General features: G+C 38.4%; 1 protein-coding gene across 9 annotated transcripts; it reads left to right on the forward strand.

Moving 5' to 3' along the window:
* Nucleotides 1-32,517: 32,517 nt before the first annotated feature.
* On the forward strand, nt 32,518-89,512 carry LOC126248744 (uncharacterized). Of its 9 annotated transcripts, none has more exons than XM_049950071.1 (6): nt 32,518-32,579; nt 39,706-39,865; nt 49,950-50,046; nt 52,924-53,088; nt 64,299-64,424; nt 89,109-89,512. In XM_049950071.1, the coding sequence occupies exons 2-6, from the start codon at nt 39,710-39,712 to the stop codon at nt 89,348-89,350; spliced, it is 786 nt and encodes a 261-aa protein (XP_049806028.1). In that variant the 5' UTR covers nt 32,518-32,579; nt 39,706-39,709; the 3' UTR covers nt 89,351-89,512. The 9 variants fall into 9 exon arrangements, with proteins under 9 accessions (XP_049806028.1, XP_049806027.1, XP_049806025.1 ...); XM_049950070.1 differs by lacking the exon at nt 32,518-32,579 and adding an exon at nt 33,805-33,921; XM_049950068.1 differs by lacking the exon at nt 32,518-32,579 and adding an exon at nt 33,834-33,972.
* The last annotated feature ends 54,667 nt before the right edge of the window (nt 89,513-144,179 follow it).

A 144,179-nucleotide genomic window follows, 5' to 3' on the forward strand; every position in this document is an offset into this window, starting at 1 on the left:
GCTGTCCAAGACGAAGAAAAATTTAAGAGAAATCAAAATAGGTGAGAATCCAGACCCACCATGTCCACAACAACTTGTCTACTGTATATAAATGAAGGTACACGTGGAACTTGTATCGTGATAAATGAGTTATATTATTGTATTTGTTACTTAATCTTTGTTTTCTATTGATAATAAAGAAACATTAAAAAATAAAACTAATTTAAATAATACAATTAGTAACATAATCTAATATGATGTTACCATAAAATTATCTTTATTTTAATATTAATTTAAAAAATATGTGTTAATAGATATAATTGACATCATTAGATAATTATATTCTTGTAATGAAAATAACTAATTATATTTAATTTTTATTAATATTAAGTAAATAATTATATTTAATATATCAATAAATATAACTTAAAATATTTAATTATCATTGATAGAAATACTTGTTATATAATATTTTATGTTATTTTAAAAAGTGGCCACAACTTTTGATAAATATACAAATCAAAATAATCGATTAATATGAATAAAATAAACCATGTAATAATGTAATAAATCAAATATAAAACATTATCCATATTGAAACAAAACAAAAAGGAAAAATGGTATATTTACAAACATAAAATAAACTTAAATTGAATCATACATGTAAAAAAATTTCTATTTATATTTTAAATAACACATACTGGAATGCCATCTTGAAAGGTTACCTTGATAGGATGTACCAGGTAAATATGCAATACATGAATTAATACTACATAAGTTTGAATTAAATTACTTCCTTTACTATCAAGACTAACATTCATTATTCACATTAATGTGATACAAAAATTTAAGCTAACTAACCTAAAAGTATTATACCCCAACCATAGAAGCATCAATCTTCTCCTTTTTAATTATCAACAACTATACAGAAGTTGTTTCTACCAATATCTATGATAGGAATGAGCTTGTTTTGGAGTGTGAATAATACTAGAGAACAACTTACTCTCATATATCCTCTTATTAACAAGAGAAAAATATAAATATTTTATATTTCAAGCAATAGCATCAACAATGTTATTATTTTCAGTTTTATTCATTCAAATAAGATATCAAATAGGATCGTGCAGAGAATTCTTTCCATCAATAATAATCAGATCTAGGTTACTGTTAAGGATAAGGGCTATCCCATCCCAGTTTTGATTTCCAGAAGTCATGGATGCATCATGTTGAAATAATTGTCTAGTATTAATAACAAGACAAAAAATTGCTCCAATAATATTCATTTCATATAGAAAATTTATTTAAATCATCATGATCCTAAAAATATTATCGGAGCAGTAGGAAGTTTAAAGCAAACATCATTACAACAAATTCTAGCATAATCATCAATTACACACCTAAGAAGAATTATTAGGTCATTAACTGTTAGAGAAACTATCAGAATATTATTTTTATTATCTACTCATTACTGAGTTTAATTATAGTTCTATTGTTAAAGCAAATAAATTTCTTCTGCATAAATCAAATCTACTCTGCAAGATATATAAAAGCAGAAATTAAATTTATAATATTCTTATTACTCTCATCCCTTGGTGTATTATTACCTTTCCTAGAATTATTACCAAAATGAATTGTTATTCAATCATGTATAGAAACCTACCTAACAACCCTAATATCAATTATTAACTATTGTCACTTATATCCAGCATGAAAAGTTCATGATAAATAAGAATTAAGTCTAAAAAATCAAGATTTATCCTTCCTACACAAATCACAATTTCAGCAATAGGAATAAGTTTCACACCAACTATAATTTCGTTATACTACGGAATTAAGTTAAATAAAGCAATAATCTTGAAAGTTGTAGTTAAAAGAATAATGTTTTAGGCCATAGTAAATTTTTAAATGTCGAGAAGTCTAGTCTTCAATCATAATTGAATATAAAACCTGATTATCTTAAGAGAGAAAATGGTCAAAATTGGATTTGTAGTCTACCAACTATAACTTAAGCCATCTTACTGCAGAAAAGATTATTTTAAACAGACAATAGTAACAGTTGCATTTTGTACTTTCTGTTTGGAGCATGGGCACAAATAGTAGGAACATCAATAAGAGCAGGGCCAAATTATAGCAACCTAGATCCTTAATTGGAGAGGAAATGTTATTATTTCAGCTCACACTCTCATAATAAAACTCCTTATAGTAATCATTATCGTAATTGATGGATTTGCATATTGACGTGTAGTATTAATAATAGGAGCACCATATATAGCATTTTCTCGCAAAGATAGGTTTCTGATTATTGCTGAGATCATTACGCATTCTTTTTTATCTTCTGTAGTAGATGATGGTGTTGGTAAATATTTAACAGTTAACCCCCAACTAGCGGAAGCTATTGCTCCTGGTGGACCATGAGCAGAAGTAGCAATTTTCTCTTTGCATTTAGCAGGTGATTCATCTATTCTAGGAGCAGTAAATTGTATTACAACAGCAATTAATATACAATCAGGAAGAATAATTTCAGATGAGACATCATTATTTGCACAATCAGTTGCTATTACAACCTTGATTCCCCTTCTTTTACTTCCAGTCCCAGCAAGTGCTATTACTGTGGTATACACCACTTCTAACAAACACCGAACAACGCGCTCCAGTACGCGGCTGCCATATACATCGCTGGCCGCACTTATCTGGGCGGCCCGCTGCTTCCATCACTGGCCGTCTTCACACGCACGCTCCCTGACGTGGCCGAGAAATGCATCGCTGGCCGCACTTCTCCGGGCGTCTCGCGGCTGCCATCGCTGGCCGCCTTCGCGCGCGCGTTTGTCAGCACACAGCAATTGGCTATGCCAGGAAACATTGCAATTGGTTTTCCCTGGAAAACAGAGACCCCAGCCGACGGCTCCATTAACTACCAAGCCTTATATAAACCCGGCCGCCGCCGCAAACGACAGTTCTCATCGGGAAGTGCAGTACGCCGTGTTCCAGCTGCTTGTGGATGACCCGCCGCACCACTCGAGGTTACCTGGCTGCTCGGCGGAAAATCTTGCGACTTCACTTGGAGAGACTGAACGTGGGAATAATTACGGGATGTGCACCCCGATATGCACATTCGGACATTGGTATAACCAAACTTTAATTCTGCACTACTTCTGAGTGTGAGCCTGGGTAGACGCTTGGCTAACATAATTGTTAAAAAGTGATTTGTGATTTAATAAACCAGACTGAAGAGGTTATTGCGTTATTCCTGGTAATAACAATTACTAGATTTTTGACTGATCAAAATTGAAAAACATCGCTATTTGAGCCTTGAGGTGGGAGTGAACCTAGTCTGTATCAACACTTATTCTGATTCTCGGAAGTCCACAATTTAAGTTTTCCAGGATTTGGTATTTTTATCACATATTGTACGTCAAGAGTGTGTAAATATTGAATCATTGAATGAATATGATGTATTGCATGAGTACACCATGTATTTGCAATAGGAATGGATGTTAGTACAAGAGCATATTTCACATCAGCAACAATGAGTATAGCTGTACCAATTGGAAGTAAGGTATTACGATGATTAAGGAAGAGAGTTCAAGTTTAACATACACTATTTATTAGCTCTAGCACTAATTCCCTTATTCACAATTTGGTACTTAACAGGATTAGTATTAGCAAACTAATCGAATGATATTATACTACATGTCTCTTATTGTGTTGTAGTAGACTTTCATTAGGCATTATGTACAGGAGCAGTATTCGGAACTATAGCAGGTGTTATGACATCCCTTATGCACATAACTAACCACAAATGCTACATGATTATTAATTATATTTGTTGGAGTCTCACTTTCTTACGGCAATACTTTTTAGGGTGAGCAGGAATACCATGACAGTATTCTGATTAGGCAGATACATATACCTAACGTCAAGGAAAGGTAATTTACCCTCCATGGGCAGCCCACTCTCACCGGTGGTAACGAATTTGTACGTGGAGAACTTCGAGGAGGAAGCCCTGTCGTCATCTGAATGGAAACCTACTTGCTTTTTCCGTTACGTGGACGACATGTTCGTCTTTCTGGCTATATGGTGTGGATAAACTCCTTGACTTCCTTACCCATCTAAACTCCATACACCCCAACATCAAATTCACTATGGAGACTGAAACGGAGGGTAAATTACCTTTCCTTGACATCTTGGTCAAGAGAAGGGCTGATGGCACCCTAGGTCATTGGGTGTATCGGAAGACAACGCACACTGATCTGTATTTGCACGCAGACAGCTTTCACCACCCTTCACCGAGCGAGGTGGCGCAGTGGTTAGACACTGGACTCGCATTCGGGAGGACGACGATTCAATCCCGCGTCCGGCCTTCCTGATTTAGGTTTCCCGTGATATCCCTAAATCACTCCAGGCAAATGCCGGGATGGTTCCTCTGAAAGGGCACAGCTGACTTCCTTCCCCATCCTTCCCTAATTCGATGAGACCAATGACCACGCTGTCTGGTCTCCTTCCCCAAGCAACCAACCAACCACCACCCTTCACACAGGAATGGGGTACTTAAAACTCTAGTACATAGGGTGCGCACTATCTCTGACGCAGAGAGTCTACCCCAGGAATTGGAATATCTGAGAACTGGATTTCGAAAAAAATGGGTACTCGGCAGATTCAACGTGCTCTCCGCCCAACCACTACAGCACAACCTATGGAGATGGATGAAATCACGAGGGAGGAGGTAGGCACTGCGTTTATTCCATATACAGGCGCACTCTCGGGGAAATTCGCCCGCATTTTGAAGAAACACCGAGTCGGAACTGTGTTTTGTCCTCTGAATAAAACTCGTACACTGGTGGGGAGCGCCAAAGATGACCTCGGTTTGAGAAAGGCTGGCGTGTACCAAATTCCGTGTCAATGTGGCAAGTCGTATATTGGTCAGACGATGCGTACCGTGGAGGATCGATGCCGTGAACACCAGAGGCACACTCAACTGATGTATTCGAGCAAGTCGGTGGTCGCTGAACATTGTTTGTCGGAAAATCACGCTATGGAGTATGACCGCACGAGGATTCTGGTACAGACGTCGAGATACTGGGACAGCGTTGTTAGAGAGGCCATTGAAATTCGCACCAATGACGACCTCATAAACCGTTACTGTGGCTATAATCTTAGCAAGGCTTGGGAACGAGCGATTGGGTTAATCAAGAGTTAATCGAGCAATCGTATAGTGGTGACGACCACGGCGGACTAAGCCATCACTCCGACGTCATCTCAGACGCCGTCGCAATATGTTCCACCGCGCGATCGTGGGGCGGGGCGGGGACAGCGGAGGGAGCGCGCCGTGGGCGGAGGGTATTTAAATCGGCCGCCGCCGCGACCGAACCCAGTTCCCTCTGAGCAGCCGTAGCGGAGCTCAGTGCGTCAGTTCACATGATGATGGCAACATGTAAGATCGCCGAAATATTGTGCCCGTTGGACACTGTAGACCGGCAGTACACCCGTGGATATTTTGATAAGTTAAGGTGTTACTTAAAATATAACGTTAGAATGTTAATCTGAGATAACGACATGCCTAGTACACCTTGAAACATCAGCGGACTGACAGTAAGTAATGATATCTTAAACCAAAGAATAGTAAATTAACAACTCAAAGGCCACCACTCACATGATTCTCCCTACTTATCATATTGTCAGCGACTCAAATTTCATTTGGTCCTATAAACCTTTCCTCACTTAAACAACTTTATTAAAAGAGCCGAAAAAGGAACGACTGAAATAAAGAACTTAATGTGAAAATGATAAGAAACCTATCTGCAGTATTTGATCAAAAACTAACGTCTTTAATTTATTGTTAAATCTTACTAGAACATTCCTGGTATTATTGTTAGTCCATTCACTGTTTTGACTTACACTATCACAAGTAAATATTATTTGAAACACTAGATGGAGATAGCCAACATGATCTAAAATTTTTGGGGAATCAGCAGCTTTCATCCACTACTGTCAAAAATCATTTTCCTAAAAATGGATCAATGCAACTATATTATTAGTTAAAATGTAACAGAATAAAATGAAATTAAAAATCAGATAAGTTACAAAATTTTAACTGGATGTGAAAATGATTTGAAATTTTAAAAAATCTCAGACAAAAGAATTAAAATTTTGCATAATCAATTTTAAAACACTAATACATGTTTTATTTCACATTAACCTTGTTACTTACTATCTAATAAATTTTTTAATTTTTTATTTCTTAAAAATGGAATTTCTTCATTTCCAAAAAATGTAATACATTTTTAAAAATTTTCATTTAAAAAAATTACATTCAATATATTTACGTTTTCCATTAAAAAGTAGATATATTTTATGTTCTTTTATTCCAAGGCTATATTCCCAACTGTCATAGCCTCCTTCAAAACATAAAAATTTTTATCCCAATGTTTATGTGATAGTTAACATTTTTATAGGTTTCTAAAATAAAACTTTCGATGTTTCCTTTAAAATAAATTTTATGTTACTTTTTCCAACTCTTCCAAAACTTAAAAAAGTACCCATTTATATAGAATTAAATATTTTATTTTTGAAATAATCTAGAATATATTTGAATAGTGTTCCCTAGTTGTTGGATGTCTTATATAAAACAATTTAAATCTTTAGTTTCTTGACAAATTATTCATTTTTCGAAACTTACATATTCTTCATCTTGTATATATTTTCATTATTTTTAAACGATAATAATGAATTCAAATGTTCATCACTCAGAATTCGCTTTAAATGAAGGGCTTAATCAATAGTGGTACAAGTTCATTTTTGTTCATTTTGAGATACAGAGTACCAAAGTTAAATGAGGGCTGAAAAATCTGCGGTATATATACTTGAATATTTCTGGTATCTCAACTGAACATTTTTCAGTGCTCATTTAACTTTGGGACTCTGAATCTCAGAATGAACAAAAATTGATTTGTACCACTATTGAAACAACTCCTTCAAATGTTCTTGGTAATAACATTTAGAAACAATTTTCCCATGTACACAAGGAATTTATTTTTGTTGTATATTTTTATCATATTCATTTAAACATGATATACAAACTTTTGTGAAACCATATTTTGTAAATTTTTGCCCACTAAAATTATGAACCGATCCTTCAACCTTGCAATTCTTACAAATCTTGCATTGGATGCAGTCTGAAGACTGCTTTATCGGTTGCCTTAGAGACTTCTATTTAAACAGAAATAAATTTACTAGTAAAAACAAAATTAAAAAACTTTCTAATAAATATTGATAAAAATTATTATTTATTTTTCTTTATAACAATATTATTTTGTGCATAACTATTATGAGAATTATCAAAACCAAGCTGTTTGAAAAAAACTTTATAATTTTCCTTTCCCATAGCTTTTCCAACATGATACACATCTGGAAATCTTGTTTCCTTGTAAATCATGATCCTAAAAATTTCCATTCATTTCTTCACGATCTAAATCTTTTAATTTGTAGGTTATTGTATTAGAATGAACAATCTTCCAAACTTCAAAAACTTCTGTTGAACAATTGACTGTGTAACCTTCTTCAAAAATTCCGTTTAATTTACTTCCAGTTACTTTATTACCTATTTTATATTTGGGCTTAGTACCTACTATTTCATAAATATTTTGCAATACATTATTTTCATTTTTTTATTTCTCACTTTTGGTTTCATTTTTATTGTTAAATGTTCTGGAACAATATATTCATCTATTAATTTATAAACCAAAACAGTCGTTTTATAATCACCTTGCAAATCGAATTTTTTCCACATTTTTCCTTTTAATGCTGTATTAGATCATTCAACAACATTAGCTTTTATTTCTGTATAAGCTATGTAATGTCTAATTTCATATTTTTCCAAAGTTCTCTAAAAATCTTACTTATAAAATTTTTACCATTAGGTGTTTGTAAATTTGTTAGATATTTTAGCTTTAAATTATTCGAAAAAGTTTCTTAAATATTTTTAGTAGTTTTGCCTGTAATATGAATTCAGTTTTAGCAAATTCTGCAAAAATTTAATAATTTTTCAAATTTATGTTAAATTTCCAGAATCTATTTCTACAAGATTGACTTGCTATAAATCACCATACCAAAAGAAATGACATTACTTCATGTAAAATTTTTTCTCATCAGATTATGTAATTTATTAATCATTTCATCTCATGCATTATTATTAGGCCATGTTATAGCACCAACAAATTTTTTAACAAATTAATTATTTTTGGTTTTGCCCTTCATTGTTAAATAAACAATCTTTATAATCCTGTAGACTTATATTTAATAACAGATTTCTTTACTCATTTTGGTTTATCCACTCCTTACAACAATTTTATAAGCATACATTTTCGCTCTTAAACAACAAATTTCTTCCATAACTTTTCCGTTACATTCATCTTTCATTTTTCCTAATACTTCTTATTTACTTGAGACATGTTTTAAATATTCTGAATAACCACTAGTGTCAAATCTGATATTGTTTTCATATCTCCATAAACAGCTACAGTTTATGTATTATAGATATAACAAATAATATCTTGATAACAGTGTTTTCAATTTTCTCCATATTTTGGTTTCATAAGATTGTAGTAATAATCATACATTTATTCTTTAGATAAATCGAATATAGCCATATCAACATGAACAGATTATTAAAGAAAATTTTAGTTTTATTCATAAGGATAACAACTAATTTTTCACTGAGTATTTTCCATTTTTAAAATTCGGTTTAACTATTAATATATCACGTTTATCTCGATTGGAGACTAATTTTTTTTGCTTTCCTCCTCACTTCTGTATTTAAATGTATATATTTTGTTACGCAATGAGATTTTTAAATTTTAAAACTATTTTGGCTTTTCTTATTTTCATTCCTAAAGATAAATATAATTCAAGACTTCTCTAATGAACAACATATTTATATTATCAAAAGTAGTTAATAATTTTTTTCAGTAGTCATCATCATCTTCATTTCCCCTCTATCCAGCATCTGGTCAGGTTGGTGCATCAATGGTACTTCGCCACTTTACTCGGTCTTTCCACCATTCTTCTTCCACAATTTGGTTCCATAGCAGGTTTCACCTCCTTAATCTCATCCATGCTGTATCAATCCATCTTGTTCTCGGTCTTCCTCTTGGTCTCTTACCCTCAATCTTGATCTCCAGCATTTTTCTTGGTATTCTTCCCTCTCCCATCCTCTTCACATGTCAGACCTTTTTAATGTATTCTTTTCAATTTTTTCAGTCAACTTCTCCACTCCAATTTCCTTCCTAACATCTTTAGTTTTCACTCTCTCTCTCTCCTCGTCTGCCCTAGCATACTCCTGAAAAATTTCATTTTATTGTATTGTATCTACTCTCCTCTCTTCTAATCATAGTCCAAGTCTCTGAGCCATAAATTAGTGTTGGTGTGAAATATGTCTTGTATAGCACCAGCTTGCACCTCATTGGCACTTCCTTTCCCCACACCAAGCACCTCGCACATTAGTAAAATGTACAACTTTGTTGTAGTCTTTTGCTAATTTCTGTCTCCAAACGAGCGTTCCCCATTAATACACTTCCCAAATATTTAAAGTTGTACCTATTTCAATATCTCATCCCTTAATATGAATTAGCCCCTTGCCCTCTCTATCCTCTCCGGTTAACACCATGGTCTTGCTTTTCTGTAGACTAAATTTCATTCCATATTTCTCGACCTTATCATTTAGGATGTTTATTTGTTTTTGTACCTCCTTACTGCTTGTTCCCCACACAACAATATCATCTGCAAATCGTAACAGCTTAATCTCCCTTTCTCTGTGGGATTCTTTTGTCTTTTTGACTATTTCATCCATCACCGTTATAATTAGTAGTGGTGATATCATACTTCCTTGTCTTAGTTCCATAACATTCTTAAGCCATTCAGTTCTTCCACATTGTGTCTTCACACAACTAGAGCTTTTTCATACATTGCCTGGATCACTTCAAGTGTTTGCTTTCCAACTCTCTTTCTCTCCATGGTTGCCCATACATTTTCCCTGTGAACTAGGTCGAGAAATATCACCAGATCCTTCCCATACTTCCAATGTCTATCCATCAACTGTCTAATACTAAGGATTTGGTCCACTCATGATCTACCATGCCGAAAGGCATACTGCTCCTCTTCTCACTGCCCTTCCACTTTTTTCTCACTCTTCTTTCCAATATTCTCTCCATTATTTTTGCTACTTGGCATATGAGTGTGATCCCTCAATAATTGTCACATACTTTCCAATCACCCTTCTTGAAAACTGGTATTATTATGTCCTTTCCGCATTCATCAGGTACACATTTTTGGGTCCAAATGCATCTTGTTAGCCTATATAGCCACTATAGCCCAACTGGTCCAGCTGCCTTTATCATCTACGCAGTAATTTCATCTATCCTATGTGCCTTTCCTGTTTACATTCTTCTCAGAGTTAGTTTCACTTCTAACATCGTTATATCCTTCTCTTCTTCGAGACCCCTGCCGTGCTTCTATTCCTTTTCCATTGCCGTCCTTCACATTTAGTAATTTATCAAAGCACTCTTTCCATCTTTTCCTTATCTCCTCTGGTTGCATTACTAGCTCTCTGCTTTCCCCCTTCACTAGCTTTGTGTATGTTTTTTCATTCCTCATACTCTTTAATTCCATAAATCATGCTCTTACCACTAGTAACATCATTTTCCAACTCTTGGGTGAATTTATCCCAGCTTTTCCTCTTTTGTTCTGCTACCATTTTCTTACACTTAATTTTACTATCCTAGTATTTCCTTTTACTTTCAGCTGTTCGGTCTCTGTTGCATTCATGCTGGGCTTTCTTCCTGTCATTTACTGCCTCCTTCACCCTCTCATTCCAGCATGGTGTCTCCTTTTCCTTTACCCTTCCGTTCACTCTGCCACAGGTTATCTCAGCAAAGCTTACTAACGCTTCTTTGAACTTACCCCATTCTTCTTCCACATTGCCATACTTGGTATTAGGGATTTTACACTTAAGTAAAAGTTTTTCATTAGTACCTGGAGCAGTTTTATTTTCAGGAGTTAACGGTAAAATTTCATGTAAATTATTAAATTTTTAGGTATCAAAATCGGTTTCAAAAAATATAACCAAATTTAGAATCTTCTAAAATTGCTATTACTTTTTTAAAATGAAAAATATCTGGTTCTTTCCATTCAAAGCTATTGACTGATAGCAGAAACATATAACTATTTGCATCTAAATATATTAAAAATTATTATAATAATTTTTCAAGACTTTTGTATATTATGTGCTTCAACTTATCTTTTACAACATTGGGGTGTACCACCTCTTATTCCTTCTTCAACCTTGAAAACCATCTTGTAGAAATGTTATAATTCAGTTTGTTTGATCAGAGATTTGTAACATCACATCAGAAGATAAACTAGGTGCTATATAATACCAAGATGGATGTAGTTCATATGCTTTTATGCAAGTTTTTAATAAAATTTTCAGATATATCAGCTAATAATAAAACATTTTAAGACACAAATCAGTACATTCACCAAGACTTTTTATTCTGAATTTTTCTCAAAAAAATTGTAAATGTTTATAATCTCCATCACTTATTCAACAGTCATTCACTTTATTGTAAAACTATTTTCTTGCTTGAAGTAGTGTTTTTTTTTCAAATTTCTCCCAATTATCCACATAATCTTAAGGGTAAACCTGTTTTCTACTAAATTCATATTTTCTTCTGGAAAAAAGTTTTCATGTTATTAATTTGATTTTTTAAATAGGAAAGACGTTTATTAAGGCTTGAAACGATTAATCTAAATGTATCAATAACTCCAATTTTTAAATTCTCTGTTTTTTACCAATACTGATCTTCCTATTTTCATTATTTGATATTAAATTTATTTCTTTGTCACCATAAAAAAGTTGTTTTACAAATAAATGAGAGTCATTTCCAAAGGAAATATGTAAATAAATTGGAACATAATTAGAATCTTTTAATTGTAGTTTATAATCATTAAATAATGATTTATATTTTCCCAGTAAAATGATCATGATGACAAAATTTTTTACAATGTGTTGTTTAAATTTTTCTGCAGAAGAACAAATTTAACATTTATTGTGTACCGATTCTTATTCACAAGATAACGGTGTCCTTTTTTCAAGTTCACTATAAATTTCCCCAATATCTTCAATTGCGATTTTGATAGACTGTACAAATTCTTATGGGAATTCGGTGATCTATAAAAAACTGGATTTTTTAATCTCTAATTAAATATTCAGTACAATAACAAAAATCGCTTAATTCATATTGTTGACATTTTGTAATAAAAGAATTATCCATGTGTAATAATGAACCTTCAGTTTATGTGTCAATAACAAAAGGAAATTTTTGGGTTAATTTATAATTTACAAATTGTATATAGATGTATTAACTATACTGGAGTATTAAATAAACAATTATTTTGGTGGCCATCTATATTTTCTTTATTATCACAATGTAATAACATAAATCACAAATAAATTTTTGTGCCCTTTTTAATAATGTGACCTGAATGTTTAGATACCTCTTTTGAACGAGACTAGTACGCAATACTTTCTGTTTAAAATCTAATGAAATAAAATGGTTTCTTTTCTTACACTTAGTTATTTTTTATGAATATGCTTGATATTTTTGATTGAAAGAATATAAAATTTTTGGAATATCATCCATTTCGATAGAAAAATATAATAGGAATTCATTCTTCAAGCTGGTATACAAATTACTTATAATCACTTGTTCTGTCAACATTTTTATATCACTCGCTATTTACTGGATTCAATACGGAATTAATACACCATAGAAAAAATTATTCATTTACATTAATTATTTATTTACATAAATACATTTTTGTATGTCTTTAATTTTTTTTGATAATCTGATTAACGTGAGCCTCTTAAAGGAACATATCTATTAATTGCTAACTGAATCCCAATAATTTTATTTAATTTCCAAGCAGAACCGCTTGCTTGAACATAAGTCAGTCTTCAATAATGTAGATATAACTTTAATGTATCAATAGTATGATGTTGCATTTGATGTTCATATTCCATAATTTTTGGTTTGTCTGCATATTGTACTCACAAAAAATTTGAAAATTATTTTGTATCCAATAAATAATTTTAAATTTTCCTTAATTTCTTTCATAATTTTTGGTTTTGCCACCTTTAAAGAATGATTAGTTTCAATTAAGATTATATTATTTTCTATATCAGTGTGTTGAAATCTTTTTTTGAATGTTTATTCAAGTAAACAAAGTTTAACTGATTTTGTGTGCATTTGATCTCTAAATATCAGTTTATGAAAAGTTAAAATTTCATTGTTTTGTATAATTGGTTGTGGGATTGTTTCACTTTAAAATCTTTGTCATCATTTTCAGTTTTACAGTCATATAAATGGTTCTAACTTTATCTTTTGTTTATTTTGCTTAGTTATTTCTAAAAAAAATTGAATTATGTTTATACAATTTGTATCCTTTCTAATTTTCTAATTGTAACAACCACAAAGTTAATTTTCACTTAAATTACTTTTAAGAATGTCACAAGCTTTAACCCAATGAACATATCGGTGATTTCAAAATCGTTAACCTTTTAATTTATGTCACTTGTATTTTAGTTCAGTGTTTGTCACTTTAAAATTTGAAAATATTTATCAATTATTTTGTTATATGCTTTGGTTAAATAATTTTAAATTTATTATTAGGCTAAGAACAAATTCTTTTATCATATTTACTATTTATATATTCACCATTAGTTATACTATGTAAAAGATTTCATTGTAGCTCACTAATTTCTTAAAATAGTTTGTTATTTGCATATTTATTTAAAAGGCAAAAATTATACAACCTTCTTAAAAATAATTTGTTAAAAATAATTTAATTCAAAAAATACAAAACATTAGTATATAGTTCTAGGTCATAAAACTCAATATTTTGATTTTTTTGGTCTTTTATAATTTAGTTTTAATATTCTCTACTTCAAAATAATTAAATTCGTATTCATTCGCAATATCTAGTATTAAATAATCACAGGTGGTCATGTTATATAAAAAAATTTTTTTTAACAAATAAAATCTTTCAGCTTGTTTGAGTTTCTTAAGAAATGAATACATTCGTATAAGATATAATTTTGCAAATAAAATTAATTTTTTAGACTCCTGAAACAGTTTTAATTTTATCTTTTAGTGTTATTGATAGTCTTTTATTTCTGTACAGTTTTTATGGACTGGTTAACAGTACATATTTCGTAAAGATAATCAAAAACACTAAGCAAAAAACAAAGTAATTAAAAGTTAAGTCATTAAAAGAAAAGTCTTCATTTATATTTTTACCAAAAACAACAAGTATAAATTTACATTTGATGCATTTATGAATTTTTTGTTCAAATTCGTATAAAGTATAATTAAGTGTTGAGTTCATATTATGAATCTTTTGGTGATGGTAGCGCTATCACAAATTGCATTTCTTTTATAAGAATTTCTTACAAACTTTTGTTCTAAATATTGTTTGCTAACAGTACCATAACCACTAATTGTATAACCCCCTTCTACTAACAGTTTATTTTTAAATTTCTGGAATCGTTTAATTAAATTATCATTTCTTGGATCCACTTCATTTTTTATTTTTATTGCCGGCTGAAGTGGCCGTGCGGTTCTAGATGCTGCAGTCTGGAACCGCGAGACCGCTACGGTCGCAGGTTCGAATCCTGCCTCGGACATGGATGTGTGTGATGTCCTTAGGGTAGTTAGGATTAACTATTTCTAAGTTCTAGGGGACTAGTGACCTCAGAAGTTGAGTCCCATAGTGCTCAGAGCCATTTGAACCATTTTTTTAATTTTTATTAATTGAAACATATTAATGTTTGTTTACATTTTGGATTCTGTTTCTCCTAATTATCTTTATTAATTCCGTATTAATTACTAGATGTATTTAATTTTTCATTTCAATATTCCATATGTGTTAATTTTTTTATTAATATTAAGATCTATATTATTTATTTAATATCCTGACTTTTTAAAATTGTTCGTTAAATATTTTTATTTTATGTTCAAAAATGTCAATTTACTAAATTTAAAATATCTTGAAATTTATAATTGACTGTAAATAGTTTCAACATGAATAAACATAAATGGCCACAAATAAATTCTTCCCAATTTCGTATTCTTCAACAATAAAATATTTATCATTTTCTCCCAAATAATTAATTATTTCTCTGGGTATATTGCCATGGACTTAATATATAACAATTTTAGTATTATTTGGTTTATATTATAAATCTAGAGAGTACCAACATTATCAGAAATACTTAAATTAAATATATCATATTCTCAATTTTTGGTTTATTAGGTAATTCAGCAATCATAAAAACGCCCCTATATAATATTTAATTTTGGATTTTTTGGCAATATTTTCTAAACCAAAAATTTAAAGTGTTTATTACTTTTATATTATTTCTTGAATTTTTTACTGCTGTTCCTCTCTTTTCTGTGCCAAATTATCCCTTTTTGTTATTATAATTTTTTATCTCTTTGATTTGATCTATTATTGCTTATGCTACACCAGCTACTCCACGAACTATTGTGGCATCAATGTCTAAATAGGTTAGTGCAGCCAAAAATAATCATAAAAATCCAGTCTCATGTTTTGCTGATCTAGAAACTTTCTTTTCTTTTTTATAAGATGTTCAGTGCTTCAACTAAAGTAATATCATTCAACTACCTGTAGTTCATTACAATTCCCCGCTTTTGTTTGCGAATTGCTATCTTTTAATTACCCTATTTTTACTAGTGGTTCTAGTTCCTCTGTCAGTCATTTGACATTCTGCAGCTGAACTCTGACACATTCAGTGCACTCACTGTCCGTTTGCCCTTTCGACCTTTCATTAACGATTCAGGTACATCCACTCTTTGAGAAGTTTGCTGTCTTGGGATAACCATTTCCCTTCACTCTCTCTTGGCACCTTACCTTGCACACTCAACAACGTTACCTTTTGTTCTTGGGAACCTCTTTCCTTGTCAGATTCTATATCTGCATTGAACTCATAACTGTGGTGTTTCGCCCTTCTAGTTCTACAATGTTCCCTGCATAGTTTAACTTCACTTTATGCTCTGTTATGAAGTCTCTACCAATCAGCCCATCATATAGAATGCCTAGCCCAACCCATACGCATGAAATTTCTGCCCAACTTTTCTGGCACCTTCCACACTTAAATCTATTTGCAATGTACTGCATTTGTTACACCTTTCAACTGAAGCCTTTCTGCTTCATTTACTCTAACTGTACACTTAACTGGAATGTTTGCTCTCTTTAACAAATACAACTGTGCACCTGTGTCTATCAATAACGTTAAGGGCTTTCTTACCTGTACGCAGCAAAATACTAGAACATCATTCTCTGTTGCACATTCTATCATCCTATCTGTGAACTTACATACTTCTAAGATACCCAACTGTGCGGCCTTGCTGCCCTTTAGTTTTCGTGTACCACTTTGCCTGTTTTACTCGAAGCAGGCACGCTGTCTTTCTCCAGGTGTGCCAGGACCCTTCGTGACAATCCTCAGCATAATGGCCTTGCTACTTACACTTGAAGCACGCTATGTCTTTTATTCTCATGCACAGGACGACGCAGTTATCTGGTAGGTTACACTGTGGATATCACCATCCACGTAAACCACCATTGGTTTCTCTGTGATTTCCCAAATATTCCCTGACACCTATAGGAGTTACTTTCCTCAGGAGTTACTTGTCTCATCTTGCCCATCATTGCAAGTTGGTGCAACTCTGCTTGTCACATCTGTAAACAAAAGTAAGTGGACTCTTTACCTGTCATTATCCTTACTCTTCCCTCTGGCTTCCTTCATTTACATCCATTATGACCTCTCAAACCGCAATTAAAACATATTAAATCCTGAATATCTTTTGGGCCTTTTATTGTTTCCAGTACACAATTAATCTTCACCGTTGGGGCCAGTCCCCTCTCTTTCACTGATGACATCTCACTTTCCTCCTGCAGTGCGAGCTCCACTGCCAGTGCCAAACGGATTTCATCTCCTCAGCGTCACACTGTTATCTCATTTCTGTCAGCACTAAGACCCTGAATAAAACGAGCTCTTCCCAATGAGTCTACATTATGGCACCTTTCACATTCTCCCACTTCTAACCCAAGGTATGGCTTCCCAGAAATCTATTTGCATCTCGTCAATTCTGCTCGTCTACAACAGTATCGACTCACTTTGTCCTTGCCCTGCTTGGAATATTTTACACGTAAAGTAATCTGTAGTGCATTTACTTACATAATTCTCTTCCAGAATGCACTTTAATTCTTCCTATGTACCCATTCTTCCTCACACTTGCAGACTACTCCTAGCCTCACAAGTTATTTTAGCTGTAACAGAGTTCAGTAATATTTTGTGTTACTCTGGCTTAACTAGTTCGAACGCCACATCTACATTCATGATAAACTCCCTAAGGTCTCGTTTCTTCTCTTCGAACCCTTTTGAAAAGATACACTAAGCTTCCTTAACTGACATTCTACCAATATTGGTGGATGAAGAAGCTTCATTATTTTGGGACATTTTACCAAATTTAACAACCGTTACACTTTAAAGATACAATGCATTTATAACAAGTTTTGATAAGTACCAGTTTCCTTGTGGTTTGCTGAGACATACTGTTGTTGTTTTTGGGGGAGGAGACCAGACAGCGAGGTCATCAGTCTCATCGGATTAGGGAAGGAAGGGGAAGGAAGTCAGCTGTGCCCTTTCAAAGGAACCATACTGGCATTAGCCTGGAGCGATTTAGGGAAGTCACAGAAAACCTAAATCAGGATGGCCGGACGTGGGATTGATCTGTCGTCCTCCCGAATACGAGTCCAGTGAGCTAGCCACTGCGCCACCTCTCTTGGTAGACATAATGTGCTGCATCACTCGATGCCTGTGCACTTCCCTTGTGAACCAAATGTCACTGTGCATCAGTCACTATCCTGCTTGGCTGCGCCAACCCTGTCACTCGCCTCGTCTCCTGCTGCTGCTGTGGCAATTTTTGCTGCTTCTACTGCTATGGAGCCTGGACTCTCAGTCTCGAAGCTGTTAACTGCTGGTTGCTCAGGCACCCTTGTGCATTGTGAATCTGCGCCATGCTGCCATAGCCCTGCATTGCCCTTCACCCTCTCAGACTTCTTCTTGGACTCTAAATTATTACGGGCACTAAGAATTGCGAGTCGCCACTACTTCCTGCAAGTAGCCACAGTCACTATAGCAATACCTACTGACTTCCCCCCTTGGATCCTACTTCCCAAATTCCTAATTACCTTTGTGATATCGCACACTTAGCACCAAAGTTTATTTATGTTGCATCCCAAACGTGAGTTTTGCTTGGAATTAAGTGACACATTCGTAACAAAAGGCAAAGCTTGTGAGACGAAATGAGAGGGCGATATTTGACCTGGCTAAGATGTTGCAATGTCTGGTGTGAAAGGTAAAAGACTGGATGGTAACTGAAGTAACTCTCTAAGAACGTTTAACAACCTGAGAGTTATTCAGAAATAAGGCAAGTAAATCCTAACTGCTCTGGCTGAGACGCTTCCAAGTCTGAGACAGAGATATTGACTGACAAACACCAATCATTCTGTTCTAACAAATGCGATCCCCACAACTAAACTCAGAGTGCCACTGCTACAGCCTATATGCCCATCAGCTATTGTTGCTCGCTCAGCAATGAACTCTGGCTGTCCCATGTGCCTGCCTGTGGCACCAAGCATCAGACCATCCTCAGACTTCTCTCAAACGCTCTCCTCTCTTGGAGTGTCCTGCTCCAGAGTTTTGTGCACATTTCCCCTTCGACCCTGCAAGCTACTGTCGTGACATATAAATTGAGGGCTACTTGCCCCATTATTGGCTGTATATGAGCTCTGTTGTTCAGTAGCTCTTCAGAGGCCAGATGGAGAGGTAGAGACACCTATCTTAATATGGTCACACACTGTGTCCTAAGCCTAGCATTGGTTTTCATGATGTAGTGCTTTTCTCACTAGAAGGACCTCACTCTTTTACTTTCTCGTTCGATGCACTCTTTCCAGCCAGAAGTACTCTATGCCTATTACTTTAATTCCAATCCTTATCGGGGATTCTGCTGTCAGACGTGCACACAGCCCTGTTTGTGTGTGTGTGCATAACTTATCGTTTTTAGCTTGTTATCAAAATCAATTGCCTATCAGTCTGGTATTGGCCAGCCTCCTACCAGGAATGTGACCCCTCTCGCCATGCCTAAAGACCTTACTGTTGCCTCTTTTGTTATTAACAGTTGTCCATTTTGTTTTAACAATGTATTTCAGGCTTGGCTTCTTTCATGGATATAACAATATGAATCTGGTTAATCAGAATGTCATAGTGGTATTCCTGCTAATCCTAAAAAGTGTTGAAGGAAAAATGTATGGTTTTCTCCAATAAATGTAATCGTTAATTGGATTTTTCATAATGCATTATTCATAGTTAGTTCTATGAATAAAGGATATCATTGGGTAACACCTATAATTCCAAACACTACTCCTATAGATAATACATAATGAAAGTATGATATGTCATAACAAGTGTTATGTAGAAAAATTACAAGGGATGAGCTTGCTAATACTAATTATCTTAACCTCCCAATTCTAAATAAGAAAATGAATCCTAGAGTTCATAATAATCTGAATTTTGTTCTGCATGGTGTTGCTAACCATCTGAAATCCCTTTGGTACAGCAATAATTATTGTTTCTCATATCAAATATGCTTTTGTATCAACATTCATTCCTACTGTAAACATGTGATGTGTGCATATGATAAATCCTATTAATCCAAATGATGGTATAGTGTAAAATGCACTGTGTCCTCACTGATTCAAGTTTTTTACTTTCTTGACATAAATTGTGTGATATATTACAAATTCCAAGTAAAGTTAAAATGTAGGCCTCTTCGTGATCAAAGAATCTGAATAAATGTTGATATAAAATAAGATCACCCCTACCTGCCTAATCAATGAATTATGTACTCACATTTAGATCAGTTAATAATACAGTAATAGAATCTGATAGGACTGGAAGTGAAAGAACAAGAAGGAGGGTTATGATAGCAACTAATCATAGAAATAATGGTGTTTAATATAAAATTATCCTTTCTTTTCATATATTACCTGCTGTTGCAATAAAATTTACTGCTTATAGAATTGATGAAACACCTGCTAAGTGTAATGAGAAAATGACTAGATCTACTGAGACTCCACCATGAGCAATAGCTTCTGCTAGTGGAGTTAACTGTTCATCCCATATCAGCACCATTATCTATTGTAGAAGATGTAAGAAGAATGGTTAATAATGGAGGCAGTAATCGAAACCTTATTTGAGGGAATGCTATATCTGGTGGTCCAATTATTTATACTAAAAGTCAATTACCAAATCCACCAATTATAATATGTATTACTATAATGATAATTACTATGAATGCATGACCTGTAATAGCAGCATCATAGATTTTGTCGTCTCCAATTAAGGATTCAGGTTGCCCTAATCTGCCATGAATAAATATTTTATTCATGTTCCTTCTATTCCTGCTCATACTCCAAATATAAGGTATAAAGTACCAATGTCCTTATGGTATGCTGAAAATAATCATTTTTGTGGTAATATGGCTGAAATTATAAGTGGTAGATTGTAAATCTCCTTACGAGACTTTTCTCTCCTACTATAATTTGGTTTTATATTCAGTTATGATTCTAGGCTGCAATTCTAGAGGTGTAAACATTTCCTACAGCCCAAGAGACTGTTCTTTTAATTAAAACTACAAAGACTATTAGTTTATTTAACTTACATCCATCGTATAATCAAATTAAGGTTGATATAGAAATTAATTTTATTGTGGAATTGTGACTCTTATGAGCAAATTAAATCTAAATTTTTCAGACTTCATTTTCATTGATCAATAGTTTTTAGTGTAAGATATAATTGGTACTGAAAATCTGATTCAGATGTAGTAATAAATTTTGATAGTACTTAGTACTACTGTAATGGTTATTAGGACTCTTATGTAGATCTCTGTAAGTAATTGTTTAACAATACATTCTGGTAAAAATACAAACATAGTTGGTAATCCACCAAGGTATGAAAGTGATTAGAATATTAAAAATTTAATTTCTGGTTTTATATATCTTGCTGAGTAGATTTGTTTTATGAAGTATAAACAACTGTTCAAAAATAATCTTAGTAACGAACAGATAATCAAAACGTTCTCAGAAATTATGTGCAACAGCTAACGATCTAATTATTTATCCTAGATGTCTAATTGATGTAGATGCTAGAACTTGCTCTAATTATGAAACATCTTGGTATATAAAACTGTCTGTCAGAAGAAGACTCGAACTTGGGACCTTGGTAGATCACTTGGACACGTAAAGCAAGTGACCTGAGTTTGGATCTCGGACTGGCACACAGTTTTAATGTGCTAGGTAGTTTCATACCCACACACACTGTGCTGCAGTGTGAAAATTTCATTCTGTTGTAATGATGTTTAATTTATTTCTCCTTTGCTTCAGTAGTAATTCTTATGATAATGATAATTCAAATACATGTTTTTTAATAAAAAGCTTATTATTGGAACAATTTTTTGTCATGTTATTAATCTTAACCAATCATTTTTACCTGCATCCATTTTCTCTGAAAATCGAAAGTGAAATTGGGCATCCCTAATCTTTGACAATAATCTAGATCCGATTATTATTGATGGAATAAGTTCTCTTCCTCATCGTACTCTGTACTTTATTTGAAGAAATAAAACTGAAAATAATAATATTGTTGATGCCACAATAAAATATTTAATTAATGATTCACTTATTAATATATTTTTATTTCTTGTTAATAAGGGTATAAATAAGAGTAAGTTGGTCTCTAATCCTATTGAAACTCCAAATCAGAAGTTTGATGAGATGCACAAGCTCATTCGTATTATTAATGCTGATAGAGAAGTTTCATGGAGTTGTCGGTCATTAAAAAGGAGAGAACTGATACCTCTTAGCTTGCTCAGTTTACCATTTTCTATTACAATACACTATACAATGCTCTATAATTTTTTAGACAAAAGTAGGTAGATAATTCTGTCTTATGTAGCATTAATGGAGGTAATACGTATTTACTTGATTTAACTAATCAGGCACTCTATTATTTCTTATTTAATATTTAAATTGAAAGTTTCTTTTTTACTTCTATAAGAATGGTTTTCTTTAGTTTGATTTAATTTTACGTTTCAGAGCATAGCAATATTTCTGTATTATTTTAATATAAATAAGTAAAATTCGTTTGTAACATTAGATTTACTACATTATTATAAATTTTATTACTATTAATTGATCGTTTTCTTTATATAGTCATAAAAAGTTGTACCTACCTACTTTTTAGAGAAAAAGAAAATATTATACAATAAGATATTTTTATTAATCTAATTACTTAATTATAAATAATTGTAATTTGATATATAATGTACCATTGTTTATTTTCTTTAATATTTACTTAATATAATCAATTATTCTAATTGCAATGATATAATTATCTAATTATATCCATTACATATAGTAACATATACAGGGTGATTATAATTAAAATTAAACTTTCAAAACGCTGAAGAAATAACATCACTGGTCAGATCGACGTCAGATTGCAATGGAATATTATTGAAAAGGGATAAAATATGTGACAGAAGAAAAAAAATAGTTTGAAAATTCATAAATAGATTGCGTTGTATGTTTGAGAATATGTAAATGAAAACACCTGTCATGCGCACAACCCATTGAAGGTGGTATAAACATGCCTGGTATACGGCTTTTCTCCCTTTTATGTCTGTGATGTTTGCCATGACTGTCTCAATACAGGATCACGCTCTGCTTGTAAAGGTGTATTACAAGAGTTATGACTGTGCACATGTCGCTCTGCAGAAGTTTCATACACCGAAGGGTTTAAAGAAATGCGTTGCTCTGATGACTGTCGTGTGTCTGGAGAAAATGATTCGAAAAGATGGGTTCTTTTGGTGTGCAACCTGGTAGAAGGAAGAAACGGATTAATTTGACGTCAGTGGAAGCAGTGTCCACAGCAATGCAGGAGGAGAAGAGTGGTGGTGTGCAAATGTGTAGTGCACGGAGAGTTAGCCGAACATTGGACATACCCGTGAGCACGGTGTGTAAAACATCCTTCTTTGCTATCCATTCAAAATTAGCCATTTGCATGAGTTGATTCCTGTTATCCTGCCAGCAAGTGAGACCTTTCCTTTAGAATTTCTTGCTCACATGGAAGTGGACAATGATTGGCCATGGAAGATTTTGTGGACAGACGAAGTCCACTTCCATCTGATAGGATATGTCAATAAACAGAATTGTCGAATATGGGCAACGGAAAATCCACACGCAAATTAACCAGTACCACTTTATCCTGAAAAGGTCACTGTGTGGTGCGGGCTTACGGCATCATTTATCATAGGGTCATTTTTTCAGAGAGACGGGAGCTTGTGGTCCAGTTACCTGTACTGTCGCTGGCAAGCGATATCTGTGTCTTCTGCGCAACCATGTCATTCCAGCTCTCCAACAGCGTGGATGTGTGGATGGTATCATTTTTATGCAAGATGGCGCACTTCCACACGTTGCAAATCCAGTTAAGCAACTGCTGAAACGCCATTTCGGAAATGCTAGAATTATCAACCACCATTTCCCTACAGTCTGGCCACCCCAATCACCTGAGCTTAATCCTTGTGACTTCTGGCTGTGGGGCTATCTGAAAGATGTTGTGTTCAGTGTTCTGATTACAAGCTTATCTGCATTGAAGGCATGCATTGCCAACACATTCTGAACGTGACCCCGGAAACAGTTCGATCAGTTATGCAACATGCTGTTTCTCGATTTCAGCTTGTTGCACAACAGGTGGACAGTATATTGAACATGTTTTGCAGCAGTTATGCGGAAATTAATAATCCAATTTGATTTTCATTGATGCTTTTTATCTGGTTTCTGGCACCAGGACAATTAGAAACCAACATCATTGACGAGTTTTGCGGTGTTCAGGACAATTAAAAACCGATGTTACTGATGTTTTTATACGGTTTTTGGCCTCAGATATTTCCTGTCCAGTGTGATATGACCTTACCATAATGGATGGGCTTACGTGTTTAACAGTATCACACCCGTACACCTATGCACACTGAGTGGTTCAGTTTGTTTACCATCAGATGTACACCGTAGGGATTATTGAGTGATTTATTTGTCATCTATTGTCAAACACTATTAAATTATGATGCTTACAGTGGAATTTATTGCTACATTTTGTAACTATTTATTTTTCTTCTGCCACACCAGCCCCCTCCCCCCCTCTGATAATATTCTGTTGCAATTTGATATCATTCTGAACAGTTATGTTATTTCTACAGTGGTTTGAAAGTTAAAGTTTAATTATAATCACCCTGTATATTTATTATTAATATTACAGCAGTGACAAAATTTATATTAATCACATATTGAAGCAAATTATTGATCGTGCTATTGAAATAATCTATATTACTAAATCTATCTTTATTAATAGTAGAAAGGAAATAGTAAGTTATAAAGACAATAATATAACATATTTCTTGGGATACAAGACTTACTCTTATCTTCATTTATATACACTCCTGGAAATGGAAAAAAGAACACATTGACACCGGTGTGTCAGACCCACCATACTTGCTCCGGACACTGCGAGAGGGCTGTACAAGCAATGATCACACGCACGGCACAGCGGACACACCAGGACCCGCGGTGTTGGCCGTCGAATGGCGCTAGCTGCGCAGCATTTATGCACCGCCGCCGTCAGTGTCAGCCAGTTTGCCGTGGCATACGGAGCTCCATCGCAGTCTTTAACACTGGTAGCATGCCGCGACAGCGTGGACGTGAACCGTATGTGCAGTTGACGGACTTTGAGCGAAGGCGTATAGTGGGCATGCGGGAGGCCGGGTGGACGTACCGCCGAATTGCTCAACACGTGGGGCGTGAGGTTTCCACAGTACATCGATGTTGTCGCCAGTGGTTGGCGGAAGGTGCACGTGCCCGTCGACCTGGGACCGGACCGCAGCGACGCACGGATGCCCGCCAAGACCGTAGGATCCTACGCAGTGCCGTAGGGGACCGCACCGCCACTTCCCAGCAAATTAGGGACACTGTTGCTCCTGGGGTATCGGCGAGGACCATTCGCAACCGTCTCCATGAAGCTGGGCTACGGTCCCGCACACCGTTAGGCCGTCTTCCGCTCACGCCCCAACATCGTGCAGCCCGCCTCCAGATGTGTCGCGACAGGCGTGAATGGAGGGACGAATGGAGACGTGTCGTCTTCATCGATGAGAGTCGCTTCTGCCTTGGTGCCAATGATGGTCGTATGCGTGTTTGGCGCCGTGCAGGTGAGCGCCACAATCAGGACTGCATACGACCGAGGCACACAGGGCCAACACCCGGCATCATGGTGTGGGGAGCGATCTCCTACACTGGCCGTACACCACTGGTGATCGTCGAGGGGACACTGAATAGTGCACGGTACATCCAAACCGTCATCGAACCCATCGTTCTACCATTCCTAGACCGGCAAGGGAACTTGCTGTTCCAACAGGACAATGCACGTCCGCATGTATCCCGTGCCACCCAACGTGCTCTAGAAGGTGTAAGTCAACTACCCTGGCCAGCAAGATCTCCGGATCTGTCCCCCATTGAGCATGTTTGGGACTGGATGAAGCGTCGTCTCACGCGGTCTGCACGTCCAGCACGAACGCTGGTCCAACTGAGGCGCCAGGTGGAAATGGCATGGCAAGCCGTTCCACAGGACTACATCCAGCATCTCTACGATCGTCTCTATGGGAGAATAGCAGCCTGCATTGCTGCGAAAGGTGGATATACACTGTACTAGTGCCGACATTGTGCATGCTCTGTTGCCTGTGTCTATGTGCCTGTGGTTCTGTCGGTGTGATCATGTGATGTATCTGACCCCAGGAATGTGTCAATAAAGTTTCCCCTTCCTGGGACAATGAATTCACGGTGTTCTTATTTCAATTTCCAGGAGTGTATATCAGAGTAGTTGTTGTGACATGGTGGATCTGTTTTGTAATTTTTTTGCTTTCCGTTAATTATTTTCTCTTTGTTTTTTGAATTTTTTGTGTTTTTGTTAACTATTTGATTAAATTTATTGAAGTGGATTTAATTTGGTTTACTCAAAAGTTTTATTCTTGCTTATTTCTTGACTTTTCCTTGAATTAAACGCAAGTTTAGCTAAAATAAATGATCGTTTTGCAGTAATTCGATTTAATTATTAAATATCTTAAAGTTAACAATTAATGTTACATCGTCATAATACATGCAGGTACCAAGGTTATATAATCGATGCAAATGAATATTATTGGTTAAAGCTCTTATTTATAATCTGAGGGTTTAATTATGATTTTTAAGGTTAAATGTAGAATTCTTTATGGCTGACTTTGTGAATCTGTGAAACCTAAGTAATAGATTATTATTGGATACCCTATTACTTTAATTATTAATTATTCTTATTGAGATACTGTTATCTAAGGTCTGTAAAATCCAAAGATTTGTTGGTATCTAATTTCATACAGAGGATCCTACCCCATGATGGATAATACATGATGGACTGTACTTAATTTATGTGTTTATGTATCACTGTTATCAGAGAATCTTTTTGTAATTGTAATTCTCATGACTTATAAAATATTTGAAATCGATGTGCCACTTATAATTAAAAGGAGGTGGTTTACAATATATTTGTGTTTGTTATGGAGTTGATGGTGAAACATTGTTAATGAACGTGCACCATGTAGTAATTTAATTTAGTTAATTTAACTGATATTGTTTCTGAGGTTTTCACATGTCATCCATCATTATCATTATTGATTATTCTATCGAAAATATTAGGTAAGTTAACTTCCATTTATATAAGTCAAAACATTGTATATGTACGGGAAAGTCTAAGCAGGAAGGTATTCAAAATATCACTTGTTAGTGATGTGTTTCATTTATACTGATAATGTCTCTGTGTTGATCAGGATATCTTGATTACTAATTCTATTATATTAGCTTTTTTATTTACTTATTTAACAGAAATATATTTACTTTCTTAGAACATTTTGTAGAACTGATTTTTTTACATTATAGTTAACTGGTAATGAAGAGACTTATGAAATACCAATTTAAATTTGTTAAAGTAAATCTAATGTGTTGAACCTTTTGTATCAGGTTGATCAAAATTTTCTTATTTATTGACTTCTCTCGGTTTTATTGTTAACGTATCATAATCATTGTTTCCTAACTTATCTAGTTTCTTAAGGAATGATACAATTTTTTAAAGTAAATACGTCTTAATTAATTTTTGAGTTATAAATATTATTTTATTTATTCTTTAAGGGCTGAGTTGTAATGCTATTAACGTACACTTTGTTTGAAGTATCTTTAAGATCACATATCAGTCATAATTTTAAAATTTCATTTTATAATTATTGTAGGGTGTTTATTAACATATTGGATTTAATTTTGTAATCTTGCAGTAATGACAAAATTAGTATATTTATTTTGTTTTGTATACTTATTGTTGTTAATTTATTATAAGCATCAAGGTAAACTTGATTTCTAACTGTTTATCAAAAACATTTACTTTTGATAACATTTTGAGATTTAACTGGTTCATTAAGGAAAACTTTCTAGAGCCATGGTAGTTTGACTCTGCAGAGATAGCATAATCATTAGTCTCTTAATTAGTGGCTGGAATAAATGGCTTGACGAGAAATCAACTGTCTCTTAATAAATAACAGCATAATTGCTTTCAAGAACTTATGTCAATAAAGCTGATTGTGAGCTTGATGCTGGATTAAGAAAAATTTTGTGCATAGGAGCTCAGTAATTAGGTGTCTGCAATATTTACATTTTTACATGTTTTGACATCAGTCTGGCATGAGCCAGGTTGGTTTCTATTCTAACTTTATTTGTCCACATTAGTATGAAATGACCATGGGGATAATTTTTGTGTTACAGATTAATGTTAATTGGTTATACTGTTTTGATATATTAATGTGTTGAATTTACGAATCATTTGATTAGTATAGATTTTTTCTACATATAGTAGTGATACAGTATTATTTATTTACATTTATTTTAAATTGTCTTCTTTTAGTTATTTGTGTTTTAATTAGTGTAACTTTTTAACTTCATTAGAATGTAAGGTTCTAGCTTATATTCAAGTTCGAAAGTGTCCAAATAACGTAGGTTTTGCAGTTATTCCCCAACCTTTTACAGATGCATTTAAATTAATATGTGCATTAATTTGTGTATTAATGATATAAATTATTATATTAAGTAATGAATAATAGAGCGCCTGATTAAATAGTTCCTTGACAGCATAAATCAAGTACATAAATATGACTTCCATTATAATTGCATAAGATGGCAATTAAACTACCCCCTTTAGTATCAAAATGTACTATGCATCATATACCTTATGTAGTATAAGACAGTAAGCTAAATATTCTAATGGTTCATACCCTATTATAGAGGTATTAGTCCTCCCTTTTTGATGATCAAAACTTTTCGTCCAATCAACATTAATTATTGGAATGAGCCCCTCCATTTGATCAAACTCCTGACTTGGAGTTTGCATAATTCCAGAGATCAACTTACTATCATTCAGCCCCCTATTAACAAGAAATGAAAAGATAATGATAAATGAATCATCAATTAAATATTTTATTGTTCATATGATGCCATCAACAGTGTTATTATTTTAAATTTTATTTATTCAAGCAATATACCCCATAGGATGAGAAAGAGAATTTATCCTATCAGTAATAATCAGATCTAGATTGCTGTTAAAAGAGTGTGGATGCTCCATTGCACTTTTGGTTTCCACAAATCATGGTTATATCAAATTGAAAAGGTTGTTAACATTAACAGCATGACTAAAAATTGCCCCAATAATAGCCCTTTTATATTGTATCCAATTAAGAACATTTATTTGCATAACTTTATTATAAGAATTATTATTGGAGCAGTAGGAGATTTAAATCAAACATCATTATGACAACTTCTGGCGTATTGTCAGTTAGAACCTAGAAAGTATGATTAGATCATTAACCATTTGAGAAAATATGTGAGAACTATATTTTATTGTCTATTCATTACTAAGATTAATTATACTGCTATTGCTTATTCTTCATAAAACAAATCTTATATTAAATTTATAATGTTCTTATCGATGTTATCCCTTGGTGGATTACTATCTTTCCTTTGATTTTTACCAAAATGAATTGTTAAACAGTCACTTACGGAAAACAACATAGCAATCCCAATAATAGTTATAGTAGTATTAACTACTATCATACTTTATCATTACATGTGAATCAGATTTTAGCAGTAATTATATCTTACACTGGAAATTCATGATCAATAAGAATTAAGTCTCAAAAATCAGAATTTATTCTTCCTATGACTGTCATAATTCCCACAGTAGGATTAGTTTCAGAAACCATCATTAATTTCATTATACCAAGGACTTAAGTGAAACAAACTAAACTTCAAAGTTATTAATAAAAGAATAATCTTTTAGCCCTTAATAAACTTTTACATCTCTAGAATTACACTCTAGAATCGTAACTGAATGTAACACAGAATTATGGTAAGAGAGAAAATTCTCAGAAGTAAATTTACAGTCTACCATCTATAACTTCAGTTATCTTACAACAAAATTATTATTTTCGGCAAAACCATGACGCCATTATGGCTTCATACTTTCTATTTGGTGCATAAGCGGTAATAGGTTGAACATCAATAACAATACTTATTCATGTCAAATTAGGGCAACCTGGATCCTTAATAGGAAATGACCAAATCAATGATGATGTTATTGGAGGTCATGCATTCATAGTAATTTTCTTTATAGTAATAAATATTATAATTGGTGAATTTGGTAACTGACTTGTAATATTAATAATTAGAGCACCAGATATAGCATTCTCTTGTGTAAGTGACATACGTTTTTGATTATTGCTCCAGTCATTAAACCTTCTTCTTCCACTGACACGTAGTGTGAATCGGTCTTGAGCGGGCTTAGGACCAATCTGGAGGGAATAAAATGTGGACAAATCTATGCCACTACCTAGTACTGTATCCAGGCTTCCAGCACTAGAGTCCAGTGCTCTACCCAGTAGACCATGGCAGTTACTGTACAATAGTTTCACTTAGCGAACTAATACTTTTACTAGTCTGTGATAAGCCAGGAGACTGCCAATTCGACTACTTACATAACAGTAAACAAACAGTTGCCCAAACTGGTGTAGCTGAAACAATAATATCGTACTGGGAAACTATTAAGTATGGTGAACCCCAAGGCACAGTCCTTGGACCTCTGACCTTCTTGAGGCCATCCACACTGGGCATCATATCACATCACAGTGCCATCAAGGTTTCTCAGAAAGAAAGTTGTGATGGTTGAGGTCATGATCTGTTGTTGATCACGCGACCCCCAAGTTTATTTCAATCTGATACATAGCCATACTTTGTTCTGTTGTACGTTGACATCGATCGTTATTCATTGTAATTTTTTAATTGTTATAAACTTTCGTTTCATCATTCTATTGTTAAAAGTTATAATTTTATTACGAATGACAAATGAGTAATTGAAGCTGTGAGATAACAATCTGAATTTTACAACATTAGCATACCAAATTACTTGCCCTCTGCTACAGTTATGAAGTGGATTTTTATGCATACCGTATTAGTACTCTGTTTAATATTTTGCACTGTGATGTGCCAGATTTGCGGCGATTTCCTGTCCACGTCCTACAGCTAATCTGCGCAAATCCGGTTTGAACCGACATATTTGAGCAATTTCACTCAAACCTTCCGCAAATCTACTGTTCACACCAAACGATCTGTCTATGCAGACGCATGAGAGAGTGCCTAAACGGCGGAGATTGAGTATGGAGACCGATGAGACAGTTAATTTGTCCAATTCAGAAGTGCAAAGGCTGGTGCTATTATACCAGTTAGACATACTGAAAAGAAAGCAGCAGAAATTGATGTGTGAAAATAAACAATGATCCTGAATCCATATTACACTTTTCTACGTACGTATAACAGTATAGATAAGCCACTTTGAAGGTCAGAGAAAAGCTTGAGCATGCTATCTCCTACAGGGATATTCCGAGGAAAAGTATTGTGGAGCTCTAATAAATCTTCACGATGTGGGGGAGTTACAAACCATTCTCGACTTACTGCCTCAAGAGTAGTACATTTATGAAGTTTTTTGAATTCTTCCTTCGAAAGAACGGACATCAACCGCGCCAGCAGCTGTGAAACACTATATGTAAATTGAAAGGGGATTATTACTGTCAGCTGCTGCGGCACATTAAGCGGTACCAACGGCAACGAGCGAAAATGTGTACCGAACCGGGATTCGAACCCGGGATCTCCTGCTTACTGGGATGGTGCAGTGGTTGCCGCAACTGTCTAGCAAGCAGGAAATCTCGTGCTCGAATTCCGGTCCGGTACACATTTTCGCTGGTTGCCGCTGATTCCGCTTAATGACCCGCTGCAGCTAACAGCAATATTCCTCCCTCTATCAACGTATATTTATCAATTTGCGGGTCAAATTCGACTAGCAAGCAGTAGATCCCGGGTTCGAATTCCGGTCCGGTACAAATTTTCGCTCGTCGCCGATGATTGCGCTTAACGACCCGCTGCAGATAACAGCAAAATTCCTCCCTATATGGAGTATGTTTATGAACTTGCAGGTCAGATTCTCCCACATGTAACTATTTTTGGCATGTAGTATGAGAGCTCGAGTATCCTCGAGCTCTTCCAAAAATTATGAAGAAAAACAAGAAGAAGACTTAAAGTATCACACCACAGCACGTATTCCGTTCGTTGTAGTTTATATCAACTTCCAACAACGTGTCAGTCACCGAGTTCATACGGTATTTCATCATGTAACTGACATTAATTAAAGGCCACATGGCATCGTTCTACCGTACAAAAAATTATATACTCTTTTACTCTCGGATATATAAATTTTCGTCATCAGTTACTTAAAACAATGCTTTTATCTAAAATCTGATTGCCTACTGTGTTCCAGCGCTACATAGTGTTGCAAACTGGAACTACTTGATGCGTTTCTCGTGAAGGCGGCCCTTCTGAGTGTGCGCAGTGCGCAGATATTAGCTCAGCCTCAGACAGATCGTGACGTCACGTGGAAACAGGTCAAATGCAAGATTGCACAGCATCTCATATTCATGTATAGGACTCCTGTACAGAGAAAGAAATATGGCTAAAAAATATTCCGAAATTGATTTTACTCATTCGAAAATGATTTCCAAACGAAACTTCGTCCTTGGCAGATAAGATATGCGCATTTCCATACCCTAAATTTTTGTGTTCGTTTTTTCCTTGTCCATGCCACTATAAGCGCTGCGGCTAGAAGCTCAGTTCAATATGGCGTCTGTAATACAGCTGTTCCCGTTTGATTTAGTCAGCCGAATCACTATTTCACATAAATGTTAGAGGTAGACAGCTTCATCCTCAGTCACGATGTGGGGGAGTTACAAACCATTCTCGACTTACTGCCTCAAGAGTAGTACATTTATGAAGTTTTTTGAATTCTTCCTTCGAAAGAACGGACATCAACCGCGCCAACAGCTGTGAAACACTATATGTAAATTGAAAGGGGTTTATTACTGTCAGCTGCTGCGGCACATTAAGCGGTACCAACGGCAACGAGCGAAAATGTGTACCGAACCGGGATTCGAACCCGGGATCTCCTGCTTACTGGGATGGTGCAGTGGTTGCCGCAACTGTCTAGCAAGCAGGAAATCTCGTGCTCGAATTCCGGTCCGGTACACATTTTCGCTGGTTGCCGCTGATTCCGCTTAATGACCCGCTGCAGCTAACAGCAATATTCCTCCTTCTATCAACGTATATTTATCAATTTGCGGGTCAAATTCAACTAGCAAGCAAGAGATCCCAGGTTCGAATTCCGGTCCGGTACAAATTTTCGCTCGTCGCCGATGATTGCGCTTAACGACCCACTGCAGATAACAGCAATATTCCTCCCTATATGGAGTATGTTTATGAACTTGCAGGTCAGATTCTCCCACCTGTAACTAATTTTGGCATGTAGTATGAGAGCTCGAGTACTCGAGCTCTTCCAAAAATTATGAAGAAGAAGAAGAAGAAGAATTTATGTATCCCACCCCAGCACGTATTCCGTTCGTTGTAGTTTATATCAACTTCCAACAACGCGTCAGTCACCGAGTTCATACGGTATTTCATCATGTAACTGACATTAATTAAAGGCCACATGGCATCGTTCTACCGTACAAAAAATTATATACTCTTTTACTCTCGGATATATAAATTTTCGTCATCAGTTACTTATAACAATGCTTTTATCTAAAATCTGATTGCCTACTGTGTTCCAGCGCTACATAGTGTTGCAAACTGGAATTACTTGATGCGTTTCTCGTGAAGGCGGCCCTTCTGAGTGTGCGCAGTGCGCAGATATTAGCTCAGCCTCAGACAGATCGTGACGTCACGTGGAAACAGGTCAAATGCAAGATTGCACAGCATCTCATATTCATGTATAGGACTCCTGTACAGAGAAAGAAATATGGCTAAAAAATATTCCGAAATTGATTTTACTCATTCGAAAATGATTTCCAAACGAAACTTCGTCCTTGGCAGATAAGATATGCGCATTTCCATACCCTAAATTTTTGTGTTCGTTTTTTCCTTGTCCATGCCACTATAAGCGCTGCGGCTAGAAGCTCAGTTCAATATGGCGTCTGTAATACAGCTGTTCCCGTTTGATTTAGCCAGCCGAATCACTATTTCACATAAATGTTAGAGGTAGACAGCTTCATCCTCAGTCAAATATTTCTACTTCTCCTTCACTGCATAGTGAGTCACTCTGTCCATATTAGCTGAATATCCTTTTTTTTTTTTTTTTTTTTTTTTTTTTAAAAAGTCCTAACTTCAAAATCGAAGCTGCTTTCTAAAACGGTTCTGCGTTTACACAGGAGCGAAAATCTATTGTGAAGTTTTTGTGTGGTAAACCGATAATTGGAAATGGATTTCCAGAATCCAAGAGAGAGAGAGAGAGAGAGAGAGAGAGAATTTGCGCGATGCGCTAGCTTCGGTTATGTGTAATAGTTTGAACTTATAAACCGTTAAATGCGTTTAGCACAAGCCGATCCGAAAATTCTCAGTTTCGTGGAGAATTGCTTCTTTTGTTGCATTACGAAGCTGTGTGTGTTTTTTGTACTATTTGCGACGATCGAGAGGCATGTGAAAGGCAACCATATCTAGAGTGTGGGAATGCGGTGGCCTAGAAGAAAAGGACTGTGACCAGTGAGTTACGTTATCTAGCAATAAATGGACCTTTCGTGAGAGAATGCTTAGGGAAGCGAAAGACCAATCGAAGAATAGAACATCAACATCGGTAAGATGGCCGTACATTATGAGGAAGCATGGTAGTTTGGAAATGACGTTGGATTTTTATTTTTGCTGTACAAATTATGTGGACTGTGGAACATAACAGCACAGATACTGTCATACGATTTATAATGATTACACGTTTCTAGATGATAAGGGAGCAACAGACACCGCGGTTGGAAGATAATCGTGAAAGTGCTCCTTTTCTTTCTTAATGTAAACAGTTCGTGTGCATCTCTGAGCACCAAAATCCATTTTCTATTATTACAAAAACGCTCGAATAGCACACAAGCCTACCGCTTTGAGGAATAAGAGAAAACAGTTCTTGCTGTCGTAATGGCAAACAAGGATTGCTGAAGTAAAATAGCTTTACGTCAGCAGAGCATACATCAAAATGTCTGAAAATAATGCAAAAAGTTAGTAGCTGAAAATGAGTCGTATTAATATTTTCTTGCATCCGCAAGTTACGGTTTTGTGAATAGTCATGGAAAGGAACATGTCTAATGCTTGTAAGTGCTGACAAAAATACGTAAGTTGTAGAAAAAAAAAACTGTATCTAGTACTAATCTGAATGCTAATTGTGTTGAATATTTGCCCTACGTGATCTTATTCTAGAAGCTGAATTGTATATTTTGTTGTTTTTATGTACGTCCTAGTGTGATCATTAAATTTCAAATATTTGGAAATACATCTGCCCTTTTGACATTTTATTTGATCTGCAATATGGGCCCAGTGATAGTTACCCTTTGTTTTAAACCATACCATTTGTTGTTCTCTTTAGCTTGCTATGTCCACACTAAGTTCCGTGATGAAGTCACGATTATTGGTCCTTCATACGAATATTCCATGTGTGTTCATTGTCACCAGGAAAAAGATTTTTCCTAGTGAATTCATTTAATTTTTTTAACAGCTACAAAGCAAACATTAATGATTTTGTCAAAAAGTATGGTACTAAGCAAGCTATTGTCTTGGTTGTTATATAATTTGTACCAAATAATTATAATTACTGTGCTTTAAAGAAAAACTAATTTTTAGCAGACTGCACAAATTTGTGTTTGAAGAGACCTTAGGGTACAAATGTCCATTGGTTGTGTGTAGTATTTCGTGTGCAGTTGATTATGATGTACAAGTGATGTGCTCTTCTGTATTGCATTGAGAGGTGAGGCTGAGAACAACACAGAACTTAGTCTTTACCATTTGTTTTATGCTATTATATGTAATATTACAGACTTACGATGTATTTGCTGCATACAATGTAATAACGTGTTTGGTATGCAGCATGCCTTATGGACTTGTAGTGCTAGTGCACAGCACTCTAGTGTGAAACTACTATACTTAAATATTTAACAAATAATAAAGCATGATATCACTCTTGGGGTCCTGGATAAAATTATCATAGTCAAGGACCTGAAAGAGACGAAACTTAACTCCTCTCTGCAGACTTCCAGCTTTTTTTTGACAGCAAAGGTAAATTTCAGTCCACAGCCTCCAGGCTACCATGTTCGTTAGTACAAAGTTATTTAGCTGTCTCATTGCTGTCAGGAGGCAATTTATAATACTTAATTCTCAGATTTTTTTTTTTTTTTTTTTTTTTTTTTTTTTTTTTTTTTTTGGAGATGTAGCAGTGTTACTGAGGTGTGCCTGACAGACAGATGTGTTGAATTAGTCTGAGGCAACAACCTGAAGTCACTGCTTGTTTATGAATGTAGCTAAGCAAGTAAAGATGTTGTTTTAATATTTAAGACATGTATCATAACAAAATTAAGAGTGCTTTGTGTTGTTGTACAGACACACCTCTTAGAACAGTTGTAAAGCCAAATGGTTTGTGGCTGCATAGTGCTGTCTTGTTGAATTCTGGAAATTTTTTAGTTACCATAACTATCAATCATGAGTGCTTGTATTATTTGTATACTTTACTGCAATAAAGTACCAGTAATGTCAGTTGAAATCAGGAGTAGTCAAAGAATTGAGCTTTATGGTGTACACTAAGTTGTTTGCCAATTCTTATGGCCCTGTTTCAATAAGTAAATCTTCTGATGAGAAAACTGTGCTATTTGCACTACATGAATATCTTAATGTAGTACAAGCTTAGTATAATAGTGTTTGCAGTGACCAAAAGCAGAACCTAAAGGTGTGCTTAAAAACATTGTAGGCAAAACAATTGTGAAAGATCCTTGTCAATCTGTCAGATTTTACATCAATTTGATTATTGTTACTTAAGTGAACAACAGCCAGTAGTGTTTATTTACTTGATTCTTCCCTAAAACAGTTTTCAGTCTTACTCAATATGTGTAATATCGTAATGTATTTACCCAGTGATCATTTCAGTGGCATAGGATTTGTTTGCTTAATATAAGGACAAACAGGAGTCATATATTAACAGGGAGAGTACGAAACAAGTGGTGCGCTGTAGCCATACTGCAGGAACCATTGTAGCATTTTTCTGCTGTGATAAAGGAAAACTTATTTATCAGAAAAGCTGTTTCTGAAAAAAAAAAAAAAAAAAAAGGAAAGCAGGTGGAGGGGAAGGTGCAGCTTGCAGCTATTCACACCTACAGGTTGTCCCAAGGGGAGTGGTCAATATTCAGGGATATGACAGAAACAATCACTCGGGGGAGGGGGGGGGATAAATGTGGGCTCTAAAGTGCATCCCTTTCAAACTAAGAGCACATCTACAGTGGAAGGGCTGTTTTGCAGTTGTGAAGATGTACAAGTTATATCTCATAAGGTATACATTTCAGAGCACTTGTTTACTAGACATTTTTTTTTCTTGTTTGGGTCTGTTCCACCTCCTCCCAGATTATGGAAAGCAAAGCGCTTGCAGAAAAAGAGATTTGTTTCACATTTTCAAAAAATAGGTTAACAGTTTTTGAAAGATTAAATTTTCTTCTTGTGGTATTAGCTCTGAAAATATTCTAAAATTTTTTGAGCCCTTAAAAATTACTCCTGTTACTGATATCTAAAAACTTGCGTCAATTTCTTTCTCCTGACGTGTAACTGGGACTTTTCTTGCTTGTGGATGGGAACTACATGTGCTATTTAAATCGGTAAGATTCACGCACTTGCTGTGTTCATGTAAGCTGCTCTTGAATGTGCATTTGCCATTCTCTGAAATAATGTACTTTCTCTGAATATTCCAGTATATTTTTTGTAGAAATAATGGATGATTCCATGTTCAGTAGCTCAGACTTTGGTAGTTTTACAGGAAACCACATTACTATTCCCCACCAAAGATAAAGTTCAATGAATAGACGTTGGCTTTCTAGTGATAATAGATGTGTACATAAAGGCTAAAATACCCTTATGGTCTCGTCCTTCTTGCATTGTTTGCGGATGTTGGCAGTTTGTTGACATTGGTTGTAGCCAGCTGAGTGATATAGTGCACATCAGAGGGCAGGTGGTGGGGCAATTCACAGTGTGAGGAGCAGTGTACCTTGTGGTTCTCCAGCCAATAGCGTCATTCTGCTGTGTCTGCTGGTTGTGATGACAGACTACTCTATGGCTTAGCCTGAGGTCAAGATTAAGTCACAGTGTGATAATTTGCTTGTGAACTGATGAAGCCAATGAGCCAACATGAAACTAAGATTGCTGTGATGGATGGATGTGTAGCATAGCTACAAATATATGTCTATTGTTGCAATAACCTACTTTTATTTCCAGTTTTGTTGAAAATTACTATGATTTGGTTAAATTCCAATGCTCTAAAACATAATATTAGCTAACTTTATTTACAAACCTTAGATTGATTGGGCAAACTGTTACCAACAGCAAAATGCAACAGAAAAAGACTGAAGTGCAATTTTACCACAAGGAAGTAAAATTGAAAGCCAAAGCTACTTTTAGTGCCAGACTATAGTCTTCATGCAGTAAAAGACAAACACTGTACATATGCTCTAAAAAGTATATCTTTGGGATTAATACCAAATTCCTGGGACACATTCTGATGAAAATCAGGTCTGATGACCAAGGGCCACAGGCAAACCTTCTTTTCCCCAAGAGTTAAAAATCAATTAATATCAAAGAAAGTGCTACCAATTCATTGTTATTTGACAGCTTTGTCTGTGAACAAGGGCATCTGTTTCTCCTGGAATTTGTTTTTGAGAGGAGAATAATATCTTAATGAAGAAGAGAGATTACAAATAGAAAGCCTGTGAGATTTGTGGAGTACTTAATTTGTCAACAAAGTGTCACGCTGGACATTGTTGCTGATAATCATGCTAACTGAATGGTTTGTTACTTTTGAGATTACTAGTAGGTCCAAGTGTTGTATGTTAGTCAAAATACAATGTGATTCTTTCTTATCCAAAAAGAATTTAGCAGATTATCATAGATCTAAGCTCGTTCACCACAAAGCCTTAACTATATTAGAAGTGATATCTGCAGTGACTTGAATCATAATCAGCTACATTTGGTTTTTTAAGAAGTATTTGTAAATCTTTGTATGCCGGATATGAGCTGTTGTGGCACGAAATGAGTCTGCTCAGTTTATAACAACTCACAGAAACTCAGATCAGCTGGTGAGGTTGACTGAACTGAAGATCAAATAATGTTGTAACCTTTTGATGAATTATGAATAGCATCCTATACCTGATAGTGAGGCCAGAACAAGCCAGAAGACCAAGTCCTGGATAGCCTTAAGAAGGAGAGCTGTTCATTATAATACATATCTTTCTCAGTTACTGGTGTTTGTTAATTGTTTCGTGCTGTGTGTTTGAAATGTGTGTTACGTATTTATTAGGCAGGATCACTATTCATCAAATCGAAAAAATGCTGAGCAGTGCACAGGCATGTAGAAAAGACAGAAAATTGCTTAGTTTTTAGATAACATCATTTGTGAGTAGAAATTTATCCTTGTATGCATATTGTATTCCAGCCTGAATTTTCTGTCAATAAAATAGTTAATTTTCCGTGTGTTAACTAGAAAGTACTTGTCACATACGATATAGTGCTCATATTGTTATATCCTTTTTCATTCATCATCTGTACTTGCAGCCTTGCTGTATATATTTAATTTTGCACAGCAGTGGCGTGACATCACAGCTGTAGCTGAAAAGTCATTTACAATTTCGGTTGTTCCAAAGGGGGTATTTTAGAGCAGTTTTAAATGAAACATATCCCAGTGGAAATTTATTGCTGACATTTCCAATTTCACAGTGTGGTATGATGGCAACAAACATAAGTTTTATTACTGTCTCACAGAGTCATGGCTGAAGGTGGAGAGGAATGTGAATTGCAACAACTTGTGCCACCTGATGATGACAGCCGTTTACAAACTAAATCAGGAGAAGTTACTCCGCCTGTTACCCCTGGAATCAGCAAAGTCACTCAGACATCTCCCACATCGCCAGTGAGCAATAAGGTGTCTTTTGCTATCCATTAAACTTCTTCTTAGTATAAGTTGTTTCATACATAAGACTGTCAGTCACTTACTTGTTTGAGCATTGGTTAATTTATAGTTGAGTCAGAGCCTGTATGTCGTATATGTGTTAAATTATCATTAATATTTAATTGGTGGTGTGACATATCATGACTACTGTTACATGGGCATTGGTAAATGATTCTTACATTAGAGTAATATAATTAGTAATAATAATAATAATAATAATAACATGAAGTCACCCGAGCAATTAATTCTACGCACAATTGGAAAGCCCCTGGAAAAGATAAAATAGCAAATTTCTGGCTAAAGAAGTTCACCTCAACACATTCACATCTAACTAAATTATTTAACAGTTACATTGCAGATCCATACACATTCCCTGATACACTTACACATAGAATAACTTATCTGAAACCTAAAGATCAAGCAGACACAGCAAACCCAGCAAAATATCGCCCCATTACATGCCTACCAACAATATACAAAATATTAACTTCAGTCATTACACAGAAATTAATGACACATACAACACAGAACAAAATTATAAATGAAGAACAAAAAGACTGTTGCAAAGGAGCACGATGATGTAAAGAGCAACTGATAATAGATGCAGAGGTGACATATCAAGCTAAAACTAAACAAAGGTCGCTACACTACGCATACATTGATTACCGAAAAGCTTTTGATAATGTACCCCACTCATGGTTACTACAAATATTGGAAATATGCAAAGTAGATCCTAAATTGATACAGTTCCTAAACATAGTAATGAAAAATTGGAAAACCACACTTAATATCCAAACAAATACAAATACTATCACATCACAGCCAATACAGATTAAGCGTGGAATACACCAAGGAGACTCATTAAGACCTTTCTGGTTCTGCCTTGCTCTGAACCCACTATCCCACATACTAAATAATACAAATTATGGATACAATATTACTGGAACATACCAACACAAAATCACACATTTGCTATACATGGATGATCTAAAACTACTGGCAGCAACAAGTCAACAACTCAACCAATTACTAAAGATAACAGAAGTATTCAGCAATGATATAAATATGGCTTTTGGAACAGACAAATGTACAAAAAATAGCATAGTCAAGGGAAAACACACTAAACAAGAAGATTACATATTGGATAACCAGAGCGACTGCATAGAAGCGATGGAAAAAACGGATGCCTATAAATATCTAGGATACAGACAAAAAAAGGAATAGATAAGAAAAATATAGACAAAGACTAACAAAAATACTGAAAACAGAATTGACAGCAAGAAACAAGACAAAAGCTATAAATACCTATGCTATACCAATATTGACCTACTCATTTGGAGTAGTGAAATGGAGTAACACAGACCTAGGAGCACTCAATACACTTACACGATCACAATGCCACAAATATAGAATACATCACATACATTCAGCAACAGAAAGATTCACATTAAGCAGAAAGGAAGGAGGAAGGGGATTTATAGATATAAAAAACCTACATTATGGGCAGGTAGATAATTTAAGAAAATTATTTCAAGAACGAGCAGAAACTAGCAAAATACACAAAGCAATCACTCATATAAATTCATCAGCTACACCATTGCAATTTCATAACCACTTCTACAACCCTTTAGATCACATAACATCAACAGATACAAAGAAAGTAAATTGGAAAATGAAAACACTACATGGCAAGCACCCGTATCATCCAACACAGCCACACATCGATCAAGACGCATCCAACACATGGCTAACAAAAGGCAATATATACAGTGAGACAGAAGGATTCATGATTGCAATACAGGATCAAACAATAAACACCAGATATTACAGCAAGCACATTATTAAAGATCCCAATACCACAACAGATAAATGCAGACTTTGCAAACAACAAATAGAAGCAGAAGATCACATCACAAGCGGATGTACAATACTAGCAAATACAGAATACCCCAGAAGACATGACAATGTAGCAAAAATAATACATCAACAGCTTGCCTTACAACATAAACTTATAAAACAACATGTTCCCACATACAAGTATGCACCACAAAATGTACTGGAGAATGATGAATACAAATTATACTGGAACAGAACCATTATAACAGATAAAACACCACCACATAACAAACCTGACATCATACTCACCAATAAAAAGAAGAAATCAACACAACTAATTGAAATATCCATACCCAATACAACAAATATACAGAAGAAAACAGGAGAAAAAATTGAAAAATACATCCAACTGGCTGAGGAAGTCAAAGACATGTGGCATCAGGATAAAGTTGACATCATACCAATTATACTATCATATATCTAAAAAGAAAGATGATGAGACTTACCAAACAAAAGCGCTGGCAGGTCGATAGACACACAAACAAACACAAATATACACACAAAGTTCAAGCTTTCGCAACAAACTGTTGCCTCATCAGGAAAGAGGGAAGGAGAGGGAAAGACGACTTTCCTGATGAGGCAACAGTTTGTTGCGAAAGCTTGAACTTTGTGTGTATATTTGTGTTTGTTTGTGTGTCTATCGACCTGCCAGCGCTTTTGTTTGGTAAGTCTCATCATCTTTCTTTTTAGATATATTTTTTCCACGTGGAATGTTTCCCTCTGTTATATTCATATCATCAATTATACTATCAACTACAGGAGTCATACCACACAATATCCACCAGTACATCATCGCAATACAGCTACATCCAAACGTATATATGCAACTACAGAAATCTATAATTATTGATACATGTTCAATTACCCGAAAGTTCCTAAATGCAATGTAACATATACCATACAGTTAAAAGGCAGTCACACTTGATCAAGGTCCACGTCACTTTCCATTTTTAACCAGACAACGTCTGAGACAGGAAAGAGAAATATTAATAATAATAATGTGTGTTCTTTGTGTTGTGTAGTTTAATAAATATATGGAACAGATTCAGTATTGGAACTTTTGAGTTGTGTAAGTGTCGTGGAAAGGCAGGTTGGAATAGCAAGGTGTGTTGTGCAGTTCAGCAACTATTGGGATTAGTACAGGCAATCTGCGTTTGTCAAGTGTATCGGATACCAGATGCGACTTGCAATGTGGGCTTTGATAGGTTAATTGGTCCTTTTATCTTAGCCGATATGAAATATGTTCTAGAGGCACATATTTCTCAGTGCATGTCATTCAGTTTATGCACAGGATGGTTAGATCAGATACGATAATGTGTTCACCTGTTAATCCTTGTATCTTTTACGAGTCCAATAAATATGGAAGTTGTGGCACTGGGAATAGTGGCCCAGTAGTCAAGACCGCAAACTAGTATTCAGTAGCAAGACTGATATACCTGTCTGGTAATATTGATTTAGTTTATATATAGTTTCCTTAAATCATTTCTGGCTATTCCAATGGACAAGTCCATCAAAAAATATTACACAAATTTCCTGGTTTATCTTCTTACAATTTGAGGTTGTGCTTCATTTAGAATGGGCTTAGTGATGTAAAATCACTCTTCCTTCCTATATTGAAGTGTGGTCTCATGTGTGAAGTATTATTTACATTAACTGGCAGTTGTCTAATTTGTTAATTTGATGATCATTACCAGTTTCAACCTTCAGATCTGTAAGAATGGGTTACAGTATAACAAATCAAATAGTAAGGTGTGTTTCCACTTGCAAGTAATTACCAAAAATAATTTCTGCAAGTATTTGCCAAGATGTTTACATTAGAACAAAAATTTGTGCAAGTTTACTTCTGAAAGTTACTTGGGCAGGTTAATTTCAGAAAATTTCATCGTGCGATAGACAAGTGGTTGTTTACAGCATCATGTTTAAAAACCAAAGCAGCTGCCATCGTTGTTGAATTACTATTATTATGAACCCTCCAGCAGGCATACCTATTGTCACACAAAAAGGCACGTGTTGCAAAATTTACATTTACATTTGTCAGTAAAACAAAGCCTGTGCTGAACAAACTGCTATATTTATTGAAGAATGCAGTTCACATTCTTTGTCTTCAACATTTATAACAACAGCTTTTGCTTTTTAGTTCTTGTAATAACAAATTAGCCAGTTATTCTGACACACATTCACTTTCATAACAGCTTTCACAGACAGTTTGTTATTTAGTGTGCTGTTTACAAGCAAAGTTATTACATCTATCATATTTAGTTGATGTGGATGAATTCTTTTGACACCTACAAAGGATACACATGCCGTGTTTTTTCACTGTAGGTTGAGGGTGCTGATCTTTGGAAGTCAACATTTCAGCACGAAACTGTGCAATAAATACAGTGAGATCTACTGGCAGCGATTTGAGTGATTCTTTCATAAGACCTTCTGCTAGCTTGTTGAGATAAATATGTTGTTGTGAGGTTGTCTCTGGCTTTGTGGGGGGAAAAAACAGTACTTGTGAATCAATTTCAGCAGTGTTAAGAAAAAAGAAAAAAACATGCCAATGGCCATCTCCGTGTAATTCTTGAAACTGTTTAACAGGTACACATTTGATTTAAACTCCACCTTTTGTAACACTGTAATCAGTTATAATTTCATGTTTGCATGTTTATTCATCAACTGTCTCTGTATCATTCATAGTAGGCGAAAGTATGACAGCATTATTTTTATGAGGAATGTATGAAACCTGCTGAAACCCAAACATTGCACTTCCAGTTTCTTTTGTTTTGTTTGGGAGAAATTCTGGAGGAAGATTATGTATGTTCTTCTTCATTGTACCAATATGTGTGATTTTATTATGCAGCAAATATTCAGGAAAGGTGTAGCTTGTGTACCAGTTGTCAGTTGTAAGGTTTCTTTTAGAATTTCCTGCAGGCGCCACAACTCTTTTTCACTATGTGCTCAGGAGCATTAGATACCCGATACTGCCCTTCTGATTGCATGCTACAGTAAACCTCCAGATTACTGCAATAAAATGTTTTTGCATCACATAGTGCTAACATTTTTATCCCATATTTAGCTAGTTTCCTGTGTATGTAGTAAATCCATCCACAGTGGCCTCTGAAAGGATGAAATATTTCTTCTATTGTGTTGAATTCACTGAGGCTGTAAAACTTTGACAGTTATCAACAAAAGGGTCCAATAATGTATAAATTGCAGCAACTTATCAGTTTCTCTCCTGTCGTTTCTCATTTCCATGTCATCAAGCTGCATAAATCATAGAAGAAATAGAAACATTTTGTAACTCATTGCAGCCCTAAGCAGTGCATTCCTGTCCCCTTTGCCACCTAGAGTTCCAATACATTAGCATGATGGTCTTTTTCTTGTTCCAGTCAAAAGAATAATGCCGAACACAGCCATTATTTTGTGTCTTGGTGTTACTTTATTACCTCTTTTGCGCAAGAATTGATTTGTGTCTCACTGACTATTGATTTTTGTCTCACTGTCTATTTATATATATATCTTTTGTATGGTTTACAATTTCATCAATAATATCAAGGAAAATTATTTTCAGAAAACCTCTAACTTCATCAGTTATATCCATCACATTTCTCTTTGGACCTGGTAAATTTGCACAATGTTTTCTCTTGATTTTTGACATTTTAGCACACTTGCATTTACACCAATGCATAACTTTGTCTTTTCCAGTAAAGATCTCCTGCCCATCTGCTATCTTGTAGAGATCATCACAATCCTCACCGTCAAGTTTAGGTTCACTGCCATGGTCCTTATGTTCAATGTTTTCTTTGAGTAGTTAGCATATTTCCTCATCTGATACACCCTTTGAACTGAAACAAGACATCAAAAGAAATGAAATGAATAAATAAATTCAGATGCTAGTTTAACAAAGTTAATGCTTAATGTGCATCTATACAAACTAAAAAATGATGAATAAGTACACTTCTCTCTGCATATTGACTGCCAGAACAAAGCTTGCAATTGCAACTGTCACACTAACAGGCCCACATTGTACTTTTTACAGCGTTTGACACCTCGTTGCTTACTGTTCAGAAAAGAAACTGAGAAAGCTTAGCAAAGGAACTGAAACCAATTTATGATTGTTGAGAAAACATCAAAAATGGAATACATGGCAGTAGTAGTGCAATAGCTAAAGGTTAAGGCATTGATTGAGCATAAAAACAGCTGCTGTTGCGATTTTTACAACAGTGCACCTGCTCGAGGGTTAAAGAAAAATCTTAAAAAATTTAAAACTTTCTGAGAATGTCACATGCAAGTTTTGAACATCTGTGTATTACAGAATGAAGTATTTGGAGATGGGATACAAAAATGCAGCAAACTATATCGCCAAGAGGTCGCTTTTTAATTACTATGTGATTTCTGCAAACAGTATTTATTATGTTTTTTTACAAGTGTGGTGCAGTTATGTTTATGCTAACATTAAATAATCAGTTAAAATTTAAAGACATCTGTATTGCCATTCTGCTTCCCCCTCTGGTGAAAGAAAGTAATAAGTAAATTCATTTTGTACTTGTTTGGCTGACAGTGGCCAAATGTGTGTGTTGGTATAGGGATTCCAGTGATACATTCATTTCAGCCCATCTGTCTATGTTCCATTCTGGTTTACAGCACTGATGTTTTTGTACTGGGTTTCCACACACAAAAATTTTGCAAGATTGAGAAAAATGTCCAGCAGCTAGCTTGTTTGGCAAGTACCTGCAGCATTCAAGAAACTACTTCCACTACCGTATTTACTCGAATCTAAGCCGCACTTATAATACGAATATAAACATTTTGCCACGTATTCTTTCGTGTTTGCTGCTATCTCATTTAAATTCTGTCTGCCTAATAAACTACGAAACTAGAGTGAAACAACTGCAAACGCAGAAGAATATACATATCATGTCATGTTTATATTCGTATTATTCTTATGCGTAATAGTGATACAGTCAGAAATTAAGCACGGCAATTTACTAGATTTTTAAATCTAAGATGACTCTAATTTCTGTGCAGAATGTAATGTACTAAAGAGGCGTCTGCAAAGATTTTCAAACGGAGAAAAATTTTCGCTAAGCTCTCGTTCAGAACATCTTCTATCATACGCAGTCTATTATTTGGTTCTTGTTGATCATTATCAAAGAAAGCAGCAGTGTAAGTAACAACAAATAGCAGTCTCTTGCCATTGTTTCGCTAATGAGACGACAGGCCGTAAACACTCATTATCAGAATGTGACAAACAATGCATGACAGAGTACAGTAATGCATCTTCAGCTTAGAGTGGCGTAAACACCTATAACAAAGAGAACGGCACTTACAAGATCAAAGAAAAATAAGCAATCAATTCAAACCAGACGAAGCACGTGAAAAAGGACGGGTACCCGTATAAATACGGCGGAGCGCCTGACACATAGCAATGGCTACATGGTAAAGCGTAACTGCTAAGCTTACGTCTCGAACCAAACTACTGTACCTGTATTGTCATTCATTCGACCTAAATTGTGTCTCATATTACAATGGACCAACTTTGTTTCGATTTGGAGGTGTGGCCTGAAACTTTTCTCTCCCCTCAAATTTCGAGTCTCAAATTTCAGGTGCGGCTTAGATTCGGGAAAATTTTTTTTCCTTGATTTCGAGTCTCATTTTTCAGGTGCGGCTTAGATTCGAGTGCGGCTTCGATTCGAGTAAATACGGTAGCTTGCGGAAGCCACTCTGGAAGTTGAAGAAACTTGCAGAAGTATGCTTGCTGGGGTTGTTTTCACTTCAAAGAATTCACAGAAGTATCTTTAACAAGTGACTTGTGAAAGTTTATTTGCTAGTGGACACTAGCTTTAGATACTACGCTCTGCAAGATGAGGATTTCATATGTGTCTTAATACATTGTAACACACCCATAAAGATCTTAAGACAGGCCTTAGAGGGCGAAAGTAGTAATGTTAATCAGAATTATCTTCCATCTGTGGTTGGAATAATAAATTTACCTTTTTTACGGTTGCTGTGTGAATCTGATTAAGACATAGTATCTACTGCTGTATTACTGTTATACTACTATGGTGTCAATATGACATACAGCTTTGTTATGAATGAAACTGCTTTACAGAGCTCGTGAGCAGTATTCCAGTTGTACAAATCCCATTTTACCACTGGAACGATTAGGCATTACTGTTGGATAGGTATTGTAAAAGGAATTCACCCCCACATCATGATCCAGTACTTAATTACAAAGAACAATAAATATGTCATGTCTGTAATGTACTTTAGTGTACTATGTAAGCTGGTTGTGCTGAATTTACTAGAAGGTTTAATACAGGAGCAGCCAAGAATTTGGCTAGTGAGCCATGCCGTGGCGAGAGTGTCATAGCACTAATTCTGTCAGTGCAGTTCCTCTGTTGCCACGTCATGCTATCTGAATATGAGGAGGGGGAAGAAGGGGAAGCTGTGAACACGTCACATGTAAATTGCAATGCAGTCCCACTATATAAGAATTTCACACTAGCGAAGCCGGCAATGCTCTGCAATTGCTAAATATATATGGGAATTGGGTATAGACCCCTCCCCCCATATCTCTCTCTCTCTCTCTCTCTCTCTCTCTCTCTCTCTCTCTCTCTCTCTCTCTCTCCCCCCCCTCTCTCCCCTCCTCCTCCTCCTCCTCCTACTCCTCCCCCTTTTCTCTTCATGAAATATGTCTCTCTTCTGTAATGCAATGCAATCGATCCATTGAGTGAGTGGATCAGTATTTTTCATTAAATCATCATATTAACTATTTCAAATGTGCAGCTCTATTCTTAATAAACACGGTCCACCTACCTTCTCCTGTGATTGAATTACGAAACAATGATCCACTTATTCAAAGCAGCAGCTTTTGCTACACTTTCAGGTGATACCACCCACACAAACCTTCGTCACTGGAACAGGCATGCAAGCCACATTCGATAGATTTTCGTGTCTCTGCAATGACTTCATAAGACATGCACCAACAGATAATGTCGCCATGCAGAACTAAATCACTTGAATCAGTCCACTTTCTACAACTTACTGCCGTAATCACAAAATATGTCTATCTAAACTTACTAATACGCCAAAAAATAGCAAGCAAGACAATTGTTTCAATTTTGCCCCTAGATATACATTGCCTCTGTTCTCGCCTCTCATTGGCTATGTCAAAGAATCATCCCATTGGCTACTTGAAACTGACACATTGCCTATGAGCAGTATATTAGCACTATTGTTACTGCTGTCGGCCCTGATCGAGACCTTAGCTTAATTTTTTAGCTCTATCATTGTCAACCAAATCTTTAAATTCTTTCTGTATGATACTGTAATGTCATTTCATAGCAAATTTGCAGTACCCTTTGATTATGGACTGCATAATAGATATTGAGAATTCTCATTCCTCCCTTCTGTCATTCTCATTCAATTTTAAAGATTTGTTATAATCATTAGACTGCCTCTTTTTTTATGCAAATAGCCACTGGACCTGTGAACATCCATATCGCGAACAAATAGCAAAGGGAAAATGGCACTGTACTGAAGAGAGTTGTGATGACAGGAAAAAATGCCACACTTCCATACTAAATGAAATTTCATGCTGTACCAGGTAATTCTGAAGAGGACCGAGCAAAGCAGAGACAGGCGGAGTCTATGTCCACCTGCCCATGGTCTGCACACATGGCATGCGCACAGTTTGGTATGCCTGGAGTGGTCCTGCTGTAACAGTTCATACCTTTGTTGCTGTAAATTATGGAGAAGTTTGGGGGCAGTGATATCACATTGTGTAGTAATGCTGAAAATACTCTAAAAATTAAGTTTGAATTGGCATGGAATCATGCAAAAAATTTGAAACATTGATTTCTTTCTTCTAGCATTCATTTGTCTATTTGTCTCTTCTCCTGTTTTCTACCTGTCTCTTCCTCCTGTTGAAGGGACTTTAAAAAAGTTGTCAAAGTTAGAGATTCAAATATGTGTTCTTCCGACATGTTGTGTCTCAAGCTTTCTTTTCTTATTTCTCATTCAGTGATTTGGTAAATAAAGGCTATTCTTCCATATAAAATATTACTTAGTTAAATGTTACATGCTTTTTGTACCACAGCTTGTTCATTTTCATTTGTGTATATCAATTGAAAATTTGCAGCACACCTGTATATGTAACCAACCATATTTGCAGGTTTCATCAGGGGGAGGCAGCATCCACGGCTCAGCGACGTCACGTACACTAAATAGGACAACAACTGCTCCTTCAATAGGAAATACCCCTTTAACAGGTAATCTGAAGATGCGTTTTTGATGCTAAAGTTCATGTCGTGTAGGAAGGTGTCCCATTTTCAGCCGTTCTGCACATCCCCCTCCATTAGCCACTGGCAGCCAATAATATTCATTTTCTCTCAGAGTGATTAGCAGAGAGTTACAGCTGGAGTGTGAGAATCTCACATCTATATGCCACACTGTTGCCGTACTTCACGACAACCAAAGTATTTATTCAGCTGTCAGGTTTTTTTGCAGCAGTATAGCTGTGAATGTGTGTCTGTAAATGTTTAAGTGTGATTTAAAAAAAGTCGTGTGAAGGCAGTAAATGTGAAGTGCTTCACAAGCAGGCGAGGTGGATTATTTACCGCATTTATAACTTTTCCAAACGTGAATTTGAAAGCAGGTCTTCTACTATTGACATTTGAAAACATAAAAACGGACTCCAGAACCATGTGGTATCGGTGAAAGAGAACTGTAAGCGAAACTGTCAGAGCTGTAGGAACCATAGAAAAAGTTGATTTTGTGTCACCTGGAAAATCATAGAAATCACAAAGAACCTGTAACACAAGTGGATGGTTTTAACAATGGTACTTTAAAGAGCTCCATGTGAATGATGAATGCCTCACATCACAAAAACGTGTTAAAGTTATGCAGGGGAAAATTGGCTTCAATGGTAAGTGCTTCATCGATGTAAAGAATTTTAAAAGACGGTTCCAGATATGTTACGAAGAAAGCTTTTAGTTCAAAGAAGTGACATAGCTGCAGCACGAACTACATCCCACACAAAGATTCAAGATACAAGAGTTCAACAGTGTATTACCCTGATGAAACGTTGGTCAACTAGAATCATTCCAGGAAGATCTGCTGGAAAATGAGTGACAGTACTGGCGGTTTTAAAATTCTCATAGGAATAGGTTCTTGGATAATAATTCTGCATGCTGACTCTTCTGGTTTTGTTTCTAAGAATAAAGTTGTATTTACATGTAAGAAAAATGGCAGTGACTACTATTTGGAAATAAATGCTGTCAGTTTCATGACATGATTCACAATTCTTGTCATACCTTGCTTCGAAATTTGTCATTGCCAGTTATAATTCAACTGTTATAGAGAAAGCACTAAGTACAAACACCAGAAAAGCGGATATTTTTCCCTGGCTCGAAAATAAAAGTATTGAGCACAGTATAAACCAGACTCATGTTGATCTGCAGCTCTTTAGACAAGTCATGTGACAGAACTTACAAACTTGACTTCCTAGCATGTGAATGGTGCACACAGTTTTGCGTTTACCCATGTGTCACTGTCAGTGTAGCTCAATCGAATTAATTTGGACAAAGGGTTAAGGGTATGTGGGAGGGGGAAAGAAAAAAAAATCATTCATGGTAATATACAGTGAATTGCTTGTGCATGAGGCAATAGACAACATCCCACCTGTAGCGTGCGCACAGTCTGTGCGGCATGCTGAAAAGCTTCAGAAGGAATTTGACATGGAGGTGATGATGGATATAAGCCTTGAACCTATCATTGTAAATTTACCATCAGATTGTTTGGAAACAGACTCAAATAGAAATGATGATGATATTACGGTGTAGACTTTATAAGAAAGCAAAAATATTTCTCAGTTTGGAAGACTCATGGTTTAAAAAATGTGTTTATCAACATATCAGTTGTATACATAATAATGAGAACTTCCTAGCCTTTTTGATTAGGACTTTATATCCTTTGCATTATGCAGACTATAATGTTCAGTGTATTGCTCAAGGAGAAGTGTTGCTTCCCTCACCATGTTGTACCCTCTAATAACACGCAAGAATGCAGCTGTATAAATTCGTCAGAAGTCCGATATTTCCACATGTAAACTGCTGTCATGTTCAAGGCACAAATTGGATAAGGTCCTAAAATGACAATAACTGTTACTCATCAAGGTATCGGTGGTTTTTGCTGTTATTGGTCAGCATTCCCTGGAGCTATTCACAGATGTGGGTTAATTGTTTGCTTGTTCAGTGGTTTATAAATGTGGTCCCCTCATTGTAATGTCGAATGCGTTAGTTTACACTCATAATGCCCGTTAATAATGACAACTTACTGACTGTTTTTACGATAATCTTTTACATTAGCCTTTCTACCACAAATTCTTTTTTACGCACAGTGATTGCACTTAACTACACACACACACACACACACACACACACATTTTCAAAAATTATATTGTGTAGAAGCAGTTTTCAAGCAAATATAATGATTTCAGTTTGTGCTTGAAGCTAATTTTTTTGTGTATTAAATTTTTACTTATAATGCAGTTCAAATTGCAATAAATGATAATTATTGCAAACAGTTTTGATGACCTTGTCATTAGACAATTGTCATTGTGAGAAAAATTGTACTTAGTTTTCACAAAGCTGTGTCAGCTGTTCTCACCTCCCAACATCATGCAAAGTAAATCTGTGGAGCAGTGGATGCAATGTCATCAAGATGTGGATTAATATTTCTCTGATGATGATTGATCAAAATTGGTTTTAATATTTATTATTCCCCTCATAGATCTGAACGTATGTACCATAGGCAAACGAGTCTGACTGTTGTCCGCAGCAATGCAGTTCGGCTAAGAGGACTTTGTTTCCTGCTCTATGCTGACGCGCATGCACAGTTCTGATCCCCCCAGGCTTCCTTTCTGTTCCACCTATTTGCGCAGAAGTGCCATCCTACGTAACATAGACTATAGTTCCTCTTAATTTAATAACTAAATCTTTTTGTTTGGTTATTGAAGATTTCTGTAAAATTACAAGAAGAAAACTAAAGTGCAACTGCTTGTAGATTTTACATTCCTGATATTTTTTATAGAATACTGACAGGTTTTGTCAACTTTCAGAATTTATCATGCATCGTCTGTATTCAAGGAACTGTTGCTGGCAGCCAGCCTTTGCGGTTGCTGTTTATCAATGAGAAGCTTAGCCATGAGAAGCTGAGCCGTGGTCCATCATTATCAGATGCAGGCAGTGCTCGTCAGTCGAGAGATGCACGCCTAAATCCTGCTGCAGCACGTCTTCACAACACAAAAAGAGGTATCTCTTCTTTCTGAGGTGACTTTGGGCTGTTAATATTATCATCATTTGATTGGTGCTTTTCTACATCATTTGCTTTTTTTATCAGATGGTATCATTTAGATTTCCAGCAGTTTTATTTAGTTAGATTAACGTCATTTATTTAGCTGCACATTTGCTTTTGTTTTTTAACCTTCTGTATAATGGAGTAAAGTTGTAATGTTTGGAGACATCCTTTTGTAATAATATTTTTACTTCTGTTCAGTAGTTCGAAGAACTGCGTAACTTCATGTGAATCAAATATGATTAAGTAACCAGTTTATATCTACACATTGCCATACTGTGAACCATCTCGTATTATTCAAGTGGTTTCTAGGAGAGTTATGTGGACTGCTTGGGTATGACTGTAGCATATTGCTTGTCAAAATTTCGAGCACAGTCAGTTACAAAAGAAAGAATATTGGAGTTATATTTACGGTGCATTGCAGTAGAGTAGAAAGAGGAAATTATTTGTGGTACTACTTCAAGTGCTCAACAAAATCAAAAATTGAATAAAGTGGGTGGCCCTGTGAAGATAGTTTTGAATATCAAAGTCACTTAAAATGTGTGAGGGTGATGATAAATGGTGACACGTACCTCCTTTTGACTTGAAAACAAATGTTTCCAATTAATTGTAGGTTGATTTTAAGTTTAATGTAAAATAATTGTGCAACTTACATTAAAAAAATACATGATCGAGTAGTACAGGTGAAAACCACGATACCTACTAGAAAATGTTGTAGAATGTACGAGGGATTGAACTTTGAACCTGTGAATTATTGATTTAACACCAAGTTGGTGAGCTGTACACGCCATGTACTATACAAAGTGAGTCATAAAGGACTTCACAACTTTGGATAATATAGAAAATGATTGGGATAATTTACAGAATTGGTACATGTGTCATTTTGTAGCAAACAGTATAAAGTTTGATTCACATAGTGACGTAGTGCATCAGTACCACATTCCGACACCAGGAGCGTAGTACCCACTTACTTTCACTGGTGGGGATCATGCTCGCAGTGTGTTTTGGTTTAATGCAATGAACTCTGCAACAACTGTTCAGCGTAAATTTTGCGCTGGATATGCTAAAAAAAAAAACTTAAAGCAGGCCTACAATTTACTCTTGACACAAGAACTTTGGTGAGGTGGGTTGTTCACTGTGACATGATAAATCAGCAGGTCGCTTGCATGTTGATGCTTATGCCGAACAGGTTAGGAAGAGCTTTGCCCACAGTTCTCAAAAATCAACATGATGTGAGTCTTGCAAGACAGACATTCCTTAAAAGACTGTTTGACGAGCACTGCATAGACATTCACACTCGAAATCATACAGATTCACAAAGGCACAGCGTATTACTCATGTAGGTAAGGTTGCTCTTGGGGAATTCTGTGCAGAAATGTTGCATTGGATAGAGGATGATGGGACCTTCATGAACAGTCTTAAGTGATGAGTCAACATTTCATATCAGTGGCATGGTGAACACCCACAGCTGCAGAATATGGGCAGCAAAAATCCACAAGCAACCCTGGAACACGTATGTGGCAGCCCAAAGTTAATGTCTTTTGTGCCGTTAGCACACTGAAAGTGTACGGCCCTTTCCTCTTCAGGGAGAAAACTGTCACTGGTATTGTGTTTCTGGATATGCTTGAAAACTTTTAATTCCACATATTGATGAAGGTAACAGAGATGGGATGGTTTACTACCAGCAAGATGGTGCACCACTTTATTTCCTCATGGAAGTTCGAGGTTTCTTCGATAATCACTTCCCACATGGGTGAATTGGCTGTGAAGGGCCAATCACGTGGCCACCGAGCTCCCCAGACTTGACACCACTGATTTCTTCCTCTAGGGTTTCATAAAAGACCTTGTGTACATTCCTCCCCTACAAAACAAGTTAGCTGACGTGAAAAATTTAATCTTCACTGCTGTTGCACAAGTTATGCCCAATTTGCTGCAACAAGTGTGGGAAGAAATTGATTGCCAGTGGGATGTTTGCCACATCATAAATGGTGGTCACATCGAAGCAAAATGACACTTGACACTTTTATGTGAAACTTGAGGTTGTTTCCTAATGACACATTTACAGATTCTGTAAGTTATCTCAATAAATTTGTATATCATGCAAAGTTGCAAAGTCCTTTTTGACTCGCCCTGTATTTGGCACCAAAAAGGTGCCAATAACTGATGCTACATAATGCAATAGAAAGTGAGAGAGAATGTGTCCATTTCTGAAGTATGACATGTCATGTTGTTTCACTATGAAAAGCTCATTTGTTACCATTGACAGTAAACATAGGTAAGCTGTGGGTTAAGTGAGCACGGATTTAAAAATGAAGTATACAATATGGCTATATGCTGACCAAGGGTGAAGTAGGAAAACAGTCATTCAATAACTGATGAACTATTGTGTTAACTTCAGTTATGGATTGTGCTATTGGTGAATAACAAACAGTTGTATCCCATAGTATATCAAACATCATACTAACATGAGGGTGCAAGGTTTGGAAATTACCAGCTAGCACAGCATTATTGCTGAATGCACGAGATAACAAGATTTCTGTAGACAAACATTTGATTCATTGTAAGAGGAGAAGTGTAATATTCTTTAGCCATCTGGATTAGCTTGACACCAGTGCAAAACTTCGGCTGTTGCTGTAAATGAATTACTTTCCAGCACTCCACTTTATAAATTGGCTGTGCCATTTGTTTTGGCTCCTGTAGCAGCGTCTTACAGTACTGTGGCATCGGACTTCCAACATGTTCCAGGACTGCACAAGTGTACTTGGAAATAAGCAAAAACAATTGATTATATAACTTACTTTCTCTCTTTTTTTTTTTTTTTTTTTTTTTTTTTTTTTTTTTTAGGTGCTCACCAAAACTTTATGAGTACCTCTTGTATGTACTGTATTTGCTTTCATTTTGTGGTGTAATTGAATGCAGTTTGTCACTTTGTGCGTCAACTGTCTTGACACATCTAATTGTGGTTTCATTTTGTCAAATAGAACCACTACTTGTTTGGAAAGATAATTCACAGTGTAATATTCAACTGCTCTTCCATAGCCACTTTTGTAGCCATGATGGTACAGATGTCTTACACTCTTATGAGATGTCCTTTTCTGTTATATGAGGGTTGGAACTTTAATAGTGGCAACTATTTATTTACAGCTTGTACAAAATAGACACATGTTTCAAAGTTTTACTGACCTTCAAAATAGTCACCAGCATTGTGTATAACGCGTTGCCAGTGATGTGGGAGTCGTAGGATACTCCGAACAGTGCCAGTTGTGTTGTAAGAAATGGTTTCTGAAGATTTTGTGTATTCCTGTAACAGTGCTTGTTTTTACCACATTTTACTGTGGTTTTTGTTGTTTAAATAAGCTGCATGTTGAATTTCTTACTGTTCATAAACTTCTGGAAGTTTTAGGAATGATCCTCCTACTTGCATTACTAGTAATTCTGAATGTTTGCCCTGGGAGCGTGCATGGATAGCCGAAATGGTTAAGGTGATGTCTGGGTTCAAGTTCCAGTCTGGCACAAATTTTTGTATGTCACTACTGAGTAGTAAATCTGTACTTACTACAGCTGATGTCCAGGAATTCACATTCAGTAAATTGTGAATTGTTTTGAACAGCTGTGGATTGTCGTCATTGTCTGTTCTTTCACACGAGGATGTGGTTCCTTGTAGCTGAGGTTGATGAGCCTGCTAATCATCAACAAAGAGTTACTTATCTTAATGAAATTATTTTGTATGTTGTTCAGTTTCTCATCTCAACCTGCACCTATTGGTAGAAAAAAATTATCACCGTCTACAACAGCAAAGTTCGTTTGAAGACTACAGTACTTAAGTAGGCATTATCCTGTGGCAGGTTTTATGGTCTCCTCTAACCTTTAAACTGACTCTCCAAGCGTGTTCCAAAGAAAACCACAGTTTAACATGTGGGATCCTGCCCACTCGTCTCTTATAGGACACCTAGGAAGCTGCTTTCTCAGATAGCTAGACAGCATACAAGCAAATGATATTAATGCAGTTTATTATAGCAATTGAATTGACAGTACTTAACTTGCATGTGTACAAGGTGGTGCTGCAAGCAAGTGGTGACATGCAAATAATCAGTGTCCTTTGTAATATACAATCTCCATGCAAGTAATTGATATGGATCACAAATCACTGCTCTTGTAGTGTGCCCAAGACTAGGCAGCACGTCGCTTTTATTCTCGCGCGTGGATCTGCATGGAGAGAACTTGGCCTCCGATGTGTGATGGAGTTCGCAGCAGTTATTGCTTTGCCTCCCATGCATGCCGATGTAACGCGTCTTCACGTGTAGGTTGATTTCTTGGGTGTCTCCTCAGCACAGTTCTGCAGTGCTAGCTATTCAGCGGTTTTTATTCTCTTTATGTAGTGGCTGCTCCTGTCATAGTGGTGTCCTAGTCAGCGTGCTATTGGCTGATGTCATCTTACAGCCCTCTCTGCTGTATTGTTCTTGACCTTCATGCCGGCACTTGTTACGCTGGAACATCCCCCCCCCCTCCCCGACCACCATCACCACCACCACCACCACCACCACCAAGGTCCTACAAAGTCTATGTGCACACGTTGCCATGGTGCCTGCGACTGAGGCCAGGCAGAGAATTTTTGCGGTGGAGCTGACTGATTTTCCGCACATACGTGACACTGTCATGTCATCTGTTCTATTTGGGTGTCCATACCCTGCCAATTACAGTGTCGACATGCTAACTTTTTTATATGAACAATCCCCCAGTGTCCTAGGTTGAAGTAACTGCAACACTTCTTTTTGCAAGGCCTCAGGGATCAACAACCGTGACTGTGTACTGTCATTTTGAACAAGAATCGCACTTTTCTGTACAGCGAGGCTATGCCGACGGGCAAAGTATCGGCGCACTACAGAGTTTGTTATGCTATTCAATGAGTGAGACCAAGATATGCGATTATAATTTAGCAAAATGTTCAAATCTGAATCAGCTTCTGTGGCCTGTGCAAGTTTCTTATAGTTCAGCATAAAAGATTCAAGAAATTCGGAATCCTGAGAATCGATGTGACAATAAGATGCAGCAGAAGCGTCAAAATCTGTATCAGGGCTAATTGGAAGATGTGAAAGTGCATCCGCTTTACCATGTTGAACCGTTGGATGATACACGATCTCGTACTGGGAATTAAGGCAACAACAAAGCACATCTCTGCAATTTTTGGGCAGTTCATACAGGAACCAGTTTCATCAGAAGAAACAAAGGCTGCAAAGGCTTGTGATCTGTTACTATGTAGAATTTTCTGCCATACAAATAGTGGTGGAATTTGGTGACACCATACAGAATAACCAAAGTCTCTTTCTCAACTTATGAATAGTTACACTGAGATTTGGACAACACTTTTGATGCGAAAGCAGTAGGCCTGTCTTTATCACCAATTCTGTGCGAAAGGACTCCACCAGTTCCATAAGAGGAAGCATCAACTTGGAATACAACTGGTTTGTCAGGATCGAAGTTGTGGGGTGGCGAGTAAAAATTATTTAAATGCTGTCTTATTCATGCGAGCCTGGCAAATGATTTAGTGGTCAGCCAGAAAGTGAAGGGAATGATACTGACCTTAGTTTCCAGTCTGCACAGCCCATTCTGGTCCAGCCAATTGAAAGCAAGTCTTTCTATTCTAACAGCTCATTTAGCAGTTCAGGGACGACTTCCATGGTATGTTCCTACCAGATTGTCTTACTGAAATTACTGAAATGAAAGTTTGCAATAAATGTTCCAAATAAATGCTCGCCATAAATGTGGAAATAAAGTCACCACTTGCCACGTGGAATTGTAATTCACACAGACGGCACACTAACCGTTACTTTGGTGAGTTCTAAGCGATCCAGTATGGTGTACAGTCTTCGTGAGTTCTCTATCCGTTTTTACCGCAAAATATGCGCTTTGACACAGTTCGGCTCTGACATCATCTGAGGCAGAGTGCGATCCGACATTTGACAGGCATTGATCTTACCATAGCTGAGTGCGAAGTGAACCTTACTACTGCCTCTCGGGCTGTATTTATATAGGTGCTGGAGCAGATGGCTGAGGGAACATCTGTTGTCTACTGCTATCTGCATACTGCAGCAGCCTCCAAATGACCGCTTTCTCGAGCACATAAGCTTTAATAATATAGTTACAGATTACTTCAGAAACCTCTTAATTTTTATTTGTATTCAGTTAAGTTGTTTGAAAGCATAGAAAAGTTTCAGCTAGCTAGAATGAAAACTTTGCCTTCCAGAATTTTTATAGTGGATCTAACGGTAGATCGTTACCTCTGAACCACATCTTTACTAGAACTTTTGTCAGCAGTTATTAATATTACAACTCTCAAATTTGGTATAGCTCTATCACTGCATATGTTTTATCATCCACTTTAACCAAAATTCCCTATCATTAAAGTTACAGGTACTTAATCTACTTTCTCTGCCTCGTGATGGCTGGATGTTGTGTGCTGTCCTTAGGTTAGTTAGGTTTAAGTAGTTCTAAGTTCTAGGGGACTGATGACCATAGATGTTAAGTCCCATAGTGCTCAGAACCACTTAATCTACAACAATCGGGTACATTTTAGTTACAAAATCAGTTTTTACTTACTTATTCAAAAACTATAAAAGGCAGCTTAACGTAGTCTCTCAGTTGTTATTTTTGGGGTTAACTGCCAGCATAAAACAAATTTTCATGTTTCTAAGCCCATTTTTTAACACTTTTGATTTTTCCTAAAAACGAGGATTCAAATTAACTTTTGTTTTATGGTTTTGGAAACCTGCACCACTTAATTACGAGCTCTAACAGCACCTTCTGACCAAATTCTGGCTTTCTAGCTTCATTATTTAGCGGCACTTATTTTTCTCTTAAAATGGCATTTTTACGTAAAATGTTAAGTCTAGAACATAAAGACTTGGTATTTGGAACATTATAACACTAAACTATATTTTAACAAGGTTTTAAACTTAAATTTTGATTTTTACTTTCGTACTGAATTGTGGTGCAATACTTCTGCGCTATGCGCAGACACGTTAAGGTGACGTGGCGCTACTAGCAGTGAACTGGGGTAAGTCCCGGCACAGTCGCTTGCCGCTGTATCTCACACACAAGACATACAGTGCTTGCTTTGCTTCAGAATGAACTAAGCATTGATCACTGAGCAATGCATCTTTTGGTTTTTGGAAAGCTACTTGGCGCTCATCTGTCAAAACAAGGGGGACATTCTTGCGGCCCATGCGATGCAATGGAGCCGCGATTTGTGCAGCATACAGTATGAACCGAATATAATAGTTCATTTTCCCTAAGATTGGCTGCAATTCTGTGACATTGTGAGGAACTGGCAAGTCTCGTATGGCTAACAAATATGACTGAAGACAATGTACACCTTGACTGTTGTTGTCATGACCAAGATACTGCAACTCAGGTTTTAAAAAATCACACTTGTCCAGTCTACACTTTAGTCCTGCATCAAACAACACACAGAACAAAACATGCAGATTTGCAGTATTTTCTTCAGGTTTATGACCTGCTACTACAATATCATCCAAATAGTTTGAACAGTTTGGCACTTGTGCAGTCAGCTGTTCCAAATGCTGTTGGAAAATGGTGGGTGTGGAAGCGCTGTCAAAAGGCAAATGCAAATATTTAAACAAGCCCAAATGAGTATTCACTACACACACTTTTTGAGATTCTTCATCGAGCGGTATTTGAAGATATGAATTGCGCAAATCAATTTTTGAAAAGTAGTGACCAGTGCTCAATCTGTCCATGAGAACTCGTCTGGGTGTGGCAGTGGATAAGTATCAATTGCAGTTTGTGGTTTGACTGTAGACGTAAGGTCATCACAGAAACAAGTGTGACCTGAGGGTTTGGGCAGCTAAGCCAGTGGACTTGCCCATTGCCCAACTTGTATGGGTGCAACAGCTCCATTACCTTGCATTTGTTTAAGTTCAGCGGCCAGTTTGTCTGGTAATGCAATGGGAACAGTTCTGGTCTAGCAGAATTTCATCTGAGCATTGTCTTTCAGAGTAATACGTGCAACAAGATTGTTAGCCTTGCCTAAACTTTCAGGAAAGAGTTCTGGGAATTCTTGATACCTAGCCGCTACCACATTCACTTATTGGTTATAATAGTTAGCAAATCCACAACCTGTTCATACGAAGGTTCACTGTATTTTGCATGGAATGCAGACACTGCCAACACATTGTCCTGAATGTTAAAGCCAAACAAATCAAAGGAATCAAGACCAAACATGTTCTCACAGTTGCGTGATTTTAGCACCGTAAAAGTCACTGTTCATGTACTTGAGTGATACATCGCTGGCAAAGTACATTTTCCAAGAACGGGAATGTCTTGTCCATTATAAGCTGTCAGTTGCGTGCTAGTTTTAGACAAGTGTGGGGAGCCTAACATTTCATATGTGTGAAGATTTAACAATGTGACAGAGGCACCCATGTCCAACTGAAATTTCACACATTTGCCACGTAGAAGTAAATGAACAAAAAGTTTTTTGGACTAGTGTATCGTTGAAGAAACTGCACGCTTGCTAGTTTTGCGAATGCCTTTTGCAGACTTTGAATATACTGCATTAATGACATGGGGCTTGTGACTAGATTTTTGTGAGTGGGCCGAATTTTTGTATCTGTTCCGTTGCAGACATACAGATTGTACATGTCCTTTCCTGCCACAACACTGAGCCTGTCGGGAGGGGCAGTCATGGCATTTGTGCTGTGAATTACACCAAGGGCAAAATTTAATTCTGTTCGCCTGTGTAGCCACCTGTTTAGCAAACTGCTTATGCGGCTTTAAGCGTTGTTTACTCGGTGTGGTGAGCACAGGCTGCCACTGAGTGGGCCAGTTGGAAACAAGGGACTCAACCCGACAAATAGCTGGCTGCTCAAATTTATCAGCCGACAGGGCACCTGAATCGTACTGATCTAGTATTTGCACTACCTGCTGAAATTATGGATCCGAGTGTTTCAAAATCTGTTCTCTGAGTTTGACATAAAGTGCATTGTACACGATTGCATCACTCAACATGACATCTGAATATAAAGCATCACAAGCACATTTGAATTTGCATTTCCTCGTCACACCCTACAAATCTGTTACTCACTCACGATATGTTTGTTCTGACCGTTTTTTGCAATTACAGAATTGATACCTAGCTGCTACCACATTCACTTGTTGGTCATAATAGTTAGCAAATCCACAACCTGTTCATATGAAGGTTCACTTGGAATGGCATTAGGAAAAAGTTTCTGAGTTAGACGGAACACTGCACTTCCTACCATGGGTAAGAAATAGGGGAGTTTCACAGTACCTGGTACATTGTGGATGAGTATGTGGGCTTGGAATTGTTGCAACCACTCGAGCCCTTCCTCTTCTTCTTCACAAAACTGGCAAAAACATGGTATTGCTGTAGGTGTTGCACGTTCCATCAGGCATGCAGTGTTGCCCAGTAGCTGCTGCATCGTGTGGAGAAGAGAAGAGATTTGCTGTGCCTGGAACTCAAACATTTGCATCTAACACTTGCAGCTATGGTGCCTGAGCAGGGGGTGGGATAGGAGGGGTGGGCATTTTGGAAGAGACAAATACAAGAAACAGACAAGGCAAGCAAGAAAAATAAGTACAAAAGCAAAGAAAATTTCTGCAATGCCCACCTGAAAACACTGATTAACAAGAGACTCTTAAAGCATGTAAAATCCCCTGCAAATAAGACAAGAGAGAGTTAAGGTGCCAGCAAAACAAAATAAAATTCCATGGCTGCGAGGTGCGGGGTTGTTTTGTGAATCCTCTTCATCAATGTGGGACCCTGCCCGCCCTCTCTTCTAGGGTGCCTAGGAAGCTGCTTTCTTGGATAGCTAGACAGCATTCAAGCAATTCATGTTAATGGAGTTTATTGCAGTAATTGAAATAACAATAGTTAACTTGCATATGTACGAGGTGGTTGGTGTCGCAAGCAATTGGAGACATACGAATAATCAGTGTCTTTTGAAATATAGAATTTCCATGCAAGTAATTGGTATGGATCACAAGTCATGGCTATTCTAGTGCGGCTGAGGCTAGGCAGCGTGTTACTTTTATTCTATTCATGTAGAGGCAGCTACTGTCATGGTGACGTCCTAGTCAGTGTGCTACTGGCTGTCGTCGTCTCGCAGCCCTCTCTGCTGTATCGTTCTTGATCCTCATGCCGGCGCTTATCATTATGCCGGAACATAAATGGAACCCAAACCACTGTGCAGTTGATCATTTTTCAAACTGAGAAATAACTGCCATAAGCAAAATAAGTAGTAGGTGACAGAGTCCTAATGGATTGAAACATGATCTTATGGCTTTGTAATCCCTCCCTCCCTCCCTCCCTCCGTCTCTCTTACACACACACACACACACACACACACACACACACACACAAGCATTAGCATTACCTACCTCCCTCCCTCCCTCCGTCTCTTTTACACACACACACACACACACACACACACACACACACACACAAGCATTAGCATTACCTGCTACGACTGAAGTCGTTAATGTGTGAAAGAACTCCCTTAGTAGAAAGTCTGAAGGAACACTGTACATTGCAATCTTACTCAAATATGAGCACTTTCTGTGGTGTCTGTAGAACACCTGAAGCATTAAAAACACCATTGTAACTTTTGTCTTTTTTTCTTATTAATCCTATCTTGAACCTTTTTGGACTAGTGGGGTACTTTTTTGATGTGTAAACAAACAATGATGAACTTTAGTGTCTTATTTGCCAAGGTGTTTCTGGTGTATTTGGTAAAAGACCTAAATAATTTCAAATTTTTATAAGTTAAGTCTTAAGTATTGCTTTTGACTAATTCAAAGGAATGACATTAGCAAATTTAAGGTTACTGCAACTATATGATACTGTAATCCCTCTGATAGTACCTTTAAAATTGTAACTAATTTGGTTGATGACGTAATAAACCATAAAACTTAAAATTTCAGGAGTTGATCGTACATTATTATGATAATATTTGTAGTATTAGCAGTAGTAACAGTAGTTGTCATGGTGTAATAGTTACTGCATTATGTTCATAGTTTCATTTTTATTTTTTGTTTGTTTGTTACTTAAATGCATGTAGCACTTTTTCTTTTTTTATTAGTAGCTTTTTCTTTTGTTTTTTGTTTCTTCATTCTGCACGGGCTTAAGTGGTGAATTTGCGTCGCTCGTGTCAACACCACTCTTTTCTCTCAGATGTCACAGATGTGAGGTGTATGGAAACTGCTCTGCTTCACCTCCTTGAAGATTTCCACTCAGGGAAGCTTCGAGCATTTGGTAAGTTATGTGAATAGTTTTGAGAGTATTGTAGAAGAGTTTGCTAGAGATCTCTTGTTTTTTAAAATGACTTTGCACAGTGATGAGGAGTGTTGCATCATTCTTACTCTTTTTGTGTTAGTTTGTACATGAGCTGGGTGTCTCTCCTAAGAGTCATGAAGAATAACCGGTACTCCAGCAGCGACAACACCATTGTGCTACTGCCATGAAGTACCACTGCTCAATCACTGTTGGAGTACTGCTTATTCTTCATGTTTTACTGTCTGTGTTAATATATATTGATGAAATGAATATGCCACGGGCCAAGAGATCATAGATTGGGTCCGGATACTTTTGAAAATTTTTATCGAGATTTTTATATTCACTCACAAAAAATATGAAATACAATAGATAGGCATACTTGCATTGAAAAATTCAGAAAAAACATTCAGTGCCATTTGTAATTTTAATTTTCACTCACAAAATATGAAGTAAAATACACTCCTGGAAATTGAAATAAGAACACCGTGAATTCATTGTCCCAGGAAGGGGAAACTTTATTGACACATTCCTGGGGTCAGATACATCACATGATCACACTGACAGAACCACAGGCACATAGACACAGGCAACAGAGCATGCACAGTGTCGGCACTAGTACAGTGTATATCCACCTTTCGCAGCAATGCAGGCTGCTATTCTTCCATGGAGACGATCGTAGAGATGCTGGATGTAGTCCTGTGGAACGGCTTGCCATGCCATTTCCACCTGGCGCCTCAGTTGGACCAGCGTTCGTGCTGGACGTGCAGACCGCGTGAGACGACGCTTCATCCAGTCCCAAACATGCTCAATGGGGGACAGATCCGGAGATCTTGCTGGCCAGGGTAGTTGACTTACACCTTCTAGAGCACGTTGGGTGGCACGGGATACATGCGGACGTGCATTGTCCTGTTGGAACAGCAAGTTCCCTTGCCGGTCTAGGAATTGTAGAACGATGGGTTCGATGACGGTTTGGATGTACCGTGCACTATTCAGTGTCCCCTCGACGATCACCAGTGGTGTACGGCCAGTGTAGGAGATCGCTCCCCACACCATGATGCCGGGTGTTGGCCCTGTGTGCCTCGGTCGTATGCAGTCCTGATTGTGGCGCTCACCTGCACGGCGCCAAACACGCATACGACCATCATTGGCACCAAGGCAGAAGCGACTCTCATCGCTGAAGACGACACGTCTCCATTCGTCCCTCCATCCACGCCTGTCGCGACACCACTGGAGGCGGGCTGCACGATGTTGGGGCGTGAGCGGAAGACGGCCTAACGGTGTGCGGGACCGTAGCCCAGCTTCATGGAGACGGTTGCGAATGGTCCTCGCCGATACCCCAGGAGCAACAGTGTCCCTAATTTGTTGGGAAGTGGCGGTGCGGTCCCCTACGGCACTGCGTAGGATCCTACGGTCTTGGCGTGCATCCGTGCGTCGCTGCGGTCCGGTCCCAGGTCGACGGGCACGTGCACCTTCTGCCGACCACTGGCGACAACATCGATGTACTGTGGAGACCTCACGCCTCACGTGTTGAGCAATTCGGCGGTACGTCCACCTGGCCTCCCGCATGCCCACTATACGCCCTCACTCAAAGTCCGTCAACTGCACATACGGTTCACGTCCACGCTGTCGCGGCATGCTACCAGTGTTAAAGACTGCGATGGAGCTCCGTATGCCACGGCAAACTGGCTGACACTGACGGCGGCGGTGCACAAATGCTGCGCAGCTAGCGCCATTCGACGGCCAACACCGCGGTTCCTGGTGTGTCCGCTGTACCGTGCGTGTGATCATTGCTTGTACAGCCCTCTCGCAGTGTCCGGAGCAAGTATGGTGGGTCTGACACACCGGTGTCAATGTGTTCTTTTTTCCATTTCCAGGAGTGTATGTAGGCATATTTGTATTAAAAAACCCAATGGGAGAAATTACATTTGTAGTCTTCAGCCAGTTTCTTGAAGTTATGTTCACATGGGGAGGAGCTTATGTGAATAATGTCTTGAAGGTGGCCAGCCGTTAATCTTGAGCGATACTTGTTCCTCAGAAAATTCATTTCTGAATATGTAATTTCACAAATGTATGTAGAGCCAAACATAGTTGCCAGGTATATGGCTAATTTTTTGCAATTTTCCATTTTTCTGGGACATGTTTACTCCAAAATTCTTCAGCAGATGTAGTTTTATACATTTGCAAGGAAGTGTGTTCCTGCAAGTCTGTTATCTTCTTTTGGAGTAAAAGCTTTGAAAGGCAGAACAACTTCACAGCCACATCCGCGCATTCTGCCACTGGAGAAACTACAAAAGGCAATTTTAAGAATCGAGACTGCTTCTCTGTCTCTGAAAAGTCTTGGAATCTTGCTGTAAATTCCGTATTAAGATCCAACATAAAATTTGAAAATACTCAAATGTCTATTTGAGAATTATTTTTATTCAGAAATTGTTGGAAAATGAAAAAATTCTTGACTTTTAATGTGTTTTTCAAAATTATCCAGCTTGTGAGAAGAAGACACACTTTGTATCAGTTCGCATATTAGTTTCTCATTTCCATGTTGCTCGGTATTGGGCACATTTAAATGTTTTGGAATGTGTTTCAAGAAAACCACAGCTAGCATACTGCTTTTGTTCGCTAGGAACTCCAAATGGTTTTTTGCTTCTTGTGAATCCAAGTTTTCTAAGAAGGATGTTACTTTTTATTTCCCAAAAACATTCAGTCACTTGACATTTACTTGGCCAACAAACATTGTTGTATTTCAGTAAGTCAGAATGCGCTGAATCACACTCAATAACAAGCTCTTTGAACTGTCTGTGCTGAAGTGCAGAATGAGACCTCATAAAATTAATTCATTTGATCAACCTGTCCATTACTTCTTTCAGAGTCACACTAAGTTTTCCACAAAGGACTGCCTGGTGAATTATGCCCCTTATAAGATAGTTGCCCAGCATTCTTATCTTTGACTCTCTTTACTAGTCCTCTTTCTTTGCCAATCATTGCTGTGGCCCCATCAGTTGAAACACCATTCTGTCATAGTTAATGTTAGATTTTATCATGAAGTCATCAAAAGTCTTGAATAAATCTTCTCCGCGAGTCTTGCCTCTCAACGACAATATTGTTAGTTATTCTTCCCTAAATTCTTTACTTTCAATATCCGAAGATAGAACAAAAATGACATTTGTTCTTCATCAACAACCTTGCATGATTCGTCTAGTGCTATGGCATAGCAAAGCGCCTTCTGCAGAAACTCAAACAAACTACTTATATTGTCAGCAACCAAAATTTTGGTCCTTGAATTGCAGCAACAACATTCTTTCTCTCTTCTCAGAGTCTGAAAATTGCTTCTGGTTTTTGTTAAGCACCCAATACACATGCATTGCTGCTTATGCAGATTTTTCTTGCTCACTCATAGAGTGAACTAGGTAGGCTATGCTTTCCAGCAGAAGCTAGATATGCCGGGAGTTTTTCTTGATGAGAGGAAACCTTTTATGGAACTGCTGTTGAGTTGTTATGTACTTTCACTTTAAATTAGCACCTTTAACAAGAGCAACAGTTCTGTTGCACATGAGGCAAACTGGAATAGTCCCAGGCCTGTCAGGCAGCTTAAAACAATGTTGTTCAGTCCACTCAGTCAAAAACTTCCTATTTTCACTATCAACTTCGTACTTTTTAGGACACATTATAAGCCTCGTTAATAACAAAATGCTCCTTACAAGATCGCAACAACTACTGACGAAGTGGTGACAAAAGTTATGTACTTTATTTAGATTTGTTCTTTGTAAAAATACTGGTGCCCAACACAGCCATGTCAACACACCGCAAAGGAGGCACCTCGTTGTCAAAGATCGCAGCCAACAACTGAACTCACCCGAAGCTCCATAAAGTAACTTTAAGCTATCGTTTGAGTTACAAGCACAAAAAAAGGTGTTTAAATGAATATGCCATCTCTGATTTAACAGGTTTCGGAGGTTACTAGAGTCTGAAATGATTTATAAAATTTCCTTGTTCATTAAATAAAATTCTTGTGTTGCATTTGTGTGTACAGAGCTTTTATGTGGATCGACATAACATGATGCGCCAGTCGGCCAGCTAGCTCCTTTCCACCTCCGCTCTTCAGCACACTCTAATGAGCTACACGACATAGCAGCTATGTATTTAATCTGCCTATAACCAATCATTAAGAGTTCTAATTATTCAGCAGTTAATTGTACACTACCAGAAAAAATTATAAGGATGATGCTCAAATGAATAGTTACCTACAGAAAAATACTTTTTAAATAATTTGAGTATATAATTTATATTTTCAGAATATTTCTGGCAGGCCAGTTTTTGACCTTCTGTGGTCCAGGCCTGGACCGTGGCCCACCAGTTGCCGACTGCTGCACTAGACTAACATGGGGCTCTGTCAAATGGGTATTATAATTCTGATTTAAAAACATTTTGTTTTTTAACATGAAACAAACCGATGCTTTCCTTCGATGCTGGGCATCACATGAAAGATGTGATGAGTGGTGTTCATTAGAGCTGACTCCAGTTACACATTGCAAACACGAAATTGCAGATAACTGCTGAAACACCAGAGGAAATGCACCTGATGACTCTTAAGAGAGACACCCTGTATGATATTAATTATAAGTACTTTTGGCTGAATGAAGTTGCACTTTAATAGCTGAAAACAGCATATCTGCAGAAGTCAAATTTCTTCTTACAATAAATAGATCTCCACTGCAATTGTAAGACTTAAGAGAGAGTGAGTTTGAAAGTCAGATGGTGTGGAAATGACAGTATATTTGTGTTGTTCCTGAAATACAAGAAATGGAACAGTTTTTCTGGATTCTATCCAAATAATTTTGTTAACTGTCAGGAAAATGTAATTTTAATGATATATTGGCCTTTAATTATTGAAGTCTTTGCTGTACTGCTAATGGAAAAACTCTTTAAATAGAAAAATCACCAGTTTGTGTCCATAGTGTGTGCAGTGATGAACTATGGTTTATGTTTTGAGTTTCCGGTATAAACTGATATTTTCAAAAGAACATTGTGCAGTAGGCACCAGCTAAATGAGATAGTGTAGTTAATACACTGTCCTCATATTCGGGAGGATGGAGTTTGCTCTGTCTGGCCATGCTGACTTAGGTTTCCATTGGTTTTGCTAAACCAGTTCAGGCAAATGCTGTGATGGTTCTTTCAACAAGACCATGGCTGGCCACCTGTCCTAACCTAGTAAAACCGTATATTCTGTGTGTAAGAGAGATTAGGGCCCGTACAGAGGCATATAGGCAATCATTTTTCCCTCGTTCTGTTTGGGAGTGTAACAGGAAGAGAATATGCTAGTTTTGGTACGGGGTACCTTCCGCCACGCACCGTATGGTGTATTGCGGAGTATGTAGATAGATATAGACATATATATCTAAACAAAGATAATGTGACTTACCGAACAAAAGTGCTGGCAGGTGGAATGTTTCCCTCTATGATAGATATATAGATATGTATAATTTCAGGGTGTATATGACCCGGGAGATCCGGGAAAAACCCGGGAATTTTTCATCCGGGAGAAAACCGGGAAAAACCCGAGAATTGTTTAGAATTCTGGGAATTTTTCATTGTTGTAGTTTTCAGTTAAATTTTTGTGATTGTGGCTGGTAAGAACCGATACTCTAACAAAGGATATTATTGTATCCCTCTACTGCAGAATAATTCTGCAGCAGCAAAACATGAACGAGAGAAAAAAAGAAAAAGGAAATGAAATTTAAGTTGCAAAGGAAATGCTCCATATACAACAACAAAATACAGTGCTCAGATGAGCGTCTGCCAACAGCAAAGTGTGTCAAAGGCTTTAGAAAAACTATGCAATACTTTATAACAACAAATTGCCTTCGATGAGCATGACGTGACAACTGTTTAAATTAGATTCATTTTAGCAGTTACGGGCGGGCTCTTGGGCATGAGCAGTTGCTTCTGGTTACAGAAGTGTGGCTAGGTGCCACTATGTAGTATTGCCCCGATTCGGAAATATCGTAGATCTGGAGCTGATGCACAGAGCAGTCTGAGCTGTGGTGGGGAGGTGGGTTGTCTCCACGTGACCTGTGTTTACGTTCAGTGATTTTGTTGTTTCCTCTTCGTTTATTGCTCTCATGTTGCCGGCCGCGGTGGTCTAGCGGTTCTAGGCGCTCAGTCCGGAACCACGCGACTGCTACGGTTGCAGGTTCGAATCCTGCCCCGGGCATGGATGTGTGTGATGTCCTTAGGTTAGTTAGGTTTAAGTAGTTCTAAGTTCTAGGGGACTGATGACCACAGATGTTAAGTCCCATAGTGCTCAGAGCCATTTGAACTTTTTGCTCTCATGTTAAATGAAAACAAAACGGATTTTTGTGGCCGGGAGCTAGCAAATTAATTGAAATACGTTCGCATAATTACGGAAGGCTAAAATATGTTATTAGTTTCATATTTTATTTTCACCTGACAGGCAAGCATTAATCGCCTTGCAGAACAATGAAGTTATTTTTGTCGGTTTGCTAAAGAGATTTGGCTTTTATTAAATCTTTTCCGCTGAGGCAGTAAATTTATTTGAAACAAAGTGTTTAGTTTCAAACTGTTCGCTGCATTCAAAGCAGATTTCGTTTTACGTAAGATGAGCTATGTGCGCGAATGTACTATGAATTTCTTAAATCACAAAGCGTTTGACTCTCATTTAAAAGTCAGCGCTTTGAGGACGACCATTTAGAAGAATTTCGAGCCCAGAAGATGAGTCATTTACATCGTTATAAAAAATTTACTGGCACATTTGTGTGATGTATCTTGAAGTGTAACATGCGCAGAAAAGGTCATCATTATATGTGGAAGCTTAGCTTCTCTTCCAGCTTATTAATCTTCTTTTGTGAATGCTGTGTATATTAATTTAAACCATTAACTTTCCTTATTTGTGTGTTCACGCTACTTAAGAGTGATCTTGCTATTGACTGACTGCATCACGTGTCTTACTTATGCTGTCATCAGCTGGCGAGATCACATGACATGAGCTATGACTGGCTTACAAAAGCATATTGCAATCTGGATTTCAATGCTTCGGAAAGTGACATGCGGTGTTTGTTGGAATTCAGATTCATACCTTCGTAATACGAAAATATGCAGCGTACATGTTGCTGCACATCAAAGGTCTTTCAAAATGTTTCCCCCCCCTGAGATTCGTTTTCTAAAGTGCCTGGAAATTCTACATCGGCATGTAAAACCGTAAACATTCAAAGGATTGATGAGTTATACAGTGCCGAGGAAGAGTATACTTTCACTTAACACAGAATAAATGTATTTCCACCCGGGAGATAGTGTATTTTAACCGGGAAAAATCCGGGAATTTTTTTTTCTTGTCCATGTATACACCCTGAATTTGCACTATCATTTCATAGTATTATAATGAAAAATCCTACATCTTTGTGAGTCGATTCCAGGATGGATGGATGGATGGATGGATGGATGTAAGTAACCAACCAACCCTAGGTACTGGAACTATAGTTTCATTCTTCAGGGAGGAATATTGAAATGTGTGAGCAGGGAGGAGGAGGAGGAGGAGGAGGAGGAGGAGGTGGTGGTGGTGGTGGTGGTGGTGGTGGTGGTGGTGGGGGGGGGGGGGGGCAGCTGGCAGATGGTCACCCGGATTTAGGTATCTTTTGTAAGTGATGGGAGGGGTGGCACAAATGAAGGAAAATTATTAAATTTTTGTCCTTAAAAGACCGTATAATGTCCAGAAGCTACCTCTGAAATCAGCAGGAACTATCTTCCTAACTGTAGTAAAGTATTTAGTGGTGCAGTATCTTTGTGTAGCTAGCCGTAGACATTTTTTATCTATGTAACATACACAGGTTTTCAGAATGTTTGCCATATTTATGCGATTGCAGCATGAGATTTTTTTCCTCAAAGTCGTTCTTGGAAAAATTCGGTGTTGTCTTATATTCGCAGATTAAACTATTCCTGCTGAAATTAATGATTTTACATTGTTTAATAGATTAGTATAGATGTCATCTTACATTTACAGGTGAAGCTTTGCCTGTTGAGATTTTGTACGAATTTATTTTGAACAATCGTAAAGGGTGGGGCTTAGCAAACAGTGTTTGCATTGGAATAGGCTCGAGACTTCCCAATATACCGAAACGCTCGATACAGTATTGACCTTGCTTGAACAATTATGACATTTGACTCAGGGTGTTAGTTCATAATTTCTCATATTTAATTGCACTAATGACTACAACAATCTAAAGCTCTGCTTTTAAATTGACAATTTTGTAAAACACCAGAGGAAATAAAATAAAATTCTATCAACTTACAAACTTCTGTTGTATTTACACAGGTTTGTGATAAAAGTTCTCATATGTGTATGTATACATACATTAATACTGCTGTTTAACTGAAAGTAACATTCAGAGGCAAACATCTTGTCCTTCAAAAACCAGTACTTGATTTTGAACCCAAGTCAGTATTTTATTTTATTATGAGAAGTTGTAATGATTTACCAGTGTTGCAAATGAGAAATTCACTTGGTGTTCACATATTAGGGTAACAGGGAAAAATTTTGCCTCTTTTTTTTAAAAAAAAAATCAGCTTTACAACAAGATGATGACATTCCGGTGAAATGAAGAGAGAGAATTAATCCAGAGTTAAGTGACTAAAAACAAAATAAATCACACTGAACTGATTGCAACCTTATCGCAAGAATAAATTACAGTGGAAAGATCCATTGTGCAGTAGTACCAACAGATGTCACTATATTGCAGGATGAGCAAAAGTTCGAGAATTGGAGTGAATCATGATTGGGATCTTTCATTTATGTATTAGTTACTGTTGTTACGTATGACCTGCTCCCCAGAAGCACTGTTGCTCAAGCCAAGCACTATGGAACGTTGGAGTGGGCACAGTTGACACCAGCTTGGCTGTGAGCTAGGATGAAAGCAGGGAGGGAAGTAGAAAGTGTCCAGAAACTATGCTGTGTTACCAGTTATGGGAGTGTACACTGCATACTTTGGCTTTTTATGAACATCTACTATGTTGCAATTGGAATTGAATTGACTTTAAAATTGGACAAACACTCAATAATGGCAATGGCATACATTTCTGCAGGAGATGCTAAAAATCTAGATGACCCAATGATGTACTTAAGTGTTTCATGCAGCAACATTGTTGATGCTCACCATGAGGTACGATGGGAGTGAAAGGGGGTGTGTCAGCTGCTCGTTTCTAGGCAGCCAATGTCAGTGCAGCAGGCAGACAACATGTTTGGAAGCAAGAGACATTGTAACATTCTCATGTCATTATAGAAGGGAAACAGGCTATGAGTTCAGAAAAAAAATTGTGTTCTTGGATCCGTCCATAACCACGGCCTGAGAAATTGAAACATATTTAGAAGAAACAGCCAAATATCTATGACAATGAAGATACAACTTTCACAGCTGTACTGTTCGGATGATGATCAAAAGTAGTGATACCACAGCCAACAGTTTAAGAAAACAAGAAAGGCTGTGAAGATAAAACTTAATGCAAACAATTTTGTTTAGTTTATTTGGTATCTACTTGTATTTTCAAAATGTATACAAACAACAAATGCCATAAATTTAGAATATGTTAATATTAGCTGATTAGGCAGATACTTTGCATCAATAAAAGTTTGTGATTTTGATTAGTAAGAATATGTTAAAAAATGAAATTTTCCCTAGGATCCTCTTAAAAATGGGGGGGGGGGGGTCTTATCTTTAGGGTCATCTTATATGTGGGTAAATAGTACATGTACAAGCAGAACAATGTAAAATGCAGAATTGGTTTTACGATGTGAATTATTCCAGGTCTGTAAATCTGATACTATAACCAGTAAGCAATTTTTGGATATTTTTTTAAATTCATAATTATATCTTCATCAAACTATACTGTGTGTGGCACACACCTCCTGTTCAGTGATTCTCTTGTCTTTCCAGTAGACTCTACAAGAAAGACAAGAGAACCACTGAACAAGAGACAAAGCTTTGTGGCATTCAGGCTGAATTAGAGCATGTGAAATTTGAATTATATGGGTTGAGGGGGGAGTAAGAGATCAGAGAAACTGGATAAAGATAACAAGTAATGGATGAAAAGAAAAGAGCTCTTCAACTTCATCTGTTTTGGAGCTATCGAATAAATTTGACATGGTATCTGGAGTAGGTGGGGAATAGCCTCATCCAGCAGTAGATTACCGTAAGGTGCAGCAGACTTCTAGCAAAGAAACTAAGTATAGGTCAGTTTCAAAGGAGATTAGGAAGAAAAGGGGTGTAGGCCACATGGTACAGGACTAATTAGGAACAGGATACCAGGTCAGAAGTGTTGTGAAGCCAAGTGCCATCCTTAGCCAACTGACAGAAGACATAAGGAATTTGTAGGAAGATTTTGGTTGATTGATTAGTTAGCTTCATGTTCCATGATAAATCGTAGAGATGTGGGACCAGTCATTTTACACTCACATCACAAAAAAATTGTAAGTATGGCTGCATGCTGAACATTTATAAGTTCTTTAATTTAAAAAAAAAAAAAATACAGATATGAGTTAGTAATTCCAACCCTATCTTTTAATGTTGCAGTAATAGAAATTCTTTTATGGAATGGGAGGTGTTGTCAAGGAGAAACTTTTTCAGTTAGTTTCCAAATTTTATTTTGCTGTCTGTCAGACATTTTATATCATTGGGTAAGAGAGAAAAAAAATTTGTTGCATCATTGTGTGCTGTATCCTGCCTACTCGTCAAATGTGAGGTGCCTAGGAAATCTGCTTTCTTGGATCGCAAAACAACAATTCAAGCAAATTCAGGGTGTCTGCGACCTGGGACAACCGGGAGATCCGGGAAAAACCCAGGAATTTTTTCATCTGGGAGAAAACCGGGAAAAACCCGGGAATTTTTTAGAGTTCCGGAAGTCTATTATTGTTTTAGTCGTCAGTTAATTTTTTGTGATTTTGAGTGGTAAGAATCAATGCTCCAACAAAAGATATTACTGTATCCCGCTTCTGCGGAATAATACTATAGCAACAAAACATGAACGAGAGGGGAAAAAAACGAAAATAAAACTTAAGTCACAAAGGAAATGCGCCATAAACAGCAGCAAAACATAGTGCTCATACAAGCGTCTGCCAACAGCAAAGTGTGTCAAATGCTTTAGGAAGACTATGCAATGTTTCCTAACAACAAATTGCCTCCGATGAGCATGACGTGACTGACAGTACTGGTACTCGAGAAAATTTACATCCGAATCTGGACATACAAATTTGCACTTTAAGCCGAATTATGCATTTTAGTATGGTTCACGAAATTCCAATATTCTTGAAGTATCCTCTGATGTCTTGTTTCTTTTGTTACATAGTGCAAGATCTTTCAACGTTTTACACGTACGAACACACGAGCTTCCTGCGTCATCGTAGCTGCGCATGAGCAGTGGCGCCTGTTATCTGGTGCTCTCTGGCAACTGCTAAAACGAATCAGGTCTAACAGGTCACGGCAAAACATTGCGGATGGTGGTTTGAAAAGCGTTACTTTCAAAGTAAATTTACTTTTACATAAGATGAACAATGTGCGAGAATGTACGATGAATTTCTTAAATCACAGAGCGTTTGACTCTCAATTAAAAATCAACTCTTTGAGGACGACCATCTAGAGGAGTTTCGACCCCAGAAGATCAGAAATTTACGTCGTTATTAAAAATTTTACTGGCACATTTGTGTGATATATCTGAAAGTGTAACACGCGCAAAAAAGATGAACATTATATGTGGAAGCTTAGCGTCTCTTGCAGCTTATTAATCTTTGAGACCACGATTATATGTGAAAGCTTTGTTTTTCTTGTAGCAACACTATGTATATTAATTTAAACCATTAACTTTTCCTGTTTGTGTTTTCACGCTATTTGAGAGTGTTCTTGCTATTGGCTGACTACCTCAAGTGTCCTATGCTGTCTTTGGCTGGTGAGATCACGTGACATGAGCTATGACTGGCTTACAAAAGCGCGTCGCAATCTCGTTTCAATGCTTTGGAAAGTAACATGCGGTGTATGGTGGGATTAGAATTTATACCTTCATAACACGAAAATGTGCACCGTACATGTTACTGCACATCAAAGATCTTTCCAAAACATGTTGTTTCCCTCCCTTAGTTTCGTTTTCTAAAGTGTCGGGAAATTCTGTGTCGGCATATAAAACCATAAACATTCAACATTCAAAGGACTGATAAGTTTTACAGTGCCGAGGAAAAGTATACTATAACTTAACACAGGAAAAGTGTATGTTCACCCGGGAGAAAGTGTGTTTTCAACCGGGAAATCCGGGAATTTTTTTTCCTTGTCCCTGTATACCCCTGAAATTGTATTGATTTTATTTACAGAAAATAAATGGCAATGTAACTTTGAGAAATACAGATGTCATGAGTAAAGAGTGACAGACAAACAAGAAATCTCTTCAGTATATACAATTTGTAATACAAGAGAAGTAATACAGTGAATGCTTCTATTGGGGTTACATGTCTTTGACGCTGATCTAGAACTCGCAGAACTGGGGCTGTGGCCAGGCAGCGCAGTGCGTATGTCCTCTTTGTGTAGATGGTGCTGCCATTGCGTTGTTGTCCTGGAGAGGGGTTAGTCAGTGTGCAATTGGCTGATGTCATCTCACAGTCCTCTCTGGTATAACATTCCCAACTGGCATGCCGGCGCTTGACTTTACACCGGAACATTGTGCACACCTTTTGTGTTCAAGATAACCTTAACATGGAGGAATGAATGTCAGTTTTCCTTCTGGTATTGTAATTGTATAGATCATTGTTCCTTTTGAAGCACAGTAGATTATTTACAACAAACTTCGTGGGGCAATAAGTATACTGTGAAGCAGTAGTCAGAGTGCCCAACTTCTTAAACAGATGTCTACAAGGTGATTGTGGGTGAACACCACACATTATTCTTATAGCACGCTTTTGTGCAATGAATACTTTCTTTCTTAAAGATGAGTTACATCAGAACACTATTCCATATCACATTATTGAATGAAAGTATACAAAATATGTCAACTTATTGATTCGTCTCTCCCCACGATTTGCAATGATTGTACAGGGTGACAATTATTGAACTATATGAAATGAAATTGTCAGGACTTGTGAATGGTTTGCTTTAGGATGTTCAAACTGCATGATTGGTCACACGGCATGATAGGAATTAGTATGTGCATGTGTTGTTCGGTTTAGTGACGAAGCCCACATTTATTTGGATGGGATTATCAATAAGCAAAATTGACGCATTTGGAGGACTGAGAATCCGCATTTCACGATTGAGAAGTTTCTTCACCCTCAACGGGTGACCCTGTGGTATGCAATGTCCAGTAAAGGAATAATAGGTGCGATATTCCTTGATGGTACGGTGACTACTGAATGGAACGTGAAGGTTTTGGAAGATGATTTCATCCCCATTACCCAAAGTGACTCTGATTACGACAGGATGTGGTTCATGAAAGATGGAGCTCTACCGCATTGGAGCAGGAGAGTGTTTGATGTCCTGGAAGAGCACTTTGGGACCACATGGCATGGGCCTCGATTGGCCGCCATATTCTCCAGATCTGAACACATGTGACCCCTTTTTTGTGGGTCTATATTAAAGACAAGGTGTACAGCAATAACCCCAAAACCATTGCTGAGCTGAAAACAGCCTTTCAGGAGGTCATCGACAGCATTGATGTCCCAACATCTCAGCAGGTCTTACAGAATTTTCTATTCGTCTGCGCTACACCATTGTCAGTGATGGTAGGCATATTGAACATGCCATAACCTAAATCTGAGTATCTGTAGTGATGTTTAAATGTTGAATAAAGTGCATGCTTGCCATAGTTTTTAAGCTGTTATGGTCTTTTTTTTTTTTTCTCCATATAATTCAGTAATTGTCACCCTGTAAGAGGAAATGTGGCTGAATTCAGTTGTTTTATAAGTTTCAGAATCTGCTTTTTCCAGTTTAAATTCTCATCAATATGGGAACCTAAGAATTTGAAGTTTCCAGCCTATTTATTATTTCCTCACCATGTGTTTTACTTAATTGTTGGTGAAGTACCCCTAGATGTGAAAGATCTCTATTTTGATAGAACTAAAAATAACAGATGAGCCTTACAAAATGCTTAAGTGTGCGCAAAAAAGTAAGGTTAGCTTATCACATGAAAATGTTAGAGGATTGAAGAGCTTCTTGCTGTTCAGAAAGTTTAGAGAGCTCTGAAAAGATGAGCACAGGATGTCTATCTAAGCACCACGTAACCACACCTGTGACTCCTGTAATGCTGGAATGTGCATATATTGTCATTCCAGGTGACCAACAGATCACAAATAAACACCTCACTGCTCAGCCGGACATCTCTTTTGGTAGTGCTGACACACTCGTCCACCAGTTGTACTTAAAAGTTGTATGCCCACGGGATTCCTCTCCAGCTAACAGAAGTTCATAAAGATCAGCGAAGGACAATCAGTGCAGAGTTGTTTGCACATTACAAGGCATTACAAATCAGTATTATGGTGGTGGTGGTGGTGGTTATTGCTGCGGCAAGACATTGGCTCTGATGTCGACCAGTAGAATGGTATCGCACGGGTATACATGCCCTCGCAGGTAGGTTGCATAGGTTTGTCACACTGAACAGAGATTACATTGAAAAACAGGATTTTGTATTCAAAAGAGTAGGGAATCATATGATGTATTGGAATCCTGAATATAACCAACCTGCTTTCAGAAGAAAAAGTCTTGCATTACTTGTTGAATGTCCCTCACATTTATGAGGAATGTAGATTCCTTACTGTGCCATCTGTTGGACAGCAGCAAGCAGTTACTAGTCTTTAGTAACTCTGTTTTAGATTTTCTAAATGATTCTGATAGGAAAAATGCTCAGGAAATATTATTTGGATCCTGCAATTTAATCTCAGTAATTAACTTTCCAGCGTAGACAGTAGGATCCTACCGTATGATGTTTTCTTGAGTGGAGCTAAAAGCAGAAAAATAACCGTTTACCCAATAACAAATGCTCTCTCTGATCATGGTGCACAATTGGGATAAATAAGACAGTGCCTTACAGGATCGATAATTCTCATTGGAAATCAGCTAGAATAATTTATGACTCCAGGACAAATGTTTTTAAGAATAGTTTACAGGTGATGACTCGGAATAAAATTTATGAAGCACCAAATGCTAACATAAAATTTAATCTATTCCATGATAAATTCGTGTCATTATTTGAAAATAGCTTTTCGCATAAGCTAATCAGAAAGGATATTAAACAACCGTGTAAAAAAAACTATGAAGCACTAGAGGGATTAAAGTATCTAGTGAAAGTAAAAGGAAAATGTATCTGCCGGCAAGAACAAGAAAAGATCCTGCAGGAGTTGCTCACTACAAAAATTACTAAGAAAACGTACTAAAAATCAAGGAACATGCACATTATGTCAGAAACCAGTAATCCCAACAACAGTTTTAAGGTTATATGGAATGTAGTGAAATGAGAGACATGACAACCAGCCACAGAACAAGATTACATCACTACAGAATGGAATGGAAGGGCTACAAATAACGAGTTGCAGGTAGCAAATATATTTAGTAGTCATTTCTTAAATATGGTACAAAGCATAGGGACAAACAGCTCAAGAGAGAAATCACAGCAGTGTGTGGAAAAAGTAACGCTCATAAAATTCAGTTGTATGAATGTATCACCAACTTCTCTTTCTGAAATTAAGAAACTTTTACATTTTTCAAAAATAAAAGCTCATCTGGTTCGGGTGTGTTTCCAGTAGAGTAATAGAGATTTGTTCCCAAATAATAAGCCAGGTTTAGCTGAAATATGTGATGCATCACAAACTCGAGACATTTTTCCATAGCAAAGATGTCAATAACTGCTGACCTGCTTCACTGTTGACATCATTTTCCACAACCTTTGAGAAGGTTGTGTGTTGCAGATAGTATAATAATATTCTCAGCAAATCACAGTGTGCATTTAAGAAGAGCTGCTCTACTGAGAATGTCATTTACCTGTTCACTCGCCAAATCTTACAAGCATTAAATAAGAAAACAATGCTGTTTGGTATTTTCTGTGACCTATCTAAGACATTTGACAGTGTGAATCACAGAATTCTCGTAGACAAATTGAAGTTTTGTGGGATTGATGGTATATCCAATCAGTGGACAATCATATCTAACCAGAAAAATGCAGAAAATTGTACTTAGTAGTTAAACCAATATAGTTCGGGGACGTAATTATGACTGGGGAGAAATCATGAAGTAGAATTGGTTTCTTTTGCAGATGACACTATTATTGCAATTAATCTAAACTTACATACAGAAACAGAAGAAATGGTAAACAATGTTCTTAACCTGGTGCCGCTTTTTGTAACATGAGTGGGTGTGCGACGCACTTCGTATGCATTTAAAGAATAGCTGTCTTCATGTTATTGAGATAAACATGAATGAGCAAAATTGCAGTTTAATCATAGTGTAACTAATCAGTGGTAAAATAAACTTACATTATATGAGCTAAATCACTTTTTAATTAAAAAATAACAACATAAGCTTTCATTATGTCACTCTGATGCCTAGTAAAAGTCTTACCCCACAGTAATGGCACACTTGAAGCATTAAACAGCACAGTTGCATCAGGTCACACCCAGCTGGTTATTAGATTGCTAATTATCTCATATACAACAGCTTCATTGTCGGATTGTGCCACTAGCTCAGAATCTGGGTCTTTTCTTGCATAAATCCTACATTTTTCCTCACCTAGCATGCAGTTTATTGTATATTACTGCTGCTCACTTGGACGTATGACAGCACAACTTAGCAATGGATTAGCAGAAGCAATAATGAAGGAATAGGTATGGGTTTGCAGAGTTAAAGCAACAATGGGACAGTATAAGACAAGTTACTTGTGGCTGGTGCATTTTACACAAAGGTGTACCTGCTCGAGGGTTAAAAGTATCATTGACTGGTTTTCTGCTATTGGTTTCACCCTTAATTCTAAAAAAGATACAAAAAAACATATTCAGTTCTGCATATCTAGGGTTACTACACCAATGATAAGGAAGTAATAAATAAGGTGGAAACTTCAAACTTCTTAGGTATCAGTATAGGTGAAAATTTAAATTGGACAAAGCAAGTTTTGGAACTTCTGAAACAACTTAGATCAGCCACATTTGCACTTAGGATCATTAAAAACCTTGGTGAGAGACAAATTGGTAAACTGACACATTTTGCATCTTTTCATTCAATAATGTCACATGGAATATTGTTCTGGGGCATCTCATCTTCAAGAAAGGAAATCTTCATTGTGGAAAAATGTGTTGTAAGAATATGTGGTGTTTACCCACGATAATCTTGTAAACATCTGTTTGAGTCAAGCTTTCTGACTATTGCTTCACAGTATATTTATTCCCTGAAGTTTGTTGTGAATAATATGCTACTGTCCAAAAGGAACAATGATGTACATAATTACAATACGAGAAGGAAAAATGACATTCATTGCTCCACATTAAGGTTGTCTTTAGCACAAAAAGTTTTGCACAGTGCTGCAAGAAAAATTTTTGATCACTTGCCCAGTGATACAAAATGTCTGACAGAAAGAAAAATAAAATTTGAAAAAATCTTTGATAGGACTGAAATAGTGATCACCGTAGACATGTACTGACAGTGTGCCACATAGGGAAACTTGGAATAGGTGTCCACTACAATGAGTCGATACTGATACAGAAAGGGCTCAGCAAAATCAAAATGTAGATGCTCCCATGGGCACTGCGGCATTGACCAGAGGGGAAAAAGATGCCTTCAGGGCCGCCTGTTGCTGAACTTAGTGAGTTCAAGCAGTGCTAAGCCATGTAATGTCCTCATCTATGCCTGGCCAATACACATCCCAGCAGGCCAAAGCTTTGGTGTGAGAGGTCCCCCAGTGACAACATACAGAGGCCACAGTACATTACGGCATAAGGAAGCAGGAATCACAACCCAAGGAGCAGCGTCCTCTTTAGCAAACAAAAGAACTTTGTCAAACACAGAGAGAGGTAGTGCTGAAGGGAGAAGGAATTACACAAGGGATCTGATGCATGGCCCATGGGTTTCTGTGGCCAACCGTGCTGCACAAGAGGACTGACTAAGTATAGCATGATGCTATCATGGCACTAGTGATGGAAAAACCATTGACTGCATTCTGGTTCTCAATATATAAATAGAAACGAAGCAACTCATCCTGGGTGAACGCCGAGTCCAGCCCGAATGGAAGGCGAGATAAGGCATCACTGTTGGCGTGTTGTGCCATTGACTGGTAATGGATCTGATAATGATAACAGGAGAGGAAGCGATCCTATTGCTGCAAATAATGTGCTGGCTTATCCGTACAATTAAATGGAACTTAGAACCATACAAGAAGACGTGAAATTTCTTGAGGGCAAACAGTCACTAAAGCCTCCTCAGTCTCAGAATACTGCTGTTGAGTGAGAGCTAAAGCCTTAGAGGTGTAAGCAATTTGTCCTTCAGATTCGTCTGCGTATTTGTGTACCAACACCACGTGAAGACCATGCTGAGAGGCATCTGTGGCCAACACGAGATGGTGACCCGGCTGAAAAGTGACCAGACATGGGTCAGACTGAAGCTTAGATTTAAGGAAAGCAAATGCTCAGTTACAGGCTGTGGATCAGAAAAAAGGCATATTTTTACACAAAAGTGCATGCAGGGGCTGAGCAATGGTGGATGCTTCTAGTAAAAACTTATGGTAGTGTGCAACTTTGCCTGGAAACGCCTGCAATACCTTAACAGAGGTCGGCCATGGCAAAGCCACAATTGCATCAGCATGATGACGAAACGGCTTGACCCCTGTGTGAGAAACCTCAAAACCTAGTTACTCAATTGATGGTTGAAAAAATTGAGATTTGGCAAGATTGCACTTGAGACCTGCAAAACAGAAAACAATTATCAGAGATTGCTCAGTTATCTTCAGTGGAAGAACCCAAAACAACGATATTGTCGAGATAATTGATGCAGCCTGCTACAGAGGCTGTCAGCTGTTGTAAAAAACACTGAAACAGTAGTGGATGCACTAGCAACTCCAAAAGGCAAGTGTTGATATTGGTATAGGCCAGAAGGTGTACTGACAATGAGAAGGTGCCTAGTAGCCTCATCCACAGTAAGCTGGAGGTACAAATCCGACAAATTAATATTGGAAAAGTGGTGGCCGCCTGACAGTTCTGCAAGCAACTCGTCAGGGCAGAGCAAAGTGTATGTATCATGAACTGTGCATTAATCGTGACATTGATGTCACTGCAGAGGTGAAGCTTACCCATGACCAGTGGTGTAGCCCATTCACTGGAAGAAATACATCGAATGATATTGATTGACATTCAAATGGTCTAATTCACTTTGACAGAATCATGCAGCGCAACAGGCATCTGCAGCACTGAAAAAACCAAGGGCGGGTGGACTCTTTTGTGGCAATGTGAGCCTGAATACTGGTAGCACAATGGAGCCCAGGGGAAAATGGACACCAAAACTCAGAGCAGGGGGAATCCAGTTGCTGATATGGAACTTGATCTGACACTAAATTTATCTCACTGGGTATGGAGGAACTGAAAGCATTCAACGCATCTAACCCGAACAGGTCTGTGGTATGGGAATGATCCTTGACAAGGAAGGAGAGAGGGTGAACAACAAATATGTAAGAGACAGGAGCAGAGAACTGACCTAAGATTTGAATTTGCTGTTTTCTGTAGCTAACCAACTTCCGTGAAATCTGTGTGAGGATAGGGAAGCCCAAGTCCACGTATGTGTGTGCATTTACTAAAATCACTGCTGCTCCCATGTCCACTTGCATTTTCAGTGGTTTATTGAACACATGCAAGCCAATAAACAGTTTGTTCGGGAAGACAGTCATTGTAGAGATACAGTTTATGTACAATGGTTCTACTGTGTTGGCCACATTTGAAGAGGAGTTACACACCAATGCAATGTGGCCTTGCTTTCAACATTTATTGCAAACCGCTCAACACTCAGGGCATGCAGCATGCTCGTGTTGAACAAAGCAGTACGGGCAAGGCAAGAGGGGGGCACAAGGCCACTGCTGTGACGTGTCCTGTTGCTGCTGTGGATGTAACAGACACTCCCTCATGTGACGCTGAGTCAAAGGTTGTACTGCTGCCATGACTTCCCTGTCATCTGAACACTTGCAGTGTGCCTACTGATACCTTCTCCCATGCAGCAATCTGATTGCCTGTGGCCCGTGACACTTGAAATGACGGTGCTATATTAAGCACATACATAAGTGTCAGATTCTCACATTGAAGTGCTTTTTCATGGACTTCACTCTCCAGGACCAGACAAATAATATCATCATGCACCATGTGATCAGTGTAGGATTCGTGGCGGGTACTAGTGACAAATTTACGATGATGCTTCAACCCGTGTAAGTCTGCAGCCCAGATGTTGTAAGATTGGTTTGGCCATTTCTGACAACAAGGAGTGCATACTTATGGCATACCATGCCTTTTTTCATACACATCTGCATTATGGAATACTTCTTTGGGGAAACTCTGCTGGGGCAAAAGATGTTTTCCTCTGGCAGAAGAAAGCCATTAGATGTATTTTTGGTGTGAGCAATTTAACTTCTTGCAGACAGTACTTCATTGAGCACAAAATTCTTACAGTTCCCAGTCTATACATACTTAAAGCACTTATGCATGCCAAAGAGAATGCCCACATGTATGAAAGCAGGTCAGATGTGCACTCATATGAAACCAGAAATAGGAACTTATTAGACATTCCTTGGACACGTTTGAGTAAAATCCAAAATAATTTTTTACATGCTGGCAAAACATTTTACACCAATACATCACATGGAACGAGGGAATTGCATGAGAATAGATTTAAAATGGTGGTAGAGACATGGTTGAAAGAGAAAGCATTCTATAGCATAAGTGAATTCCTACATAATGAAAAAAATATGATTCTCTATTATTATAAATGTGATTGTGATCAAAGAAACTGTAATTTATGTCATACAACCATACTGGCCTTTTGTATAATCATATACCATATGTTAACTTTTGTGTAATCATTTGTACCACATTCTGTGTTAACTATGTAACTACTGACCTTATGTATAATCATTTGTATAACCATCTGGCGATGCCTATACAACACGACAGTTGTCTACAGGTAAATAAATATGAAACAGTAAAATTCTAAAAGTGTCACAATGGCGTGTTCTGTCACAGTAATAGGTTGAGAGATGCTTGCACATTTCATCAAATGATGAGCTGGCTGGTTCTTCAAAGGCACAAGTTGGCACAAACGATACATGCACAGCAAAAGCCAGGAAAGAAAGGAAGCCGTTGCATTTAGAGTGAGATAATAAGGCTCTCCTTTTGGAACCAGCAAAGGAATGTGCCATTTACATGTTTCGGTGTTACTACAGAGGAAAAAATTCTTGACTGATATATTCGTTTACTGGCACTGAAGAGTTAGGAAAAATCGGTGACCTTTTCCGCTACAGGCATTACAAATATCCAATGTATATAACCTAATCACATTGGAATTATCTGAGACAAGACTTTCCAGCATGAATGGCGTCTCAGTTGCTTGTTTCATAAGGAGGCTTGTAATACTACTTGGAGATGCAGCACTTACATCTTCCACGAACTGTGGAAGTAGCACTAGCAATGACTCCCACTAGACCTGAGAGAGTTGTGTGAGCTTTTTTTATCCTTTCTCCTTTTTGTCCCCAACTGTGCTTTAGTTCGAAAACTGGTGAGATACTGTCGGTTCTCTTTATTCAGCTAAGTGGTAATGAGAACGATGTTTTATACTCTGCATTCTTTAGAATAGTTGGTAACTACATTTCATATAGTGCATACTTATGGCATACCATGCCTTTTTTCATACACATCTGCATTATGGAATACTTCTTTTCTGCTCCACCTCCATTGTTCCAGTCATAAGCCACGGATTAGTGGTTATAACTAGAAAGATTTTGGTGATACATACTGTGTGTTCCAAAATTTCTTTTACAGGCTTCTAGGGGTTGTAGATCGGACTTAATACATAAAGTTTTGATAAGTACCCCATGACCAGAAATGTACTTTGGATATAAAATAAGTTGGAAGATCATATCACTTTCAAATTTTTCTATTTCACGGTACAGTAAGTAATGGTGAAGCTGCACAATGCATGTATCGAGAACATTTCGTTGATTGCCTGAGTCCGCCATGTACCGTTTTCATCTGACTACAACAGTGGCTGCAAGAAACTGGTACGTTCGCAAATAGGAGGGTTGACTGTGGTGCTCCACAAATGCACACGAAGGTTTGTGGACCGTGTGCATGAAAGCATGCTTGCAGAAACATTGTGCTATGAATAGGAGGGTTGCCACATGGAGCAGCTCCTGTAAAGCACTCATGTTGGAGCTCACTGTCTCTGCTGTGTGTGCACCGTGAACCAAGAGATGTGAAAGTAATTCGAACTTCAAAATTATTTCCCATCGAAACAGTAAATTTCTGCACATAGATTCTTCATCAAAACCTTATCTACTAAGTTCACTCTACAACTCCTATAAACTTGTAATAGAAGTTGTTAAATGCTGTGAATAATTTTTAGTTCACCTGAACTACAAGTGTGGGAAACATTGTTCAGTTTTTAGAAGCCTTCATTTCTCAATCTAAAGACTCTAACATTGTTAAAGCTGCAGCATGTGAGATGAAGGTGGCAGTGAAGAGGTTATAGAGGACATAATATGGTGAAGTTGAAGCTGTAATTGGAATAAGGCAAATCAGGACACTAAATCTAAATAAAATTAATTATGATGAATAGTGATTATAAGTAATGATATAGATGTGCTGGAAGATGTCACACATTTGTTTCTTTTATTGAGGCAACTTTGTAGGGTCTGTCACTGGCAAACACTATTAGAGAATCAACCAGATGAGCTTTGTGAGTGCTTTCCTTTATGAATTGATTACATCTACATCTACATGGATACTCTGCAAATCACATTTAAGTGCCTGGCAGAGAGTTCATCGAACCACCTTCACAATTCTCTATTATTCCAATCTCGTATAGCGCGCGGAAAGAATGAACACCTATATCTATCCATACGAGCTCTGATTTCCCTTATTTTATCATGGTGATCGTTCCGCGCTATGTAGGTTGGTGTCAACAAAATATTTTCGCATTCAGAGGAGAAAGTTGGTGATTGGAATTTCGTGAGAAGATTCCGTCACAGTGAAAAGCACCATTCTTTTAATGATTTCCAGCCCAAATCCTGTATCATTTCTGTGACACTCTCTCCCATATTTCGCAATAATACAAAATGTGCTGCCTTTCTTTGAACTTTTTCGATGTACTCCGTCAGTCCTACCTGGTAAGGATCTCACACCGCGCAGCAGTATTCTAAAAGAGGACGGACAAGCGTAGTGTAGGCAGTCTCCTTAGTAGGTCTGTCCTGCCAATAAAACGCAGCCTTTGGTTAGCCTTCCCTACAACATTTTCTGTGTGTTCTTTCCAATTTAAGTTGTTTGATTACAGATGCTGCAATAAAACAAAGTTTAATTTATTTGTGATCATTACAGTAAATTACATTTGGTTATTTTGAAGATCAATTTTCTAATTAAGTGTGCATGTTTGCAACTGTGCTATTAGCAAACAATGTGAAACATCTATTCACAATTCCTATTTGCGAACGTACCAGTTTCTTGCAGCCACTGTTGTAGTCAGATGAAAACGGTACATGGCGGACTCAGGCAATGAACTAGTTTTGCTACTGGTAGCATCTCCTCATTGTGAATTGCACAGTGTGTTGTGTTTGCTGAAATGTATGCAGTCTAATGATGTCTTGATTCATATCCTGTAATAATGTTTCTTGTTTAATAGACAGCAGTCTTTTTGCTGAATATAATTATTTCACATCAATTGTAATGGTGGGTGTCTGTATTGAGTCACAATTTGCAAACTGATTGTGATGAAAGCTCTTGTCAGTGGAAGGGGGAGGAAAGATTATGAAACTTCCCTTATGCCTCTTATTTCATGGTAGTTATATTGATCTTACTGTCTAGATGAAATTAATCTTCTGTACCGGAATTAAATAACTTAAAGGTGCGATTTACAGAGAAACTGGAAGAAATAGCACAAACATGATCGTAGCTTCATGTGTGGAATTTTTTTCTCTTTGTGTTTACAGAGTGATAAAGAGGGTTTGTTCTTTTTAGTCCTTTTGAGGTTTTCATGAGTGATTTGAAATGTCGATCACTACCTGCAAAGTTGGTAATCTGAAGTAGTGAAATTTGTTTCCAGCGTAGTTCATGAAATACATATATAAACTTACAGTGGAAAAACAGTCTTCCTGACAAAATTAAAAGATGTAGTAATGTATACACTGTTTTCCAGTGTGAATGGCGACAGAATAATTGCATTGAATCAAATAAAATAAAGCATAGATAGATCTGCCTTTAATGAACATAAATGATGGTTTGTGTTCTTACTGTTCATAGAAAATGATTTTCTTTTCCTCACTAAAGGTTTGTTTGAAATTTATTCAGCAGTTTTCAGCCTCATTAAAATAATCTATGTTCAGAATAAGCAGATTCATAGTATAAATTCAGTAACTGCTTTGATCTGAATGAGCTTAAGGTCTTATTGTTGTTATTTTTTGTTATAGGAAAGGACTGTAGCATGGAGCAGATGACAGGCATCAGGGAACAACAGGAACAACTTGCCCGTTTACATTTTGATTTAGGTGCACAGCAAGAACTTTTCCAACCACTAAGTGATGAGGGACTACGTGCTGGACAGGAAAATATGCAACGTCTTATGGACAGACTAGAGCAGCTTAGCATTTCAATTGAGAGGCTACATTCTTTTTCTAGTGATAGCCATGATAGCTGTTTGTTACAGGATTAACATACAGTAAGAACTCTCTATGCAATTGTGTGCACCATTATCTTTGGCTGATCATTTTGATTTCCATACATAATTTGATGGAAAAGTATTTTGTAAATAATTCTGTTTACTTTGTTATTGTTTGTATATGAAAGAAACTGACAATGAGATGTATAAATCCTCTGTTTGGTAATTATTTTGAGCCCTTTTATTCCTGTTCCAATTTTAGTGTGGTTGACGTACTTTGTATTCACTCTGCACAGACAGGATAACAGCAGAGAACTGTTTTTACACATTTCAAGATCATTAAAAATATTTCATATCTATTTTAAAACTTTAACCAAAGTGTATTGATGACTCAACACTAATGCTTTTCAGTCTCCTTTAATCCAAAGGTCATTATAATTATTTTACATATTTGGCAGGAAATGTGATCAAAATATGTGGGTCAATATTTCAACAGATTTTGCTTTGTTACTTTGAAATTAGCGTAAGTATGGATGTACCTGCAGGTCACATCTCAGCAGCTGTCGAATGAATACTCTTACTTGTAATTTACTCTGAGTGTGCTAGTCTCTATGTTTGTTTCCGCCTACATTTGTTACTGAGTAGCATCTCTGATCTTTTCGTTTTGCAGCCTTCTCTCTCTCTCTCTCTCTCTCTCTCTCTCTCTCTCTCTTTTCTTCTTTTTAACAGTCTTATATTTTTCTTCCATAATGAACTCTCAGATTTCATTTTGCTATTTATGCCATTACTGTCTTACTCTCCTGTAAATTTGTGTTGTGGTCATACTTTCCTATCTAACTGGTACAGGACAGTATTTAACTTAATTATTTGTATATTATTTAATTACTACTATTTACTGTAATGTTTCCTTTTTATTGGACTTCGTGTATGTGTTCTTCCTTATACTTTTTTTTACCTTTTTTGTTTTGTGGGTGGCTGTGTTTTTTTTTCTGGGCGCATACTGCCTAATTTATTTCTCTGCTTTTGGGTGTAGTTGTCCAGTTTTATTGTCTTAAATTGAACCTCTGTTAAGTGAACATGCTTGTGAAAATGACCAAAAATTAAAAAAAAAATTTCTTGGCCTATAGAAAAGAGCATTTCATGCTGATTTAAAAAATATGTTGTTTATGGGCAGTGTCATTTTCCATTTGTTCTGAAATTGAGGTTGAATGTAACGTTGCACAGGGGCCACGCCCATCTGTCAGTTTGAAGTGCCTCAGAACACGTGATGCATTATTTTGTTCTTTCGTTTTTTCTGTCATTAGTTACGGATCATTAACTCAGGTGTATTCTAGAGGGCACTGACTCCCGGAACCAAAGTACAAGCATGTCTAGAAGGCTATGGTTCGAATGTAAACAAAGATCTGAGAATATATGATTTTGGAATTTCATATGCATGTAGTTTTGTAGTTATTGTGTGTTGTTTTGTTTCTGTGTGTGTTTCCTGTGCTTCAAATGCCAAGGGTAAAGAAATTTAGCCCCAAACTTAAGTTTCGCAGCAACCAGTTCCAAACACAGCCAAATAATACACATCAGTTGCTTCAAAAAGTCGCCCGCAGAAACTTCGTCTACGGGCAGTGCTTCTAGATGCAAACTGTCGCTTTCTGAATGTAAGAAGACCAAGCCTAGTAGTATTGTGAGCAGCAATAATGAAGGAAATGTTAGTGTGAACCTAAATATGCTGTCAAGACTTTTGAAAAGTGAGGTGAAATGTAAGAACTGCAATTGTGAAGATAGTATTGATGTTTCTGAGAACATTTCTGCAAGGAACTGTCTTTCAAGTCCGTTATTGTTTGCCTGTAACTCGTGTAAGATGCACACTCATATTATGACAACGCCAGTAACTGATAGTTGACATTGCAGTGTAAATATTCAGCTTGCTTATGCAGTATGATTTATTGGAAGGGGGATGAAAGCTGCCCAGACTTTTTGTGCAGTGATGGATTTGCCTCCACCTCCACTGAGGTAATGTTTTGTGTGGTGTAAATGAACATTCAATGAAAAGAGCAGCAGAAGAAGCAGTAACCTTGTCTGAGAATGCAAACATTGTAGCAGCATTTGATGGATCTTGGCAGAAGAGAAGTCACATTTCTCTGAATGGGATTGTAACTGCCACATTTATTGAAACTGGTAAGACACTAGATTATGAATGTCTAACAAAGCAGTGCCGGGGTTGTTCAAGTAAATTTATGTGCACCCATGTATGTGTAAAGAACTTTGATGGCCCAAATGGAAACTTGGAAATGAAAAGAGTTTTAAACATTTCTAGATGGTCAGAGCTCAGTCATGGTGTGAGGTGTGTGGGCTACCTTGGTGATGGAGGCTGTATCTGACACACTGCTGTTGTTAATGACAGACCATATGGGCAGACACTGATAGAAAAGCTTGAGTGTGTTGGGTATGTACAAAAAAGAATGGGAGCTCAGCTGAGAAAATTATGTAAACACTGCAGTGGAAAAAAACTGTCAGGCGGAAAACACATAGGTGATCCAGGTCGTCTTACAAAAAGTGAAATTGATTCTTTGGCTCATTATTATTGACCAACAATAAGGAGAAATGTATGAGATTTGGAGAACATGACATGAGTTGTTTGGGCAACATGGTTTCACAGAGTGTCAACGGATGTAAACCCACAGCATGGTTTGTGTCCAAAATTGGTGATGCAAGTACTGGTTGAGCAATGCTACAGGTGTACAGTATACCCACAAGCATTCCTTACCACTTGTTGTAATGGAGGCAATTAGTCCTATATATAGGGATCTGGCAAATAAAAATCTACTTAGGAAATGTATGCATGGTCTCTCTCAGAACACAAATGAAAGCTTAACAGCTGTATATAGGAGAGAATACTCAAAACTATATTTCTCGGGCTGACAGTGCTGAAGATTGGTGTAATGGATGCAATAATAACATTCAATGATGGTGCACTTTCAAGGATCAATGTTATGAAGAAACTGAACATCCGGACAGTAAGGAATAGGGCTTCAGCTTTAACTGCTATTGATAAGTGGCGGTTAACTGAAGCAGACAGAGCTGCAGAAGCTGCTACCAAGTAGTCAAGGATAAAGAAACAAATGAAGAGAGAGATAGTATGGAGGATAAGGAAACAGGAGGACAGCTGGAGTATGCACTGGAATGTTCTAAACAAGCATAGTGATAAGTTAATAAATCATCTTTTGCGATTTAGCAAAAACTTGAATTTTCATCATTCAGGTACATTTTTCTCCTAAATGACTGAAGTTAAACTCACAAAAATTGTTACAGATATTTAGAATGGCCGCCTCTACCTCCCTTGCCTATTATTTCCCGAAAACTTTATAACATGATGGTGATTTCAGTGATATTTGAGCTACATTTTTAAATATTTTTGTTGTAGTAAAATAAATTACTTTTCTTTTTCACACATCAGCATCAGGGAAGGAAACTGGAGGCGTAAAACACTTATGTGAATATTGTCTGTACTCTGACTCTCTTTCCAAGCTGTGCAGTCAGTGCAGGGTGTATACGTGGACAAGGAAAAAAAATTCCCCGATTTCTCATGGATTTCCCGGTTAAAAATACACTTTCTCCCGGATGGAAGCATAGTATTTCCCTGTTAATTGACAGTATATTTTCCCTCGGAACTGTATAACTTATCAATCCTTTGAATGGTTATGGTTTTATACAAGGGCGTAGAATTTCCCGGCGCTTTAGAAAACGAAACACCTTTTAGAAAGATGTACAGTAACACGTACGCTGCATATTTTCATATTACGAAAGTATAAATTCGAATTCCACCAAACTCCGTATGTTACTTTCCGAAGCATTGAAATCGAGATTGCGATGCGTATTTGTAAGCCAGTCATAGCTCATGTCACGTGATCTCGCCAGCCAATGACAGCGGATATTCAGAGCTTCGGAAATGTGGTGTAGTCAGCCAATAGCAACATCACTGTTCAGTAGCCCGAACACATGGACAGGAAAAGTTAATGGTTTAAATTAATATATATAATGTTACTACAAGAAAAACAAAGCTTTCACATATAATATTGGTCTCTAAGGCCAATACGCTGCAAGAGAAGCTAAGCTGTCACATATAATGTTGGTCTTTTATGCACGTATTACATTTTAAGATACATCACACAAATGTGCAAGTAAATTTTTTTAATAACGACATAAAAGTGTGATCTTCTGGGCTCTAAATTCTTCTAAGTGGCTCGTCATCAAAGAGCTGATTTTTAAATGAGTCCCAGATTCCCAGTGAAGTACGCATCGACCTGATATTAAGCTTTTCAATGTGGTTTCGGGATGCAAATTTCCTTGGGTACCAGTACTTTGTTATCTCATGTCTGGTTCTTTGTTATGGCATAATGCCATACGTTCTAGAAGATGAAAACGTACACTTGAAATGCACCGAACAGTTGAAACTAGCCAATAGTTTGAAAGTATACCCTTTGTTTCAAATATATTGACTGCCTCAGCGGAAAAGATTAATAAAAGAAAATTTCTTCAGCAAACCGATAAAAATAACTTCATTGTTCTGCATGGCAATTAATGCTTGACTGTCAGGAAGGCGGAAATAAAATAAAATCTGAAACTAATAACGAGTTTTAGCCTTCCGTAATTATGTGACTGTATTTTAATTCACATGACAGCTCCTGGCCAAAGAAATCAATTTTGTTTTCATTTGATATGAGTGCAGTAGACAAAGAGGAAACATCAAAATCACTAAATGTAAACACGGGTCACATGGAGACTACCCGCTTCCCTATTATAACTCAGACTGCTCTGCGCATCAGACCCGTATTTACGATATTTCTGAACCGGGGCAATAGTAGATAGTGACGTCCCTCGAGCGTTTGAGATAGGATGTCAAAAATTTAAAAAATCGAATTTTCAAAAATACGTTCATTTTGTAGCGCACATCTTTCTGAAGACTCTGATACATACAACATACGTGTCCAAGGAATTGTAAGACATGTTATCTGATCTTAAGTGTGCCAAAGTGCAGCGCAACACATCTTCACACAGCCTTCTTCTATCACATGTCACTGTATTTCGGTCTGTGGAATTGAAACGTGTATATTTTGTACTGGATGCCATCAAACTATATTCAGGACAGCGGAAATTAAAATGTCCTATGGTGCCTCTCCTGCCTCCAGTTGGCCGGTTTGACATCCTACCCCTCCTTTCTTTTTCTTTTTTCTTTTTCTTTTTTTTTTTTTAAAAAAAACTCTTCATAAAATTTGCACGTGTGACATAAAACGAAGTATAGCATACATAAAGCCAGTAAAGAGAAGAGACAAACAAGACAGTACACATTTCTTCAATCTTTAGCCCCTAGAATTTTTTTTCTCTCTAATCTTGCTACAGCTTTACATGGCGTCGTTTCCTTTCTGCGAAAGGATCTGTTACCTCATCAAAGTTCGTCAAACGTTTTGCTACTTGAAAAATCGAAATGCCGTTGTTTAATACTGAAAAAGCTGTAATCACAAATAGGCCCAAGACTGGTGTGGTTTCTCGACCTGATTACCTATATTTTGCCACTGTCTGTGAGATAAAACAAAATAGGCCTTTATAATACTGCAGAAATTGTAACACACGCCAAATAATCGAGACTGTTTTGGCAGATATTGTCATTTTTATAACACGGCAGAATATAATTCACGAAGTACCAATATCAAATGCCTATTAGGCCTACTACAAGCAAAAAGCTTTACGTTAGGAAATAGTTTTACACTTCATTCATGCACGTATTACATTTTAAGATACATCACACAAATGTGCAAGTAAATTTTTTTAATAACGACATAAAAGTGTGATCTTCTGGGCTCTAAATTCTCAAGCATGAGATTGAAAAGTAGTAGTGCGAAATTTTTATAGAAATTTGGAATCGTCTTACTCTTCCATAATTTGTGTGATGTCCCCGTTTCTTCTCCTTGCTCGTCCTAACAAAGAATGTTGTCATCACTAATTCTGTATCTATTCCTGCCAATGTCAAAGGTTATTCGCCAGTTAACTTCACTAATTCTGTATCTATTCCTGCCAATGTCAAAGGTTATTTGCCAGTTAACTTCACTAACTCTGCCAGAATCACCAGTTTGTTTATAATTTTATCACCAGTTTAGTTATCCCGCGATTATTCTCCGGTTAGGCATTGTCACGTGCTCGTACAATGCATTTTCCGCGCTACTTCCAGAATAGACATTAAAGCGGCTGCTAGCCGGAGACTGTACAACTGGCCCTTACAAGTATAGCGATCTGGCCAAAAATTTTCTGTCAAAATTTCGTTTTCTTTGATACACCGAGAAGATAATACGTAATCTTTCTTACCTGTTAGTCGTTTCTTCGCACTCTGGTAGTCTGAATCTATGGATTTCGCTGGTAATCGGGCTTGCTTTCGTTCGGCTATACTTTGCTCAGCTTGTATAGCCCCTTTTGTCTGCAGGAAAGTTTATTTCTAGATGTGACGAGGATTCTACTGACAGAGACATCACATACACTATGCACACATTCACAAATCAACTTATGATTCATTCAGAAATCAACTTAGAATGTGTTCAACAATGTTCAAAAACCGACATGGACACGTTTCAAAGTCATACGATGCTAGGCGCTTTGTGAAACAAGTTTTATATGAATTTGGCGCATTTCTTTTGCAGTTTAAGTTTTTATTTTAGTTTTGTCTCTCGTTCACGGTTTGAGGCTGCAGTATTATTCTGCAGTAGCAGGATACAGTAATATCCTTTGTTAGAGCATTGGTTCTTACCAGTCAAAATTACAAAAATTTAACTGAGAACAAAAACAATGAAAAATTCCTGGAATTAAAAAAAAATTCCCGGGTTTTTCCCGGTTTTCTCCCAGATGAAAAAATTCCCGGGTTTTTCCCAGATCTTCCGGTTGTCCCGGGTCGTAGACACCCTGCAGTGGTTCCAAAGAAAGTGGTACCACAGTGAAATAGTGTTCCGTTTTTTATACTATTATAAATATTGTTGTCAGTACCAAAATATAATAAGTATCTCAATGATTTTTTGAGAAATGCTTTGACTAATGACCCTAACTGTGTGTAAGAATTTTGAGCTATCTCTCATTTATAGATCAGTTGCACCATGAGGGTGAAGATTATGCTAAAAATGCAGCCCGTTCAGGACTGTGTGTCCCCGTAAATCAGTCCTTCAGAAATTAGTTCAGTTATGTGCCTCTTTCCCCTCTCAGTTGCTTCTTCTACAATCTATCTCACATTTTATAAATAACATTGCCATACTTGGACTTCTCATTGCTCAGATATTACTACCATACTTCACCTTGAATATATTTTTCTTTGTGTTTCGGTGGCTTGATGCAGTTAATCTATTTTCTGTTGAATATTCCTCCTTGCAACACTATCATAGTGCAAGAAATTTTGTCGTTCCCAAAAGAGAGGAAGAAAATTACGTAGCTGTACTTTCTCTGAACTACCCACTCCTGACAAGGGGAACATTCCTGCGTGAACAGACGATCCTGATGAAACTTGGTGGGTGTGTACAGGGGGCAAAATAATGCAATACAATTTTTTTGTGCCCTATTTCATTTTTAAGGTGTAAAACCATGGTGTATGTGACCCGAGACAACCGGGAGATCCGGGAAAAACTGGGAATTTTTTCATCCTGGAGAAAACCGGGAAAAACCTGGGAATTTTTTAGAATTCCAGGAATTTTTCATTGTTTTAGTTTTCAGTTAAATTTTTGTAAGATTGACTTGTAAGAACCAATACTCTAACAAAGAATATTACTTTATCTTGCTAGTGCAGAATAATACTGCAGCAATAAAACATGAAAGAGAAAAAAAAAAAAATAATGAAAATAAATCTAAGTTGCCAAGGAAATGCGCCATATACCTACAGCAACAAAACAAAGTGCTCACACAGCAAAATGTGTCAACGGCTTTAGGAAGACTATGCAATGCTTCATAACAACAAATTGCCTCTGATGAGCGTGACGTCACAACTGTTTACATTAGATTTGTTTGAGCAGTTGCGAGCGAGCGCATGCGCAGTTGAGTTGCATATGAGTTGTACCTTCTCCCGCTTCTAGCTATAGAAGTGTGGCAGGTAGCTGTATAAGCAACAGTGGCAAGCAGCCAGATGCTACCGGGAAAATAAATTTTACTGGTGCGCTTAAGCTGTCAGATTCACGCATATGCAACAGGCCTGGATATAGGGGTCAGGGGACAAACTGGGATATCTGCCCCGGGCAGCAATTTCTGTTGGGGGCAGGGCAGGGTGACAGGGGTGGGGTGGGAGGAAAGACCTTGTTTCACAAAGCGCCTAGTGTCCAGTGCACGTCGGTCTATCGATTATTCATATGATTTTGAAACTCATCCCTGTCGAATAACAGGTAAGAAAGATTACATATTATGTTCTCGGTGTAACCAAGAAAATGAAATTTTGTCAAACTTTTTTTGCCAGAATGCTACACTGGTAAGGGTCAGTTGTACAGTCTCCGGCTAGCAGCCGCTTAAGTTCTATTCTGGGAGTAGCACGGAAAACACATTGTATGAACACGTAATAACTCCTAACCGGAGAATAAACGCAGAATAACTAAACCGGTGATTGTGGCAGGGTTAGTCAAGTATAAGTTTTAACCCTGGCAGGAATAGTTAGAGAATTAGTGATGACAAGATTGTTTGTTAGCATGAGGAGGGAGAAGAAATGGGGACATCACACAAATTATGGAAGAATATGACGATTCCAAATGTATATAAAAAAATTGTACTACTACTTCTCGATATCATTCTTCAGAAGCTAGAGCGTATCAATGAAATGTGAAACTATTTTCTAACATTAAACTTTTTGCTCTTAGTAGGCCTCTTGATTATACTCTGTCGTGTTGTAAAAATGACCATTTGTGCCAAAACAGTGGCAGTGTGTGTTACAATTGCCAGCTGGAGTGACCGAGCAGTTCTAGGCGCTACAGTCTGGAACTGCGCGACCGCTATGGTCGCAGGTTCGAATCCTGCCTCGGGCATGGATGTGTGTGATGTCCTTAGGTTAGTTAGGTTTAAGTAGTTCTAGGGGACTGATGACCTCAGAAGTTAAAGTCCCATAGTGCTCAGAGCCATTTGAACCATTTTGTGTTACAATTGCTGCAGTATTAGGCAGACCTATGTCGTTTTACCTACCAGACAGTGACAAAATACACACAATCAGATTGAGAAATCACACCAGTCTTGAGTACTATTCATAAGTATTAATAGCTTTTTCAGTATTATCCAACGACATTTGGTATTTCCATGTAGCAAAACCTATAACGAACTTTGATGAGCAAATGGATTCTTTCCCAAAAGGAAAGCACTCCATGTAAAGCTGTACTAAGGTTAGTGAGAAAAGCGATGCTAGGACTTAAATATTGAAGAAATATGTACTGACTTGCTTGTCTATTGTCTTTACTTGTTTTATGAATTCCGTAATTAATTTTATGTCACAAAAAACATCAAGTTATTAGCTAAAAGGCAAAAAAGAGTGCAAATTTTGTGAAGAGTTCCTGTTCTACTGGTTACAAATAAACCCATCCAGTATTGGGAGTTTTTTAAAAGAGGGGCAGGTTGTCAAACTGGCCGACTGGGAACAGGAGATGCACCACAGGACATTTTAATTTCCACTGTCCTGAATACAGTTTGATGGCACCCATTAGAAAATGTTATACGTTTGAGTTCCACAGAGCGAAATACAGTGACGTGCGATAGAAGAGGAGGGGCGCCACTATCTAGTATTGCCCTGGTTCGATAATACTGTAGATCCGGGGCTGATCCGCAGAGCAGTGTTAAGTTGGAATGGGGAGGTAGGTAGTCTCATGTGACCCGTGTTTACGTCTAGTGAGTTTGCTGTTTCCTTTTTGTTTATTGCTCTCACATCAAATGAAAACAAAACGAATTTCTGTGGCCGGAAGCTATCAAGTCAATTAAAATACATTTACATAATTACGGAAGGCTAAAATACGTTATTAGTTTCAGATTTTATTTTATGTCTGCTTTCTGACAGTCAAGCATTAATTGCCTTGCAGAGCAATGAATTTATTTTTGTCGATTTGCTAAAAAAATTTGGCTTTAATTAATTTTTTCCACTGAGCCAGCCAGTTTATTTGAAATGATGTCCTATGTTCTGAATATCCGCTGTTATCGGCTGACGAGATCACATGACGTGAGCTATGACTATCTTACAAAAGCGCATCGCAATCTCGATTTCAGTGCTCCGGAAAGTAACATGCGGTTTTTGGTGGAATTCGAATTTATACCTTCGTAATACAAAAATACAGCGGACATGCTGCTGCACGTCAGACATCTTCCCAAAATGTGTTTTGTTACCTGAGTTTCTTTTGCTAAAGTGCAGAGAAATTCTACGCCGGTGTATAAAATCATAATCATTCATAACTTTTACAGTTCCAAGGAAAAGTATACTCTCACTTAACACAGAAAAAGGGTATTTTCACCTGGGAGGAAGTGTACTTTTAACCTGGAATTCTGGGAAAAATCCAAGATTTTTTTTTCCTCGTTCACGTATACACTGTGAAAACACACCCCAAAGTGTAATTTGACAGGTTAGGTTTGGAGGGAATATCTTCAATACTATGATATATAAAAAATATTTCTCATATAAAAGTTGATATGCAATTAACATTCTTGAAAAGTGTAAAGTTGAATTTTGTAATGATCAGAAATTTTGCAAAATACTCTACCACCATTAATTAATTTTGAAAAATGAAAACTTTCGTTACAACAAATCAAAGAAGCTCTAAAGCTACATACATCCATAGGTAACAAAGCTGGTTTCTGGAATACCATTTTTGGAAAATAAGCTGTACACAACATACAGTCTGAGTATTTTCAAAATAACTAATTAAAATATCTAAACATTCATTATTCTTCTAGTTATTTATTTTATTAATATTTGTTGTATGTTTTAAATTATTGTTTTACATTTTACATTCATGGCGTTTTTGTTTTTTAGATTGCTGGCCGCGCGGGATTAGCCGAGCAGTCTAAGGCGCTGCAGTCATGGACTGTGCGGCTGATCCCGGCAGAGGTTCGAGTCCTCCCTCGGGCATGGGTGTGTGTGTTTGTCCTTAGGATAATTTAGGTTAAGTAGTGTGTAAGCTTAGGGACTGATGACCTTAGAAGTTAAGTCCCATAAGATTTCACACACATTTGAACATTTTTTAGATTGCTGTTTCACATATGCTTATTTTGTTAATGGTTAATAATAAGTAACTATTTATGATATAAAGTAATTAAAATAATGAATCTGTTAGGAAAGAACTTAACTTTTCTTACACCCGGCACATAAAATGAACAAAATTTCTTCATGTAATATACACACTGGAGAAGACAATATAAAACAAAATTCAGCAGGATTTCAAATTATCATGAGTGACCCTCTAAATATCTTGATTTGTATCAGGGTATTTCAGTACATTGGTAATTCTTGACAAAGAGAACTGATTACATACTAGTGACTGTAGCTTGATTATACAGTGTCTCACATGGAGACTGACATCATAATCATTCAACACAACTACACCTGAAAATCTTCTCACAAAGTTCTACCAACATCGAAAGTTGTTTACACCCCATGGCTGTACCTGTGCTGTCAAGCTCTTTGAGATCAGCAGGTGAACAGTTCCTTGTCATCAGGGATGGTGATCTAAACGATTCTTTCACTCTGACCACTGCAAGAATCTAACAAATAAATTTCCTTTACTTCACATCTATGGTCAGAAATTCTTTGTCATCAGACTACCAGTTTTGGTCTATAATGACCGTCTTCAGATCTGTTTTATAAAAACATATCCTAACTATACTGGAGCGATAGTGGCATCATCAAAATCGGCACCAGCATCATCAAATATATGTAAATAACAGCATATGCAAGAGTCATCTGGTCAGCAGCACATTTGACAATGCCACTATGGCTCCAGTATATTATGACATGACATGTGGAAAAATCGGGTCTACTGCCGGATGTTTGTGTCGCTCTGGCACAATATTTCGGCCACGTAACTCGTTGCCTTCTTCAGGTGCTACCTGAGACTGAAGCACCTGAAGAAGGCAGCGAGTTACATGGCCGAAATATTGGGCCAGAGCGACACAAACATCCGACAGTAGACCCGATTTTTCCACATGTCAAGATCTCGCCGGGAAAGCCTGAAGAGTTACATATTATGACATGTTTGTATAAAAAAGATTTGAAGATTGTCATTAGTGACAGGAACCAGTAGTCTGATGACAAAAAATTTGTGACCATAGACGTGAAGTAAAGGAAATTTGTTTTATATTCGGGTCACTGTTTTATTCGCGACCATGTCGCAGCTTGTGAATCTAACAATAATAGAGATAATTTCCCCTCACTGGAAAAGAAAACATCTTTCAGATATCTTTTGATCTGGTCAGACATTTGTTTACCAGATTTCGATGCTGTCACAAGGACATTTGGAACTTTAAAAAGAGATTCTCGAATTCTTGGTGCAAACTCACCCTTTGTTTCTTTTAAAACTATGAAAAGGCGGTGGTCAGTGTGGAAAAAATTTTTTAAAATGTTTTGAACATTGTACTCAAGGACAAGAAACATCTGGTGATGTCAAAGGACTCGATGGAACAAGTACAGCTGTGGAACGTATATGGCTTTTGTGGTAGGAAGAACTTTGTTTGAAGGTTTCCAGATGTAGTTCTGTTGATTGATTGCCACTTGAGAGACAATATAATCAAGCTGCAGTCATGAGTGCATAATCAATTCTCTTTGCCAAGAATTACAGATGTAGTGAAATATGCTTGATACAAATCAGGATATTTAGAGGGTCACCCATGATAATTTGAAATCCTGCTAAATTTTGCTTTATATTGTCTTCTCCGTTTTGTATATTACGTGAAGAAATTTTGTTCTGAGCATTTTCTTTTATTTACTTTCAATCATAATAATGAGTGGTGTATTATTTTCAATTAACAAAGTACACATATGTGAACCAGTATTCTAAAAAACAAAAAAGAAGAATGTAAAATAACAGTTAAAAACATAAAACAAATATAAGTAAAATAAATAACTTGACTAATAATGACTATTTTGATATTTTAATTACTTGTGTTAAAAATACTCAGACAGCACATTGTGTACAGTTTATTTTCCAAAAATGGTATTCCAGAGACCACCTTTATTACATTACACATGGATGTACTTAGCTTTAGAGCTTCTTTAATTTATATCATCACAAAAGTTTTCATGTTTCAAAATTAATTTGTGCAGAATTTCATATTAATATGAAATTTGACCATACACTGTTAAGAATGTTAATTACTTATCAACTTTTATATGAGAAACATTTTTTATATATGATAATGTTGAAGATATTCCCTCCAAACCTAATTTGTCAAATTACCTTTTGGGGCATGTTTTATCCCTTAAAAGTGAAATTTTACACAAACGAGAGAATACGTATGACCCCTCTACACATCCGCCAAGTTTCACAAAGATTGTTTGTTGACATTTGGGAATGTTCCCTTGTGAGTCACATTGTGTATTGCCAAAAAGCATCGGAGGTAAAATATAGGTCAATTATTAGGCACCCAAGGTTTATGTAGCTTCTTTATAGACGTTTTGTGTGGATGACATAAAGAACAACTAAACTATTCATTATTAAACCATTCATTTATGTTTAACGTGATCCATAATTTATGATCAAAAGATTAAGTTACCTTAGGAATACTAATTTCTTTTCAAAGATCAAAATAATTTGACCTCAGTGTTTGTAGTATTAAGAATTTTACGCAGTGTGTTTATTCAGCTTACACGTTTCAAGTAACAAAAAAAAGGGGGGGGGGTTAAAAATTCATTCTTTGTTCTCTAATCTTACTGTTGTTTACATTGCATTCTCAGTTATTTTGTTAGCTTTACTTTTTTATACTGAATCTGCCTCCTGTGACACCGTCACACCTTTCACTAGTACTGTTAGGATTTTGATGTTGTATCATTCTCTCACAGTCTTTTATGCTTCCATGGCAGGTGTTGCATGCCAGTTGAAACTCTAGACTAATACCATATTCTTTGTGTGTTCTCTTGGTTTACAGTTAATCCTATCATTGCTGAATTCACATTGACAACTTGTTGTTCTTGAACGCATTTCATGAGATTGTCAGCAGTGCTGGTTACATATGCTGCTCCTTAGCACTTAAGTAATGGTCAGGATCTTCACTTCTGTACCTGTGTATTAATATAGAACTGTACAATAAAACTAAAAGAGACTCATTTAGAAATTCTTTCATGTGTGATGCAATTAAAAAGTTAGTACCACACACAGTTAGACACCAGTAATTCATAATCTTTTGTTTCTTTTCTTGTGGTGCTAACAATAAATCTTATTCTGCACTACAGTACAGAACAAAGCCCCAAAATGTTGTTCTCAGAGTAATAAGGGGTTTTCCTCTCCAAATATTTAGTATTCTCATTTCATTGTCACACATTTTACAAATGAATTCAGCAGTCAGTGATTTTTTTGCCTTGTTTCAAAAGTTGCTTCTGTTGTTTTACGAATAGTATCAACGCAGCTATTAATCCACTGCTAACTGCATAGATTGCCACATTGTGTATTCATGTCACATGCATTTACATAAAAAAATATTTATGTTACATTCATAGTGACAGTCCAGTGAAGTTCACTCTTGCAACATGTACATGGTGAAACAGTTCGGAATAAATATCTAGTTGTAGCTTTTGCTAAGTTTCAGCAGGCATGTGATGCACTATTTGTCATAAACAAATTTCATCTGGACTTAATGCAGCATAAGCTGATGTTATATGGCATTTCATGTGTTACAGAGTGGTCAGGGTTTTCTTACAGTCCTCTTATTTTAAAGTTTGCCATTCAAGAAGTCTTAAGTTGTTAAATCTAGTGAGCATTCTGACCATTTTGTGTTTCCAAATGACTAATCCAAGAATCTCCAGATGTAGTATCATGTTAGTACCACATGGATTGCCTTATGTCCAGTGGGACGTCTTCTAATAACTGTGTTGGCATATATACACTGCCGGACAAAAGTAGTGAAGTACAAAGAAGACACAGTCAGATGTCAATGTAATTTTGTACATGTGCACATCACTGGTGGTTATATAAAGAATTAGAATTTCAGTTGTCTGTGACTAGTAGAATGCCCACCAGAATTCATTTGTGTTGTTGATGTTTAGTGTTGTTGCTATGTGTGGCAGGATATAGGAGGGCATGAACATCAGATGTTGAATGATCACTGTGAGGGTCACAGAGGTGCTGTGTACATGTATGAGACAGCATTACCAGCACCTGATAAGAGTTGCAAAGAGGTTTCAGTGTGGGTCACCATTTGACCAGCTGGTTGAATTGTGCAGTATTCAGATTTGTGGAGTATTGGACTGCTTGGGGATGTGAGAACAGAGACACTCCTTATTCTGGTTCTGGTCAACCACGTCTGACCGCCTCAAGGGAGAATAACTGCATCATTCATCAAGCTCATTGTAACCCCTTCACATGTGTCTGTCCTCTGAGAACAAGTAATGGACTCCTTGCAGTATTCTGTGTCATCCTGCACCATTGGCCGTAGACTACCGGCAGCCAGAATATGGAATTACCATCCCATGTGTAGACTGCCATTAACACCAAAACATCAATGAATGTATTCGGAGTGGTGTCATGGCAGGAAAGCATGCACTACTGAAGAATGGTGTTGTGTTGTGTTAGTAGTGAATTGCAGTTCTGCACAATCCTGGATGACTGTAATTGGTGAGTATGATGGCCACCTTGGTAGAGGTCCAGTCCTTTCCATATTTTGGAGAAGAACAGCAGTGTTACTTCTAGCACCATGGTGTGGGAAGTTATTTAGCACGACTTCAGGTCAAAGCTGGTAGGGATTGAGGGAATTCTGATGGCACAATGGTACACCATGGACATCCTGCATATTTTTGTGTTACCTATCGTGTGACAATATTGAGGTGCCATTTTTCAACAATCAATGCTCATCCACACATAGCACATGTTGCTACAAACTATTTGCGTAGTGTTGAGGTACTCCCACAGCCAGCAAAGTACCTAGATCTGTGCCTGATATAACATGTGGGATCAGCTCACATGTAAAGTCCGTCCCAGTGCCAGTATTTAGGATATCAAGGATCATTTACAACATTTGTGAGTTAGTTTGTCTCAGGAGAGGATACAATGGCTTTGTGATAACCTTCCCTATGGAATCGGTGCTTGCATCCAGGCTAGAGGGTTTGCAAGATTATACTATAACTGTGCTTATGCTGTCAATTTTATTGCAATTTTGACTGTATTTTTTAAGCACTTAAATAAATCACATACCTGTTCAACCTGTGAAGTTTCAATTTGTTTCTCCCTTTCACTTTCTTGTAGGGCAGTGTATTAGGAACTGCAGATACTTGCAGCTAAGTCTCATCAGTGACTCAGGGACCAGTGATTCGATACCCTAAAAATCCTCACCACATGTTGACACACGAAGAATGTTTATCGACTTCCCTCAGCCAGCACAGATTTGCAACTGACTGGTATTGCATATTGTGAAGATTGCTTTGTAAATGATACTTCATCTGTAAACCAAGCCTTGCATAGAAACACTGCATCTCTGTACATTTTTTGTAGACTGTAACTGATTTCGGAAGGGACTGCTCTGGTGCTGTTGATGGAGTGAAAAGTGGAAAAGATGAAATATATTAGATTCTAACGTTAACAGAACAATCCTTTGCCTGATCCCATTCACACCGTCAAGCTGTGCCATAGTAGCATCTGGATTTATGATGTTAAAATGTTAGTTCCATTTATCTCATCAGTTGCTGGTCTCTTTAAAAATCTTTGCACTTAGAATTTCTTAATCTTTTATAATTTTTGTAGTGTCAAATTGTGAGGGCTTGGCATGTTCAGGATATATTCCAGCATACGGCCACACTGCTTTTCTAACAGTTTGGTACCATTCGTCATAAATGAAAACTGTATACACTTTTTTATTGTTGTATACACAGTTAGTGGATACCTTCACAGACTGTCTGATTTGATTACGTGTCACTCGTTGTTGAACTCCTCTTCAAAGGTTCTTCCTTTTGCCATGGAAAAGATGTAAAAGTTCCATTAAAAAGGTATAGACCATAATTCAGCAGCTATAAATGTCAAAATTGATTCTCTTTGTCACAAAATTTGCCACATTGTCTGTTATAACTTAGTGAAACTCCACTCCAGTATGTTCATTCATACTGGATAGATTTCAGTAGCCTCTCTTACATGCCTCACCATGTATATGTTGTAGAAATGAAAACACATGGTTCAACTTTAGCTACACTGGCTCTTCATTTATTTTTCCCTGACTTGTGAATAGTCATGGAGTGTAAATAAAGCTATGCAGCTGTGGTGGAGACATGGTGCAATTATTTTCAGAATTCATAGCATCTGCAGTACCCTAGGTACATAAATAATTAACACAGGATTTGTGCAGATTCAGATTGGATACGTAAACAGAGAACAGTGAAGGGGTTAAACTGTCTGTTATAAAACTATGTTTCACAGACTTATGTTTATACTGGGTCAGTCTGAATAAGAACTAATACACTGACCATTTTAATAAATACTACTTGCTAGAATTTGAGATTCTGAAGGTCACTTAATTGTCCAGGAAACAATGTATGGCAAACTACAAAAACAGAATCAACAAACTATTCAAGGCAGATGATGAGTGAAAAAATACTTTTGGCCACTCGTGTGGAAATATGTTAATGAGCTATTAGAGAACCATAGTAGTTACAATATGCTGATAAATGCGTGAAAATGAACAAAGATGGACTTTACAAAAATTAAGTGACTAGAATATTGCTGTCGGAAGTAGGTGCCACATACAAAGACAAAGCTAACCAAGAGAGAGATTATATTCATAGTTCAACATCCTAGTGCGACTTAAAAAATATATTATTTACTTAGTTAGTTACATGTTTCACCAGATGATGTGAATCATTCTTTTATTGAAATGATGTGGAATGAGTCAGTTTACAGGTATACATGATTAGTGTTAATGTTTGTGAACTTTTTTTTGGATCACAGGGTCCCGGTTCAATTCCTGGCCGGGTTGGGGATTTTGCTCTGCGCGGGAACTGTGTGTGTGTGTGTGTGTGTGTGTGTGTGTGTGGTGGTATCATCATCATCATTCGTGACAGTGGCTAGATTGGATTGTGTAAAAATTGTGATTTCGTATATGCGCTGATGACTGCGCAGTTAAGCCCATACAAACCAATCATCATCAAAACCATTTTTTTTACAGGGCAATGGTTAAATAGAAAATTGTCCCTGGGATAGGAATTGTACAGGAAAAATTATTTTAGGCTATATTTAAAACACACTTTGCCATCTATCAGATATTTTATGGTGTTGAGCAAATAATCAAAACTTTTTGTTACTTCATATTGAATTCCTTTCTCACAGCCTTAATTGTTGGTAATAAAAGTAATTTGTTCCTGTAGTGTTTTATGTATGGATATCACAATTTCCCTCTGTGGTGTCGGGGGCTAGAACAGACCCACGGTCCTTCCGTGCCTCTTGTAAGAGGCGACTAACAGGAGTCTTTTTTATTTGATCACGTTTTTACCTTGATATTTTGACCATTGTTTGGACTTCTGAAGGCTTTTGCCCTTTTCGTCTTTTTAATGATTTTTCCCTCCCCTTTTTTGGTTTTCTTAAAATTCTGGTCGCCATTTTGGGTTTGACCTTCACTTCCCAAATTTTACATGCCTTACTGTGGTGTATTAACTCTCCACTGTGCTCTGTTCCCTTTTGCACCTACCAATGAAGTGGATCTACCTCTTCATCTGATATTCAGCCCAGTAATCAGTATGTCGTGGTGTGGTTGTCGTGTATACTCTTGGTGGTAGCCCCCTGACAACACAGGGATCACACTGCTGATGCCTGATCTGTAAGCTCCCCATGTTGGCCAAGCAGTAGGTGCCTGTCCACTTCGGGATACCTAGACTCCAGGCAATGGCTACTGTGCCAGGTGGCCTTTGCCTTGGCAGGGTGATGCCCACAGGAGCAGCCTCCTATCGGAGTGAGTGGTATCGGGGCAGATTATCCGTAATGAAATGGATCAGACTTGATGGTGGCCATACCAATAAGGCCGTCTCATCAGTCAAGAGCAGTGATGGTAACACAGAAGTTCACAATTCTACTGCATTTCCATCATTGACCATGCCTCATGATGAGACTCACGCAAGGAGAAATGGTTTGTTCCTGCACTGAAGGTGGCTCTTTCACTGCAATGAAGCCAATGTTTTTTCTTTGAAAATATTGAAGATCGGTTTGGGAGGTTACGGCAATAGAGAAGATGAGAAATGGATCTTTGCTAGTTAAGACTTCGCACGCCATCTGATCACAGGTATTTCAGCTATGTGTCAAGTTAGGAGATATACCGGTTACCATTTCTCCTCACAAGCTGAATGGAATTCAGGGTGTTATCTTCCATTGGGACCTGATGCTACAAACTGATAGAGAGCTGTGTACTAATCTGACGTGGCATGGAGTCCATTTTGTTCGCCTCACCCAAAGGGACACAGGGATAATAGAGTAGATACTGGAGCTTTTATCCTAGCCTTCGATGGCAACATTTTGGCATGAGAAGGATTAAGGTCATGTTTTATAGGTGTGATGTCGGGCGTTACTTTCCTCCTCTGATGAGATGTTTTAGGTGCCAAAGGTTCAGACGGATGGGCATGCTGTTCTAATGTGGCTCTCTGTAGGGCATGTGGATGGGCATCCCATGAGGGCAGCTCTTGTGACCAACCCCCTCAATTTGTCAACTGTCTGGAACTGCACACTTATCATTCACCACAATGCTCAGTGTTCAAGAGAGAGTAGACAATTCAAGAGTATAAAATGCTTGACTGTCTGGCTTACCAAGATGCAAGAAATAGTTTGAAAGACTTTATCTGACTAATATGATTTCCAATTTGTGACTGTCATGTCACAGTCTACACCTCACGTGATGACAATGTCTTGCACGACACCTCCAGGCCCTGGTTGTATTCTAGAGCCTGCCCTACTGTTTGGGGAGGGAATGTCAGCTCCCTAATCCCCTACAACTATAGCATTGGTTATTACCACACCATTGGTGTGGCCAGAGATGCCTAGTCATCCTCTGGCATCAGGGATGACATCACCTGTCAAGCTGTCGCCCCTCTCAAGACAAGGACTGACAGCCAAAGGCTGTGGACCAATGAAAAGTACAGTCCTCTTCACTCAAAATTTAGGGAGTTTTCATTTTCAGAGAACCAGTTAATAATTCTTTATAAAATGTCTTTAACAATCCCTTTTATTGCATGCTTTCTAATGGGATTTATTATACCACTAGTATTCTCTGCAAAAAGTACCAATTCTGCTTGTTGGATGTTAAGGGATTTGTGATATCTCCCTAGTCACTAACGTTTTCTACTTTTCCAACATTGTCTGAACTATAGTATTCAGTTGTGAAACAAATACTAACAAAGAGACAGAGGGGCTGGACAGTACTTACCTCAGCTCAGTATAGCCGATAGATACACAAAACAGAACAGAAAATTTACGTATTCTAGCTTTCGGAACTTTGTTCCTTCATCAGGGAGGAGAGAGGGGAAAAAGGGAAAGTGGATTCAGTTACTCACAACCCAGGTTATGAAGCAACAGGGGAAAGGTAAACAGGGAGGGTAGCAAAGATGGAGGCACGGGTGTCAGAGGGAAGCCAAAGATATTCTACTTTAAGTACTGTGCCAGCTTCAAACCAAAGAGGATGCATACAGAAGTAAAGGGGTATATAGCGTAAAGATAAACACAACTATGTAGGATGAAAAGATGCGTGAATGGCTAAAGAGGAAAGGGAAAGAGGAGAAGACTGACGAGTAAATGGGAGTGAGGTTGGTTAACATAGGTTCAGTTCAGGGGATGGCGGGATGAAAGGATGTGTTGGAGTGCAAGTTCCCATCTCCGCAGTTCTGAGGGACTGGTGTTGGGGGGGAGAGACCAAATGGCACGTACAGTGTAGCGGGTTCCTAGGTCCCTAGAATTATGCTGGAGGGCATGCTCTGCTACTGGGTATTGGACATCTCCTAGGTGGACAGTTCATCTGTGCCCGTTCATGCGTTCAGCCAGTTTAGTTATCATCATACCAATGTAAAAGGCTGTGCAGTGCAGGCATGTCAGCTGATAAATGACGTGTGTTGTTTCATATGTGTCCCTGCTGTGAATTGTGTGTGTTTTACCAGTAGCGGGGCTGGAGTAGGTGGTTGTGGGGGGATGCATGGGGCTATTCAGTACAACTTTGTGCAATCTGTTTGTAAAGCCATCAGTTCTATAAAAGTAGAGTTTTTGTAAGAGTGTAAAATGGTGTACACAGACACCTTGCAAAGACAGCAAAAAATACCAACTGGTGAGCTTTTATTATTTAAGGCTTGTAATATTTGTTGGATGAATGTGTAAATACCATTCTTACTTATGCAACCCTTCTGAAATCCAAACTGTGATGTACTAAATAAACTGTTTCCACTAAAATGTGTGACTACTCTTGAGTACATAAATTTTTTTGAATATTTTGTAAAAAAATACCAGTAAGGAAATGGAACAATTATTATTTAAGTCTGCCTTGTCACTTTTCTTATAAATAGGATTAACAATTGCATATTTTAATTTGTCTGGAAAATTTCCTTGTGCCAGTGGTGCATTACAAATATTACTGACATTACTTACCGAGTTAGAACAACTTTTCAGAGTTCTGTTTGAAATGACATCAACCCCATATGAGACTTTGTTTTTTAGAATTCTGTTAATTTCAGTGAAGGATGCTGTGTTACTTCTAGTTGCTCCTTCTGTTCCATTGTAGAATAATTCATATTACTGTAATGTGTAGAAGGTGGTGAGTGGGAATTAATAACTCACATCTGTATGTAAATGATCAGCTTGTAAGCATATTCGCAATATATTTAAAATAAATGTAAAATGTCTTGTTCCATGTCATTAAAATTTATCCTGCAAATGATCCATGGAAAACAAAGTTTTGTGGAATGCCTTTTTAGTATATTCACCAGTTACTCCAAGTGAACCAATAATCCTACTTTTGCTGGAACATTTAGAAAGTGATTGTTAAAAGCTCTGGCAACTTTTGAATTAATTATTAGTCTCAACAATGTTATTTAGCTAAATTGTTATGGCATTTTATTCACTGACTGGTCCTGTCTTCTGTTTGACAATATCCCATACAGTTTTAATCTCATTATCTGCATTATTTTCTGTCCGGATGGGCATACTGTTAGAATAATGTGTAGTACTCGGCCTTTATATAAATTTCACTCTTCCTCTTACATGAAGGGGTGACCAGATGCAAATGTATAAAAAAGAGGACAGTGTTAGAAAAAACAGGGCACGTGGAAACGTGTTCAAATTTAATAAATTGATTAATTAGTAGACATAACATACATTCCTTAACTTTTATAGGTATTTCTCTGAAGATCGAATTTTCTGTAGAAGTGTAAGCTTGCTTAGCAGATAGTTATAAAAAAGATACACAAGAAAATTCTTTTAAATTGTACTGCACCATCAATGTAACTTTAACAGACTGGAGGTTAAACCCATTTCTGTCATCAGTCTACTGTGTTATAATGAGCGAAATGTGCTCTGATATACTGAAGAAGTATTTAACAAGTTTTAACAATTATGAATGGCAATCACCAGACTTACTTTCACAAAAATACTTGGTGCTACTTTGCTACAAGATGACCCACTAAATTCATGGTCATTACTATTCTGTTTCAGAAATTGCCTAAAATTACAGAATTGGTCAAAACATTTTACATCTTCAGCTTCAAAAGCTTTACATTTATGTTGCAAATACAAAAGGATTTTTCAATATCACTGTAGTTAACATCTTTTTCAAGAGAGATCCATTTGAAACGGAAAAAGTCATTAAACACAGAGCCATTGTTTAAATATTCATGGTGTGACCGATATAGCAACGTAGATTCCTCCATAAAAAGTTTAACTTCTTTATCAAAGCCTCATTCTGTTGCAGTTTTCAGCCTCTGTTTAACCTTTAGGCAAATGAATTTTGCATTTAATCGGTCCTCGAGCACCTAACATACAGGATCTAAAATTTCTGTTGTGTTGTATTGTATGGAACTGGAGACCTAAAAACGGTGGAGAGGCTTCGTCCCCCACCATAGCCCTCAGTGGTACACAACCCCACAATAGGCTACAGCAGTCCACTCATGCCACCCCACACCGAACCCAGGGTTATTGTGCGGTTTGGCCCCCAGTGGAGTAAGTGTACGGGAAAAAACTTACCTTTATCTAGACCTGTGTTGCAGAGTGATGCTCTGAAAGTCACTAAAGGGCTTGGAATTATGGAGTTTAAGGCATCCACAGGATGGCTGGACAGTTTCATAGCTAGGCATACATAGTGTGGAATGAAGTGTGTGGGGAAGCTATCGTTGTGCAGGAAAGTGTAGCAACAGAATGGAAGACAACACTGTCCAACTTAATTGTGAATTATGACCCGAAAGACATGTTCAGTGCTGATGAAATGGGACTGTTTTATCACGCGCTGCCTTCTAGCATTTTGGGGTGAAAAGTGCACTGGTGGAAAAATGTCCAAGAAAAGACTCACTGTACTGCTTTGTGGAAACATGTTGGGTGAAATGGAGAAGCCACTGGTGATTGGAAAGGTGGCCAGACCACATTGCTTGAAAGACTTAGACGTCAGTAAGCTTCCAGTCACATGGTGAAGCAATAAAAAAGTGTGGATGGTGAGTGGTCTTGTGGAAGAATGTGTGGGCTCTTTCAAAGCTAAAATGAAAAAGGGAAATCGCCAAGTTCTTCTCCTGGACGATGCAACCTGCCACCCGAAAGTAACGTTATCAAACGTGAAATCGGCTTGGTTCCCTCCAGGTTTAACCAGCCTCTCACAACCCATGGACCAGGGGCTTATTTACACATTCAAGTGTCATTATAGGCGATTACTGATGCAATCTCTTATTCTTAGTGTTGAAGAAGCCAAAAGTGCGTTTGTTCTTGCATGGTCAGTTTCTGTCCTGGATGCAGTAAATTGGATTGGCTTGGCAGTAAAGAAATTAAAACCTGAAACAGTCACAAAGTGCTTCAACAAAGTGGTGTTTTGGGGGTCAAGAACAAGACGTTTCTGTGGCCATCAAAGTTCAAGAAAATTCAGCAGCAATTGCTGAATTAATGAAACTGCGTAACATTCCATGTAGTGCAGATGACTTTATCAGCTCACTCTACTTTCACTTCAACAACATATTTAATAGAAATCCGCAACACACAGGATGATGAAGAAGAAACAAAGGAAGAAGAAGAGGAGCAAAATGATGTCCCTAGAAGAAGTAATACACCCGAAGAAGCCATTGCATGCATAAATGATGTTATGCAATTTTCAATACATACAAATTCTCCCAACTTGTTGGAACTATTGTATGGCACAAAAAATAGCCTAGAAAAAACAATTTTGAATAGGAAATTTAAACTGGTTTCCCTCCTTGATATGTGGCAAAAAAGTAAAGCAAATAAACGTGGGAATAATATTTATGTACATACCATAATAAACGAATTTAAAGCTCGAGTAAAAATATAGAAATGGCATGTTATTTATAAATTAGTGTAATAGTCCAGTGTTCTGTTGTCCAATTTACAGTAAATGAACATCTACTGTGCTGGATTGAAGGTATGTAAATACAGTATATGCATAATTAAATATTTTTACTGTACTTTAGTGCATGGTACCTGACAAATTTTACATAGCCCAGTGAGTTTTGTGTAATCTGGAACCTTGTCCAATCTGGAAAATTATTGTAGTCCTAGGTATTCAGTTTTGAGCAAGTTTTACTGTACATGTCTTACTTTTTCTTTAACTGATTTTCTGGGTAACTTTTTAGGAAAGTTACAGTCAAATGACAACACAAATTTACTATGGAATAAACTGAATTTGACATTAGCATCTCTCCCTATGTGTGTTTCATCCTGTACCACCCTTTTTAACTTACTCTGAAAACATTTTATTCTGTTCTTATTAATAAGTTTCATGGCTTTGTATAAACCTCCCTCAGGGGTGAAAAGTGTACTGTTTATTTTGATTAGTTGTATATATGATCAGATAGTCCATTAACTACTGGGTACACATTGTTTCAACCTGCGAGCTGTCTATAAAAATGTTATCAATCTGGGTCCTATTATCATGATGCACACAAGTTGGAAAATTGTCCACTGAAATTAGATTGAAATACCCAAATAATAATTAATACTTTATTACTGAAGGAGATCACTCACCGTAAAGCAGAAGCATTGAGTTGTCGGTAGATGTGCACAAAAGAAAGAAAACTTGCTAGCTTTCGCAGTTGTCATTTGATGAGCTAAAGTAGAATAAAATTCACACACACACACACACACACACACACACACACACACACACACACACACTCTCTGTACCCCTACATGGTGCCAGCTGTAATAACAGTGCCAAATTCAGAGAAGCTGGTGGACATAAGGATCTGGATGGCATGGGTTGTGAAGCAGCTATGGAAATTGAGCATCTTGTGCTCAGCTGCCTGTTATGCCACTGTATTGTCAACTTTGTTCTTGACAACAGTTTGGCAGTGGCCATTCATCCTCTTGGACAGCTGGTTGGCAGTCATACCATCATAAAGGCTGTGCAGTATCTGCAGCAGAGTTAGTATGTGATGTGGCTGCTTCTGATGGGCAGGGCCACCTGTAAAAGCAGCCATGTGTTTGTGTATTTTATTTTACTCCAGCTTACCAGAGGGTAACTTTGAAAGCTTTCTTTTGTGTGTACCTATCGACGACTTGACACATCTGCTTTTCGATGAGTGGTCTCCTTTAATCCTGAAGTGTTTACATTCTACAAGAACTTTCCTACAACAAATATCATTTAAGAAATCTACATAGGAATCTTCAGAAACTACAGACAGTTTTCTTCTCTGACAGGTAGCTCAATAACACATCTAAATTTCTCTTAAATACCTCAAAGTTTCTTGTAGGGGATCTGTTTGTTGACTCTTACAATTACAAGAGAAGTACTCTGCAGTAACAACTCAAAAAGTACATGCCACTTGTTTCTGATCTACAGAAAAAATGCTTGATTTTTATTTTTGACTCTGTGTGCAACTTTTACATATGTTGCAATTCCTCCTTTTTCCATATTCACTCTACACAAAAATGATGTTAGTTTATAATCCCTTGTATTTAACTTTTCTGTTCCTGTGGTTATACGGTGTTCAGAAAGACAAAGAACGTGTATCACTTCCGAAATTTTTACATCATCTAGGCATAAAGCTCATCTACCATGTTTTTCAGCCCCCTAACATTCCGGTGAAATATACTAATTTTACTTTTCTGGAAACTGTTAGATATAGTATGGTCCTGTTTTGTTCTACCTTGTTTCAAGTCCATCTGGCTATGGCCTGATTATAACCTAAAAAATGAGTCTTTCTGACTCCAGTGATCAAAGATTTTGTCTTTTCTGTTTGTCCCCCCCCCCCCCCCCCCCTTTCAACAACACATCCTGGAAGATGTCAAAATAACCTGATCTGTTGTTGGCAACATATCACACATTGTTTTGCATGGGGTCATAGCAATTGAGACCTGCTTACACCACCATAAGATTATTCATCAGTATAAATCTGTAACTTGAAAATATAAAGTTGCAAAATGTTGTTAATTAAATAATTGAAAGTAAGTCTTTGATTTGGTAGGTGACCTAATTGTTCTTCATTAAATTACTGGAAGTAAGTCTTCAGATTTGACAAGTGACCTTTGTCATTCTTCTTCCATTCTGCATCAATATGTAGTTTTGCATCTAGTTTTCACATTGCTAAATTAAATACGTTACATGAAATTCCATAGATCCCACTGAAAGGACTGCATGGGATGTGGAAAAAGTCAAAAAAATTGCATTTCATTGCATTTCAAGATGCTGGAATTAATTATTCATAAAATAATACAGTTCTCATGTGAATTAAAACAAAATATTGATTTCAACCGTATATCGAAGGTACTCTTGAATGGAGTAAAAAGAATAAAGCAACTGAACACTTATTCATTCACTTTGAAACTATGTATTTATTAAGACTTCCACAATGCTACAACAGAAAGTTGAATACATGTGTGTCCATGTTCTAGATTCCCTTTTGTGCTAATATCAAGCCCGTGAAGCTTTAAATCACAATATAATAATTCTGTGTTGTTGTATATTGTCACGTAGAAGAAGGTGTAATTAGATGAGTGACGAACACTAACTTCACTTAACGAGGGTTTATTCAGCACTTACACATACAAGAGCAAGGAGCAAACTGCCTCCGGCCAGAACACATAAAGTTTGTATACAGTTACAGGTCATTCCAATACAATGATTTTTTACATTTGTGGATACTTGTAGAATGTGCTCGAACCGAATATAGAAATTAAAATTTTACAGTTCAGTTGAGTTTTGAACTCATGACCCTCCATGCAAGTCTAGTATCATAACCAGTACACCACAGTGACTGTTCTACTTAGCTTCTTCTGCAACATTGCTCCCTCCTTAAGAAAACAGCATCTTGGTGTTACGTCCTCCTAGTCCGGGAACGAGTCATCAGTCCTGCATACTCCGACTCCCGATGGCTGATGTTCGCCCTGGCAGTGATCTTCTTAGAACTGCTATGCTCTTCATCACTTTTCCGCTTGTTACCTGTTGCTGTAGCTTCGAATTTACCCTGGGTTGCAGGATCCTTACAGAGCTTCATTCGAAGGATGTGGACCGTACCTCTGATCTTTCGTTGTCTTGTGTTGGGGTCGAAATCTTCAACATCATAAGTAACATCAGACAACTGTTTTACAACCTTATAAGGTCCAAAGTAGCGCCTGAGGAGCTTCTCAGAGAGACCAACCTTCTGAACAGGAGTGAAGATCCAGATGAGGTCACCAGGCTGGTAGACAACAGGGCAGTGGCTTGCGTCATACCTTTGGCGATCGTTTTCTTGAGCCTGCAATGTGCGGAGTCGAGCTAACTGCCAAGCTTCCTCAGCTCTGGTTAACACCTGGCCGATGTAATCATCGTCCACGTCATCAGGGTGTAACGGAAACACAGTGTCCATCGTCATAGTCACCTCACGCCCATGCACCAGGAAAAATGGCGTAAATCCTGTGGTGTCTTGTTTGGCAGTGTTGTAGGCAAGCATCGCAAAAGGTAACACCTCATCCCCATTGCTCTGCTCAACATTGATGAGCATTGATAGCATGTCAGCCAAGGTCTTATTAAGGCGATCAGTAAGCCCGTTAGTTTGCGGATGGTAGGTAGTCGTCGTGTGCTGAGTAATGTTGCACTGGCAGTTTATCTCTGTCACAAGATTCGATTGAAAAACTTTTCCTTTATCCGAAATAACGACCTTGGGGCACCGTGTTTTAATACAATGTCTCCCACGATGAATTTGGCTACCTCAAATGCTTTGTCTGTTTTCACGGATTTTGTAATGGCATAGATAATCAGTGCAAACAATAATCCACCTATTGCCACTAGCATACGTTGGAAATTGTCCGAGGAGGTCAATCCCAGCACGCTGGAAAGGCATTTCAGCTGGTGGAATTGGTATGAGTCGGCCAGGTGGTTTCTCAGGAACTGCCTTTCTACTCCGGCACTCTCAATAGTGTGACACATAGTGGCGGACACTCCTAAATAAACCTCGGCAGAAAAATCTCTTGCAGATCCTATGATATGTCTTCATAAATCCTAAATGTCCGGCCTCAGGCGTGTCACATTATTACTGTAGAAAATCTAAGCACGTGTGGCTAGGAATCACTGGTAGCCACCTCTTTCTAAATGGATCAAAGTTTTTCTTGCAAAGTAATCCATTAACTACCTTAAATTGTCCTTTCATATCCTCTAAACGATTTAAGGCAAGCGTGATTTGAAGTATCTTGACATCCTTCTTCCGCTCAACAGAGAGATCCTGGGGTGCAGCGAGACGGTCACTATCTTCATCGAAGTTTTGATGGTCTTGCAGAGGGTTTCTTGAGAGACAGTCAGCATCTTCGTGTTTTCTTCCACTTTTGTACACTATTGTAATGCCATACTCTTGATGACGTAGTGCCCATCTGGCGAGTCACCCTGTTGGGTCCTTAAGACCTGTCAACCAACAAAGTGAATTATGGTCTGTAACAACTTGAATGGCCTTCCATAGAGATACTGTAGAAGTTTGTACATGGCCCAGGTCACAGCAAGACATTCTCTTTCTGTAGTTGAGTAACTTCTCTCAGCTTTTGTAAGTGTCCTAGAACCTTAGGTGGAGATTTCAATTTACCAGATATAGACTGGGACACTCAGATGTTTAGGACGGGTGGTAGGGACAGAGCATCGAGTGACATTATACTGAGTGCACTATCCGAAAATTACCTCGAGCAATTAAACAGAGAACCGACTCGTGGAGATAACATCTTGGACCTACTGATAACAAACAGACCCGAACTTTTCGACTCTGTAAGTGCAGAACAGGGAAACAGTGATCATAAGGCCATTGCAGCATCCCTGAATATGGAAGTTAATAGGAATATAAAAAAAGGGAGGAAGGTTTATCTGTTTAGCAAGAGTAATAGAAGGCAGATTTCAGACTACCTAACAGATCAAAACTAAAATTTCTGTTCCGACACTGACAATGTTGAGTGTTTACGGAAAAAGTTCAAGGCAATCGTAAAATGCGTTTTAGACAGGAACGTGCTGAGTAAAACTGTGAGGGACGGGAAAAACCCACCGTGGTACAACAACGAAGTTAGGAAACTACTGCGAAAGCAAAGAGAGCTTCACTCCAAGTTTAAACGCAGCCAAAACCTCTCAGACAAACAGAAGCTAAGCGATGTCAAAGTTAGCGTAAGGAGGGCTATGCGAGAAGCGTTCAGTGAATTCGAAAGTAAAATTCTATGTACCGACTTTACAGAAAATCCTAGGAAGTTCTGGTCTCACGTTAAATCAGTAAGTGGCTCGAAACAGCATATCCAGACACTCCGGGATGATGATGGCATCAAAACAGAGGATGACACGCGTAAAGCTGAAATACTAAACACCTTTTTCCAAAGCTGTTTCACAGAGGAAGACCGCACTGCAGTTCCTTCTCTAAATCCTCGCACAAACGAAAAAATGGCTGACATCGAAATAAGTGTCCAAGGAATAGAAAAGCAACTGGAATCACTCAACAGAGGAAAGTCCACTGGACCTGACGGGATACCAATTCAATTCTACACAGAGTATGCAAAAGAACTTGCCCCCCTTCTAACAGCCGTGTACCGCAAGTCTCTAGAGGAACGGAAGGTTCCAAATGATTGGAAAAGAGCACAGGTAGTCCCAGTGTTCAAGAAGGGTCGTCGAGCAGATGCGCAAAACTATAGACCTATATCTCCGACGTCGATCTGTTGTAGAATTTTAGAACATGTTTTTTGCTCGCGTATCATGTCGTTTCTGGAAACCCAGAATCTACTCTGTAGGAATCAACATGGATTCCAGAAACAGTGGTCGTGTGAGACCCAACTCGCTTTATTTGTTCATGAGACCCAGAAAATATTAGATACAGGCTCCCAGGTAGATGCTATTTTCCTTGACTTCCGGAAGGCGTTCGATACAGTTCCGCACTGTCGCCTGATAAACAAAGTAAGAGCCTACGGAATATCAGACCAGCTGTGTGGCTGGATTGAAGAGTTTTTAACAAACAGAACACAGCATGTTGTTATCAATGGAGAGACGTCTACAGACGTTAAGGTAATCTCTGGCGTGCCACAGGGGAGTGTTATGGGACCATTGCTTTTCACAATATATATAAATGACCTAGTAGATAGTGCCGGAAGTTCCATGCGGCTTTTCGCGGATGATGCTGTAGTATACAAAGAAGTTGCAGTATTAGAAAATTGTAGCGAAATGCAGGAAGATCTGCAGCGGATAGGCACTTGGTGCAGGGAGTGGCAACTGACCCTTAACATAGATAAATGTAATGTATTGCGAATACATAGAAAGAAGGATCCTTTATTGTATGATTATATGATAGCGGAACAAACACTGGTAGCAGTTACTTCTCTAAAATATCTGGGAGTATGCGTGCGGAACGATTTGAAGTAGAATGATCATATAAAATTAATTGTTGGTAAGGTGGGTACCGGGTTGAGATTCATTGGGAGAGTCCTTAGGTAATGTATTCCATCAACAAAGGAGGTGGCCTACAAAACACTCGTTCGACCTATACCTGAGTATTGCTCATCAGTGTGGGATCCGTACCAGATTGGGTTGACGGAGGAGATAGAGAAGATCCAAAGAAGAGCGGCGCGTTTTGTCACAGGGTTATTTGGTAAGCGTGATAGCGTTACGGAGATGTTTAGCAAACTCAAGTGGCAGACTCTGCAAGAGAGGCACTCTGCATCGCGATGTAGCTTGCTTGCCAGGTTTCGAGAGAGTGCATTTCTGGATGAGGTATCGAATATATTGCTTCCCCCTACTTATACCTCCCGAGGAGATCACGAATGTAAAATTAGAGAGATTTGAGCACGCACGGAGGCTTTCAGACAGTCGTTCTTCCTGCGAACCATACGTGACTGGAACAGAAAAGGGAGGTAATGACAGTGGCACGTAAAGTGCCCTCCACCACACACTGTTGGGTGGCTTGTGGAGTATAAATGTAGATGTAGATGTAGATTAACCTTCTTTCCTGATCCTCTGCCCCTATTTTAGCCACTTACGTATCAGGGTCGGGCTGTCACCTGCTTTGCCAGACATTTTAGCGGATGACGTATAATATGAAAAAAGAGATTTGATTTCTACCTGGTGACTCTGGTGTCTTGTCAATGTCTTTTAGATACTCTTCCCTAACGTCTTGACTTCTTAGATTTGTTTTTTCTTCCATTCTGTATTGGACCTCGAAATGGTTTTTTACGCTCGCATTCTACGGTTCTATACTGGGTACTTATGACTTTAGATGTTTTGTGCTAAAAAAAAAAAAAAAAAAAAAAAAAAAAAAAAAAAAAAAAGCTATAACCTTCTCTTTTCCATCCGAAATTTGCACCAGAACAGCACTGATCCCATACCCACTGGCATCTGTGTGCAGTTCTGTAGGTGCTCTGTCATCATACAGACCAAGTACAGGGTCAGTCATCAGTGCTTTTCGCAGAGCGTTGAAAGAATCTTGTTGAGCACCACCCCAGATACAAAAGTCTTTGGTAAAATGACAGTAATAACAACATAATCCAAGGAAACTTCTCACATCTCTAAAACTTTTAGGAATAGGAAATTCCGTTATAGGTCTCACCTTTTCTGGGTCTGGCCGCACCCCTTCGTTTGACAGAAGGTGTCCATGTATTTTGATTTCTTTTGCTTCAGAGAGACACTTAAGAATGGCCCTCAGTCTTTTTATGTATTCATTAAATGTCTCTGAGAACACTATAATGTCATATAAAAAACAAAGACACATCGTCCACTTCAAGTGACTTAGAAGATTATCCATCACCCATTCAAAAGTTGCTGGTGCATTACACAATACAAACAGCATTACCTTAAACTCATATAGGCCCTCAGGGGTGATGAACGCAGTTTTCTCATGATCAGCCTCATCTACTTCAATTTGCCAGTATCCCGAGAACATGTCCATTGGTGAGAAAAACTTAGCCCCCTTCAGACAATCTAGTGTATCGTCAATTCGTGGAAGAGGGTAAACAACCTTTTTAGTTATCTTATTAAGCTTCCTGTAATCAACACAAAAGCACCAACTGCCATCTGTCTTCCTGACGAGAACCACTGGTGATGACCATGGGCTCTGCGCAGGCTGAATGATGTCATTCATCATCATTTTCTCTACCTCATCACAAATTATTCGACATTCCGTTGCTGACACAGGGTATGCTCTCTTACTTATTGGTTGATAGTCTCCAGTGCTAATCAGGTGCTTCACCATCGATTTGTCTAATTTGGTCTTCACCTGTTGATTGAAGTACTCAGAGAACTCTTGAAGAATGGCAAGTAGCTTTTTCTGTTTTTCCTTAGTGAGATCTGGTGATAGTCGAGCTAGAAGATCTTGTCTCATAGTGGTAGCGCCAATTTCGCCCACAGACTCGGCATGGGAGGTTTCTATGACACTCAGCTGTTTGGCAATAAACGGCTCAGCGTCTGCTATGTACGTGCGTCTTGGAAGGATCTGCAATTCTCGGCGACAGTTAACTATCCACAATTCACAGAATCCATTCTTAAACGAGACGACAGAGGATGGGATGACCAAGTTATTCTTCAGTGGTATGCTTCTCTTACATTCCACTACAAGATCCATGGGTTAATGCATGGCATGACACATGACAGTTACCTTTCTAGCAATGACTGCAGTAATGATCACTTCATCCAGCACACATAGTCTCCACACACTCGGATGCGCATCTTCCTGTCCACAGTATCTCATCTCGTCTAGCATAATCTTCAAGTGACCACAATCTATCATTGCCTGAGAAGCTTTCAAAAAGTCCCATCTGAGAATAACGTCATGACTACACTCTTGTAAGATGATGAATTCTAAGGGCTGTGTATGACCACTTATACCCACACGAATGACACATCTTCCTGCGGGTGTTACATATTTCCGATTAGCCACCTTCAACAGAGATGTTTTGTTGTTGACGAATATGATTTTCTGCAACTGGTGATGGTGCTTCTTCGAAATGACTGTATATGATGCTCCAGAGTCCACAAGAGCTTGGGCTGGTCGGCCATCCATGAGGATATCATTTTTGTAGTGATCAACGGCAAAGGATTTTTCTCTTCGGCGTCCTCACCTCCAAGGAAGGTCGCACCCTTTAGTTTTCCAGGTTGCGGTGGCTAGGTGATCGGCTGGAGCTTCTAAACAGTGATGGAGACTTTGATCAGTGTGTTGGAGAGCGTCCTCTCCAGCGGCTAGCTTGCGGCGATGGTGACTTACTTCGTCCTGCACCTACATCTTTGTGTTCATCTTTGTCGTCCCAGAGTTGGCATTAGCTAAGATTGGCCTGCTGTCTTCTGCCATTGGCATCATCAAATATCCGCTACCTTTCTTGACAGTAGCACACCACATGTCCCGGTTGCCTACAGTGGAAACATACTGGTTGGTTATCCTGGGTTGTCCAGATGTCAGTCTTACTTGGTGCCCAAACAAGTCCCTCATGCGGCATTGTAGGAATGTAACTTTTCCTGGGTCTCGACTTTTTCACCGTTTGAAAGGGAAATGAAGGACAAGAGATTGTGTTCAATGTCTGTTCCACTTCCACTCTTATGACCTCTTGAAGCATCTTGGTTTTTTGCTGGCCGTGCAATCCAAGTGCCTTCTGAACTTCCTCTCTCACTATCTGATGAAAAACACTTGTGAAATCAGTTCCTTCCTCCATCACAGACATCAATATGATGTTTGGAAGCCATTCAAAGTTCTTGCGTGTAATTCTTTTTTGATGCATTATCTCGATATACTGGCACCATTTTATGAAGTCGTCTTCTGCCGAAACCTCCTTCAGGAGTAGGGCTTGGTACATGTCCTCAGCAACACCCTTAATGAGGTGTGCAACCTTATCTTCCTCTTTCATTCTAGGATCCTGTGCCATGTGCGGCTCGTGTTCATGCTGTTTATTACTTGACATCTTGTATTTGTGGTACTGCTATCCCGTTTCTTATTCGATTTACTGGTGTTGCTAAGTTGCTGGCTTGCCTGCCCGTGACAGCAGCAGTGCTTATCGATCAGAGCACTGTCGTACTATCTTTGGAGCGATCGCTAGTATTTACGGGTTGTCGTGTGTCGGGAGTTCAGTCGGGACAGAGCAGCCGTAAGGTCCGGACAGCCAGGACTCCCCTGACCGTTGCCGACACACAACTTGAGTGAGGATGACCTTGTTTGGTCTTTCGGTCATTCGTCTCATCAGACGACGTGTATTTGGTCGCCGACCACTTCTGGGATCTCCGTGTGTGTTGACTTGTGATTCGTCCTTGTTGTTCCACAGTCACTGGTTTTAGTATTATTTGAGTTGTTTGTAGAAGTGTTTTTGTGGAACCTTGTGTAGCTTGTGTGGTTTTGACTGAGCAGCTATTTTAATGCTGTCTGCATGCTGCAGGCAGTCGGTTGGTTGGGACAGAGCAGCGAGGAAGTCTCTGTGGTGTGAGGTCAGGCCGGGACCACTGGCCGCATGCACAAGTGGTCGGATTGTGAGGTGCTAGCTGCGAGGGCTACAAGGTTTGTTGCCCACCGAACCTGGACACTGAAGTTGAGTGATCAGTTAACCTGTTATGAAACCTCAACTTCTGTGACATCTCTTTGTTCGTTGACGGTTGTTGCTTCCTGGGCCGTTCTGGCTATCACCAATGTATGGTGTGTTGGAGTTGGCGAAATTTTGCAGCCGTCTTCCTGTATGGTCTTTAACTATTAAATTGGTTGTTACTTATCAGTGAAGTGCACCAGCAGTATTTTGTGCCATGTGGCCATTAACATCCCGGTTACCTGCCCTGGTGGTTAGTGTAGTTTTCCGGCAGTGTGTTTTCCTCGCCGTGTTGATGCTGTCCGCCATGGCGTGTAGTTCGACAGCCTTTTAGTTGTTTGTTCAAATTTTTTTCTTAAGAGTGGTTATTGTGCCTTGGCTGTTCTTAGATGCCAATTGGAATATGTGGTGCTGCTGGTATCTTTGTCCTCGGCTCATATTTTCTGTTGTCGTACCATTGGTCGGGCGGAAGGGAATTGATTAGGTTGTTGGTCGGTCCTTCAGCCGTCCCTGGGTCGGGTTGCCATCTGATTATTTAACCTTACTCTTGGTTGCCTGTCTCACCCCACCTTATGTTACAGCCACCTCCTCAGGCCGACCCTCGGAACATTTCTGAGCACCACTATTCTGTTGATTTCAGATTGTGACTTTCATTTTAGTCTGATGTACTGTGTGAGGCCTTCAGCCATCTATTAATTTATTTTGTTTTAATTTTAAATAAGGCCTTCAGCCGACTTAAATTAAAAATTTGAAGATTGATTTGTTTAATAACTAAAATTATGAAATTTTGTTCTATCTGAAATTCTTGTTATCCAGTACTGGGTTGTTCAATGTCCAGTGTGTGGCCTTCAACTGAGCCATTACGTGAAATGTTTTTAAGATAAGGCCTTCAGCTGTCTTAAATTAAAATTTTGAAAACTGATTTCTTTAAAACTAATTTTTTTTTAATTTGCTCTAGCTGAAATCCTTGTTATCGAGGCCCTATACCCCGAGTTGTTCAATGTCTTGCGTGTGGCCTTCAGCCGAGTATTTACGTGAAATATTTTTTTTAAATAAGGCCTTCAGCCGTGTGTATTCTTTAAAGCAATTTTTTTATAACTTGTGTTCAGGCCTTCAGCCGTTCTTGTTTTTGGTGTGGTTTTGGGTCTTCAGCCCAGGAGGTATCGCAAGTTTTCTTAACTAGGTCTTCAGCTATATTGTTTGAATTTAATCCTTTTAAGGCAATGTGCAATAAGTGGTTTTTAGGAAAATAAAAGTTTGTGTGTTTTGTGCAACTAACAGTAACTGATTGTGGCCCCCTCCACAACTACAACCTGATCCGCTCTATCCTGTGAAACCAGATTCCAGAACCACTATTTTACACAGCTCCAAGACATCTTGAATGTAGGATGCTGTAGTTTCTCCTGGTCACTCTGCCCTGCTCTTTACTTTATCTTCAGCCTTGCACTTCTGCCATTGTGTGTCGCCGAAATACTTGCACAGTTCCACCTGGAATACTTCCCAGCTTGTGAAATTCTCTTCATTGTTCTCATACCATTGCTTGGCAGTGTCCTGCAAGTAGAAAAATATGTTAGCCAAACACACGGTGTCATCCCATTTGTTAAATTTTTTTATACACTCATATACCTTCAGCCACTTGTTTGGATCTTGGCCATCATCACCAGAGAACCTATAAGGATGTCCCATGTGGTGTCACACAGTTGGTGTCATCATAATGTCCTCTTCTTCTTCTGTCTCTGATAGATTGCGATATGTTGACTGTGGCTCGAACTCGGGTTTCTCACCACATAAACAGCGGCTCTGTCGTGGCCTGTTGGGAGCCACTGTGTCTTCGATAATGTACGCTATCACAAGTTCCAATACCTGGTGCTTCCACCATTAACTTCACTTAACGAAGCTTTATTCAGCACTTGCACATACAAGAGCACGGGGCGAACTGCCTCCAGCCAGAACACATACAGTTACAGAACATTCCAGTAAAATGATTTTTGACATTTGTGGATACTTCTAGAATGTACTCCAACCGAAAATTTTACAGCCCAGGTGAGTTTTGAACTCATGACCCTCCATGCAACAGTCTAGTATCATAACCACTACACCATGATGACGGTGGTATTCAGCTTCTTCTGCAACAATATTTTTGAAAAAAAAAAAAAAGGTAAAGAAAAGAAAAGAAAAGGATGGTTGTTATGTAAGATACTTTAGCACTGAGTGCACTAGAAAGTGTTTATCAGAGCTCTCTTCTACCCCAGGGTTTTGGTGTAGGTGTTGACTAACCTTAACGAGTGCTTAGTGAAAGGTATTGGTATGTTTTGATCAGCTGTTTCAGTGTGTTTTTAAGTGAATGGCAACAGAATCATCAAGCCCATAAGAGATGGAAGTCTCACACACATTATAGTATTATATAATCAGATATTATTCTATGGAGTAGGAGGAGTTGACACAGAAATATGCTTTCAGTTTGTATTTGAAGTTAATTTCTTTTACCTATAAAAATTCTTCACATTACTGGGTAGATTATCAAAGATTTTTGTGACTGAATACTCCACCCTTTTAGTGCTTCATTAAGGGTGAACGAGTAGTAGTGTAACTCACTTTTCCTTCTAGTATAATATTTGTGACGGTTACTGATCCAGTTGGTACTGACTGTTGACAACAAACTTTGTAAAACAGTAAATTTGCTGTGAGCTTGTTATCATTTGCACAACAAGAGATTCTAAAGTGGACATCACACATTGGCCTCATTACACACTTTTGTGCAACACATATTTTCTTAGTCAATGGAGGCTTACCCCAGAGTATCATGCCATAAGACAGTAGTAAGTGAAGATCAGGACAGTAACCAAACTTTTTGACATTTTTATCTCCAAAGTCAGCTATTATTGTTGATGCCCAAGTTGCAGAGTTTATATGGTAATAATAATTAATCTCTTTGACACTTAAGGATTTACAGCACAAGCCTTCTCTTGAAGCAAGGAAATAAATTACAAAAGGGTACTTATGTATAAATTCTAATGGTGTAGTCAATCCTCGTGCAGTACTGTATTGCATATACATTGTGTTTTACCTAAGTTCAGTGATAATCCATTTGCAGAGAACCAGTTAACAATTTTGAAGAACATTTTGTTTACCTTTTCAGATGTTGAAGTTTTCCTTTATACTTGATTACAATATTCGAATCAACAGCAATCAGAACTATCTCACAAGGGAACTTTCCCAAATCTCAGTAATGATCTTGTTGGGTGTGTAGAGGGGACAAAATAATACGAAGCATACTTTTTTGTTTGTGCCCAAAAAGGTAAGTAACTCATTATTATGGTACAAAATCATTACAATAATGATAATCTGTAAATACACACTTTAATAAAATAATGTTTTCTTACACCACGCATATAAAATGGACGAAATTTCTTCACGTAATATTATGGCAGAGACCATGATATAAAACAAAATTCTGCAGGATTTCCAATTGTCATGGGCCGCCCTCTGAATATCCTGATTTTTACCAAACATATTTCAGTACACTGTTAAACATTGTTTCTCAAGTGGAGATTGACATCATAATCATTCAAAAGAACTAGATCTGGAGCTCTCACAAAGTTCTTCCTACCTCGAGAGCCATATACATTCCATGGCTGTACCTGTGTCATCAAGCCCTTTAAGGTCACCAGATTTTTCTTGTCCTCGGGTACAAAGCTCAAAACAATTTTTTTTATTTTTTTCACACTGACCACCTGCCTTTTCATAGTTTTAAAAGAAGTAAATGATGAGTTTCACTTAAAAGTGAAACTGGATTAAAAAAAAAAACAACATTATTTTGACTCTTCTACACAACTGTCAAGTTTCGTTTTGAGCATTTATTGGCACTTGGGAATCTTCCCTTGTTAGTTGTATCTTGACTTAACTTCCTTTTCTAAGATCTTTTGTACTGATTTTATCCTACACAAGCAGTATTAAGAATGATTCTTGTGAATCTGTCTGAATTATTTGAGTTACTGAATACACTGCCGTGTGAAACTTCAAGACAAGATGGATAAAGTAATATAACAGTTTAACATTGTGGTTGAAAGAAATGAAAGTGTGGTAGCACATTGCCAGGGGTCTCCCCAGTCATGCACAGAAAGTTGTAGGTCACATGGCATGAGGTCAGTATGACTATAGCACTGTATAGGGCTGGCCCCACAACATGAGGCAGTTGAAGGAATGAGAAAAGACTGTGAGTCAATCAGCAAACAATTATGGTGCACTGTAGTGGTAGTCTTCATTACATCACCTGGAGACAACATTTGGATAATATCACATGGTGAAAAATTATCAGGATACTGAAGAAGGATGAAGTGAGAAGAGTAACCCAGGAGTTGACCACAGCATTGTTTCACATGCATGGGAGCATTCCGTACCATAGGCACTGCTGCCTGAAAGAGAGAAGGTGGGTGACCACAGTCAACTACAGCAGCAGGTGGCCGTTACATTGTGCAACTGGCAATAAGGGACATACGTCAAACAGCAGGTCAACAACACTTTGAGGCACACAGTCTCTTGCTCCACAATGGCATGATGAGCACATGGGGATGGTCTCTCTGCCTGAAGACCACCATTTTCAATGGTGCTGTGGCATGGAGCGCCATAAATATCGATATTTGTTCTGTGCGCAAGTGTGCTATCTTTGAGGAGAGGGCTTTGGGGCAGGATGTTGGACGCTAACGGCAGTTAGCCTCCGGACTTGTATCAGTGTAGAAGCTAAGTGAGAATAAATCTGTATATGAGAAAATTTTAGTTGTTTACCTACAACTATACCATATTCCCTCATTGGTGACCCCGTTTTTGTGTAATACCCGTCCAAGTTACCGCCCGAAGGTTATTTACGCGCCTACCGCGTCGGGTTTCTCCGCGATCGCGAGGGCCTTTGTTCAGCTCCAGACAATGGCCTTTCAGCATTCACCGCCGCCCGGATTCCAGCAACATCTCTCCAGCACTCCTGCCGTCGTAGTGGACATGCCGCAAGAATCTTCGGAATCCTTCAGCCAGAACATGCAGTGGAATTCATCGAGTGCCGCCAGTACTTCCAACCGCCAACGGTCGTGGATTCTGGCTTTGTTAGCCTGGACCTTCCCACGTGTTCTCCACAGAGTGTTGGTCGGAACATTCCTACTCCTGTGTCGAACACACAATTCAATACAGTTCGTGGTGTCAAGCGAGGTTTTGCTACTTTGGAAAATCCAGTAGTAAATTCAAACTCATATCAGCTCCCACCAAGTGTGTATCCTTCCGCGCCGGCTAGTCAACAGGTGTTCAATGCTTGCCAAACAGCAAATATCACACCGAGTGTGCATCCTAGTGGACGTGTGTGGGATCCTTGTGTTGCTTCTAATCAGGTCAACAATTCTGTGATGGACAGTAATTACTCCGACATCTACAACCAGCCCCACCACTCACGGTCGAGTGAATACTGTGTGCATAACGGACATTCACCGGCGTACTTAAGCACTTGTGGCTTCTCTCCGAGCTACCACGTCAATGAGAATGCACATTTTGACTATGATCCTCACACCGTTCGAGCGTCCGTCGCTTCTCAGCTGCCCCCCCCCCCCCCCCCCCCCCGGCGTCGAGTGAATTTCGCGATTCCCGCATTACAGGACACCAATAATTCGGACTCGCAATCTTCTGCATGCTCTACTTCCGTCCGAAGTAATAGGCGCACCTCCTCAGTGACTGCAGTGCTGAATCTCCCAAAATTACCAGACTTCAAACCCGCTCACCCGGAGTTCTGGTTTAACCTGGTTGAGCAAACATTCAATGTCTGTGCTTTGGACGACGATGCACGCTTCGCCTGTCTCATGAACCATCTTCACGACCGCGTCGATTTAATTTACGATCTGGTCAAAGCACCCCTCCTAGCAGGGAAGTATGCTGTGGCGAAACAGACGATACTGGAGCGTGTCTCTAAAACCAGGAGGGAAAATGTGCGACAGCTCATCTACGAAGAGCGTCTCGGCGACAGGTCTCCGTCCCAGCTGTGGCGGTGCATCCATCTTCTCATCGATGAGCAAGTTATGCCTGATGACACGCTCACAGAAATCTGGACTGAAAAGCTGCCTTTGCCTGTCCAGACTGCAATCTCTGTGTATGAAGATAAGCCAGTAAATGAACGTTTACGCACCGCTGACAGAGCTTACTCCGCCAGGCAATGTGAGCTCCGTGCACTGCATTCTGGACATGACCGCACTAAGACGCTTTCTGACGCCACGCCCTTGTCTGGTGGTGCTAATAACAAGTTTGTTAAACTAGCTGCCCTGCCTGCACCTTCAACTCCCCGCAACGACAGTGCATCGGCCTCTGTGGAAGACTCTGCGGCACATACTCCGTCACCTAGCAACTACGCACAGGAGCACAGGCCCGCCCAACCTTACTGTTTCTTCCACACGAGATTCGGGGAACAAGCTCGCAAATGCCAGTCACCGTGTTGTTACCCAAGCTCCAACCGCAGGTAGGCTACGGTGCCACCTCCTGCGATGTAAACAACGGGCACCATCCCACGTTGCACTCCGTTTCGGACAATAACAGTAAGTGTGGTCGAGTCTATGTTCGCGATTTATGCTCAGGTGTATGTTTTCTGGTAGACACTGGCGCAGACATCTCTTTGCTGCCGGTTCGCCTAGCAACCAATAAAGTGCAACCACACAAAACAGTACTTCGTGCAGTGAACTTGTCTACCCTACAGTGTTCGGGTTCCACTTTGTATACAGTGAAACTTTCGCCCGAGTGCAAGCTGGAGTGGACGTTTCTAGTGTCAATTGAAGAACCTATTCTCGGAATTGATTTCCTCAAGCACTATCAGTTGTCACTAGATTTTGTGCAAAATACTGTGTTTCACCCCTCCCTTAACAAACATATTCCTTTCGCTTCACCGAGTGACAGTTCGGCTAACACCAAACATGTGTGCTGTGCTAAGAAGTGTGTAAACCTATCCTTGGAGCTGCAATCTTGGACAAACAAGTGGCTAGTGGAGTGCGCCAAGTCTTCGAAGTTGCGGATGGAACGTAAGGAAATGCTGCTGCATCTCTGCGACATTCACCACGAGTTGGCCTCCACACAACAACGCCTCGCGGCACTACAAGCAGACGACTCGTCAGCTACAGACAAGGTCAGTCCGTGCCAATTTGGTGTTCCCGTGCCCGCGCACGTTAACGACAATGTTGTGAACTCTGTAAACTGTGTCAGAACCCCCTTTTGTAATGATTGGGTATGCCCGAGTGCTCATGCTCCTTGCGTTCCGAATGGACAATTAACTTGCCAAGCTCGTGGCAATGAACTACGGCCATCTGCTGTCCGGCCATGCCCACTCGTGCCTACAGCGCTCGTAGCGGCACGGCCCGCTACCAGCCTCGCCCATGTTAACATGTGTGCGGCCTTTACGCAGCCTACGAGCGGGTGGCACACCTGTACTTCCGTGCCCTCAGCGCCACAGCTTGGCCCGTCCGCCACTGCCTGCTCTGCTTCACAGACATCTGATTGTCATGCCGCGCCACGTAGTGCAGTAGTCACTAATGGCACAGTTCATCGGTTACGTCTAACTGATGGGCCGCCCATATCGCAACGCCCACGCCGCCTCAACCTGGAATTTATGAAAATTGCAAAAGAACAATTGGACGATCTGTTACAAAAGGGAATAATTGAACCTTCTTCTGGTTGCTGGGCTAGTCCTATCCTGTTTGACCAAAAGAAAGACGGTACTTGGCGTATGGTCGGAGACTATAGGCGTTTAAATGCCCGCACCATCATTGATAAATATCCGGTTCCACACATCACAGACTTCAATCATGCGCTCGCAGGTGCAAAGTACTTCTCTGTTTTGGACTGTAAGCACGCATTTCATCAGATTCCTATGGCTTCGGAGGACATTGAAAAGACTGCCATAACCACTCCCTTCGGGCTGTTCCAATACAAATTTATGCCGTTTGGGTTGAAAAACGCCCCACAAACGTGGCAGCGTTTCATCAATCAAACTTTATCCCATCTAGACTTTTGTTTCGTATACATGGACGACATACTGGTTTTTGCTTCTACTTTAGAACAGAGTGAGGAGCGTGTTCAAGTGGTGACAGATATTTTAGCAGCCACTGGTATTGAACTGAACAATAAAAAGACTCAATTGCACCAGTCATCCGTCACATTCCTAAGTTATGTCGTGTCATCGGACGGTCTGACACCACCACAGGACAAGATCAAGCCTGTTCTCGAGATGCTACGCCCTCAGACCTATAGGGAATTACGCAGGTTCATCGGAACAGTTAATTATTACCGGAAACATTTGCAAGATGCTTCTGCGGTGCAGGCCCCTCTTACAGATGCTCTCGCTGGCCCACAAACTTCTGGCACCCACCAGGTACCATGGACACCAGACATGGACAAGGCATTTAATGAACTCAAACAGCTGTTGGCCTCCGCTGTCACTATTGTTCACCCACGGGTGGACGCCACAATGTTTATCACTACTGACGCTAGTGACAACGCTATCGGCGCAGTACTGAGTCAGACATACCACGATGTTACGACCCCACTGCAGTTTTTCTCAAAAAAGCTAAACAACGCGCAGACGAAATACTCAGCATTCGACAGAGAATTACTTGCAGTTTACGAGGCCATAAGACACTTCAGAACTGATGTTGAGGGACGAGATTTCTATGTGCTCACCGATCACAAGCAGTTGGTTCCTGCCATAAAAAATCCTGCGGCTGATCCGCCCCCACGACGCTTTCGTCACATCGATTACATCTTGCAATTTACAAATGACATTTGCTACATCCGAGGAGCGGACAATGTGGTCGCTGGTTTTCTCTCACGTGTTGGTGCTGTCACAACCTTAATTGACTTAACGGACCTACCTCGGTTGCAATCTGCAGACCCCGATACCATGCAGTTAATTTCAGACCACAGCTCCTCTCTCCAACCGGTACGCTCTACTTTCCCTGGCATATCTGACTTAGTGCGGTGTGATGAATCAACTGGTACGTTGCGGCCATTCATTCCTAAGCCCCTTCAACGCCAGGTCTTTGACAAACTACACACATTAGCACACCCCGGTGTCAAAGCTTCCACCCGTCTGGTAACTGAACGGTTTGTCTGGAGAGACATGCACCGTGACTGTCAGTCTTGGGCAAGGGCATGCATGGTGTGTCAACAGAACAAAGTTTCCAGGCACACTTCTCCACCCCTTGGCTGTTTTGCCCAACCGCCAGGCCAGTTTCACCATGTTCATGTCGACCTCGTAGGCCCTTTGCCCCCCTCCGAGGGTTTCCGTTACTTGTTTACAGCTATTGACAGGATGACTCGGTGGGCTGAGGCTGTGCCTATTCCGAACATTACCTCCAAGACAGTAAGTCGAGCATTCTTAGATTCGTGGATCTCTAGATTTGGCTCACCTGTTTACCTCACCACTGACCAGGGGCGACAATTCGAGTCTTTAGTTTTCTCTGACTTATGTAAAATGTGTGGTATTGTCAAAATTCATACTTCTGCATACCACCCCCAAAGCAATGGGCTTGTCGAGCGATGGCATCACACCTTAAAGTCTGCCCTGCGTTGCCATGACTCACTATGGACAGAGGCACTGCCCTTCGTGCTCCTTGGCCTTCGTGCGACTTTCAAGGAAGACCTCAAGGGTTCCGTAGCCGAGTTTGTGTATGGCCAACCTCTGGTTTTGCCTGGAGAATTAGTCACTCCGACCCCACTTCCATGGCCCTCTGAACTCCCTTCACTTCTCGAGTGGGTGTGCTTACACTGCAGCAAAATTCAGCCGCCACCTCCCCCTGCTCATACACCTCCGCGCGTGTACGTACCGCGCACGCTAGACTCTTGTGAGTATGTGTATCTCAGAGACGACTCAGTCAAAGCCCCGCTTCAGTTGCCCTACACAGGTCCTTACAAGGTTGTCAAACGCTCTGAGAATAACATGGATCTCCTCATAAAAGAATCTGTAACCACGGCCTCACTCAACCGAGTGAAACCAGCTTTCATTGAGCCTCAGGTGAAGCTCCCTGATTCTGCCCCTATTTCTCCCTTTCCTGCTTCGAGCGGCCATCCATCTTCCCACACCATGCATTTGGGTATTGATTCTCCACAGCGTGCTTCTCTGCCGAGCACTGCTCCTTCTCCGCGTTCATCTAATTCGAGTGGCCAATCTTTTCGGGGCTTCACTCCTCACAGCCCTCGCAGTCGAACTGCCAACCACTCGGATTCTACCATTGTGTTACCATCTTCATGTGCCAGCTCTTTGTCACGCCATTCAATCCACACTGGCTCCTCGTTGCCTTCGGTCACGCTCCCTCGTTTGTCAGCTGATCGCCCGAGGTTGTCTCCTGCGCAGTCCAGTGCACCTGCCACCCCCCTCTTAGCAGATGCTTCCCCCTGCCATGGCTTTCCCACACCTCCCTGCCTCCCTACCATTGCTCGTACAGGTGCCATCCAAGAATTCACAACACATGTGCACCCTGATGACATACATAAATTATTTGTTGTTGCAGATGGCGATACGGTGTGTGTGGTACTCGCGTGTGACAATACTGAGGGAGGAAGTGCAGAATCTCGTGTGGTGCACCGCTTTAAATTGAGCAGAAGTGCTGCATGTGGCAATTTGTGTGCCTTTGTTAGGCCTTCTGTCTCCGTCTGCCAGCTGACGAAGTGCTACACCTCCACTCCAGGACGGGACGTCGTCTTCAGCCGCCGGCGTCGCTTGCTGACTTCACCGTCGACGTACTGGGTTTCATCCCCCGGTCTCCTACCAGTCGACCGCTTCCGCCTGACGCAGAAGAACTGTGTGTTACCTTCCTAACTTCTCACCCCCCCCCCCCCCCCCCCACATTCACAGGGAAGTACTCCATACTGGGAGGCGGGGGGGGGGGGGGGGGGCTATGTGGCGTGGAGCGCCATAAATATCGATATTTGTTCTGTGCGCAAGTGTGCTATCTTTGAGGAGAGGGCTTTGGGGCAGGATGTTGGACGCTAACGGCAGGTAGCCTCCGGACTTGTATCAGTGTAGAAGCTAAGTGAGAATAAATCTGTATATGAGAGAATTTTAGTTGTTTACCTACAACTATACCATATTCCTGCAGTGCCAAGAGCATAGACACTAAACCAACAAGGTAAGGTACATGTGGGGTGCATGGAAGAGACATATTGCAGACATGTGCCAAAAACCATCCAACAGTTATCAACTGTGCTGTTGAAGGAATGGAATTCCCTGCCTTAAGAACTCCTTACCAACTTTGTGGCCAGCATGAGAGCACTTTGCAGAGCATGCATTACCATCCAGGATGAGCACACACCCTATTAAGAACCATATCCACCATTTGTAATGTCCAAGGGATCATCATAAATTGTGATGACTTCAGTGTATTTATTGTCTCTGAACAAAAGTGTCATTCTGTTTGTCTCTTTGTTTAATTCTTTCAGTTACCTTCTGTACTATCCCATAGCAGTTCTTTCTATGTATGATCAAATTTCAGTGTTCTATATTACTTGACAGGAAAAAAATGTGCAAAAGTTACTTTAGTCCTCAAGTTGTGCTCACCAATTTACTACTGCTGTAGACAGTGCTAGAAACTTCAATGGAGTATTTCACACTTGATGAATTTCAGCCTTCAAGCCAAATGAGCCGGCCGGAGTGGCCGTGCGGTTCTAGGTGCTACAGTCTGGAACCGAGCGACCACTACGGTTGCAGGTTCGAATCCTGCCTCGGGCGTGGATGTGTGTGATGTCCTTAGGTAAGTTAGGTTTAATTAGTTCTAAATTCTAGGCGACTGATGAGCTCAGAAGTTAAGTCGCATAGTGCTCAGAGCCATATGAACCATTTGAAGCCAAATGATTGGGTGGTCATCCCCTTAGGTGAACTGTTTTTGTTGTGGATTAACTGTCACAATGAATTACCATAGCTAGCTAACTAGTTAGTTAGTTGCATGTTCCATAGATCATTTGAATAATTCTTTCATCAAAATGATGTGAAACGAGTCAGTTTACAGGATATGTGTACGTAATTAGTGTTAACATTAATGCACTCATTATTTTTTAGTCCTACTCGTGCAACTATGCTTAATAAGTTTCTCTTTACTAGCTACCAGTTTTTAAAAACAAATTCATCAGTGGAGTAGATAGAGTTGTCCAGGAGAAATGATTTTACATTAGATTTAAAACTTGCTTTGCTATCTGTCAGATATTTTATGTTATTGAGCAAATAATCAAAAATTGTTGATGCTGCATATTGAACTACTTTCTGACCCACTGATAGCTTTAACAATGGGTAATAAAGGAAATTTTCCTTCTAGTGTTGTAGGTATGTACATCATTGTTCTTCTCAAATTGTGATGGATTATTAATGATGAATTTCATTAGTGAATATATGTACTGTGATGGTGCAGTTAAGATGCCTAGTTCCTTGAAGAGGTACATACATGATGTCCATAGGTGAACGCCACTTATGAGGTCTGTTCAAAAAATTCTGTAACTTCACCCACAAAATTTCTCTACCATTACCTTCTACTTATTGTGCATGGTTTCCTTTGAAATACTCTCCTCCACAAGTGATACATCGCACCCACTTCTGAAAGCGGTCTTGGTACATTTCTTGCTGGAGTGCACAAAGTGCTGTATGTGAACTTTCTTTTACCTCATGTGTTGTTGCAAACCTTCATCCTTTCAACAGGATTTTCTTTTTTGGAAATAAAAGAATCTGCATGGACCAGATCTGGAGAGTAGAGAGGATGGGGCAGCACAGTCATTTTGTTTTTCATGCAATAGTCACGCACCAGCAGGGATGAATGTGCAGGTGCATTATCGTGATGCAAGAGCCATGAATTGTCTTGCCACATTTCAGTCTAATTCCTTCTCACATTTTCTCACAGGCATCACAGCACATCCTGGTAGTACCATTATTTAACAGTTTGTCCCTGTGGCATGAATTCCTGATGACTTAATCCTTCAAGGTCAAAGAAAACTATCAGCATAGCTTTGACATTTGACCTGACCTGATGAACTTTTTGTGGTGTTGGAGAACCTTTCCTGACCCATTGTGAAGATTGAACCTTGGTCTTGACATCATAACCATAGACCCACATCTCATCACCAGTTATGATTCTCTTAGGGAACATCTCATTCTCATTTGCGCTATCCAAAAGCTCTTCAGATTGCAAGGCAAAGTTCTTTCTGGTGTTGACTCATTAGCCGTGGGACAAAGTTGGCAGCAACACGATGCATTCCAAGATACTGCGTCAGGATTTCGTGACATGATCCAACTGAAATGTTACATTCTTCTGCAATCTCTTGGACAGTCAGTCTTCACTGTGCATGCACAATTTGATTGACATTCCTGACATGAGTGTCATCTGTAGATGTCGAAGGGCGTCCTGAACGATGGTCATCTTTAACTTCTGTCCAGTCATTTGTAAACTGTGTGAACCATTAATAACGTCGAGCATGGCTTAAGCACTCATCACAGTTGGCTTCCTGCATCATTTGGTGTGTCTCCATGTCACGCAAAATTTAATGCAGGCGCATTGCTCCTGTAACTGCACCATCTCGAAATTCGCAAACTGTGCAATACAATGTTCTACTCAATACAGTACTGATAATAACTAAGAGAGACACAACAATGAAACTTCTGGCAGTTACACATTAAACACAGGCACATGCAGTGATGCCAACTGCATTTTGCTCCAACATACCATTGGTATGAAATTACAAATGTTCCGAAATTTTTTGAACAGAGCTCGTATTATTCATAATGCTTGCTTTTTTTGCAATCAGTACTTAATTTCTAAGTGACGAGTTACCTCAGAAATTATTCCATACAACACTATTGGGTGGAAATATGCAAAATATGTCAGGAGGTTGATACACTGGTTTCAAAGTTTAGCTATTATATGAAGAGAAAAAGTACCTGAACTTAATTGTTTGAGAAGCTCAGTAATATGCTTCTTCCAGTACAAGTTTTCATCAATATGTACACCCAAAAATTTGAAATGTTCTACCCTATGTACTGACACTGGCTCATGTGCTACATCAATTGTTTGGTATGACACTCTTTGTTGTACAGAACTGAATGTAATGAGGTTAATTTTTTTTTTCAAAATTTAGGGAAAGTCCAGGTTCAGGGAACCACTTAATAATTCTGTAGTAAATATCATTTACTAATTCTTCTGTTGCTTTCTTTCTAATGGGATCTATTACATCACCAGTATCATCAGCAGAATGTACTAGTTTGTTCGGAGTGGACCCAAAACTGAACTCTGTGGGACCTCTTTATGTCCTCCCCCACCCCCTCTCCTCGCCAGTCACTAAAATTTCCTACCATTCCAACATTGTCTGAATTAATCAGCACAGCTTTATGTATTCTGTTTGTCAAGTATGATTCAGACCAGCCATGTATAGAGCCATCAGTTCCATAAAACTTGAGTTTCTAGAGTATCATGATCTACACAATCAAACACCTTGAAAAGATCACAAAAATACCAACTGGTCATATTATTTAAAGCTTGTACTATTTGATGAATGAATGTATTAATAGCATTCTCAGTTGATCAACCTCTGTGGAATCCAAACTGTGAGACACTAAATAAATTGTTTCCACTTAAGTGTGCGATTATTCTTGAGTACACTACTTTTTTCAAATATTTTGGTAAAAGGTGGCAGTAAGGAAATTGGGAAATAATTGTTTAAGACTATCTTGTCACCTTTCTTATGAAATGGTTTAATAATTGCACATTTTAATCTGTCTGGCAAAATTCTCTGTGCCAGTGATGGAGTGCATAAATCTCTAAGTACATTACTTATTAAGTTGGAATAACTTTTCAGAATTCTGTTTGAAATTCCATCTACCCCATCAAGAGATTTTATTTTTTAGAATTTTTGTTATTGTTTTAATTTCAGTGAAGGATGCTTGTGCTACTTCTAGTTGCTTAAAGTTTTGTGGAATGACTTTTTAATGTATTCTCTTCCTTCTTGAACTGAACCGTCTAATCCTATATTTGCTGCTTCATTTAGAAAGTGATCGTTAAAAGCCTTTGCAAGTTTTGAATCGTCAGTCACAACATTGTCATTTAGTTTAATTGTTAGGGAATCTTGTATACTGACCAGCTGTTCTGTCTCCCGTTCAACAGTGTCCCATATTGTTTTAATCTTATTACCTGCATTATTTATTTCTGCCAGGACATGCATACTTCGTGATAGTTTAATGACTTTCCTTAAAATAGAACAATATTTTTTGTAATATGCAAATAATGTCAGATCTTGACTTACTCTGGCCTTTACATAAATTTCCCACTTCCTCGTAGATGAGATTTTGATTCCCTTAGTTGTGTAGGGCTTACTTGTTTTTTAATGAATCTTCTCAATAATTTTTTAGGAAAGCAACTTTCAAATATTGACACAAATTTACTGTGGAAGAAATTGAATTTGACATTAGCATCTCTTTTTACTTATACCTCATCCCTTACCACCTCAATTAGCTTACTATTAAAACAGTGTATCCTGCTTTCATTAATAAGCCTCACTGCTTTGTATACATCTGCCTCAGGGCTGTAAGGTGCCATAAAGTTTATCTCCATTAATTGTGCATCACAATCAGATAGTCCACTAGCAATTGAATACACATTAATTTTTTCAGCCCGAACACTGTGTATAAAATGTTATCAATCAGTGTCCTACTAGTTTGGTCCACATGAGATGGAAAATTAACTACTGAAATTAGACTGAAACACCCAAATAATAATTTTAGTTCATTTTTCCTGTCCATATCTTTGAAGAAATCTACATTGAAATCTCTGTAAACTACTAACTGTGTCTTTTTGTCTGACAGGTAGCTGAATAACGTGTATAGATTTCTCATAAATAGCAGTAAGTTCTGTAGTGGGAATCTGTAGACTGTTACAATTATCAGAGAAGTGTTCTGCAGTAAAAACTCAGAAGCACATGCTTCTATGTTCTGATCAACACAAAAACGACTTGTTTCAATATTTTTGTCTTCGTGTCCAACTTTTACATATGTTGCAACTACTGCTTTCTCCATGTTAACTCTTCATGAAAATGATTCAAGTTTATAATCTGTGATATTTAACTTCTCCATGTGTTTACATGGTATTCAGAGTGGCACGGAACGTGTATCACTTCAGAAATGTTCGCATATTTGAGACATACAATAAGCTCATCTAGCTTGCTTTTCAACCTTCTAATGATCTGATGAAACAAATTAATTACATTTTGTTATAATTTCTTTTGATACTCTCTGTCTGTAACCTGACTCTAACCTAAAAAACGGGCCCCTTTTGATTCAAATAATCACAGGAATTTTATGTTGTGTACTTGTGGCTCCCCCTTATGATTGCTGCAAGGTGCTCTGCTAATATTTCCTTCTGGCTCCTGAGGTCCAAGCCATGTATCTCCATCTCCCAATCTCAGCAACAAGCACAGAACAAATATGAGCTTTTATTTCAGTCAAAAGCAGTTCACTCAGCTCTTTGTTCACATGGCTAACAGCCGTGTTAACCCAGGGCTGGGTCATGTTGTGGCAAAACTTTGACAAACCCCACACGAGTGCATGCTGCTCCTGTTCCTATTTCGTCCAGGTCACCTTTAATGCTATATTCTAAGTTGCTAGTCAAGCTGTTTTCTGCTCCTCTTACTGTAAGTACTTTATCCTCATCATCAAAATCTTTACACAAGGCCTCTGTGTTCTCTGTCACCTAACTAAGCTTGGCATTATGTTTCACAATACTTGTGACCTGGTATTCTACACCTAGATTTTCCTGTAGCAATTCGCCTACACCTCTCCCATGACTGCTACCAAGCAGCAGAACTCTCTTTCTTTCTATATGACTTTTCTAGAAACCTAGCCTTAATGTCATTTGTACCTGTCTGTGGCACCCTATTATGTTCAAAATCTGGTTGAGGCTCTTCCTCTACTGCAGCTAACAAGTCAAACTGATTGCTAACCAGAATTTGAAATGTGATATCTAAGGTTTTTTTTTCCTTTTGCCTATTACTTGTCATCCTCTCCCATCTCCCATTGTCTCTTTCTCCCTTTCAACCTATCTAATTCAAAATATGCCATTTCTAATTCACCTGTGGGGCACAAATCTTTCTTCCGCATTCCACAATTTTCTTGTCTTGACTACATAATCTACAACTTCATGGAAGAGCCTCATCTGACACTTTAATAGCTACCATGCTGCACTCATCCCAGTGAAACAGCACAGTCCTGAAATGTTTCTAGCATACCAATTAACGTATGGCAACACCCACAACTGTTACACATGATGCTATTTTCACAGTCAACTAAAAAGCACAACAACAAACTTAAATTGTAATAAAGTAATATTTAGTAAGAACTTATCTTTCAGTGAATTGTACAGTTACCTTCCAGGTGTCATACAGATAAAGGTTAATACAGTCGAAGTTCGTTGAAAGTTGCTAGTACCAGACATGAAGTGAATGAAAACTCTAAAAGCACCATATTTTTTGACAACACTCTTAGACCAATGCTATCAGGAATTTATTTACAGCACATATCCAAGACAACACACAATTATTATAGAACAAGCAGAAGTTAACACTAGCTTGTAAACATACCATCGATTTTCACTAAACATGTGTTTTAAATCATGGAAAGGATAAAACAAAAGAAACCTCTAAATAGCATAATATTTACAACAATATTATTAAACAGGCACAACTGTCAACTACAGTATCTAGATAGTGAACACTACCATGAAATGTGCTGTCAGAATCCCAGTGCTGCTAGGTTCAAGTGTGAATACTAAATATAGAACAGCCATAACCAAATACTACTCTAGTCTGCATCCATTTACTAAGTCTATCATTTACGATCTGGCCCGAAATACTTCACTAATCATTCATTACACCACAGCTGAACTTCTGGCGGGAACCAATGTCTCTTATGTTGAACTTTCTGGCTGGCCTAGCAGGCCTCAAACAGTTCTGCATTGGCCTATGGTTGTGGGTTTGTCCATTGTTTGTCATGTTTCCCTTTAGTGGAAGGTGCCCACACTTCTCATTTTGGAGGTCAGTACAGCACACCTTATGGCACTCTTCTTCTGTGATCTCTGGAATACAATCTGGTTCAGATATTTTGTACTATGCTGGTGACAAATGCTGGGTACTAAAGACTTCCAGACCATAGAGGCATGGGATTCTTATGAGCCAGATGCCTCCAGGATTGGCAGTCACAATGGTTTGGGCAACTGATGCTGCTAGATTTTTACTGACAACTGTAGTGGCAGTCCCCTTACGTCCTGTTGGCAGATCTGGTGTGGTGGTGGTGATGAAAATAGTCATGGTTTGTCACAATGTACAGCTGTAGCCCCAGCAGATTGGTAACCAATACCAGAATCCAAAATTCTGTCTACCAAGTTTCCACCCACATGCAGGTGGCAATGCATTTGGATATTAAAAGCCTGGTCCATTCTTCCTGCTTCCCTCTTCAGCTGAGGATGTACCAGTGTGGTCAGTAGATGTGGAATAACTAGGTGGCCATAAAATCTGCCAAACGTGGTACACATAAACTGAGGACCTTTGTCTGTCACCTCTGCTATGACCTCAAATAGAATAAACTGGTACCAACCTACAAATCATGACCTGTACTGAGGTGAACACCATATTCTACATATACTGAAATGATTTACCTGCATTGTGTTCAGAAAGGGGTAAGGGATTGGTGAAGTCTGTGGCTCCATTGCTTTGCCATAGCCTCCATTCAAGTATTACACTAGTGACCTTTGTGCTGCAGCAACAAGACATTGAACCATAGAGCTGGAGCACTAAGAAGAATAGGATGTCATTCTTAGTACTCAACAGGAAGCTGGCCAAACAAGGGAAGCTGTACTTGAGGGGGAAAATACCCCCAAAGGATGGAATCCAGGTGTTTAGATATTTTCTTGATGCAACCAAGTTGTCCACACTTAAGACACTCTCAACAAAATCTCACTACTTTCTTATTCCTTAGCAACCAGTGATATAGTAAACAGGACACCTGTCCTCATCCAATTGAAGACAAAAGACTTCCATAGTGCCAAGAACTCAATGAGTGGCTCCTGGAAGGTGAGAAAGTACCTTGACATTTTCGTTGTGACTTGTGGGCTAATATAGAATCTCATACTGATATCAACTTGAAAACAGGGCTCAGTGTTGCAATTGCTAGACTGTTCAGACTATCAGTGCTGAATGAAGACCAACCCTGGCTTATGACCTTTAATGAGCACAAACTTGACGCCATACGAATACTACCTCAGTAGTTACTGTGCCTAGAACAGTTGCAAAGTCGAAGAGGAAGAAGAAGGTTCTGCTGTTAGGTAGTTCACATGGCAGAGGTGTAGGCCAGCAGTTGCAGGAAGTGCTGGGAAGTGAGTACCAGGTCACCAGCATTGTGAAGCCTAATGCAGGGTTGGCTCAGGTGACTGTTAACATAGGGGGGTTATGTAGGGATTTTACTAAAGAGGATCAGGTAGTGATTGTGGGTGGGGCTGGTAATAGTATTGGTAGGGATGGGGAGTATAACATAGATGGTGACCTGG

The sequence above is a fragment of the Schistocerca nitens genome, chromosome 3, assembly GCF_023898315.1.
Source record: "Schistocerca nitens isolate TAMUIC-IGC-003100 chromosome 3, iqSchNite1.1, whole genome shotgun sequence".
In the NCBI taxonomy this organism is placed as follows: domain Eukaryota; kingdom Metazoa; phylum Arthropoda; class Insecta; order Orthoptera; family Acrididae; genus Schistocerca; species Schistocerca nitens.

Coding starts and splice junctions, on each gene's coding strand:
- LOC126248744 (XM_049950066.1), top strand. CDS start 35,010: ATGCTTGTAAGTGCTGACAAAAATAC. Junction 39,866..49,949: donor CATCGCCAGTGAGCAATAAG/GTGTCTTTTGCT, acceptor CCATATTTGCAG/GTTTCATCAGGGGGAGGCAG. Junction 64,425..89,108: donor AGGGAAGCTTCGAGCATTTG/GTAAGTTATGTG, acceptor TTTTTGTTATAG/GAAAGGACTGTAGCATGGAG.